The sequence below is a fragment of the Homalodisca vitripennis genome, unplaced genomic scaffold (assembly GCF_021130785.1).
Source record: "Homalodisca vitripennis isolate AUS2020 unplaced genomic scaffold, UT_GWSS_2.1 ScUCBcl_3719;HRSCAF=9429, whole genome shotgun sequence".
Taxonomy (NCBI): domain Eukaryota; kingdom Metazoa; phylum Arthropoda; class Insecta; order Hemiptera; family Cicadellidae; genus Homalodisca; species Homalodisca vitripennis.
Genome location: NW_025779919.1, coordinates 50325 through 194503, shown reverse-complemented (window position 1 = coordinate 194503; position 144179 = coordinate 50325). Strand labels below are relative to the sequence as shown.

Below are 144179 nucleotides of genomic sequence, written 5' to 3'. Positions count from 1 at the left end.
TTTTATTTAAAAAAATGTATTAGTTTTAAAACTAAAATTCCAAGTTTAGCTCTTTTAAAATATAAGAAATATTTGGTATGAAAAATTTATTATATACAAATAATAGAAAAAAAACATCTTTTTCTTATTCTGTTCAAATGTGTAAATTTTTGGACTTGTCAAAACCTTGGTATGTTTATTTCATAATGAATGGAATGAGAAATCTAAACTGTTTCACCAATTACTAATCTAATTGTTACTATCCACCAAATTTCTTTCCATTATAATAACTTAAAAATTAGGAGCATGTTACCCTCAAACTATTACCTTTGCATATTATTTGTGAATATTTGTTGATCACTTAAATATTGTTTATTGTACAAAATGTAGTAGTTAGATCGAAGCTCAAAACTGAACTAGTATTGGACAAACCTCTAATATGGATAGTTTTTACATAACGAAACATAGTACAAATCAGACAAATTAAACATTTTCTAATGTCTTAAAAACACGATTTTGGAACTCGCAGCAAAAAGATGGTCCATAATTGACAGGTTACTTTAGCAATTATTATTAATAATTACTTAAGAATGATTTTGCAATGGAATATTTCGCCAAAAGTTTTTTATTCAAACAATTGTTCAGATCCCCTGAGCTTAGTTAAATAATTATTCAACAAACACAAATAGTCCAAGAAGTTCACAAACACCAATATTTAATATACATACCCATATTAACTTCTATATTCTGATTATAGAGCCGAACTGGACAACAAAAGTCAGTGTTCAAGGTTGTGAATGTTTCTCAAGGTAAGAAAATGTACAAGTATTTCACTAAAATCTTGAAATCACAAGGGTAAATTACTTGTGTTTTTAGTTTTTTTTATCATTACTTATAACATTGTACAATCTAAGTATCATTAATCCTTGACAATAACATATGGCTTGGTGGGAAGAAATTTTCATTGAATGAGGAAGTTTCCACCGCTATGACAGACTATTTTGCAGAGTTTGACAAAGCCTACTTTTGCTGATGGGTTGAAAAACTTGGAAACTCACTGGCAGACTTGGTAAAGTTGTTGATATCATGGTAGTATCATATAGTAGTACACCGTTTGATGATTCACTTGTTATCAAGTCACAAACTAAGTTTGCCAGTAATATTCAAGTACAACTTGAGACAAAGATATTACATTTTCCTTTCTCCTCACTTGTAAAAAGCTTATATAGCTTGTTCAAAATATTTTGTGTTGTTTTAACAATATTGAATCACTTTATTTATATGACCTATAAAAATAACTCAGATCAGATGATTGATGAAAGAGAAGGGAAGTTTTACTAATTAACAAACATGGGTATTATGTCATTTTTATGCTATTTTGTATGTGCTTTTCTTTTTATGTAAATTTTCATGAAGTTGGTTTCAATCTTAAATGTCATATTGTTTCTATTTTTCCACTTAATTAGCCACTAATAAGACAAATATGAAAGTACAATACTATAATATACCATTTATAAAGTAAGAAGTTTTTAGCCGATAAATACATAACATATAGGCAGGAAAGTAAGCAACAAATGGCCAGGTATGAGCTGATGATTAATTCACCAACTGTTGTCATGATGCATACAAATGGGTGAATAAGAGATCCATAAGATTGCAAAATAAGTATGTAATTTAATTGTGGGCACTACACAAGTTCTTAGAGATTTGGTTAGGAGAAAAGAAATAACAATTAATAGAGACTTGTAAGATTGATTTTTATAACTTTTCTTGTTAGCAATAATTCTTTGTAAGACTATTGTTTTTTTTTTTACAGTTACATTTTTACAATTTAAAAGTGGACTTAGTGTGTACTTTTGTACCATCAAAGTTTGCTAAGGTCGATGTTAGCTGTACTATTACATTCTCTATATAATTTACTTCATTTACTACAAGATTGGATGATTCGTTTTGAAATAAAGTTTTTAATTGTCTACAACACCTTGTATATGATGACCTAACATTTTGCCAATTACTTTATCATTACTGTTTATTTTCAATTTAAGGGGAAGAATGCACACAATGAGAACAAAGCCAAATTAGTGGCCTTCCTTTAGGTTAAGTTTTTATTACACATCAAGTGGCCCAAGCCATCAAAAATTAGTTTCAATACATTGTACATTCCTTCTGAGGTCTCATCCTATTTAACATTCTCAACAGAATCAAGCAATCTTTCGACATTGGTTGACAAGTCCTTGTAAACTTACTTTAGCAAAGTTTATGTTATGTTAATAGATGTTTCTTCAAATTAACAATCTTTTTTGAAGTGAAAACTTCTTTAGGCGCGTTGAGCGTTTTGGTAGAGGGTAAAATCCTCGGTTCGCGTCACCGACATGCTAATGATACTAACCTGCATGAAAAAGTCAGTCTCGCTGTGTTTTTTAACCGTAGACTTGGCCGCGGACTACTAACCTGCATGAAAAAGTCAGTCTCGCTGTGTTAAAACTGTCCCGGCGGAGTATGAAAACAGACTGCGAAAATCAGTGACCTTTACGGCTTCCTCTCGCGATTTAAAAGTGAAGCCAATGTCATACAATTCTGTAAGATGCGTCAAATTAAAGCTCTTAATATTGGCAATCTATTGGTTACATTTTTAAATATTAAAAAAATTTCGAAATAATTTTGATTATTGTTTACATTTTACATAGCGTTTACAATGACAGGAAAAAAGTAGTAAGCGAGGATTTTTGACGTGACAACGTCTTAAATTAGGTTGCGGCTCGGAGTCACTCATGAAAAAGTGTAATGCCCGGTAACGTTACGATGCCCGTCCAGTGGGTCCGCCGCACGGGATCCGCACGGGATAAAGCAGATAACTATGTTTATTCGTGAAAATGTGGAGTGCTTAGATTCGTCATTTACAACAACTACAACAATAAAGGTAAATAATTGTACACTGATATTTCATTATCATAAACTATGATTGATTGATTAATTGTTAGATTGACACAAAAGTTGAGAAACTGAGTTTATAGGTTATGTCATACTATTGACAAATGTTGATAGTGTTAAGTAAATTATTAGTTTAAATCACTCTGCAATCAATCGTAATTCAGTCGATTGAGAAGAAACAGCGCGTATTGCTAGTCAAACATTTAAAATAACAAATTATAACCTCTAACCTGTCATAACAGTGCGACCAAACAAACGAACTAAACCGACCAATCACCACGCGCGGAGATAGAATTTAACTGTGTTTAGCAAGAATTTCAAATTCCAATTTTAGTAAATGTTTTATTCAACTTTACCATTTACAATAACAAATTTTAATTAATTTCAAATTATGTACAATGTTTTAGTAAACAAAATATATTTCTATAGTTAAAATTTGTGCAATTCTTATTTTCATTCAATTCCTTGTTCCTATTGTGCAATTTAATAATATTCATATCAATAAATATTCTACCGAGAAAAAGACGTTGTCACGTAAAATCTTCGCCCGTAAAACCGACTTTACAGGCAACCATAATTTTTTTTTTATTTTTTGGTCAGACAAAATTTGTCAGCGAGAAAGTTGTGTGAAAATAGATGAATATTTTTTTTGTAATTTATCATTTTTTTATTGGAAGTTTAGTTTAGCCTGTAGTAGCGTATGAAGTGATGAGTGAACGTTTCTGCCGGAACTGTAGTTGGCGCATTGGCTCACTGATACCGTATTAACTCAATAAATTAGTTTATTGTGCAATAAAAATACCTTTACGAAAGAACCAAGTTAATTTAACTAATTTATTAGTTTTTAAAAATATTGTGGGTTTAATTGTTATTGCAATTATATACTTTATCCGTAGCAATAACTGTATTATTTATAACGGTGTTCAACTCACTGTTGTTCACTCGGTGTTTACTCACTTGTATTCTATGTTTAACTAACTATTAATATTGAGCAATTACAACATATTTTTATACAGATAAATGAATAATGAAAACAACAAATATATTTTTAAACATTTTTAATATTTGTACGAATATTTTTATACCTCATTATGGTTTTATGGTTGTATAGATATTAGCATTATACACTTTAACTCATATCTGCATTAAAGTATATGAATTCTAAAGAAACAACCATCAACATAAAGAGCTTCTTCAGAAGTATTGTTTTGGGTGATACAGGTGTCATTTATCTTTTGAGATTAGCAGCCTTCTTGGTTTCTGCAATTTTCACAATCTTAACCGCATCTTAATTACACTGACATACTGTTACTAAAAATTCACAAATTTATGGTTCTTAGCAGTGTGTAGAGCTAAAACATTAGATGATTCTTTGCATTTAATAGGAAACAAATCAATTATGGAATAAAAACAAGGTTCGTATTCTTGCTTTGACTTGAGAAATCTAATCCATTTGTTGTAAAGTAATATATCTCTATTGTCAAGGGCGATTTAGACCATATATTTTAAAAATTAATTGTAATTAGATCTAAAGACCATTATTATAATTTCAGCTCCAGGACCAGTTTTAAATTTAGCCGGAAGATCTACTGTTGTGCTTACTAAACCAACAACCAACATAGGTGAGTTTCTGAAATATTTTAAAGTAATTAATATCCATAATGTAAGTTGCAGTAAACTTTTAGCCAATCATAACTTTCCAAACTGATTCCCCATTGCAAACAACTGTTCCTTTCATTTCCTAGCACAAATCTTCCATATTTTAAGTGTTGTATATAAACATTTTTAATTTCTTTTTATAGGGACTACTATACGTCCTGGAAGCAGAGTGATAACCATCAAGCGCCCAGTCACTATCAAAATGCCTCCACATTTTATCAGAGCACAGCCCAAGACAGCAAACACAGTCGATCTCAGGCCAGACACAGGCAACCTCACGCTCTCTAATGGTTTCTCAGATATTGGCTCAAATTCACAACTAGTAAAACAGGTAATTCACTTATTTTAATAAAATTGTTACAACAATGTAAATTAAGTGTTATTTTCCTTACTTATGGCACAACACATTCACTGTAACAGGACTGGGTGAATCTCATTTTCTATATAATATAACACAAACATCACGTCAAACATACTGTATTACTAAAAACAAAACTAAAAATAAATAAATGCATATTAAAATAGAGATAAGACAAACCCTCCAAAACACTCATGCGATCTATTCTAGGGAATGAACATCCCTAACATCCATTCTCATCGTCTGTATATACCCCACTTGGAGTAAATCGTCGCTACACAATCGGTCAATGACCTTGGAGGGAGAATAGTCATGACATCAGAAGCTTAAACCTAAGAAGTAAGAAAGAGAGAGTGACAAACAACATCTACATCCAAATTTTCATTGAATTTAGTTTTTTATTTGATCCATCAAAACTTTAGGGTTGAATTTTGAATTGATTCTTCACTACATTATGAATTTATATTCATTGTTGAAATAAAAATTTAATAATTTTCTAAAAGACTTTTACTGTTGAAATATAAAAGTAAAAAAGATATTTTTTAATCCCTTAACACACTTAATAAAACACTTAGCATTTTTTTGTATCATGGTAAAATTACCTGGAAAACACAATTCAATTACTTATTCAAATGTTTTCATCTGGATTTGCTCTTATAGAATCTTTTTCTTTATCCTCTATTGGCAGGATCACCCAAGGTGCAAACAGTTTAGATCCCACCCCTTTTTCCTTTCTGTAGTTCTCTTTCCTAATTACAGTTAGTATTAATGTATTGTAATTATTTCATATTCCAAGAAAAAGAAAATGTCATGCCATATTCTTATTAATATTAAAACATATTTCTGTGGGAAAAACCTTTGACTAGGTTAATTCTGTTATTTTATTTAAATACAAAATGTTTAGTACACTCTACATGTTATTTGTTCCTTTTTAATATACGAGGTGTGTGTGTTTTTTTAAGTATGTATCGTTTTGATAGGTAAAAAAGTGTCTTTTATGTATAAATTTGTATTTACATAAAAGCCCATACTATTATCTACTTTTCTTTTCTTTTTTTGTACTACCAATATTACCACTTTAACCACCACACATGATATTGTTTAACACTAGTTTTTAGAACAATCACCACACCCGAGTTACTTTGTTTTCCATACCAGTGTTTCTTTCATAATGTTGTTATATTTTGTTACTTGGGGTGCTATAGGTTGGAAATGTGTAGGAAGTTGCTGTCTAATTGGTGCTGCAATCTATTTGATTTGATCAAACATTAAGGCAATTTATTTCATTGTATTGAATATCAATTTGAATTTACTCAAGCATACTGTTTATTATGGTGGCAATATATTTTAATAATAAACAAAAAGGATTTACTACAAATTTTGAACTTCCTAGTTTAAAATTGGGTTTTTTGAATGAAGAACAAAGAGTTGTTATATTTCAATTCCACCCATTGCCTCCCCCTCATTGGAAGATAAAAACTTTATTCGTCAAACATAATTGATCCTGATTAATAAGATTTTTGTTCTAATAAGTAATTTTTAAATAACATCTTCAATAAATATTTCAGAAACTACTAAAAAAAAATAATACTGGTTGTCTCATGTACACAATTATGTGCTAGAACCACCATTTTTATGGTTAAAAGCACTTATTATATCGAACAACAAGCTTTTGTATACTCATCGTTTCAAAGTTTTCTGCCTGATTCAACATCCAAAACAGAATTAAATTTCAAAGAAAATCAATAACAGTGTGCTTTACACGATCAGTAGTATTATCGACTGGCGAAGGTGTTTAGAATATGCAAAAAAATGTAAACCCAATCAATTGTTCCCATAGTGGTGTCTGTGGCTTGACAGCAAGTGTAAATAAGCAGTTCTCACAGGACCACATTGCTGTAATGGTAGAATTTCAAATCGGTACTTATGTTTTAAAAACACGCTCACTATATAAACACACAACACAGTGCAATATAAAAAAATAGATTTATAAATTATTGAATTATAAAGTCATATATTTATTTACAGTTTACTGTTGGTTCTTATAGGGAAATAATGAAGAGGTTTTATCTGTAACACCCACAACCAAAGAGATGTCAGACGTCGGTCAGAAAAGACCTCATGATGATGAGTCTGATGAAACAAACCAAGGTAAGTGTCATGAAAGTTATTAAATGTTATATCAAGGATTGAATATGTTTCATGTTTGATTTGATAAATAGTGATTTCTTAGTTTATCCTAATACTCTTGTACCAGCCTCTTATGTTAGCACTCAAAAGGTTTATACTATGGCTTGAATGTTGGCCAATCCTGACTAAACCTGTGCTTTCTGTACCTCTCAGAAGGTGAGGCCTAGTAGCTACACTGAGTATTTTAGCTTAATGATCAGATGTATTATAGGTTCATGTAAAAGGCTAAGCCAGGACACTGACTAAAATACAGGTCTTCAAGCAAAACGCCTTAGATGATGGGAAGGCTTTATTTTGTCAGCCACCCCTATTATAGATAAGCATGGAGCTGCACTTACAGAAAATCAACCACTTTTCTACCATATTCTTCCTTACCTGGTAACTTAATGTTATGTGTCCAAACTATCAACAAGCCATTATGAAAATGTTCATTAACAACATTTTTAATTGACATTTTATCTAATGACGTTATTAATTTTAAAATAATAAAATCTTGTAATAAAAGAAATTTTTTTATAAAGTAAGGTAAACAACAGTTTTTGCAACTGGAAATTATATAATTAACTATGTACAAATGTAAAGTATGGTACAACTTTTCATTTTTTACATTTTTTAGGTACGTATAAATTTACTTTAGATAAATGTTTCATGGCCATTTTCATTTTCAGACAAAATATTATTTTAATATTTACTATTAAATTTAGCATTCTTTGGATAATTTTAAATCACTATGTTTTTGTATAGCTCAATCATTAATTTATAATCAATAAAAAAATTACATGTTATTAAACTGTATCTCGCCTTTCAGAAATACAGTGGAGTCCCGCTAATCCGAACACGTGTAATCCGAACGTCGGTTAATCCGAACAGGTCCAGGAGGAATTATTTATAACGATAATGAACAGTTATAGGAACTAATTACTTAAAAAATGAAAATGGGTGCACCATTTCGTACATAAACAAAGAAAACTTTAATTAAATAGACATTACTGTACAGTATTTTATTAAGACAAATTGTGTACGGTACAGTACATAAATAATGAAGTTAAATACAGTATCAAATTGAAACTTATAGGTTTAGTATGAGTTAAATTACTGTATTAAGAAGTGAAATCAAACGAAAATTGGACGTACAGTACTGATATTATTATTGAGTAAAATATTAATTGTTAAAAGACATAAATTCAGTTATTGTCTTCTGTCGCATTGAAGAGAGTCTATTGGATGACGCGTAGTTTCGTACAACTATTGAACGCGTGGACCCGTACAATATCCAGTACGCTCACATTGCTTAACAATAGAACTCTCAAACTAAATACGGTAAATGTGCTTAGTATTCGCAAACACTTTTATTTGTCAAGAAATACAATGCAACAGTCAGAAAACATGTTTTAATAAACAATGTTGATAATTCTATAACAAAATAGACCCATCTCAAGTTTTAAAAACCGTATTTTTCTGTAATTCTGGCTAATCCGAACAATCACATAATCCGAATAGGGCTCGGTTCCAATTAGGTCGGATTAACGGGACTCTACTGTACACTAATTTCAGCCGGAAAAAGAATAAATCAGCTAATAAAATACATTAAAGGCAAAATGTGTTTGTGCCTACACACAGCTGACAAACATTGGTTTCCAAACAATAGCAACACTGGACAGCAGACCAAAAACAAAATAAAATAAAACTGCATATGTTTTTGTATAGCTCAATCATTAATTTATAATCAATAAACAAATTACATGTTATTAAACTGTATCTCGCCTTTCAGAAATTCACTAATTTCAGCCGGAAAAAGAATAAATCAGCTAATAAAATACATTAAAGGCAAAATGTGTTTTGTGCCTACACACAGCTGACAAAATACATTTGTTTCCAAACAATAGCAGCACTGGACAGCAGACCAAAAACAAAATAAAATAAAACTGCATATGTTTTTGTATAGCTCAATCATTAATTTATAATCAATAAACAAATTACATGTTATTAAACTGTATCTCGCCTTTCAGAAATACACTAATTTCAGCTGGAAAAAGAATAAATCAGCTAATAAAATACATTAAAGACAAAATGTGTTTGTGCCTACACACAGCTGACAAACATTGGTTTCCAAACAATAGCAGCACTGGACAGCAGACCAAAAACAAAATAAAATAAAACTGCATATGTTTTTGTATAACTCAATCATTAATTTATAATCAATAAACAAATTACATGTTATTAAACTGTATCTCGCCTTTCAGAAATACACTAATTTCAGCCGGAAAAAGAATAATCAGCTAATAAAATACGTTAAAGACAAAATGTGTTTGTGCCTACACACAGCTGACAAAATACATTGGTTTCCAAACAATAGCAGCACTGGACAGCAGACCAAAAACAAAATAAAATAAAACTGCATAAATAATAATAAATATCTTTATTGTAAACATTACAACATGATCATTGTATCACAATCATCAACTTAATTGAATACAACTAAACATTTTTCATTTATACCCTAATTTCTCACCTCTTGTCTTGGGATCAATCAGCCAATCATGTGGTCTCCCAGTTGTGTGCCTTAACCCTTTGTACTCTCCTGTCTAGTACCACTGTACATGGCGGATTCATCTGTCAGCTCGGTATTGTTTACACCTGTTTGTTGTTATAGCTCTCCAGTCAGTACTACTGGACATGTCAGTATCCCTCTCCACTCATGATAATAATCACTCATGATTTCTCTACAGCTCGGATTTAAATTTTTTAAACTATGAAGATTTTGTATTTCTCATTTCATTCACTAATAACTTTTATGAATTAAAAAAGTTGTAATCCTATTTAAAAAATTTCGTCTTGTGTTTGTAAAATTCCAAAATAATTGTAATATATTTGACTAATCTTAATTGTTTTAAGAGCATATTTAAATAGGTTTAGTTTACAAATAAACACATTTCTCACTTTTTATAGTTACTATTATAACCACGATAGCATATATAGTATAACTTTACCTGTTTCTACCTTTATATAAACAGCATAGGATATATGAATAAATAATACTAATGTTATAACTAAATAAATAAATTGTAAAAGATAAAATCTGTATACAATATTTTATCATATAAAAAATTTTTAACAGTAAATGTTATATTTTATGACATTAATCAATAAGTAAATGTGTTAAGGAAGAGGTAACAATAAAAAATAGAGACTACTCAAAGTTGTTATCATACGCCTTACGAATTTTTATATTCTGAAATTTCTCCTTCCAAGTCATTTGTTATGCCTTTAGATTGAAGTTCCTGATCAATCATAATGAATACGTCAATCATTTATTTGAAAAATAACGAAAACAGAATGATACTCTATAGAGATAGCTTGCATGCTCATCGGAACTGTTATCACATTGCCAGAAAGTCTTGAAATTCAGCAACAAAGCTTGTTTATAGCAGTTTCATATGTCATCACACATTCCAGCACTATTCAAAGGATAAATATCAATAGAGAATTTACAATAATAAAAGTCTATAACTCCGCAGTTGTCCAGTTCTACTGGAAAGGAGAGGGAATCGAGCATTTCAGTTGTACTGAGCTGGAGAGATGACCGGTCGACTTGTATGCAGTTAACTATGAGTAGAAAGAGGAAATGGTAAGAGAGTCGTTTGCACTGTTTTCGTATTAAAAAAAAAAAAAACAGAGGTAAGGGTTAAACTCGTCTACACCATAACACATGTATACCAAAATGGCTTTTAAACGCCTTCAGCGTTGTGTCACTTTTGATAATTTCCAGCAAACCATTGATAAATTGAACCCCTGCTTGAGCAGGCATACATTCATACGCTAACATTCTCCAAGACAGCTTGTCCTACCTGCCTCTATTTTCATATGAGTGTATGTAATCCCACTTTATCCTGAAAAAAATTGATATTTCCAAAATATAGAGGCAGGAATGAATCAACAGATGAAGATTTGAATGTTTGCTCTCACGACTCTCTCCAGCGAAGTTTGGAAATTATTCTGATCACTTATTTCGTAGTTAGAAAATTCTGGAAAAGTGTGTATTTGCACATCCTCCCGATAAGATAACAACAACATAAGCAAGATGTGGATATATGATTCCATAATGACATGAACAGCACCTGAATTGGGAAATATATTGAAAGTAGTCTCAAAACAAACTTTAAACACACTTTGTCGACGAGACAACCCCTAAACGGGAAACACGTGATGGACAGACATATGGTCCATTTGAGCTGTGGGGCTGACTTGGTGTACAATAGGTTAGGTTAGGTTAGGTTAGGTTAGGTTATGTGTACCAAGGGTTCGTTTTTATTCTCTAGTTGGATTTAATTGTTCCTTATACCTTATATGTCTAATGTGTGTCAAACTTTTCAAAATTTTTTAAATTAAGAATATACTTAACAAGATAACTAATTGTTAAAACTAATACTGTTTGTTTTTAAAATAATGTTTATCACTGTAGTTTTGGGCAGTTACGTTTAATTATTCGGGTCATGGAGTAAATGTATTGATTCACTATATTAAGGATTAGTTTAGTTACATCATAATAAATAATCTTGTATGTTTTCAGAAAAATTCATGAAGTTGGGCTGAATCCTTGGACATAACATGATCTCATGAAAATACCAAAGCAGCAATAGCTGATATGCTAAGTTAGCTTATCTTGTTTACTCTTTACTTTTTACCTTCAAACTTCAAAATGAGATATCAGATGTATATTGTACATTTATTATTTCTTTTTGAAGTTTATTTCTCAAAAGTATTTGTGTTTAGATTTTAATGTTCATGTTTTAATACTTTGTTTATTTATGATGTTATCACTAGTTGTTTTTAAGTTTATGTAGCTTGTTACCATTTTATAAACACTGTATTTATATGGAGGTCTACCAAAGAGTACTTAAAGTGCCTTTTAAGAATTGCTTTTCTTGATTTGTTAAGTAGTTTGTAACTGTGTAAAGGTTACAGTGTATTCCAATAGCTTTATAATTAGTTAAAGTACTAAGCCGCCTACCTGTGCTTAATATATTTTCTTTTTGGCTGTCTTATTTAAAACTAAACATCATGCTATGAAACACGTTTTAACTTTATTTGAAAACGTAAACTTAACTGCAACAAAATAATTTTAAAAACCCAATTCTTGTCTCTGTATTGCAATTCTTTCAATTTATTACATATTTTACTCTAGATCTGTGCAGTTATTTAATTTTAATTACAGCATGAATTTTTTATTGTCACCACTAAATAAAATGGGGATAGTTCATTTCCTTAAATGAACTACGAAAACCATAAACATTTTTTTTTAAATTCCAAATGCAATGATAACTTAGTGATAATACAGACAAAAATAAAATATAATAGAAGTGATAAACATGTGATAAAGATATCTTTCTCTCATATAATGTAGTTTATGGTGTTTAAGTATTCACTTTAGACTTCAAAATCCAGAATAAATAGTTCTGGATTGTTGTGTTTTCCTCTTCCTTTAAAATCTCTTTCCTCCAACGTAGTTAAGTTGTTTTATATTTTGTTAACTGGAATAGTACAAAAAAAGTATAAATATTTTAATTTTTGTTCAACATGTATATTACACATATAAAAGATATAGTCACAATGTTGTTTGGATTTACTTACATCTTACACACGGTGTTTTCTTTTGGATAGCTGAGTCATGAATTTAACTAAACTTTTATACTTAGTTAGAGTCTTGGTGCCAAAAGCAAATTTTCTTTGTATAATCACTCTACGCAGTTTTTTGTGTACTCAATAAAAACCAATCTCCTCAAGAAAGAAATTGGTCGTCAGCAGTTAGAATTTTGTTGAAGTTAAAAAGTGGAGGTTATCAAAATAGTTGAAAGTATGAAGCAATTTGTTCAGCCTGACACCCTTAAAAGTCATATTTCACACATGTAAACAAAAGTTGTAGTCAGTAAATCAACATCAGCTAAGTACAAAAAAGATTAACTAATTTGTTTAAAAAGTTGAATTTAAGTTTTGTTGGCTGATGCTAATATATTTATTATTTAAGTTACTGACGGTTGGTTAAAAGTGTGTAGTACTAAAAAAATTTACATATGGAGTGCTTATACATTGCAAATTGGGCATTGGACTATTAAACCTATTTGTAATAATCTAAATAGAGTAGACAATGAAGACAGACATTTCAGTAATTAAAACCTTACACTATTATAATTAAATCACATTTTTTTATTTTAGAAAAAATAAGAGTACAAATCTTTATTATCTACATATTTCATTGTATTTAATTTAGGAGAATTTGAAGGCTGATGTAATTTTTAATTAATAAAATATAATGTAAAAAATTATTTCCAATGTATTTAAGGAAACTATATATGTCCTTACTCAGGAAGAATATAAATATTCATATTTTTATTCTATAAGGTCAAACTAACTGTGTTGGTGTATAATTGAACAAACATTTTATTTGACAGTTTATATCTACATATATACTCTATGTATTGTACCCTTTTACGCTCTTACAAAAACTGACATATTCTTTTACCACGAAAGTGTAACAGTATTAAATAGCAGTGAGTTTTTATGTCAATGATATTTTAAATTGAATTATTTAAGTGTTTTTTTAAGTTGTGCTTGATGCATTGTTTTCTTCATGTGATGATTTGAGTATGTCTGTTACATGAAGATTAATTGATATTAAAATAATAATCTTAATTTGTTCCTTTATAATCGTGTACTATTTTGACACTTTCAAAACTTACTTTCTGGTGTTAAATTTTTTTTTTCGGTAAATAATCCAAACAATTAATGATACATACTTGGGCTAGATGTTACCAATGTTTAAATTTTGTAACTTTTATGGAGTAAATGTAATTAAGTACTTATCCTTTAGTTCAAATGTTAAAATATCAAAACACTACACAAATATTGTTGTACTGAAGTTGTCCTTACATTTATAAGTTTATATAAAATAAATTTTAAATTGTGTTTCTAAGTTTTTAATTCTTTGCTCCTTTAAAATTAAGGGATTTATTACTAGATCAGACAATGTTCAGAAACAACTCTGACCACTTTTTCTCGCAATAATATGGGCAACACTGAATAATATGCACTGAAGTTTACAGGCCAAAGACCTCTCCGACTTGTAACCTTAATGATATGCACATTTAACAAAAATAAGAATCAGCAGGATACTGCTGTCTAGACCGTCAAATATTTTTATATTTGTGTGTTGGTGAACGATAAATGCAACCAAGTAAATATTTTCTTCAAATTTTAATTCAATAAAACAGCCTTCCAATGCTTTATCCATTAAACATGTTTCCAATGAGGGTGTATTATATTGTGCTGATATTTAGAGAGGATCACAACACCTCCACCTACTGTGCTAGAGCGTCAATTAAAGTAATTTACAATATAATTTTCAATATTTATTCTTGAAATTTCAGAGCTTTTCATTTTGTGGTCACACATGGCAACTACATGTGATGGAAATTCATCCAGTGTGATCTGTAAGCTATGTATTTGTGATGGTAGGTTTTGTTTATTAATATGAAACATAAATACGGTTTTCTAAATAATTTTGGTGTGAGGTAGTCTTGAGTATTTGATCATTGTGTTTAACTCACAAACAGCTGAAACACTATCCATAGAGCTCTCAATCTTATTTACACAGAGTGACCCCACACTCTCACCACTCGTAGCTCAATACACAGTCGAGGTTGACTGATAAGGGTACAGCACAATATCCTTTGAAGTTAGTGAAAATACAGCGATCTCTAATTCTGTTGTGGGCTCCGAGAATGTCAGTGCTCTAGAAGAAAACTCTGAGGAGATCTAAAAGAGGAGATTAAAGAGCGCTCCAAGGAGGTCAGTATCATCAAAGATGGTACCAATGACTTTCACTTCTCAAGGGGCTTCAAGGAAGTCTGTCTTAATGCACGGTCAAGATAATTGTAATTTACAGACTGACAAATTTGTATACTTATTTAATCCATCAAATCTTGTAGTCTTTGAATAAGACCTTTGTGTATTAACCCATTTCTAAATTGCTTGAAGGGATTTTGAAAATGTGAGATGATTGTGACGTTGACTTCAGTATTTAGTTAGAACATTATTAAGTTGGTGATGAAAATATCCATATCTGACCCACCCTATTGGTAAGCACATTGTGTTCAATCCTCTCTATTTGAAGTGCTCGGTTAAATGCAGAAAAGCAATGTTATAATTATCAGAGGTTGGGTTTTTTAAATATATTTTTTTAGTTATCGAACTGAATGCATTGATGAATCAAATCCATTTTTCTGCAGACCCAAATGACTTGTCAGGCAATAGAAAATGGTTCGCTTGCCAAAGGTTCTCCTGAAAAACCATGGTCTCACCAGTAGTCATGTGGTGAAAATCATCAAGATCTGAGGATATGCTATACGCAAATCCCACCGATTTATCATACCAGTACTCTTCTACAGCTGTGGACATATGTTTAGCACATACATTCAGTTTATTAGAGTTCTCTTCTTTCTTTAAATCATTGCTACAAATACTTCGTATAATTTTAGTAATTAAAGTGGGCAAGTTAAACTTTTTCTCTGTAATTTAAATTGGACATGTTAACCACCTTTCAGTTAATTTCAGGATTGTTTTTCCTGTATTTCTCAACAGCTCCCCTGTTAACCTCTAAATATTTTTGACAGTATTTTGCAAACTGAATCTTGAACCGTTTCCTACATTTTGTACTTTTAGATTTATGAGTTGAATAGACTCATCTGATTTGAGAACAAAGGTAGATTCTAGGTTCAAGAGATTAAATTCAGCAAGGCTAGGTTTAACTTGTTCAGGAAAAACAACTGGGATGGGCATAGTTGAGAAAAGCCAATCTAAGAAGGGCCAAGTTCAGAACAACTATCTTTTGACCAGAAAACTGAAGGAGTTGGGAACGAAGCTACTGGTGAAGCAAAGTTGGTGGGTCGCTCGCAAAGAATAAGTATATCGAAATGGCCATCCATGTCATCACCAGAAATCTTGTCTTTTAACCCCCATAACAGGCTAATAGATTCCCATCACAAAACAGCTCAACTATGAGTTCACTGAGAGCAGGTTTCAACGTCTCAGTAACATATTTTTGTTTACTACTATAAGTAATATTATTGGTGGACAATGTGTGTGAAGCTAAAAATCATATGCATAATGTAAAATATCACACTTTTATTTGAGCTTAATTGATGCTCGATACTCATTTATTACTGGTAAATACAGAAAGTTGAATCATGAGGTTCATAAAAGGTATCATACAAGATAATTAAGATTACAATAAAGATTTCAAAATTGTGAAGCTAATTGCTGTAAAACTATTTTAAGTGCAATTTCAATGTCTATATCATCCAAGCTTTCTAAAAGAACCAATAAGTTAAATATGTAAAATCAAAATTGTTTATAAAAGAGTTTCTTAAGATACACTATCTTTACATGAATACCAAAACCATAAACAGTTATAACATTGACTACTTTTTCTATTCTATATTCCCGTTATTTCATTTAGTGATCAAGAAATGTTGGTAAAATTTTTTAAGTGACAAAGTTAAATCTTTTTATAAAGCTAAAAAGGATTTTAAGTAGAAAAAATTGGTTAATTTCGGGCAAAACTAAAGCAGTTTTCGTTTTTTGCCATGTAAACTTTTCTGACCACCAGGTGTTGCCAAGATTTCAAGTCTTGCGTCAGATGAGGGATGATCTGCGTCTAGAAATTTACATAAAACTATATGCTAGAGTAGAGTTCCTGAACATGAAAATGTTAACTTCACGTCATGTTATGTGCAATGGAAAACTGAACAAGTAAAGCACCTAAAAGGTAAATCCTTGAGTGACCTCTTCGATCAAAATATAAAACACGAACAAAAAGTGTGGCGAGACCTACTTCAGCACCTTCTTGACATGACATTATTTCTTGCTGAGGAGAGGGTTATCTTTCCGAGATGAATGTTGAATCTGATGCTGTTGCAGACTTGACTCCTGAAATCTGGAGTCATGTTCGTCTGAAGGGATCCAAAAGTAGTCGGTGTCGAAGAACAAAGACACTCAAAACAAACCTTCCGTATCACTTTGACATCAGACACCCAGACTGCAAAAAGTAATGCAATCTAGGTGAAGATATTCTCATTGTCTCATCAGGTGTATATTTGAGCGTACTACAATGTTGACCGACACGATACCAAAGCCAGGTGGAGCAACCGTGTCTTCTACACATAAAGCAGCTATGGTGGGAAGGGCTGATTCGATGCGAATGTTGAATTTAGCTCCAGTTCCTCTTACATGCAGCATCTGAAATCTGATGCTGTTACAGATTTGACTTCTGAAATCTGGTGTCATGTTCGTCTGAAGGTTTTCATGTTTTCCGAAGTGACAGCAAAAAAATTGGCGACTGCACAAATGGGAACTTTCTAGGCATTCTTTAATTACGAGAAATTAGGGAAATTAATTCTCGTATTAGGGAAATATGATCCTCTTCTTAATGAACATCTGAAGAAAGTGTGGCATTATCACGATACTGGGAAAAAAGCTCAAAGTTTCATACTTATATAATTATATACTTAAATGGGCTCATACTAAACCCCCTAAAGAGACAAAAAATTCTATTTAGTTAAAACTTATGTTAGCTTTGTTAAATTACTACGGATTTAATGATTAAATAAACTATCACGGAACGCACATATTGCTTTTTATCTAAAAGTCATGAGTTACAAGGTGAGGCTGAAAACTAATTTTACATAAAGACATTTAAATTTGATGTTATCCCTTTCAATTTACTCCCCTCCTCAATCTCTACACTGGTCCTTGGAAATTGCCCACTGTGCGTTACATTACAACGCTGTAGATCATTTTCCGTAACCCTGTTCATGACTTCTGTCCATTTTTCTTGTACTGCTTCAGTCTCAAATCTTGTTCCTTTCAAAGCTGACTTCGACGTTAGGGGACAAAAACAATTCACAGGGGGCCAGGTCATGTGAGTAGGATGATCTACGACGGGGATGTTGGGTTTGTCTTCATTGACAAAGCTTTATGAGCTGGAGTATTGTCCTGGTGGTTATCCATGACTTGTTCTCTGTATCCTGTTTTTTCCTTACACGCTCATGTACAGTAATCAGGACGATGATTTAGTAATTCTGATTCATTTTAGAACAAAGCTAATGAACTTCTCATTGTTAGCATCAGTTTTTGATGACAATGGTCTGCCAATGCGTGTGTTGTCACTCGTGTCTTTGGGGCCATCTTTAAATCGAAACACTAAAAAAAAATGTCAAAAATGTAAACTTTACAAAAAAATGTAATCGAGTACGGTGACACTAACTGATCTTTGCACCACAGAAAACCCTTTGGCTGTTAGTTTTACTTGTTTTGATATCAACATGTATGATACGAGGGGGTACCCAAAAAAAACTGGAATTATTTTATAAAAATTATATATTATCAAATTTTTTACAATACAACCTTATCTCCTTCAAAATAATCTCCATTACAACTAATACACTTGTCCCAACGGTATTTCCATTGATCAAAACATTTTTTGTAGTCATCTTTAGAAATGGCTGCAAGCTCGAGCTTCGTTTTTTTCTTAACCTCTTCAACGCTGTCAAATCGTTGACCTTTCAAGCCTCTTTTCATGTGTGGAAATAAAAAAAAGTCGTATGGAGCGAGGTCAGGCGAGTAAGGTGCGTGGGGCAGCGGAACCATGCCGTTTTTGGCTAAAAACTGCCTAACTGAGATGGCTGTGTGTGCCGGTGCGTTGTCGTGGTGGAAGAACCAGTCTCCAGTCTGCCACAAATCGGGTCTTTTCTGGCGAACACTGTTGCGCAATCTTCTTAAAATCTCCAAATAAAATGTTTGGTTGACAGTCTGACCTGGAGGAACAAACTCAGAATGAACAATGCCTTTAGCATCAAAAAAGCAAATCAACACGGTTTTGAAGTTTGATTTGACTTACCGACATTTTTTTGGACGAGGTGAAGATGGCGACTTCCATTTGCTTGAGTGTTGCTTCGTTTCTGGGTCATAACCATAGCACCATGACTCATCACCAGTAATTACCTTTTCCAGAAAATCGGGATCATTTTCGAGATGTTCTTTTAGAAGGCGGCAAGTTTCAACTCGATGTGCCTTTTGATGGTCAGTCAGAAGTCGAGGAACAAATTTGGCAGCAACCCTTTTCAGTCCTAAATCTCCTGTTAAAATTCGCTGAACCGAGCTCCAAGTTAACCCACTACTCTCTGATAGTTCCTCAATTGTCTGTCGACGGTCGGTGAGCACAAGTTCACGAATTTTCTCAACATTTTCGTCCGTTCGAGAGGTTGATGGACGTCAAGAACGAGGTTTGTCTTCAATCGACATATCGCCATTTTTAAATCGAGCGAACCACTCGTAGACCTGAGTTTTCCCCATAGCATCATCTTTGTAAGCTGTATTCAACATTAAAATAGTTTCTGCAGCATTTTTACCAAGTAAAAAACAAAATTTCACAGCTGCACGTTGTTCACTTAAACTTGCCATGACAAAAAAAGAAACAAGAACAAAACAGGGTTAGCGAAAATAGTCACTACGAACGAACAGAATGCACTAGGACAACGGAACTGGGGTCACTGAGCTCGCAATGGGTTGCGCGACACACGCCTAGTGGCAGGAATGTGTACTACACGCTGCCGGCTGCCAGCAATACAATACAATTTGGGTACCCCTTCGAATATCTGCATTGCAGCTTGCGTACTATGAAAGTAAAAACATATACATTTTCTCAGTTTTAGCCCTTTGGCTAACATAGACCAAATACCTGAGGAATAGATATAACTGACCAGAAAGCAAAGGTTGTTCACTGCAACGGTCTTGAAATAAATAGTACAACTATAAAAGATGCAACAAATATGTACTGAATTTAAAAATTTTTCTTAAGGTTTTTAATGAATTGAATATAAATCAAACTAAACTACAAAATTTGTCTATAAAAGATACTGAGGGAGGTTGTTCTCTTACCCATATACAAGAGTGACCTAAGGACCCAATGCAGTGATTTCCAACCAATTTCATTACTCTCAACTTTCTTTAAAATAACCTTGCTACACTTTGACCCCAAAATTAATAGAGTTCTTCCTTGGATGAAGAGGGACCTATGTACTGATGGAGAGATTCCATACGAGCCCTGGCCTGGCGATGCGCAGTGATCTACTTGTCATTTGGAGGAGTGGGGGTAACGCTTCCTCAGTCTGTATCGCGGAGCTGTGTAGTGCGGACCTCGCGCTTGCTTGTTCAACACTCTTCTTGCCTCTGTGATACTTGCACTGTTTTGCCGCCGTTACTGCTTATAGGATTTCCGTGTGATATTTCTGAAATGGCGGGTGTAAACTTCATGAAAAAAGTTGGAAGTGGTAAATTATATCATAGCCAAGCTCGAGAAATCCTAGCAAACGTTTATGAATACATGAAAAATGAGAAAGAAAGTGGCGCCGCAATAAACATAAACAATGTTCTCGTCCATGTAAAAGCTGCAACTGGCGTGCCATTGACAACTATACAAAAATAGTTTCTGAAAGGAAAAAAAGTAATTCAAGACAATGCAGAATTCAGCACTCCGAAAAAGAATCGAAATCGTACAAAACCTAAAACCGATCTAGACAATTTCAATGTAGGTGTTATTAGGAGGACTATAAATGAATTTCACCGAATTCATGGCGAAAGACCAACAATAAAATCTCTGCTATCTGTTCTGAAGAGTTCAATTAATTTTAGAGGTAGTTCTTTCTCTCTTCGATGCATTTTAAAGAAAATGAATTTTAGATGGAAGAAGACTACTAATGACAGAAAAGTATTGGTAGAAAAAATTAACATCCCAGAGAAAAGAGTAATTTTTTTGAAAAAAATTACTCAGTACAGATCTGAGAACAGACCCATTATTTATATGGATGAAACTTATATCCATACGACTCATGCAACCCCTAAAGCCTGGACTGACGACAGCAATGAGGGATGTAAAGTACCAGTTAGCAAAGGAAAAAGATTAATTATAGTACACACTGGAAACGAGAAAGAGTTTATAAAAAAAACGCGTTGCTAACTTTTGAATCAGGCAAAAAAACCAGATTACCATAATGATATGAACTTTGCAAATTACGAGAAATGGTTGAAAATTAAATTAATTCCCAATCTCCCTAAACATTCTGTTATTGTGATTGACAATGCCCCATACCACAATGTCGAAATTAACCGAGCGCCAACATCTAATTCCAGAAAAGGTGACATGATTAAATGGCAATCAGACAGAAATAAACCTAAATTTAAAATGTTCAAAATTGATGCAATTTTGGCTGAACACGGTCATTCAACTCTGCGTTTACCTCCCTACCATCCCGAACTTAATCCCATATAAATGATATGGAGTGTCATGAAACAGAGGGTTGCTAAACGTAATATGTCTTTTTCAATGGAAATAATAAAGCAGCTTGTGGAAACAAAATTTGAGGAAATAACTACTGAAGAATGGTTATCTTGTGTAAACCACGTCAAAAAAGTAGAGGAAGACTACATTAGGTTAGAGCCTCAAATTGACGAAATGACAGAACATATCGTCATTAATTTGCAAGATGATAGTGACAGTGACAGCAGCATGAGTGAGAGTGGCAGTGATGATGATAATGGTGACTTTAATCTAAGTGGGATCGAAGCTCTACCACAGTAACCAGTTTACAGCATTCAGTAAGTAAACAAAATTATTGTTCTTAAATATTTTAATTGTTACTATTGGAAGTATGTTAACTATACTGCCAATGTTAAATTTGTCTAACATGTGTTTAAATAATCGTACGCAGCACGCAGATCCAGCTCACTGACAATAGTGACAGTGGTAAGCTTTGTGGCGCGGCGGCAGTCAGCCCCTCTCAGAAGTCAGAATATTCTTTATTACAATTTCTTTAAGAAATGCAATGGTGTCAAAACAATACTGTATACAATATATGAGTAAATACATAAAATTGTAATACAATACATAACATCAAGTCCAGGTCGTTTGATAAAATTCATCCATGGAATAGATTGGATTGTTCAACAAGAGGTTCTTCAGTCTGTTTTTTAGTGTTGCACCAGTTTCCTGTCTGAAGTCTTGTGGTAGGTGGTTGAGGATTTTCATACCGGCATATATTGGTTTTCTTGCATATAGAGAAGTTCGATGAGCTGGGAGGTTGAAACGGGTTGCATGTCTTGTATTATAGTTGTGAAGGGCTGATCCTTGAGCTGGTTGTTTGATTGATGCATAGTGTACCACCTCACAAATGTACATTGCATACACAGTCAAGATTTTAAGACTTTTAAAATGTTCTCGGCAGCTCTCCATAGGATGTAGGCTTAGTATAGTTCTTAATGCTCTCTTTTGTAATATTAGTATCCTGTTCATATTGGTCTTGGTAGTACCACCCCATGCGGCTATGCCATACATTATGCGAGTTTCACAGAAAGCATGGTAAATGATTTTTGCTATTTCTGGAGTGCCAATTTGCGTCATTCTTCGAATTAAAAATATGCCAGTGTTCAACTTCCTGCATACACTGTCAATGTGGGCTGTCCAGGTAAAGGAACTGTCGATGGTAATGCCCAGGAAGCATGCGGTCTCTTCCACTTCCACCTCAGGTAATGCTGGTTCCTCCCTTCCTCTTCTACCAAACATGATTTGCTTTGTTTTTTGTGTGTTTATAACTACTAGGTCATTTTCGTGGCAGTATTGAGTGGCTAGGTTTGTAGCAATAAATGCGCTTATCTGAAGTGATTCAATACTTTCTTTGCCCAGCACAAGGGTGGTATCATCAGCGTACATTATTGGGGTACAGCTGTCTCTTAGATATGCTGGTAGGTCATTTGTGGTAAGGATGAAGAGAGCAGGGCCCAGAACAGAACCTTGGGGTAACAGGTTCCCCTCTTTTGACGGCTTCTCCCACTCCGTACCACACCACTCCCCTGTCGCGCTTCTCAGGGCCCGTATGGAATCTCTCGATGTATACTCTAGGACCTTTCTGTCACGAGTCATGGCACAAACAGACAGCATGATTTTAAGAAGGAATTGTTAGGTCTTTATTATTAATAATTATTAAACATAAAGTGGAATATGGGTTAGTTAAGCAACTTTGAATAAATAATGATACTATTAGTACTTGAACTTGTCCGTTTGTATATTATTTTAACAGCCAATTTTTACAATTCAGTACAATATTTTTACAATAAACTACACAAATTCTCCATCATACAATTCAATTAATAACATTAACACGTCTTAGGTAAAAATTTCAGTCATGACAATACTATGATTGTTTCTGTTCTCCTCACTGCTTCTGTATCCTGCAAGAATAAGTCAATATACATTTCATGGTCATATTTGTCAATAATTTCATATTTTATCTTGAGAGTACATTGATTTGAGTTTGCATTATTATAAATGTCCAAACTTAGTCTAACATCACTAGTCTTCAAAAATAATGTTTATTAAACAGTAGTTGAAAGTCTTAAATCGTTAATAAAAATAAGTATTTAGTTTCTAATGTATACTATCTTATACGTCCTTCTTAATTTAACAATCTAAAAAGGTTAAAATTTTGTGTCGTAGTAATGCAAAATATTGTTAATAAATTTTATACAAGGGCTCTACAGAAAGTAACGGACATTTGGGCACGGCTTTGGGCATAACTAGAGCACCATCTTGAAGTAAAACAGTTCCTACACTGAGTACACATTCAGCTGTGGCAACATGTGGACTGTTTGGAAAGATGTGTAAAAATGTGTGCTGTAATAGAAAAGGCCACTCACCATTTGTGAGATACATTATATGATTAGGTTTTTGTTTGCGAAAGACCACAAACCATTTTAAATCTGTTACTAATTTTATTATGAGTATAACAAAATAATAATAGGTGAAAGACGAATGAGGCAATAGTGCACTGCTTGAAAACATGGACATTACAATTGTTCATGATAAGGATCAAAGTGGTAGGCCTAATGTTGTGACAATCTGGTAATGAAAAGCAACAAAAAATTCATGAAAATCATTTCATCATTACAGAGCATGAAACTGTAGTAATAAAGCTTGGTTACAGGAAAATATGTGCTAGATGAGTTTAGAAAATCCTTATAGATCACAAAAACAAGACTGTTGCAGCATTGATTTTCTTCGAAAAATTACAACAAAGTTAAAGATTTGCAAGAGCTGATTCCGTACAATGGGAAGCAAGAACATCCTCACAACAAATTCTGGTACTTACATATTAAAGCCACCACAGCAAAGATCTTGTAACCTCTTTGTTTTCACACAGCCACCTTGTTTATATGGTGTCAGCATCAGTTAAAAGAAATTAAGACAGTTTTGAATCAATCTTGAATTCTTTATTGGTTCATTTTCATTTAAATCCTAATGAATACTTCGCTTGTAAATAGTTTTTTGAACTTCTATATTGTTTTGATATTAAATAGTGTTTTATTTTATATTTTCTCACCAAAAATGTAGGTTTAGATTGTCTGCACTTAATAATTATAATTGTTTTTGCAGTGGTGGTGTTAATACTTAATTACCTAAATTCCACAACAGTCATACATTCTGTTTTGTACTTCCTTACACCGGCTTGCTTTGTATGAAAAATAACCAAGCTACATTGGCTACAGACGATAGCCTTTTGATGAACTTCTTAAAACATCACTGTAACTCCTCATTTGTTTATTACAAATCTGTTTGATACGTTAGGTTTTATTGTTAGTTCATTTTTCTGTTTTTGAACGCCATTTACTATTGGCCTCTGGTCAGTTCTTTTTGGTTGGCTGGTGATTCAGTTTTAATAATTATTCTTTATTTTTTAGTAAAGTGTACGTTTCAGAGTTAGTGTACATGGAATAGACACAGAACACAGCACTGTTGTGGTTCCTGATTATGCGTGTCACAATGCTTTGATATGTATAGTTTACTTTAACCTAGAATGTAGATCTCAAAATGTTGTGTTACTGATTGTATTTAACAATGGCAGATGTCTGGAAAATCCTGTTTCCTTCACTGCCCTTTAAATCTGAGTCGAAGTGATGTAAATGGTAACACAACCACCGAGCGGTGACACAGAACCCAGCATGCCATGAGTGGCCAGGAAAGCTGAGAGTACAACCACCTAAGACTTCACTTGAGCTGAGCGAGAAATAAGTTTGGGCCTACCGATAATAACACTTAAGAGGCCTAACGATGGTAAAGGATTAAGGAGCAAAACTTGAGGGGGGAGTTGCTAATTAATAAACTTCTCTAAACACTTGCTGAATTTTGACTATCTTAGCTTTCATTATCGCACCTTAATTTCTTTGTAATAATCGTATTAGTTTAAGAAAATACTTTACGTCATTGTATTTCTCTTTAAAATTACAAATAAAAAATGAAAAAAAGATTGTATTGCAAATGAGGGTGAGACTTGGATGAAGCATATCTGTTATAAGACAAAAAGGAAGACAATGGAAAGGTGTCAGATGCCGAACTACATTTGAATGGAAACCAGTGATTGAAATCGCAAGCATCAGATATAAAACAGATTTTTTTTTAAGATTTTACCATGGCATGATAAGTGCCTTATAAGGATGAATTACAATTATGTCAAATAGCTTAAAAATGTAATATGAAATGTACAAAATATAATTTGGTGTTGCTTAATTTTTCAATAAAATGTTTTATTTCAATTCATATGTTACTTCTGATCAGCCCTTGTAAATAAACTTTTACATTACATTTAGGAACTACATTACTTAGTACATTTAATAATAATAGATAATATGTCATAAATTCAAAACTGAAAGCTGTCATTTTTTTGTTTGGGTTAATAACATTTAAGGTACAATCAATGTGAATGAAAATTAAACAATCGTCAAGCTTGCTATGGCCAGTGCTAACTACCAGAAATAGCAGTAACCCCAAATGAGACAGCCTCACCATGAAATTCTGATTACATAATTGTACGATGTCTGCTAGATAAAGCACTAAACAGAGGCTTTGAACTCTTCCTTACCCAAATATGTAATGTTTCTGGTTGGCATAATTATGTAAAATGTTACTTTTTCTTTTGTTGCAGCCAGCTGATGTTTACTGTTGTTTTGATAGTCACAAGGACAACACTCTCATACGTTGTGTAAAATGGTATGTTTCCATAAAAATGCAAGCTAAATATTGTTCATCTACATCACTGTGAACAATGGAAATAATACTGCTCTCAAAAACATTTTTATTAATGACATCCTATTTTATATACTTTACATGGGCTTTCATAGTGTATATATATATATATATATATATATATATATATATATATATATGTATTTAAGAGTATGGTTTTAGAATTTTTTTTTCGTATAATGAATTTAAACACCCAAAGTGTGATTTTGTGAAGTTTCCTAACTTTCCAAAATACCTCAAGCTATTGCATTTTTTTTTAACCAGCCAAACCATGAAAAGATAAAATGTCTAGGTGCTAAGATGCTAATAAAATTTAATAGGTTAGTTGGTTTGTCAAATGTCAGACTGCCAGAGATACCTCATACAATAGGTACACAATATGTCTGTTTATTTTTAAAATGTATTTGACACTATACAATTTTGTATTTAGTTTTGTCTTCATTGTTATTTTCTGCTCTACACTTATAGAAGCCAATGCCCGTTGTCTGGCCAGAGTTTGATATTTACCAAAGTTAATTTCTGTTTAAATAACATTTAACCCTGGAAGCGTCTATCAGAAATTTCAGTGTGCCCTGGTTTTTTAGGTTTTACAGGGTCTTGTTGTAAATTTTGAATAAAATCTTATATGTAATAAAGTATTATATATAGTTTTTCTTGGTAAAAATTAATAGAATAAAGCTATGTAGTTTTGAAGTAAAAATAAAAATAAATTTATTTTTACAGTATATATTGTATTTAGTATTTTACATGCAAAAAATATATTACAAAACATTATCCGCATTATAATAGAATATAAGATGATTCAACAATCCAAAATAGCCACATTGTAGGAAATTTAGTTGTGAACACAAGAATATATAGTGTTATAGGGTGGAAAAAATGGAATTAATGTTTATGCTTACAGAGAAAAGATCAAAGTGGTAAACTTTTACCAATTTTCAGTTGCTAAGCGACACAATGAATAACCATAATAAAATTTACTTTCATCCAAATTAATGTTTTTTCTACCTTTTTATGAAGCAAGCTGATGTATAACTCAGTTTTTTATTTGAAAAATTAACAAAAACAAAACAAGTTAAAACACTTCAACTTCTGACTTAACAAAGCCAGTCAAGTCAGATTCCATTTTAATGTTATGAATATCACTTTATATACAAGGATCACCTATTCTGAAGTATTATGTAATCAACAGTATGAGAAAGCTTTGCTCAATTTGAACGAAAAAATTCTGAACAAAGAACAAACATCAATCTCCTCTGCACAGAGGTTAACAACAAAATCACATCTGGAAAAACCACACAGATTTTCAACTACAAACAGGATAAAAGAAATAAAAAAACCATTAAACATAGAAGTCAACTTATAGGTTTTTACTGATGTATAATTAAAAGTCCTTGACAGGTAATAATGCATTTAGCAGTAAAATACAAATAGACCCTTTCGGGGACCATTACAATTTGAAAGTTACATGATCGACACCAAATGGATTGGTTGCGCTTCCAGGGTTAAGTAATAAATAATGTCATGTAATAAACAGAAACAAATGTATGACACATACTTCCTTACTGTGGCATGTTTTCTGTTCTTGTTCTTATAATATGAATATAACTATTTTCTAAGTTAGAGATGTAGCCTCACCATAACGTTGAAAAACATAACACAATTAATTTTTTTTATTTCAGCCTCATTGTGGAAAGCCTGCAAAAACCATCACAGAAATTGAGGAAAGATTCTTGATTGCAGTCCTTTTAAATCCTCTTCTTTTACGTCAATATCAAAATGTTCAGGACTTAGGATGTTCAGTCATTAATTCACTTAAACAGCAGATCTCAGAATGACAAGGTTCAAACAGCCAAAATAAATGTTATCAACTATAAGCATCATTATGCTAGATAACATTATAATACAGTTCCTCTAAATAATGCACTTACTTTTGATAAAATAATGCAACCAAAGTTGAAGTATTTCAATGCTTGGAGATGTTTACTTTTATCAGTGAGAACCTTAATATTCTAGCATGATGACCATCTTTCTTTTGTAATACTAACGGCCGAATAGTTTCACTCTGGATGCTATAAGTAAGCAAATTTCTTTGTAATATTCTTGCTAGTTAATTACATGTCACTGTTCAAAAAACTACAAAGAAATCACTTTTCAAGACATCAAATTATACAAACAACTATGTTATATGTGTAGGTCATATGGCTGATAACAACATACTATATTTACAATCTAATAAAAACTCTACTATGGACAAAATTAATGTATCGCACTTAATATTTTAAACATTGCAAAAGACCCTGGGTTTTCTAATAATTCTAAATCCATATTTTAAAAATGTAAGTATATATTACAACTAATTCCAAAGTTCTGGTGGATTTTTAAATTGTAATGAACACAAAATAGTATCCAATGGGATGTTTATTTAAATTTATATCACTACCAAATCATGGTGTAGCATTAATTTTGTCGATCAATAAATATAAATGTTATGTTTTAACACAATAACTGATCACTTATGCTTGGCTTTACTATCTAAATTAACAGAAAGCTTAATAGTTTTGATGTCAATTTCATATTTTTAAACCAATTTTCTTTCAAGATATACATTTTTCCTAAAAATCTGCAATCTCTGTATTGTAAAAAGGGATGATTGCTTACAACTTACAATTAAATTGAATACAACTGTCATTAGAGGCACTGACAGAGTATTTGTGAAGACTGAGAACTTTATTCATAAAAATTAATTATGTACAAATGTTGTTTGGCTGAGTATTGTAAAGAAAGTAAAATATGTTTGTCTATATCAGAAGGATATCAGCAGTTATGTCACTCTCTGAAATGAGTGATATAAAGACAAAAAATTATTTGTTTATCTAACGAGGAACAGTTTACGACAAGCATATATAAAATGATAAAACCTCCAAACATTCTATGTTCAAAGTTTTGTTATTGGCAATGGACTTCCAGTGATAACAGGATGGTTATGGACACTTCCCTTAATTACATTACAGAACAACTTAAAATACAGTGTTTTGAGATATGGTAGTCTGTTCTTTTCTTCAGGAATGAAAACACTTAAAAGTAAATCATAAATATAAAGAATACAAATCAATTATAATGTTGCTAGATGCATCAAAGTCAATAGATAAAACAGAAATACAATACACAATGCTTCCACAACACAAACTGGGCGACAACTGTAGTCAATGATAAATACTGGGTATTGTGTTAGGAGGAGGAATTATAATCTGGATATAATGGTCTTTTGTTTGTTCATCCTGAAGACCTTTAAGATATCTTGAGTTTCATTAGATTTATTTATTATGTGATTGCCAGAAAGATTGTGGAAATTAGATGAGGAATTTAATAACATTTAAATAATTTACAGCACTTATTGTATTGTTGAGTATTTTAAAAACATTCTCAAGATAAAAATTTGTAATTATTTTGAATTTTTAGCAGTTTTCCATACATATCAAAAATGTCAATATAAATACAAATATTTTGAATAAAACAAAGAAAGGATTGTGAAAATTGGTAAAGATTAAAACAAAGTTAACAGTCCCTGCACTTTTTCCAGAAGTCTTCAAAAATTGCTTAAAGATGCATCATATTTTTTGATACCACTAATAAAATCCAACTAATGGCAGCTTTAACTAGTTCAACACATTTTCTCAAATTGGCATTAAAAGGATTAGTTTTCCTGTTTTACATTGTTTTGGACTCTGCTGTAACATTAAGTGGCAATTTAGTCTGCTCTTCACAACATCGTTTTGAAATGTAAAATAATTTTTGAATCCTGTGTATGACAAGCCTAAAATGGAGATTTGAGGCTTATTTGTACATAAGACTTCATCTAAGAGTATTTAGAATTCTGAACACGATTTTAATATTCTAAATACTTATACATAAAAAAATCTTATTTTGTGTGGTATCACACCTGAAGAAAAGAGATCAAAGATCTAAATTCGAAATTTTTCAGTTTTTTGAACGACATAACAATGACAAAGGTCATAACAATCCTTTAATTATCCTTGGATTCCCAAACGTATTTCCAGATTATCAACCATCTTTAACAACCTTTAACTTCTTTCTCCTCCATGATTATACAGGGTCTGTATAATAAGTAACCGGCCTGACTTCAGGAAATTTTTTATTGGCAAAATATGTACAATTTTTCTTTAGAAATCTTCAAAGTAGTACCCATTGGAGTCGATAACACGCTGATACCGTATTTTCCAATCCCTGAACGCTCCCTGAAGTCGGCAACCTCGATGTTGTCTAGAGCCCTCGTCGTAGCACGTTGAACGTTTTCCAGAGTCCCGAACCGCGTCCCCTTAAGGTGTCTCTTGATCTTGGGGAACAGAAAGAAGTTCGGTGGTGCCATATCCGGGCTGTAAGGAGGCTGTGGCAACGGTGCCCTCGACTGTTCTGCCAACTGTTCGGTGACGAGCAGGCAGGTGTGCGACGGTGCATTGTCGTGATAGAGAATCCACGAATCGGTAATCTCCAGACGGACTCGGTGAACCCGGGCGGTTAGTCGACGGAGCACCTCTCTGTAGTACTGGCCGTTTACAGTTTGACCGGGTAGCACAAACTTTTTGTGAACAATGCCTTTCACGTCAAAGAAAGCAATGAGCATCGACTTCACCTTCGATTTGCTCATGCGCGCTTTTTTTGGTCGTGGTGACGCCGGTGTGTGCCACTCCGAACTCTGCCGCTTCGTCTCAGGATCGTATTCAAAAACCCACGTCTCGTCTCCTGTAATAACGTGGTTGAAAAACTCTGGTTCGGTTTGCAGTCGATCAAGGATTTCCGAAGCGACAGCAACACGACGCTTCTTTTGCTCATCAGTCAGGTGTTTGGGTACCAGCTTCGCGCAGATCTTCCTCATGCCCAGATCGTTCTTAATAATGTTTTGAACGGTCATCTTATCAATTCCGACCTCATCTGCGATAGTCCGAATGCTCAGACGACGATCACTGTTCAACACATCACGCACTTTTTGCACATTTGTGTCCGTGTGATTTGTTGATGGAGGACCGACGCGCTGTTTGTCATGGACGTCATCACGGCCCTCCCGGAAATGTTTGTGCCACTGAAACACCTGAGTTCTGGACAGAGCATCCTCACCGTAAGCCTCTTGAATCATTTGAAGAGTTTCCGTGGCCGTTTTCTTGAGTTTGGCACAAAATTTAATGCTAAAACGTTGCTCGATCGTACTCTCCATTTTCACTCCGACGGGGTAACTGAACATGCACTCCGCTCTCGCTCGATACTAACTCTCCAAGCGCTTGGAGGCAACTGCTGCAGCCCGGTTCCCTTTCACTAGACCCCCCACCACCACTACAGCACCAAATACCGGTTAGCAGACGCTTTGACGGAGCGGGGCAGGCTCAGTCCGGTTACTTATTATACAGACCCTGTATAATAAAACAAGGTGGTATTAGATAACAGTTGGCAAAAATATTATTGAAAATACTATAGAAGTGTTTGTACAATTTAGTGATATTGTCACATTAGATTTCTTCTAGAACCCACATTATAAGAATAAAAAGAATATTATGTACATATTAGCGAGTGTTTAAACTCCCTAATTTATTTCACTACAAACTTGTTACATTTACTTGCAGCAGCAATCAGTGACGTTGATATAGATACAATGAGGTTATATTCTACAAAATCTAAAATCAGGGTGTCAAATAAAACTTTATATTCTCTGAAATTATAATTTAAACACTATAATTTTATATTTTTGTACACAATGTTAAACACAGTTTGATTAGAACTATCTTTCAGTGTTTACTTTTACAGTAATGAGTATTTACAATATACTTCAGATATTATACCATGGCCTGGTAAAAATGTATTTTTTATTTATTAACCCTTTGACTAGGGAGTTTTTGTAGTATAATAATGCCAAAGTATGGTTTAAAAAATATATTTGGATTTGGATTACTAGATCAGACCAATAGAGACACACTAACATATCCAGATTGTATTAAATTTATAAAAAAATTTAAATATTTAATAATATATTTATACATGATGAACCCAATATTCTGTCAGTCTATTTACATAAACAAATTGAGGAAAAGTAAAAGATTATTCAGTTTAATGAAGTAACACAAGCTCTTATGGAAATTGAAATAGTGCGTGAAACAGTTAGGACTCTCATTATGACTTGCGGCACACTCTGAAAATACAATCAACCATAGTTTATTGTAAAAAATGGAAACTGCAAAAAGTGTTTCTAAATATTGTTGCTAAACAGATAGCACATATAAACCACAAAACAATGTAGAGAATGGAATACTGTTTAGTGCTATAGCTGTTATTAAGGAATACTGCTCATGGCTCTCCAATAATCTAACAATTACTAGTCAAAGGGTTAAAAACGTTGTTTTTATTAAACATTTTCAAAGCTTGTGACCCGAATTACTATGGTAAAACCCACATAAAATCATCCCCTTAAGTGTTTTAATATTACCAAGTTCACCGATCTTTGAAATCATAGAGTAATTTGATTACATAACATATGTTTCAATTTTTATGGCCTACAATAAAAGCACAAAACTGCATGTTAAAATATTGCTTTATGCACAATTCATCAAACTAAAAATTGCAAAAATATACAGCAGTAAAACAAGAAAAATAACATATATTAATACGATCTCCACAATAGTTATGTAATTCAACCATATTATACTATAATTGTAGCCATAAGAAATAAAATAGAACATCAAAACACATATACCTATAAACATTACTGATTAATAACTAGCTACTTTTAGAAGAAATGAATAACAAAACAATAATTCATATTATTTACAACAGAAAATAATCCACAATAACTTCAATCACAGTTACCATCTAAAATAATCATACAATTTATAAGTCCACTGTTGATTGCACCCTTGTTATTCACTGTACATAATAATGTTGTTTATGTAACAACTGGTTGTGCTGCCATATTGTCACACTTGAACTTGTGCCGTAGTATTGGTCAATACGCAAGCGAGTCCCTTACTGTACTGCTCACATTTACAATTCTTCTGTCAGTCCTAAAATGCACACAAATTTTATGTTATTACCGTTAATATAGAAATGAATTTACTTATAGTGCTAAATTCATATATTGATTTTGATCAGTATGACATTATACTTATCTTGATGATAACGTATTAAAGATATTTTTGATTTGATTTTGATTTGATTTAACTTTTTAATAATGTGGGGTGTATACAAATATGTTACTGGCTATAATATTATAGTTTATTGCTATTAACATTTTTCCGTTATAAAAAAAGACCCAGATTGACTATTCTTAAATTAGTTATATTTTTATATTATTAATGAGTGTTTAACCCATTAACCACTGAACATTCCTGCACCTAACCTCATTGTACAAATCCAATTAAATATGCAAAAAATGCAAGGGTTTAACAAAAGCTCTAACCAAAAATTCAATTTTATTGCTATTTGACTGAGCTATTGTTTTTATCTAATAAAACCATCTATAACATAATGTAATTTACAAGCATGTGAAGTATATAAAATATTTCCAGAATAATTTTTAAAATTTGAATTATTTTGTAAATTCTGAAAGCAAGAATGTTTTAAAGTACAAAACATAATCCATGATATTTGGTGTATTTTTATAGAAAATTAAAATGTTTATGTGGAAATTTTTATTTCATTCATTTATCATTTTTTTCAATTTTATGTACAGTTTTTGTAAAACATGACATTTGTGTTCTTCTTACACAAATCCAAGCAAACACGCAAAAATCACAAGGGTTTGGTAAAACTCACAAAATATTCTATTTTATTGTGATTTGGTTGATTGAGATTATAATCTAATTTTTGAGAAAACACAATCAAACTCATTAGAAGGCTCTGCCATGTTCACTAAACTCAAACTATATCACCGTAATAAAAACAAAAACAGTAACCAGTACACTATTTGTTTACTCAAAGCATAGATTATACTACAGAAAAAACATGTATCAAAGACTAAAAATTAACTGCAGTTTTACAAAATAAGACACTGATTGTCGGTTTACCGGAATATAACATTACGTAACTGTTCAATTACACTTAACTGGTCAGAAAAAGTCACAAAATATAGTGTATACCTTGATTCACGTTGTTTTTCTGGGGTAATACATATCTATATGTATATTACATGATCTTTTGTTTCATTTTAATACATAAAATTGATTATTTGAACCCATAATAATGTTTTAAAAATATATTTAATAACGTGAATCATCATCATGATGACCGTACTATTCTCACGTGTTTTGATACTGCATCGGCCATCACGAGATGGTACCGTGATAAGTGGTTAATGGGTTAAGTAAGGAATAATCAGTATTCTTAATATTTATTTTATAACTCCCCATTATTACTGGGTAAAAATATCCATATCACGAAACAAAGATACTGTGATTTTTTTATGTCAAGTCCAGTCAGCAAAGAAAGAGATATGTAAAAAATAAACTCTAATTATATCTTGATTAGGTTACAGAAAATGAATGTGTTCCTTTAAAAATTTAGATAAATTACTTTAGGCTAATTTCCTCAACTTTGGTTTTAATTATTGTTTCCACCTCAACCAACAAGGAAAAAGTAAAGTTGGCACATCTCATCATTCGTAAAATTTGTATCTGGCATGGTAAACTTAAAGTATACCAGGACTCTAGCCCAAAACGAACAGTTAAGAGCCCTTCAATCGAAGTTGTGGAAACAAATATGGAGTGTCTAATTGAAGAACACTACAAGGACCAGAGAGTTGGATTTGCGCACAGCATTTCGTCAGATTTTGAAGACCCTAGACAGATGAGTGCTGGCGTAGCAGTGGTTTTCAGAAGACACTTTGGGAGACCTGCAACGGTTCATTGTGTGGAAGACCATCTCGCTCAGCAGAAAGCAACCGATGGAGCTACAATCTTCAGTTTGATTACAAAGGACCACTTCTTCGATAAACCTACGGTCACCAACTATAACAAGGCTTTTCAACTTATGACAAAATACTTTTTGGCCAACAATTTGAAAAAACTCATTTGCTCCCCAATAGGATGTGTGAGGGACAGGATTCAGCTAGAACACTTTGCAAAGAACCTTCTTGAGTTCCAAAAGCAAACTGGAGCTCAAATAATCATTTCATCCTACCTTCAAAAATCTTACAGGGTACTAAGGAACGGTTTAAGTCATGATGAGTTCAACATCAAGCTAAAAGAGTTAATATCTAGTAAAAAAGGACCAATCTCTGGAATCAGAGGAACATAGAAAATCGGCTAGTGATCTTTGCGGCCAAACACAAGGCAAAACAATGCCAGGGGAGGACATATATGCTGAAGCCACAAAAAATCAGAAAAGTCCAGCTGTGGATGCAAACAAACGGACTCAAGCACATCCTTCACCCTCCAGCCAAAATCTTTTTTTAGAGGAACACCATTAAGCCATGTAAACAATGAAGTTAACTTTCAAGACCATGTCAAAACTGTTAGCTTAGAAATTAGTTCTAGTAATGGTGGACCCATATGTATGGAGGATCCATATGTAGAAATCTGTGAAAGCATTGTGCACAATGCTTCATTTAATGATAATTTCAATAGTAGGGATGTTACTAGGGTAATGAATAATGTTGAGAACACTCCTATTGGTATAACAATATTTTACCAAAACATAAACTCTTTAATTCCCAAAATTGATTCATTAGAAATTACAATTGACGAAATAAAACCAGACATATTAGTTATTACAGAACACAAAATGAAAATAGATGAAATTAACAGACTTAATGTCCTTAACTATAACATTTATGCTCACTATTCTAGAGATAGTATGACGGGAGGAGGTGTAATTATTTTAGCAAAAAACATTATGAAGGTAAAAAAAATTATGTTTCTGGCTATTAAATCCCTTTTAAATGATCAAATCTTTGAATTATGTCTGGTTGAAATTCAGTTTGGAAAAATAAAAATATTGTTGGGGGGAATTTATAGGTCTCCAATCAGTGCAAACATAGATATATTTATGGGAAAGTTGAACTACCTCTTAAGCATCTTAATTAATAAATATGAATACAAAATAATATCTGGAGACATTAATATCAATACCTTAGAAAAAATTAATTCTCAGAAAAAATTGGAGCAAATTCTAAAAACAGTATGATATGAAATACTTGGTTGACTTTCCCACCAGGATCACCAGAAATACACAATCAGCTATTGACAATGTATTAACAAATTTTAAACAATCACAGATACAAGTCGAGTGCTTGAATACGTTGTTGTCGGATCACGATGGTCAGCTCATTAGGGTATACATACGATCATACCTTTAGTATAAAAAAGCCACCAAACTATGAATTCAAATACTCCAGGATTTTCTCTGATGAAAATATGAAAAATTTTAAACATGCATTAAGCTTAGAGAAATGGTTACAACTATATACAGCTAATGATAATTTGAAATATGACATATTTATTTGTATATTTTTACAATATTTTAATACTTTTTTTCCAATAGTAAAAGTTCGTAAACACTTAGATAAAAAACCCTGGTTTACTGAAGATTTAAAAATAGAAAAAAGGAATTTAATCCATGAAAGTTATCTGGCCAGAACAAATAAATCACAAAGAAATATTGAGCTCATCAAACATAAATACAACCTTTTTAAAAAGAAAATTATACAAGAAAAACAAAGTTACTATGATACAAGAATTAAAGAATCCAAAAATTGTCAAAGGGATACCTGGAAAATTATTAATTCCGAAATTGGTCAGCCTAAATTAAACATAAAAAAACATACAACTAAGGCACAACAATATTACAATAACACATCCTAAAAAAGTTTGTGAAGTTTTTAATGAGTATTATATTAACATAATTAGGGACAAAGTAAATTTAAACATTAATTTAACCACTTCAAGCTTTAATATACAAGAATATACAAATCAGTTCAAATGTAGATTACTTGATAGAAAAGATATGGTAAAAATTATTAGCAGTTTAAATAACAGTTATAGCACTGGATATGATGACATACCATGATCCCTTACTTCATATAGTTCATTCTTCCTTATTATCTGGAATTTTTCCAGAAAAACTTAAAATAACAAAAATTAAACCTCTTTTCAAAAAAGGCGATCAGATGGATGCTGCAAATTATCGGCCACTTGCTTTGCTACCAGTTATATCAAAAATATTTGAGCGGGCAATGGCTGATCAGTTGATCAGTTATCTAGAAGAAAATGATTTAATTGATAACATACAACTTGCTTCAGAAAAAGGAAATCTGTTGTCACAGCTGCCACTGAGTTTCTATAAGGCGTGATTGATTCTATTGATAGAGGAGATAAAGTGATAGGAGTGTTCATGGACTTACATAAGGCTTTTGATAGTGTTTGTCACACCACATTACTGTCTAAATTAGCATTACTAGGTATTAAAGAAAATGAATACAATTGGTTTAAATCATACTTACAAAATAGGCAACAATTTGTGGAAATAGCTCACCAAAACACTAAAAATAATTTTAGTATCAACTACAATTCAAATTTAAAACAAACCATTTTTGGGGTTCCTCAAGGTTCCATATTGGGACCTCTGCTATTTCTCTGCTACCTAAAAGGTCTTCCTGAATTGGAAAAATTGTGTTTGTATGCTGATGATGCCACTCTGCGAATAAGCGCACCATCTAAGTATGACATTGAAATGGATGCGTTTCTTAGTCTATCCAATTTAAATCAATTTTTCCAAAAAAATAATTTAATTCTAAATCCAACCAAAACAAACTATATTGAATTTAATGCTAACTGGTGTAGAAACAAAATTAATCCTAGTATACGAATGGATCAAATTTCTATAGCAAAAGTCGAGGAGGTAAAATTTCTGGGATTAACATTGGATAGCTCATTGTCATGGAATAAACACATAGACAATGTACTTTCAAAAATGGGTTCTGGTCTTTATGCTCTTCGAAGAATATCAAAATTATGTACAAACAATACTCTGAAGTCAGTATATTCTTCTCATATTCATTCACATATTGTTTTTGGTATTGCCCTATATGGATCAACTTCAATTAGAAATTTAAATTCAATCCTAACTGTACAAAAAAAGGCAATTCGTATTATGCTCGGCTAACAATGGAATGAATCCGTAAAAAACCACTTTCCACAATTAGAAATCATGACTGTCTATAGTGCATACATATATGACACTATACTGTCAGTGAAAAATCGAATAAATGATATTGAAATATGTGGTAAAAACCACTCATATAATACAAGAAATAGAAATAATATGGCAGTCATCCGATATAATTTGGAAATTTTTTGTAAAAACCAAAATACATGGGAGCTAAATTCTTCAACTTGTTGCCACACTACATGAAATTACTGGAAAATAATAATTTATTCAATGTTAAACTAAAAAAATATTTAACTAACCTTCCCCTGTATTCGTTTTCTGAATTTTTTGAAATCCATGGTGGAAAACATGGATAAAAACAGTTTTATTACATTTTTTTTTCTTTAACTTTAATTTTTTAATTTACATTTGTAATTTTAATAATTTTAGTATGAAACTATTGTATTATATAATGAATTGTGACCTGTTACTATTTGTTAACAATGATGTTAATGTTAATAATGTTATTATTATAGTATTATATTGGATTGACACCATTCTTATGTACACCATGTGTATTAATATGAATAAAGATGTTTCTGATTCTGATTCTCAAGTCAGTTTCCTTTTGTGTTGTGAAATGGATCCAGAACGTAACTTACGTAGTGACGACATAAGAGGGCTGTACGAGTGGAGTGAAGGATTGTAATCAAACAAAACAAGAAAAGTGGGTTTTGTGACTTTAGACTAAACCTCATCCGACAAATATTGGAAACACATCACACTCCAAGAGAAGGAAGGCTGATAGCCGCGGCGCCGAGGGTCGTGCCGCCGCCAGCCGCTACCAGACACCAACATCCGCTCCGCCTGCCCGACAGACACTTCCCCCGCCCACTGCCGACGCCAGAAGGTCAGACACGGAAGACACAAAAGAGATGCTACGTCTGTTCTCATTCCTCACGCAGAGAAAAAAAGAGGAAGGATACGACGTTTTGAATGTAAAGAGTGTGGTTTGCCACTGTGTATACATCCATGTTTCGAGCACTTTCACACAAAAAACAAATTTTAGCCTTTGTGTTTTCTCAACAAAAGTAAATGTTAGCTTTTTATAGTAATAATATCTGATTTTCATTAAAAATAAAACAAAATTTTTCTTACTATTTTGGGAGTGTATTATGTTTCACATCCTTACTCCTATGAAACAAATGATGTAGTGACGTTCCAGAACGTCATTACTCCTTAAAGGGTTAAAATGTATAACTTTTTTATTTATTGAAGGAAATTATCCATTGAGGTGTTGTTTTTTATGTAATAATGTGGAGTGTTTAAAAAAAATAAGTATTAAAATGTTTACAAATTTATATAATTTATATTTGTAAAAAACAAAAATAAAAAAACAAAAATAAAAAAACAAAAATTTTAAAAAAATGAGTTTGAACATATAAAAGTACCTTTATTATTAGCCTTAACTAAAAAGTAGTTAGTGGCAATTGTACTATATTTAATTGTTAACACACACACCAAATTTGAAGAACTTCCCTTGATAAATAGAGAAGTTACAGCATTTTATCGATAACCTTGTAGAGTCCACATTTTACAGTAAAATTCAATAAGACATATTTTGGTCAGTTTTATTCAAAATCACTTTATTTACACGTGTTGTTTAGCCCAATGTATAAAATTGTTTGTTAAAATAATAAAGAAAGTAGGTTACATAAAATTAAAATTAATTATTTACAATATAGGGTACATAATTAAAAAATGTTTAACACTTGTGTTTGCCGAAGCACAAAGTATGTATCCCCCTCTTTTACTCATGGTCAAATCTATTTGCAATAATTACAAAACTAATAATAATATACGCAAACTGAAATAAACAAAAGAAAAGCACGAATAATTCCCATTAAAACATAACCTAGCAACAACGTATTACCACAGCAACAAAAGACGCTCACTGAATGATTAGACGTAATTAATGAGGTTGAAAACAGCTGATATACATCATCACATGTTGAACATAGAGTAAAAACGATTTTATTGTATCAATAGTAGTAGTGTCTAGATACAGTATGCAAAGTTTAGTGGCATTTGGTCAATAATTAAAACTACAATATAACAAAAACCGGACGAGCGCCCCCAGCGCACGTTGGCATTTTTCGTAACACCTAGTGACGTGCGCTCGCGGCGCACGTCGGCATTAAAAGGGTTAAGACATAACTTCCACCAGTCGAATTTTCTACTCATAAATACCAAATCATTTTATATAGTTTATATTCGTTGTCAGCTAATATCAATCCTAATTCCACATGGCATACAGCTGACAGACTATGCAGCTGGTGATGTGCTGCATTGCCTAGATGTTCTTTGTTGCTAGGTTATTACGAAGGCTAGTTATTTATAATTAATTGTTATGTTGTAAAATGGGCGATCCTCGTTGTTAAAACAATATACTTGACCTTTTGGGAGATGAAAATATTAGTTCTGACGATGAAAATGACATATTGGCAAATATAGTACATGAAGATATTTCTTTGTCAGATTTGTTGTCAGGTGGTCTAGATGATTATAAACCAGTGGAATGTGAATTGGGTTGTGAAATTGATAGTGGCAGTGTAAACAATTCATCATTATCTGATATTCCTCTTGCCCAAAGAATTCATCAAACGCCAATATGGGTAAGCAGTAAGCACACTACAAAAAAAAGAGGGTACATACTTTAAATTTTGATTAAAAAATTTTTGTGTTAAGAATGAGTGTATATATGTTATAATCTTTCTGTTCAATACAAAACTGTGTATATTTTGTACACTTACAGTATCTTACTATCTCAAGCCTTGTAAAAGATACATGGAGCGAAACTTAGAAATAAAAAAATTTACAATACACATTTTTCAATTTTTGTATAAATAAAATTAGCACTCTAGTAATTGCATATTTTATTATTTTACATTTTTCTCTGCTTAACCCTTTGCGTGCCACGGCGACGATACATCGTCGCCAAAAACCCTTGCGAAAAGTGCCACGGCGACGATCTATCGTCGCCGACTTACTGTGCGAAAAGTGCCAGGCGACGATCCGTCGTCGCCGTCTGTTATCGTAATTTTTAACGCTTTATTTTTCAACGCTTTATTTTTCATGAATTCTTTTCACAACCAATATTGTTTTATTTGTTAACTATCCTGCAATAGATATATAATAGTTCACATAGTACTTTATATTAGTGAAGATAAAAAAAACACAGAATAATAGAAGCAACAACAGCTGGCGGTGATCAACCGGGCGCGTAACATCGTTGGCGCGTAAACAACTCGCTACGTATAGTATGCGTAATATCTAAAAATAATACGTTCGGTCACATGGTTGTGTTTACATCGTTTTGAGGTTAGGATCTCTAAAATGATTTTGTTAACCCTTTGGATGCCAAGCAAATTTCAAGATTCGTTTTGAGTAATGCCATGCATGTGAGCTGTGGGTGTTTCCTGAGTGCCAGTGGTAAATGGCCTATAAACAGCCAAGTGTGCCAAGCACAAAACAGCTATTTTGTTATGTTAGACTAAAAATTGTATAACTCCTATCCTAATACTGATAAATGGACAATTTTTGTTTTGTTTTGTAGGTTATGAAATATACTGTTATGTAATAACAAAGTTTTATGATAATATCCAAAAATATAAATAAGTAAACTAAAAAAAAAAAAATAATAATAAAATTTCTTTAAATTTTTTATTTTTTTAATTAGAAAACTTATATTATTTTACTATTTATGTAAACATATGTTACATTTTACATTAGTATGTATAATTATGAACCAATATAGAAAATTTCAGAAAGAAATATTGAGAAATAAAAGTTTTATAAAATTTTTAATAAAACTTTAATTTGGACTATAATGTTAAAATATTGACAATGTAATGTAAGGGCATGTTATTGTAAGGACTTTTCTAAACAAAAACTATATTTATTAAACTAGCATTGAGATGGTTGAAAAACATTGGTTAGGACCCTAACGCATGTTCACAAAAAATAAAATCATGACAAATAGCCAATTTTTTTCTATTATTTGCTTTTACTCACCCTCAGTTATTGAAAGGCAGAAAAAGTCCAATCTTCAATTACTCACTATTTTTTAGTGCCTATAGTCTATAGCATAGGCCTATTGAAAAATGTTACTAAGTCTATAAAAAACTATGCAAAGAAATGTCTATATATAAAATATATACATTATTACATAAACGTTCAGTCTATTTACACTCGTGGCGGGGGAGACAGTCAAGGTGGCAACCCCGGGTGCACTTGACACATACTGTCCTGGACCTTATACTATAACAAATTATATATCAATTTGTTAAGTAACTCTTCCCCTTTCGTTTGATGTATCTGTTATGAAGATTCGCTTACTATATGATTTAAAAAAATAATATAATCGCAAAAGCCGAAAATATCGGCCCGCGGCACACTTCGGTTAAACGTAATGGGCCGAAAATATCGGCTCTCGGCACACTTCGGTTAAACGTAAAGGGCCGAAAATATCGGCTCTCGGCACGCTTTGGTTAAATATAGTGAGCCGATAATATCGGCCCTTGGCACCCAAAGGGTTAAATTGATATCTCCCGTGCGTGCGTGCGTGCGTGTGCGCGCGCTCGCACCTGTGTGTGTGTATATTTTTTGGGAAAATATGAAGACCATATATTAGATATACTTTAGAACCAAAGGATAAATGTAAGTAATGCATTAATTATTTTTGTTTTAGTGTTGTGTTACCGGTACTGAAAAATGATTTTTTCATTATGTACATAATTTCAAGCATTGTTATGTAACTATAGTAATTATATAAAAAAGTTAACCATTATTTTTTTTCACATTAACAATGTTATAAAGAATATTTAAAAAATTCTTCCCATAGTAAAAATTGTTTCTTATTAATTTGTCAAAAAAAATAAAAACTAAAAAATAAAAATTGCTTTATACATTTTTTGGTTTTGACATGCCAAAACTAATATTATTTTATGTTGTTTCATTTGTTTTGTAACATTTTATTGTAATACAGTTTTTTACAAACATTTTGATACCTGTTTCATAAAAATAGTATGAAAAATAAAAAAAATATATTCTTTTTCCGGAAGCCCGGTAATACTTCTTATTATTCCCTGGCATTTTTCGCATATGACTTGCAATATAGTTGCTAGTGCATTTCTTTTGTACTAAATTTTTTGCCTTGTGGCATTCAAAGGGTTAAAATTGATATATAACACTTATTACTTGGCATTTAGCACATCTTCTTAAAAAAATCTTAAAATATGCTGCACAAAGACAAAACCCAGTGTATTATTCTGAGAGTTTTCTTATTATCAGTCGAAGGGTTAAAAAATAAAGTTAATTAATGTTAATTTGTATATGGACTTAAACTAGGCTTAAAGTTAGTGTGGGAGGCTTTGCTTTCATCCCACAGAAGACAAGATGGTTTGGAAGAGAGTGACTTCAATGGACCGATGTTTTACATTTTAAATTTTGATATAGAAGTAGTAAGGGTGGAGTTTCACACCATATTTATATATGTTATACATTAACTAGAAAGTCCTTTTGCATACAAATGAACACATACAATGACAAAAAATCTCCTTTTGCCACCAAATGGTGGGAAAGGATGCTAAAACGCTTACTAATTGAGTTTGTAGGGCTAATTTGAAAACATTGTATGAGAACAACCCTAGATTTTACTGTCAGTAAACAGTTTAGCTAGCTATAAAAATAGTATTGCAGATGAAGCAAAAAATGTTCAAACTTTGAATGAAACCACCCAATCCAACAAAATAACTTTCATCACATGTATTGATAAGTTACTGGAAAAAGTCATATGATTAACAAATTTGTTTATTCCATTTGTATTGTTACCAACTTGGTTACACATAAAATCAACGCAACCAGAGTTACTTTTTGACAGAGAGAAATTAAGACATATTGGAAAAATGTATACTATTTTCAACACTGATATAGAGGTACTCCGAATTTCAATTCTCTAGGTCAACTTATTTGACAGTTATCATTTGCACAATCAGATTTTGTTATCAGTAAATGGTGAAAGACTGTAAAATGCCCAGCCAAGAAGGTAAGTTCTTTTATTATGAATTTCAACAATAGCTAAAATTGTAGCGTGTAACTTTTAAGATTTATGAGTGTAAGTGGGTGTTAAGAGTTAATGTTTAGATGTATGGTCAATAATTGACTCTTCTTAACTACATTCCCTATTCTATATCCTCCAGGTTTTCTAGTGGTCTCACCAAAAATATACAAAAAGTGATTCTGATAAAAGTGTTGCATAGATTAGCAGGATAAGAGGTTGTAGAAACAAACATTTTTTTAATACACTTCTTGTCAATGTAGTTATAGAAACAATTGAGAGCTAAGTAAAGGCAATACACTTAACAGGAAGGTAATTCATCTCCACGCATCATGGTTAACGTGATATTTACACATTTTCACCATGTCCACCACTGCCCTCAGCACATTAAATTCCCATAATTTACTCTTAAGTACTGTTTCTTTTCTGTTTTTGTGGGCTTCTGGTTACTCCTTTTCCAATTCTCTTTGTCATCTTTAAAGATTGATGTTTCAATGAATAAGAATGAGTTACAAGATATTCTTGACCAACAGACCAAGACGATGGATTGGGAGAAATGACCCTGTCCACTGGCCTCCACTGATCTTATCTAGCTTGTCTTTTTCCTTTGGAGCTATATAAAGATGCAAACAAAAACACCAATAAATGATGTACAAATAGTCATAGTGCATATTGAACCTCTATAAATCCCTCTAAAATATTGGTAGTCTATGATTACTTTTTATATTATCAGACAATCTCAAAGGTTTAAGAATGACAGAAATTGGTTTGGTGGGGATTTTGTGTAGATTTGATTTAGTAATTTATTAAAAAAAAAAACCAATTAAGAATCGAAATTTGAGAATCGGGAATGGATTTTTTAACATTTGCAATCTGAATGAAGATTAGAAGATTGACGGGAGTTGACAATCAAATCTGCGGTGATCGCTGCAACATTAATGTCAGCAGTACACAAATTGCCATTCTCTAAAATGTGTTTTTCCTTACTTTTTGTTTTAAAAACTGTAAATAGATAATCTAATTTACAAATAATCATATTTTGTAAATAATATTGTGCTTGCAGTTAAGTACTTTTTATATTTACGTTCAAGCAGTGCTAAGAGTTTGTTGAAAAATATTAGTGGACAACGGCTGATCTCAGCATTATAAAAATTACTGATTACAAAACCGAGTTTTTGTTGTACTTTATTCATGAAACATCTAAAATTATAATCCAATATACAAATTATCGTACTTTTGTTAATAGTATTTTGCTTGCATTAATATTCTCTGTATTTCAAGTGCATACATTACCGCGAGTCTGCTGAGTCTATTCGTGGATGACCTCTGATATTGTTGTACACTGTTTAAAAACTGTAGATAGATAGATAACCTAATTAACAAGTTATCGTGCTTCTGTCATTTATAATTTACTTGCATATTGCATGTTTATGTTTGCAATACCATGTGTCTGTTGCATATATACATATTTGAGGTGTGATCAAAAAGTTCCAGGACTTTTTATATACTATGGGAATGCAATGTCTCACAGCGATGCGGTTGGCAGCATTGTATTCCCTGACTAGACAGTAACACAGCTGTGTTTGCAGATCAATCATTACATCACTGAAAGTAACATTAGCACAGTTTGTTTGAGATTAGTTTTATAGAGTTTGGCTATTTTTTTGTTTAATGAAAATGAATGTGAAAGAAGAGCAACGTGTTTGTGTGAAGTTTTGTGTGCAACTAAACAAAACGTTTTCTGAAACGTTTTTGATGTTACAAGAGGCTTTTGGTTAAGAATGTCTAAGCCGATCATGCTGCCATCAGTAGTTCAAGAGGTTTAAAGATGGCCGAACATCCACAGACGACGATGCTCGTATCCTCCGGACGCCCTTCAACGTCAATCAATGATTACAATGTTGCTAAAGTGAACGCTCTCGTACGATCAGACCGTCGACTAACAATCCGTGAAATGGCAGAAGAGTGTAACATTTCATTTGGTTCATGTCAGGAAATTTTAACTGAAAAACTTCAAATGGGTCATGTTGCAGCAAAGTTTGTGCCAAAACTGTTGACTGAAGACCAAAAACAACACCGAATTCATGTTTCTGAGGAACTTCTTCAAAAGGCAAATGACGACGAAAGCTTCTTGGATCATGTCATTACGGGGGGGTTTTTGGTTACGATGTGGAAACAAAAGCCCAATCATCACAATAGACATCAAAAGGCTCTCCAAGACCCAAGAAAGCACATTAAGTCAAATTCAAATGTGAAGGTCATGCTTACGGTTTTCTTTGACTGTAAAGGTGTCGTCTACTATGAATTCCTTCCACAAGGTCAAACAATTAATCGTTTTGTTTATCTTGAAACTCTCAGAAAATTGTGTAATGCTGTGAGAAGAAAGAGACCTGAGCTGTAGTAAAGTGGTGATTGGGTCCTTCACCATGACAATGCTCCTGTTCACTCTGCATTAGTTATCCGTGACTTTTGTGTAAAAAACGCAATGACTGTCATTCCTCAGCCCCCCTACTCACCTGACCTGGCTCCAGCAGACTTTTTTCTCTTCCCGAAGCTCAAGAGACCCCTGAAAGGACGAAGATTTCAAACAGTTGATGAAATTAAAGAAAAAACGACGGAGCAGCTAAACACCTTTACAAAAGAAGAGTTCTCTGGGGCCTTTGATCAGTGGAAACACCAGTGGGAAAAGTGTGTAGCTTCCCAAGAGGAGTACTTTGAAGGAGGCCAATTCGAATAACCTGTATGTTGTATGAATAAATGTATAAAAATTCAGTCCTGGAACTTTTTGACCACACCTCGTATATACACACACACAATATATATTTAACAAGTGAAAATCACTTTCAGCAAGATCAAGGCTGTAGGGGAGATAAGGAAAATCTTCCCAGTTGAACGAGTTCAAGAGTTCTTGCATACAGTTTGCCGTGTGAGGTAGGAGATTGTCATGGCACAATTTTGGATGACAATTTTCCTTGGCAGTGTGGAGATGTTCCCGTTTTAACGGCTGGACGCTGACTGAGGTACACAGCATGAGCACACCAACCAATATATACACGATTGGCATGCGCCTTGTGGCTTCAGGTGGGAAAGTTCTTTACTTTCTGAACAGCCCACATAGTTTAAGACACAACGATAATCTTTGTAAAAATGTCAACCTCCTAGGTCCTAGGTCATATTGATAACAAGCTAACCTGGGACTCATGTCAACCAAATTTCCACAAAGCTTTCCAGAATAGTCTCTTTTAATAAAACGTACATTCTGTATACATCTGAATTATCAAAGAAATGCTTACTTTGCCTATTTCTAGTCAACACTCAGATATGGTCTCGTACTTTTATAGCAAACCATAAACTCAAAACTTATACTATTATTTTTTTTTAAATATACTGTATGGAATAACTCTGAGTTAATATAAATATGTGCATGACTAGAACATCTTTTTCTTTTAGAAAATATTTACCGAGGGGATGTTGGCGTGTTATCACAAGCTTAGTTCCTGCAACTCCTTTATCAACTGATCTTCCTTTTTCATCTTCTCAATTTGGTTAATTTCTAATACTTTTCCATTTGCTTTCTGTTCTTTCAGTCTTGATATCTCCAACAATTTCTAGAAAAGGAAACAAAAATTCTAAATATTTAGAAATAACACAAAATAAATATAGAAAAACTGTATCAAATGCAAGCTAAATGACAGATCATTTCCAAAAATGAATAGATTAATCTAATTTCAATCCTCTATGAAATCACTTTAGTAAAAACAAACAAAAAAATCTAAAAAACACTTGTCTTTTTATCTACAATGATCCGTGGGGCAGAACAGTCTTTTAAGTATTATGTTTATTCGAATTTGCTTTAAATTAAATTATAAATTTTCTTGGACCTAATTTTTTTATCCATTGATAATACCACCAAAAATGGACCCTTAAAACAATGATTAGGTATAAGATACTGTCAAATTAAGCTACAATTTTATAACATACAATATCTTCATAGGTAACTTATGGCAGATACAGTATTATCAACTAATGTATAATGGTTTTTGTAAACTTAAACATCTGTAGTATATACCTACTGACACATTGACACTAACTTTGAACACAAAATGAAGGAAAATTTTAGAAAGTAAACATTAAAACAGGATTGTTAAAAAAAAACTTACACTTTTTTAGTTTCTTGATTTTTTTCAGTTTCTCTGGATCATCTGTAGTGATTTCCTCCGAGAGGATAGAAGGTCTAAAAGGTGCTGGTACACCGTTGGTTGTAATCTCTCCATTTTCCACTGCCTGTTGTCTGGCAGCCTTCTTAGCTTCTCGCTTCTTTTTCAGTTTCAGAGCAGCTTTTGAAGGATTTGCTAGAAAAAAGTGTTTACAGATATCAGTTTTGGGTTCACTAATATTTTATCATTATTGTCTACTATGATTCCAGTTCACTCAAAACATTGTTTACACAGTTATAATTTTGAGATATTCAGACTCATTGCATCAAGCAATCAGTTAATTGTGATGTAAGTTTTTCATTATTAACCCTTTGAGTGCCATGCAAAGTGGTGGAGGTCATGCAGCCAGTGCCAATCATTTGTGACAGGCCATTGCCCTCAGTGCCAAGCACTATTTTTATATTACTGCAGTATTTTACTAAAAAATTAACACCTTTCTTAAAAATTAACATAATGGGACACTTTTTGCTTTATTATTTAGGACAAGATACAGGACCATAAATTTAAAAAAAAATATTTATATATGTGTAAACAAAAATACAAAAAACAAAAAAAAACATTTTTTTGTTTAAGATACAAAAAGTATTTATTTATTTTTGTTTTATTAGTGTTATGTGCCAATTTTATGTTTCTCATGTTAGTTGGAATAAATGTACCAAGTTTCACAAAAATACATTTATATATAACTGAGTTTTGAATTTGTTTATATATTGCTGCAAAATGCTGAAAACCTGCACCAACATGCACGCTTACTCTTGTTCATGTAAAATATATTTTACTAGTTTTAAGAAATAAAACCAAGGTAGATTATACAACTGTTATTTATTTACTATGAACAGACTTAAATTAATTACTTTGGGCTTATTTCATTAGGCCTATTATACTAAATCCTTCAGATGAAATAACTGAGTGTGTTTTAATCATATAGGCTAAGAATTAATTAATGTATTTTCACGGTCAGATTCCGTTATATGCGCCCAACGCTTAAACTTTTTTCAATGAACTTAGAACATAATAAAACGATGTAGTTGAGTAACAGAACTAACATTCCATCAATCAACAAGCATTTCCAGGTATTGCAATCGGTATTGTTGTCGCTGTTATCTTATCTTTCTCGAGAATCCCGATTACGGTAGGCCGCACGGCATCACATGATTATTTAAGTTTTTTTGCACGGTACATAATTGCCTTTCCATTACAATTCAAATTATATTTCTGATCAGCCCCTCTAGAATTTGATATTTTACTGATAGGTACTATCTCGAGGGATTTCTTTCTTTCGTTGACATCAGCGCGGGGCAGCACTGTGCTGCCGAAGCCCGCGCTGATGGCCGGAGGCACTCGCATTTTGGGTGGCAGAGTGTGATCAAGAATAAAAACAAGTTTTGTGTGTTTTTTTTCAATAAAGAGTTTAGTTTTTGTTTGGTAATGTTTGCTTTTGTTGAATTTTTGTGTTTGGAGAAATGTAGGGGTGTGGTCGATATAATACGTAAGTACCCTTTTTTCTTAGCTAGTAACCAATTGTAATTCATTAGAATCATTAGTAAATGAAAAATTAGCGTTGGTGGCATAATGTTAGTTCTGTTACTCAACTACATCGTTTTATAACATTCTAAGTTCATTGAAAAAAGTTTAAGCGTTGGGGCATATAACGGAATCTGACCTATTTTCGCTTAAGGGCGATCTGTTCCTTTTACTCATTTCGGCAAACTATACCTTATTCAATAATGAAATTGAACTGAAGTAATAAAAGTAGGAAACTTTTAAAATACTAACCAAAATGTCAAAACAGCCACACTAGCCAGCTAGCAGAAACAACTGAACGTAAACAAAACGACTGCAGCATGACAACAGGTGGTTCGCGCCACAGCCTTCTAGATATCAGCTACATAAAAATATTGTATACTATATAAAAAAAACTATCACTATGTGAATTATGTCGTACATTTCTTGGGCTTTAATTTGATACGTTTTACAATATCATACGTCAATATTTAGCAACAGGATGACCAATATTGGAAAGGCCAATCTAGTCGGCCCTTGGCAATTTTCGTCAATACCATCGGGCCGATGAAATCGGACCTTGGCACTATGCGGAAACGTTGCTAGGCCGATTAAATCGGCCCTTGGCACTCAAAGGGTTAAATAAAATAGACAAAGCCAAAATAAGAACAAACATCTTTCTTTACAATCCGCACATATTACTTTTCAGTTTCCACTCACTCTACCAAAGGAATTCTGAAGATTGGATATAGTATAGAATTTCAATTTGATTTTATATTTTTGGTATATGAAAAGAATTTTCATGCAAACAGTATATGCAATTATTTAACACTTTAATTACAACAAACATAAATTTAATTGAAAAAAATCACTAAAGCTTTGAATGAAACATTATTTTGATTTCTAGGTTATTTATAATTACCTAATTTTTTAGGTAATTATAATCTCACGAGCCCTGACTTCTTTAAATTATTGGTGGGGCTGCTCACCATATAAAAGATCATGTAACTAAACAAATCTGGGCCTTTCCCTAAAAAATTATTATAAAAATAATTTTCCAAAACAGTATTATCTGTGTTTCCTAAAACTAAATACAATTAGACTAAGATTATTGTAACATAACTCTTACAAAATTTTCTAATTTCAATATATTACAAAGTTTATATTGGTATACAACTTTTAATAATACCAATATTATGAATAATTATTTACAAAACCGAAAGCCTGTAATGAAACATGTTAATTTAAAGCTCCAGCATTTGCAAATACGATATTTCCTACATCACTGCAGTTTTATTAACACAAACTAAAAATTAATTAATTTTCAAGCCAGATACTCCATGAGATTCGAACACATACTATTTAATCTGAACTTAACATTCACAGTTCACATTTCTCTTCCATATAGCACACAACTTATATGAACTGTAACATAAGCAGTTGGGAACAGAACAACAAAAGAACAAAATTAAAGTGAATTTTAAAGATTATTACTTATCTAGTTACAAGTTAATTCTGATTGGTTTAGTATTACCGAACACTTTTGATAAATTATATGTCCATAACTTACAAGCTGTTTCACTGACAGATGAAGGAACATCTTCATCATCGTGCAATTTGAAATTGATCTCTTTGCCTCTTGCAGAGGGTGGTCTATAAGCTTGTTTTGAGGCTGAAAAAATAAATCAAATTAATATTTCAACTGAGACCACTTATCTTCACCAACCTAAAGAAAAGTAATTTACTCTTGAATGGTAAATTCAGTGAAGGTAAACATTTAATGGAGTCTACACATATATTTCTACTCTTCCTCTCAATTGGATAAGTCTTTCTATCCATGTATGTATTAAAAATGTATTACAATTATGTACTAAAATCTGGATCTTTGCTCGACACATACTTAACCTGTTACAAATTCAATTCTGATTCTGATGCCAATAGCAAAATTTAGTCTTGATTCTGAATTTGATACTCATTTTTTATATAAATAATGACTAAACTGCAACTAAAGCATTTAGATAAGAGTAGGAACAGCAGACTTAACTTTACCAGACTATAAGTATACTCCTGTTCTTCATTATAAAAACGATAAAAAAAAACAAACTCAATGAAGAAGAAGAACTCATGAATACCAACCTTCAACATGTACACAACTGGTGTCAGGGAGAGGGACTGAAAGTAAATCCCTCTAAGACAGTAGTTGTACCATTCACTAGGAAAAAGAACCTAGAGTCTCTTTCTAGGCTGAAACTCGCATCCACACAGCTTGAGTGGTCAAAGACAGAAGAATATTTAGGACTGACTCTAGACCATAAGCTTACGTGGAATGATCATATTAAAAAATATCCTGCACAAAGCAAAGTGGGCGCTCATGACGTCCAGGAGACTTGCAGGAATCTCATGGGGCGTAAAACCCCATATAGCACTATGGCTTTACAAAGCAGTTGTAAGGCCTCAAATCACTTATGGTTCATTAGTCTGGTGGACAAAGGTGAATCAGGTAACTGCCAAAGCCAAGCTTGAAAGCTTACAAGGCTTGGCACAATCTTTGCAACCGGAGCATTCAGGAGCAGTCCCTCAGCGACCCTCGAGGGTGGCTTTAGGACTTCTACCTCTTGATGTCCATATAAAAGCTGAAGTGCGTAAGTCAGCTTATCGGCTGATGGTTGCTGGCTTGTGGAGGAATGGCGCGTCTAATGCGAGCCATGGCGCCATCACTGAAGCTGTAAAACCCAAGCGCTATTCTCGAAATGGTCTCCGACATAATGAGAACGGAGTTCGTATTCAATAAGCCATTCTCTGTTGACTTCTACTCCAGAGATGAGTGGAAATCGCAAGATAACATTCCAACAATAAGAAAGAGCTTTGTCTGGTACACGGATGGCTCGCTTATTAAAGGAAGAACTGGATATGGAGTGTTTAGTCAATCCCCTAGAACTGCCCTTTGCGGCAGCTTGGGTCGGAACTGCTCCATATTTCAAGCCGAAATCTATGGTATCCTAGCCTGTGCCAACCTAGGCCTCACCAGAGGGTACCAGGGAATGAACATCTGTATAATGTCAGACAGTCAGGCAGCTCTTAAAGCTCTTGACTCCAACAGCATTTCATCCAGGCTTGTGTGGGAGTGCTTTAACACTCTCTGCAAGCTTGGATCACGCAACTTTGTGCGTCTTGGTTGGGTACCGGGCCACACAGGCATAGGTGGCAACGAATGCGCCGACAGGCTTGCCAAAAGCGGAGCAAGCATGCCATACACCGGTCCAGAACCGAGTTGTGGTATAAGCAAGTCAGCCGCTTACCAAAGTATAAACAAATGGTCCAGGAAGACACACCGCTTGCGGTGGCAGAGTCACCAAGGACAAGCACTCGGCAAAAAGACTGCTTGCTGATTCTAGCTCCGGCTTCACCAGATGGCTGATGGGGCTGGGCAGGGATCGGGTTAAGCAAGTGATTGCCTTGATCACTGGACACGGCCACTTCAGGAAACACCTAAACACTCTAGGTTTACGAAATGAGGACTCGTGGAGTGTAGACTCTGCAATAAGTCTGAAGAGACTGCAAAAACACATAATACTGGACTGTGAGAGACTGGGAGCAAGGAGAAGGGCTCTTTTCGGTGATAAACAACCAGGCGACGAACCAGATGCTAGTATCGGGGAAAAGCTTCTTAGCCTAATTAAGGGCACAAAGATAGGCTTACCCCTCTAACATCAAAGGGGCATACAATAAGCTCAGGTTGACGTGTGAGGATCTGTGAATCCACCCCAATACCCTTAAAGAAAAAAAAAAAAAAAGAAGAAGAAGAATATCCTTCCGATCTTATAAAGGTAAGTCTAATCTTCCTATAATATCTCAATTCTCAAGTTTGAACCTAACTTTTTAACCTCTTTAAACATAAATAGTAACTAAGAATGTACAAAATACTAATGGTTTTGCATGTACCACTAACCCTTTGCACACCGTAGACAGATATACCCTATTAGTAAACTCTGAACTAAACACCAAATACAATTAATTATACATGAAACAATAAATAGTGTCTCATGGTGTTTTTGCAGTTCACTGAATTAACTTATTCATAGCAGGGCCAAGCTCAGTGCTTTTCACAGTAACCTGAGAAATATTTTTAAATTGACTTTTTTTCATACATTACGCAGCATGGGGTGTTGGAGGTCTTTGGTGGTCTCATGTTGCACACAAATGTGGTCTGCTTGTATTTTCTTGTGTGTTGTAGAGACCATAACCAAACATATTCCTTGTCAGCCAGTGGTGTGTGTTACTAATTGACCTATTATCACAACTGTGTCTATGACAAGTTGTTGTTGTTCGTTGTTTGATAGTGTTTTGTTCATGTTAAATATTTTATCTTGAGTCATAGTAAATTATAGTTGTGTGAATACAAAATTGTAATAAGACAAAATATTAAACAAAACAAAAAACAGAGTAATTATATGTATTTATATAATTTTTCAGTTTAAGTATATTGCAACATGCATTTGAATTCAGATCAAATGGTCAGTTTTTTTTAATAATTGTTTTTAGATATTTGTCACTAAAACAGCTAATTCTAATTAAAATGTATCATTTTATATTTTTTGGTAGAGGGAAGGGAGTTTGCCTTTTGAAGTACTGTTATATAACTTAATAAAAACATGACTACTCGACTAACACAACATGTTTTTAATGCACATTCAAAAGGTGACACAATGCACAGATATTACAGTGTTGCCAAGGTCATTGTTTCTAAACATAAAATGGTCAGATAAACATAAAGGGAACCAAAGCCTCCATCCCTCTCTAAAGGGCCCCATACACCTGCGAGTCTGGCTCGCAAGCCTAGCTCGCCGAGCCTAGCTCGCGAGCCGGACCCGCTGATTTATTCACCACACACCTACGTATCTTGTTCGCCCAGTTGCAAACATGAGTTTTTCGAAGAAGGTTGCAGCTGCGGTCATAGTGTTAGATGAGCTAGGTGTATTTAAGAAGAAACGGAAGAAAAGGGTAATGTGGTCAAAGAATTTGTTACTAAATAGAAAGAGATTTAGTCACATGAATTTATTGAATTTTATTAGGAATGATAGTCACCAAGACTATCAAACTATTTGAGGATGTCAGCTGAAAGTTTTAACATGTTATTGGACGAGGTTAAACCGCTTATAACAAAAAAGATACTATACTGCGAAACGCTATATCACCAGAGGAACGCCTCACTGCTACTCTCCGTTTTCTGGCTACCGGACGGTCTACTTCAATAAATGTTGTTAAAAAAATCAGGGCTCATAAATAACTTGGAGTCAGCCATGTTAACTCAAAACAAACAAAACACCTTACCCTTGGCGGAACGAGTGGTGCGTAACATTTGGCGTACAGTCGTGGAAAACGGAATGAACAGATTTTTCGGTGGTGGGGGCACGAGTCCGATCCGTAATGCGCCATACACTGGCGAACTGATACTCGAGCCGAGCCGCACGGCAAGCAGTGGCGGATCCGGCTCGGCTCGCCTGAATTTGACTCGGCTCGGCTCTTTATTGTCCATACACTGACGGATTTGGTCCATTTCTAGGCGAGTCGAGCCAGGCTCGCGAGCCAGACTCGCAGGTGTATGGGGCCCTTAACCCACACCAACCAATGTGTAGAATTCTATTGAGCTTTCCCACTTGGCATTGCTCTCTATGCTATACAGTTATGAAACGTTTGATTGTTTGGTACCAGGCTGGATACCGCTTGGCCAGATTGACATGTTTTATTGTATATTAATATTTATAAATTTTTTATTCATAAAGCTAGACTAGTTATATTTTTTTATTAATCGTTCTAAAATATTCAGAAAAGAAACAAAAACTCAAGATGACGTCTGCACAAAAATATTATGTGCACTGTCTTTTGGGATTGGAAAGGTGTTTTGTTGATTTTCTCCCAAGACGTCAAACCATTAATACGGCAAGGCAAGGTATTGCAAAACCTTAAGAAAACTAAGGGGGCAATTCAAAACAAACAGAGAGGAATGCTCAGTAATGGAATTGAGTTGTTCTATGACAATGCTCGGCCCCATACCGCTGGTGACACTCAAACAATGTTTCGACAATTTCGTTGGGAGCAGTTCGAACATCCACCCTACAGCCCGGACTTGGCACCGTCTGACTACCACTAGTTCCTGCACATGAAGCGAGAGCTAGGCGGCCAACGTTTTGAAACCGACGATGAAGTGAAAACTGCAATTAAGTCGTGGCTACATTCGTTGGCGGTAAACCTTCTATGAAGAGAGTATAGACAAATTGATCACCCACTACGACAAGTGTTTGAACATCGGTGGAAAATATGTTGAAAAAATAGTTTAAGGTTTGGGTTTTCATGTAGAAATAAAACTGTGTTGAAAATTGTTTACTTGTTTTTTTTTTTAAACAGTACTTATTTTCTAAATACGCCTCAAGTGCAATGAAAGCCCACCTAATGCACGTTATGCTAAGATTCTTTTACCTTGAGGTTGGCTAGGCTGGATACCCTCCACACTCTTGGTAGTGATGGCAGGCGTACGGAAAACCCCAGAGGGAAAGTTCTGCCACAACACTTCCCACAGCTCCTCCTGCTTGTTCCAAGGGCGTTCATACAGAAGGGCTCCCGTGTAGTGCCAAATCTTGAATCTGATAAAGCACCAATTCATTAACAGTGTTTCTCGCCGCAAGTTCACCAACAAACATTTATAAAAATCGTAACACTGATAAAAGTCAAATAAAGTACATAAGTATTTAATAAAGGATGAGTTATTTTACCTGAAGTTAGGGCTCAGAAGCCCTCTCTAACACTTAACACATAAGAGCTGTATGTGAGTTTTATATACTGTAAATAATTATTGAAGAATAGAATTATCAGAAGGAGAATTTTCAAAGAAAAAGTTGACATTTTAGGTTATCCTTTCCCTTGCTTACATCGACTAGTCATCAATCCCTTTATTTTTTGTGGGGCTCCGACTCCTGTTTTTATTGTAAATAATTTTACAGTCATAAATAACTGGGAGTTCGTAATTGCATTAATACAAATGTTTTATTAAAATTGTTACTAATAACTTGGCTCCTTCACCTCAGTGCTGCCAACCTAAGGACTGGGACTCCACCTTCACAAATCACTGCTTGAATAAAGTACAATGGTAATAAGTCTAAATTTTCTCAATGTAGGTACTTTTTTATTCTCAAATACAGTTAGTGATTGTAATAGAACTGTATATTATAGAGTTGTTACATATACATATAGCAACTAACCCATTTCCCATCCTGAGTCTGGGTGCAGTCGTCGCTGTCATGAAGTGTTCCCCATCTGGTGACCTAGAACAAGACAATGCTGGAGAGTGAGTTTTAATGTTTACACATTATCAGCGTCCTACTTAGTATAATTCTCTACAATTAATATAATATACATTTTTTTATTTCCATATTATTCATTTCACAAATCTATGAAAATTTGATGGAAATGTATAGAACTTAATGAATGAAATTTTCTAATAGTAAATTAAGTACTTGAAGCCAACATACCAGTGTAATAATGTTGTGTCCGGAGGAAGACTCCAATTTGCTGATCAGTTTCCGACTAGTGACATCCCACACTTCGACTTGTCCACTAAGGTTGCCAAAACCTCCCAGCAACAAAATTACAACCAACGTCAAGGAATAAAAACTTCCTTTTTGGTCAAATATGTCATAAGTATTTGAGATCAGCCTAAATATTTCAATCATATGCCATTGTCACTTCTAATCTACAACTATGAGGAAGTATGTTTAAGTTTACAGTTAGAGAATGTTCTAGATGGTATAAAATCATAACTAGATGGAGGAACACTCCTAACTATTAGTGCTAAAGATATCCATGCTTGTTTATAATCATTTCAAGGATAAAGTATAAATATTAAATCGGTTTTAATAGTATGGCAGGCAGTATGGATGAAGTGGGTTTAGATGTGTGTGTGCGCGCGCGCGTGCGTGTGTGTGCGTGTGTGTGTGTGTGTGTGTGTGTGTGTGTGTGTGCGCACGTGTGCGTGTGTGTGTGTTATATAAAAGATGTGTTTTGGTGTTTTGAAAGATAGATAGACATGAAATTTGGTAAAGGACTTTTATCTTGTACCTTAGAGGCACACTAAGGAAGGATTTTTCTCTCCAGGCTCAAAATAAATCAAAAGAAACTATAAATAATATAAATCTTGCACTGTGAAAATTCCCGATAAAAACAAACAGAAAGTTAAAATGAAAGCAACAAAACACAAACATCATAGAACTAATGTAAACTGCTGCTGTTTGTAAGTGAGCATAATAAAATTAAATACAACATACTCAAAAACAGATTTTATCAATGTGTTATTAATTTTTTAATAACCTGCCACTGCATTAACCGTCATGTAGTGGCATGTGTCATTAAAAATATTAATGTTTCTCAGAGTAAAATAATGTTGAGTTTAGTCTCAAAAGAAAAATGTTATGCTACTTTACTCCCTCAATTCATAGAGTAATGTCTTATTAACCCTACAGTTGGCTTGAAACGAATTTTCATCGCCAAAATATTCAAGTCTGTCATATTTTTAAAGTAGAGAATCTATATTAAATACAAAAGAGAATGTGAAAGGATATTGTTGCCATGAGGATTGTAGTAGATGCTGTTCCTGGAGCCAGATCCAAGATTGAAGACAGGTTCACACTTAAGGTTATACAGAGTGGCCTTGGCTGGCATGAAACCATAGACCACACAGAACTCTGTACCCAGAGGACTCCATGACACTGCATAGATAGGCCCTTCCTTACCTGAAACCGATCTTAGCAATAATATTGTGTGACTTGTCTATTTTAACCTGAGGATCTATTTAGTCTGCTGATAACCATTTCAAAGTTTAAAAATAAAATTAAAATAGCCTGCCTTTATCTTCACTAAAAGTAACAACAATCTGTTGAAAATGTATACATGTGACTAATGTTAAAAATAATAATTTTAGGATTTGTTGTGATTTGCTGTACATTAAGAATGATGTTTGCATATTTTAATGGTTTTATGACTGTCCTTTATTGCAAATAGTGAGGTTTTAATATCCCAGATTTTAAATGTTCCCAGCTCATGCGATAAAACTCAATACTGTTTATTCTGGCTGAGTTTTTTGCATTTGTTTTTTTTTTATTAAGGCCGTTGTGACATTTAAATATTACAGATAACTGAATACAGAACTGAAAAAATTGGGTTCCTACATTATATTTTCGTTTCAAAGACCACAAACGTTATGGCAATAAAAGTGTAGAGTTATGAAAAAATTTAGACAAAAATGGTCACATGGTAATAATTTGTATTTTGTTTCATGTTCACTTCTATTCAGCCAAAGTGTCAACCTCAAAACAATTAGAATTTTTTTTAAAATTTGTAATTTCTTTAACTGAATAGTGATTTTAGTGATTTTATCCGCAAGTGTGAGAAAGCTGAAATTGCAACACCCTTTTTTTTTTTAATCAAGATTAATATCAGGTAATGCTCACTTACTATTGTGTCTGACATCCGATAATCACAAATACAAGAATAAATTAATTTTCTTTCTCACATAAGTGTGGGTACAACTTCTCTTCAAAGTGTTGACACACGGATGAATTGGAGTCAATTTAGTGTTTGCTAAACTGTAGTCAAAATGCAATACAGCTTACAACTGTAACAGCTAGTTTCTTTATTAAATATACATTTAGAAATGTATTGTAAGATACAAATAAAACCTGTAAATGTGATGAGGTTGTACTGACCAAGAACGACCATGGCTGTGTCTCCTTTGACGGAGACAAAAAGTAGAGACTGCTTGCCATAATAGGATGATCCGGTTTTGTCAACCTCCATACTTGCCATCACCAAAGCGCCAGTGCCCTTGCGATTCCACCACATCTCCACTTTGTCAGACTGTCAACACAATACCATAAACATATAGGCTTTTCTCTATTAACCAACGTTTTCATAACTAATTATAAATTTACTTAGTTACGTCACATTTCATAATAACAAATAAATATTCTAAAAACAACCTGAACATTAAATAATAAATAACTTTTTTTATAAATATATGAAAATATATATTACATTATAATTTTCAACATTGAAAATATCATTCCTCTAATATTTGGTATTATACAATAATATCCAATAACATTACCTTGAAGATGGAACTTATATTGGTTACATAACTTGTAAACATCACTTTAAAATAACAAACAAACCGATAATTATACTTTTAATTATGTGAAGTGTTTTCTATAGCATGAGCATGAGGAGTTGTTTGTTATTTTACATAAAAGTGATGTAAGTGATATTTACAATAACATTATGTTTTGTTTTGTCACATTTTACTTAATGCAAAAAGATAACATATATTAGTTGCATAAAAAACTATAAAGCTAGAAAATGAACTTTTGTCCCACTTGAATTGTGACAATTTTTATTTTAATAGTTCTAATTTTATAAGATCACTTGAATCTTTTTTGGATTTAACTTCAGTCTGAACTTTAAATTAATCAGGGTGACCACTCAAAACCTCTTTTTAGATTCCCCGGTTTTTCTCTCCTGGTTTTCCCCGATCGAAAATGTCCCAATTATCTAGTCTATTTTTAAAACCAAATAGACAACTATAGTATTATATTTAACCCTTACCGCCAAGTGCAACAATGACATTTATTTTCACAACTATTGTAGCATAATGTGAACAATAAAGTAATTTTACTTATGAGAAACTGTCGCAAGTACTTGCTACAGTTTGTATCGCTGGTTGTTCCGGGAGTCAATACGAAGTCTGTTTACACACAATAGTGATGTCTCGGCAATGTTTATAATTAATACATATGGGGAACACTCGACACTAGCAATGGCAGACGTGAACAGCAGGGCAGTACCACACGATGGTGCTTATCCTGCCGCCAATTCTAATTAAATGTTTCTCCTGCCATTTCATTCCTCAGCTCAGACTGTCATTGCTGTGGCAACAGGACGCAAACGCCCTTTTCCTCCCGACGCTACTTGTTGTAACTAACCCACTACTTTTTTTTCTCCAAAAGGTATCTTATTAAGCTTTGTATACATCCAACTGACATTCTGGTGTACTCAAAACCCGGGCTGCACCCTCTTATAAAAAGTCAAGTTATTCAACCAACCGAACTCAGAAGCCTGTTTATAAACACTGCACATTTTAGGCCTGTGCTATCTATCTAATACACGTCTTTCCAAAACACTATTTTTCTCTAAAGAATAAGAGTTGTACAACTTTGTCCAGAGACCCCACTTCGGTGACTGAATAATACCTAAGTACAAAAAACCCGTTTGTATCGCGGTTGTTACCGCTCTGCCATGTTACCGCTTAAAGCGTACCACTCGTTTAGTGACGAAGTCAGAAACAATCAGTAGGCAGATTTTAATTGTCCAATGCATTGTTACGTTTTGGGGTGGGGGCAGAGGCTTGCCACGGCACAGGAATAGAAGTAATGAAGATAAACTTAATTTTATAAGTTCTTGGAGACGAAAAAACTATTTTTGAAATTTTCCCGGTTCTCAGAAAAAATTCCTGGCTTATTCCTGGTTTTCCCGGTCGTATGGCCACTCTGTTAATTACTTAAACATAATATGAAGATTATTTTCAATGTGGAAAAATTTTATTTTAATCCCAGATAAATTCATTACTTCTTTTGAGACCAAAATCCTAACTCCTGTAATACAAAATATATGTTCGAAAACTTAAATAAATATAAAAGATAACTTCCCAAACTGTTTCAATGTATTTTATTTACAAAGGCTGCACTGATAATACTATTATTCCTAAAACAGAGAAAATTAAAATCATTTGAAGCTGGATAAAAAATATCTACATTTCTCCCTAGCATGCAATTATCTTTAAAAATATTTATGTTAAATCTTGTTCAGTTATATTTAAAAATAGATTTTTGTAGTTATTATAGGAAGTAAAATCATGAAAAACGGGTTTTTAAGACAATATTTTCTACAAATAAATATGCATAACAAAGCAAAACGTGGCATTAGCCAATTCATTAAAAACTACCATAATTTAAAAAACATTTAATCCTTATTAGTCATCCTACAGTATTTGTAAACTATGTTCACATTTAATATATTATAACATACAATTTGACAACTCAAACAAGAAATTACACTGCCATTGTCCCCCCCCCCCCCCCCCACAAGTAAAAAGCCTCTTAAAAAACACCAACGTTCAGCTCAAATGGCATTCAATTTCAATGAAAACTAGTTTTTGAATCGATAGGTGGCTGAGAAAAACAAATGGAATGCACCAGTTGTATGGCTTTCAGTTAACATTCTAATGCTTTTCACCACCAGTTTAACAAACTACAGTTCCCTATCGAGGGCAAAAACTTTAAGTGAGATTTGTCATGTATGGAATCTATACCCCATGAATTTACCCTAATACAGGTGACAAGAGTTAATTTAGTCACATTGCAATTAAAGAAATCCGATACACAGTTCTCTGTTTCGACAAATGTTAGCTGGAACCATTGCTTGACATCGCATATTCATAGCAACAGTTCCACATCTGGAACAGATTGGCATTTCTCCATACTACATTAATAGAGTCAACTTTGAATCACACCACACATTGTAGCAGTCAGGGCACTTTCAATGCTTTTAAACTATCTAATAATGAGATTCCTAAATTACATGTGGTTTCCCGGTCAGCAGGGAACCACCATAATTTAAAATGGTCAGATGGCCACTGCGATACATAATTTTTGTAAATTTAAACAATCTTTTTACAAGGTATCATTAATAGTAAAAACTTCATGTATTTTCCTAATAATGTAAAAAATTCATGTATTTTCCTAATAAACCCATTAGTGAGAAAAAAAAAACTCTTAAGTTATTTACCTGAAAAAATGTTTTACTGGCAACAGGTGTATCAAAACTTAGGGTACTGGAACAGCTTGATGAAAGAGGGCTGACCTGGCTTGCCTGGAAACAAAGTATGCAATGATAAACATAGTAATTTGTTTACAATACATTAATACCTATTGAACTGATTAGAATGTATTTTACATTATTATTAAATGTATAGATACACAGTTTTTTAATAATAGCTTTGTTATACAAGATATAGTCGAAAAATTCCTCCTGAAATTGATGAATTACCAATTTATTGGAAATAAGTTGTGTGTTTTTTTTTATTTTCCTTCAAAATATACTTTTTTTGTAGCATTCATACACTTTTTCCATCTTTCATACAACTAAAAACTTTTTTTAATCCATTTTTTGAAAGCTACTTCAGATAGATATAACATTTTCCATCACTTCATCTGATTCGGCATGTTTTCTTTCAGTTTTCTTTTTTTACAATGCTGATACAACAAAGAACTCGTACGCATAGCTTATTTAGGCAAAGAATATAGTCATTTGATTCTTGAACTTATATTAATAAATATTATGATACGAGGGGGTATTAGAAAAATAAGGTTCCCTATGTCGCCGAGACAGAATGCGATATGTTGGGAGAAATCTGGCAACACTGTCTTACACATCAGCTGTCCCTCTCTCTATCCATACCACTCCGCGGCTCGCTACGTCCAACAGTGCCGGCCTAGCTGCCTTCGAAGATGGAGCTCACTGTCGTTGTTACCGCCAGATTGCGAAATTCGTGCTGTGATACGTTTTTTTAAATGCAAAACAGATTTCAGCTATTGAAATTCATCGTCAGTTAATCAAAGTTTATGGGGAAAACTGCATATCTGTTCAACACGTTCGGAAATGGTATAGAGAATTCAGTTGAAGGCCGCATGGAAATTCACGATGAAAACCGAAGTGTAAGTGTTTTCAGATGGAGTTGTTGAAAAAGTTGAGACAATATTGCTTGAATGATCGGAGAAATCACCATTCACAGGAACAACAGTAAACTCTGACAGATATTGTGACACATTAAGAAAACCTGAGCCGCGCGATCCAGAACCGCCGGAGAGGAAGATTGTCCAGTGGTGTGAGGCTTCTCCATGACAACGCTCGACCTCATGTCTCATGTCAAACTCAAGAACTGCTCACAAAATTTTGGCTGGACTATTATGCCCCATCCCCCCTACAGCCCAGACCTAGTCCCAAGTGATTATCACTTATTCCCAAAATTAAAGGAACACTTGGGTGGCCAACGCTTCAGTACCGATGATGAAGTCAAGGAAGGGTTACTCAAAGGATTGGCGGCAGAATTCTACACAAGGGGATAGAAAAAGTTGGAGCATCGTCCCACAAAAGTGTTTTGGACAGAAACGGTGATTATGTGGAAAAATAGCTTAACTTTTAAGTTTTAAATTTGATGTATAACACTTAGTAGAAATATAGAGCTGTCTATTTTAAAAAATCATGGGAACCTTATTTTTCTAATACCCCTCGTACTACAAATGGAACTAAGACTGAAAACTACAACCTCAAAAACTGGTAATATGGTAATTGATTGGAGTACAGACTTTTTATGTTCTTTCAATATGGTATTTTGGTATTGTAAATAAATTTATTACAGAATGAATAAAAAATAAATAAAAATGAATCAATTATTTCCCCAAACATATTGTACGCACTTCTGTCGATTTTTCTTTATTATTTTACAATAAAATACTTTTGTTTTTGAAACATTTTGTGTAATTATGTATCCCTGTCGATATTAACATTATTATGTCAAGTTTTTGAGATTGTATATAAGTATAAATTTAAATACTTTGGTAAAGATAGCTAAAAATGTAATAAATATATACCAGTATGAGTTACTACAACACAATAAAATAAGGTGTATAAAAAAAATGAATGCGACAAAGTAACATTGAAAAATGTACATTTTCAGGTACAGCAAACATGATTTCTTAATTTTAATTTAATTTCCCCCAAAAATTAATAGTCTGTAAGAATACTAAAATTAAGTGTCACAATACACGCTGTATTTTCAGAATTTTTGAATAAGGGCTAGGAAAGGAAATAAGAATTTCAATTTAAGTAATTTGTTTTTAATTTCCAACTGAAACTTAATTTATTTTGAATTGAACAAACAAAATAACTCCATTTTTAAAATCTTTTATGGATGTCAGATATGGACAGAGTTTTATGAGACACAATGGGTGAACTTACCTGGAACATAACAGAGTAAATGAAAGGGAGCAATTGCCTTGCGAGAGACTGACGCTCACCACCTTCTGACCCTGTAACTTGTGGGCTGGCTTTTCGAATTGTGCTCCTGCATAAACAGGCTACTTCGTTGTTCACGTTGTGTATACACACCGACTCGTCGAAGCTCCACTGTGGTTCCCTGGACAGTTTCAACATTATTTTATAACCCTTTGTTGGGTCACAAGGGTTGATTAGATCAGCATTGATATCTGATGTATAAAACCCAACATGGTGGGATCTAATTAATTCTTACACAGTGCATTTATTTTTCTAGCAAAAATATACAAAAAACTAGCATGTTCAATGACATTTTAAAAATGTTAGGCAAGGATTCTGTTTAATATTGAATTAATGAAGAATGTTATACAATGCAGCTGAGCATAATCGTGTTAAAAATTGCAATTTATAGCTACAATAATGGAGACAATTATTATTAAATAGTTTGTTAACAATCATTAGCAGATTATTATCTGATGTAGATTTCTGGTAGTAATTTAATTCGACTATTTTAGTGCCAGATTACCAACGTTGTAGAATTAACAACTCGGTAAATATCTGCAATTTTTAAACATTTTAGAAAAACTAAATTCCAACATTGTTATTTATAAATATTTAAAATACAATGTGTTTTTTTGCACTGATTGTAAAAATATGAAAAGTACTATTTGTTTTTAGCCCTGTTTGTAAAAAATATTCCTTAAGTTGTAATCACATAACATACACTTGTTACATTCATAACATACTTTGTTACACTGTTAGATGCAAACACACCAATAACTGTAGTAAAAATATTTAACTATGTAGTAATTTACAGAAGTTTTTGGAGTTTGCTACAAAATACAAAAGTTTCACTAGGCAGAAATAATTAGTTTGTCAGTAAATATTTGTTTAACCGTTCGCTATTGTCATGTTAAATATGAATTTGCACAATTGACAAGCCAAGATCATTTATAACATTTTATATTTACGTCATTTAATCGTTTTGTACAAATACTGATGCATATTTGTAAAATGCTTACCCCCTAAGAAGTAAAACAACTCTCAGAAGGAAGGTTAATTAAACAAAATTTTAAGTAGTTTAACATAAACATACAGGCAACAACTATGTTTAGTTATACTTTGTGTAACAAAAAGTGTAAATAAATGAAAGTGTAAATTAATGAACTTTAACCCTTTGAGTGCTGCAGCGTTTTTGCTATATGGTATGCATAAAATGCCGAGCGAAAAATGCCTGATTCTGCAAGGATCTGGATAAAAATTCAAATTTATTTATTGGTATAATTCTTGGGTTTTTGTTTTTTTTTAGATAAATATATTTTCTTTATACATATAATACATTTATCACTTATTTAACGTTTTAATACAAATAAAAAAAATCATTATCAAAAACTTTATGAGCAAAAACATTTAGTTTTTTATTTTGACACAACTTAGTGTTATTGAAAATATTTTATTTTTTCACTTTTAGTTATTCTATCTTATACTCAATTTAAATCTTTACTAAAAAGATATATAAATTTTTTTTATACTAATAAATAAAGTTTGGAAAATAAATATAAAAACACAAAACTAGGACATTTTCTAACCTAAACTAACAGTCTGTGTATTGTCTACACTGATAATGCTTAATTCTAATGCCTGCAATACTAGGTCTTCATTGTCAGCAATGATTTTACGACTCATTGTTTATAAATATCACTGAACAAACACAAAACTATACAAACGTATTTAGTTAAAGTATAGTAGAGAATTTATTAGCATGACCGGTGACTTCGAGATGCGCCGTAGGCAAAGACGGAACTAAAGTGGTGGGGGGTGGAGCGGCTCAGTCTCTTGCCCTATTTAGCCTTGTGAACTTCGGTCTCCAGTCCTTCTATACATGCCGCCTAAAAAACATTCGCTTGTGCCAATTCACGAGTTGTTAATACAATTTGTGAATTAATTGCGTTGTGCTCATAACGTTTTAAGTAAAGAGTTTGAGATGGATCATAATGTAAAAAGTAAAATTGGAGGTAGAAAGGTTATACACGGCCAAGCAATAGAAGTGCTTCCCATTTTATGAAACGAGAAGCAGAAACCAACACACTTCAAAATTTGAAGAAAGTTCAACAGCGTGTCGTAGAGGCAACTGGAATTTCTAAAAGTACGCTGAGACGAATTTTGAAGGAGGAAAAAAATAAGTCCCATTGGCAATTCTTTTAGTACGCCAACAAAGTAAGAAAACGCAAACATAATAAACTTAATCTGGACAATCTTGATTTGGGTGTAGTTCGAAGAACAATAAATAATTTTCATCGACAACGGGGTTTTGTTATGTTAACTATTGCGTGTGGATCGTTGGCGTTATTGTTTATTTTAACCATTAACATTTAAAATTTAATTTTTATTTAAAATCTTTAACATATTTACTATCCTAAATAAATTTATTATACTCATATCCTACTTTTCTCCCAGACACAATAAAAGTAAAAATTACCTACATTATGTTTATTTTAGAAAAGGTTATGGAATTATTTTTATGAAACTATACAAAAATACAAAAAAATCAAAAAACCCAGTTATAAAGATACACTTTTTTGAAATTTGGTATGTTTTGTTGTGGTAATGTGTATACAATGACACCAATAAAAAATATAACATACAAAAGACCGTTACATTAAGATCATACTGTTACAAATTGTTGTACTCCAATATTTAAATTGGTGTCATGTATTGTTCATAAATATTATTACAAGTTATAGTCTACATTCTCCTACACAAATAAAAATAAAAATCATTCCGATTATGTTTTTCCCATATTAAGTTATGAATTATTTTGGCTGAATATACTTCATAAAACACCAAAAGAGTGTTTGGCACTGAGAGAGGTGGTCTGTCATAAATTGCCTTGGCACTGACAGTGGCAAACCACTCAAATATGCTGGGCTCTCAAAGGGTGTTAGACTTGCCTAACATACTAAATTAGTACTTAAGTAATCAGGAAGTTTAATCAACTCAACTTTGGTGCCTATTTAAAGATTTTGTTGATACTGCTGATTCAGACATGTTACGTACATTTACAAAAAATGTAGGTTATAATATAATTAAAAAAAACACCTTTCCATCCAGTGTGTTTCCACACAAAATAAAAACTATAAAACTGCATCGGAGTCTTAAAAAAAACAGTACCCAGGAATTTATTCAGTGGTTGATCCACCTGAAGTAAAAAGTCTATAACGACAAATTAACAAAACAATATTTACAAATCATGAACAAATGTTTCTTAATATAGGATTGTATAATTTAGGCAATGTATTAATACTACAAGGTCTATAGTCCGGTATAAAAAAAATCCTGAAATGACATGAAACTAGTTTATTTTTCTGATAATAGCGCTGACAAATATATTTACCACTGCACCCCCAATGATGATGGATCTTTATTTCATTTCTATCAATTTTATTTTACAAAAGAGAACTAGTAACAATAACATATGCAATAATTTTAAAATGTTATTAAGTAATATAATCTGCTCACCCCAATCAAAAACAAAATCACAGACCAAATTTACAATAAACCACATCTTCTTTCCCGCATATTTGAATCAATCGTTGATGTAATTTATCAAGCTCAACAACAATTATGAAAATGTGTTTTTATACAAGTCTCCAAAAAGCCGAACAATGTATTTTGCTTAAACAATCACTTAGACAAATGGCACATACAATGTTGGTTGTTCTCATTGCCCTGAACTGCACAAAATCTGGAAAAAAAAACTTGAAGAACTAAGTATTTTGGCAAAAGGGTTTTTAACCCATTCATCAGGCAAGGTGAAGTGCACTATTCAATTAACTGGATCTCAAAGTGGGAGTAATCTAAGTGATCAATGCTAGTATTTTATTTACATCGAATATGTACGTCATTAATTTTAAGTTAATTTAGTCTTAGTTTATATAAAAAAGTGCCTGAAAACATCACACTTTTCAAAACAGAAGTTATAAATACAAAACGGCTTCAAGAATGTAAGAAGGTCAATATGGTAATAATAATAAACAAAATGTTCTAGATTTGCCACTTGGTGGTTATTTATAAGCTTCTACAGGGGAAGAAATTCAAATACATTTGACTTACAGTAAGTAACACCTTTTTATCAACTTTAAAAAATATATCATTATTATATATTTTATTCATTCATACTTACTTAGTGCCATTAGCCCTAGGCGAAAATATTTTCCTTGCGGAATGAAGCGCATAGCACGACCTTACCTTGCTTGTCATCTCGGCTTGAACCCTGACATAAGTTCAGAGGCTTGGAGGTCCCTGGTTCACGCTGATACCAGTGGAACCTCGTACTGCAAATCACAAAGAAATAATAGTAACTCTCATTAAACTATTAACTACTATCCTCCCGGACTATGCTTTAACTTATATTAGTTCAGCAATACTAAAATCGAAAACTTATACTTACATCAGCAATCTAGTAAAAGTGGGTCATAAACTACAGTAACATCTTATCAATGTTCCTGTCTAGTGGGCACTATATTTCACAAGTATGCTTCTGAGCCTTTTGTCTAGTTCAGATTGTACCTAAGAATCTACAATATAATGTTCACTACAGTAGTATAAACATAGTCATGAAAGACAATTTTTTGATAATTTCCAACACATAAGTTAAATGTGGAAAGTAAAAATAGTAACTCAAATGATAAGAGTGCTGGTATCTTTAAGAAAAGTTATTTTTTAACTAATTCTGTGTCAAACTGAAGCACATAGCCTAATACCAAAGGATTAATGAACTTTGTATATACATATTTCTGTAAATCTCTACCTTTCTTGTACATGTCTGGAACATAAATGATCTGTGATACACGACATCCGATAGTTGCCACTGAGACACCAAAATTGCTGATTGACAATCCACAATGTAACACTTTGCTAATCACAAACCTTAGTTTCTCACTTAATATTCTTGTAATATGGAACTTTAGAGTCCACATTAAACTGGTGATAAACTTTGCTTCCTATGTAAAATATTGCCATTTACAAGTAACCAAGAATTATCTAAAAAAGATTTATTTAACCATTTTTGGTTGCAAAATAAATATTTAACATGGTGTCTTTTTTGAGAGTGCTAGCTGGATTTAATGGAGCCAGAGGACAATAGTTACAAAATAAACATTCTATGAAACTTTATGTTTTCCTCCATATAATAACCTACAACAAAACAAATAAGTGTATTCTGGCCATATACGATATCTCAAATAAATAGGAACCAGTCACCCATAAAGCTTGCCTAACCTGAAAAGATTAATACTTTCTTTCAAAAAGTGAAGTTGGATTGGGTGGATAATGCTCAGGAAGCTGTTAAGACTTTCTTCATGTTACTTATAGCATAAACTTCCTTTGAAACGAAGCATGAGAGATCCTCTTCAAAGGGAGTTATGACAAATTAATATCGCAAATTATAATTTGGCAATTACAATTTTGCTATATAAAATAAACCTCCTTTCTTTTTATAGAATATCACAGGCTATCCATCATATGCTGGAATGAAACCCTACCAACAAACTACCAGATTTCATCTGAAATGAACAACCCAGGATCTATAAAGAGAAACCATATGGTGTTGGCTGCAAGATCACGCATACTACACCACTCGATGAGTTCTTCTCAATGGAATAGCTGAATCTTAATAAGACCCTCTCATTTAAATAATAGAATTCACTTGTAAAAACTGTTTGACTCTGTAACATATGTCTTAATGATATTGTTAATCAAAGCATATCTGTCTATTGTATAAGATAAAAAAGAAAACCTATCTCGTACTGTTTTACATTGCTCCATAGAATGTTGGAAGTTAAGATTTTGTATAGCATTCTAAATATCAACTTAGCATATGTACAGTAGAAAAAGTAACATGTTACCCAAACCAAAGTGTTTTACATTGTGGGATTTTTGTGGTTTAACCTTACAGCATGGTTTATACAATAAAAGTAGGTTTTATACATGGTACTAAACATTGCTTACTGGATATTATCCGTATGGTCTCTTATTTTACTTTTGTTTGTGAAACATTATAAATCACAAAAAATGCTGTAAATGTGTAGGAACTAAATTTATTTATAACGACTGTAAGGAAGCAAATTAGATTGCATGTCACTTTGAAAAATCAATAAACATGCATGCTAATTGAACGGAGGCCAAATTTTCTTCTCAGTGCTTTAAGGGTTAATAGTTCTTGGTTAGGTCAAATTACTAAATAATTACATTATATAAGGTATAACACAAGGGATACGTTTAAATTCAACCATTTAGATCTTTCCATCTTTTACACATCCATTTAATAATAAAATGTTGATTGCGTAAAAATGTAAACTGTAGCTAGGACTGCTTTATGATCACAGTATATGGGGGGGAAATCAAACTGGGTAACAATAATTCGCTCAAACCTTGGTTTTTTTTAGTTCAGATATGAATACCAGTCCCAAACTTCAATGGAAATAACATTGCAGAATACTATTGTTAGATACTATATATATTGATATCTGATGAGAATATATATGTAACCACGTCCTAATACTACTTAGTAATGAATTATATCTTAAAAGAACCAGAAAACACTCCAAAATGACTTTGAATTTTCACCCTGTTCGTCTCAAAGCAACATAATTCCCCAGACAGTGCGTCCTGAAAACTTAATGAATAAACAATGTAAATAGTGCTGCATGGCACAGTGGCTGTGACATGTTTTCTTTCACACAAGAATAAAAAGCCACAGAATCACAATTTATTCAAATATTATTTGAAAATTGCTAAAATAACATATTATTTAATATATTTAACCCATACACCTACTTCGACGGAGCCATTCCAGCCGGCTTCCGCCGCGGGCCCCGCCATACTTCGACGGAGCGCTCCGCGGCAGTTATAGTTCACTTTAAACTGGACAGATAGCTGCACTAATCAAAACATATGTTTCGTTTCTATGGTTACTTGTTTGTTAGAACAATATTTTTTTCATTAGTGGCTAAACTGACGTAAGCAAAGAATAACAGATGGTTTACTCCATATGATACCTGTTGTTGTTAGTGTCCGTATACATGGCTGGTAATAGGTTATGTGACAGTGAGAATAAAATCGTTTTATGAAACTAATTCTAATAATTGTAGTGGAAGAATTCAGTACCGGAAGTGATCAATCAGATGTGAATATGGGATCGTGTGACACGGGGAACAGTTGAAAAACTCCGATATTTGCGATTCAGAAGAGGAATTTACACTCCCTGTCATCGGACGGGCAACGGACTTGTAGGCCTTGTCAATGCAGATCAATTCTATGATTATTAAATATAAATATGGTAGGGTATATAATATAAAAAACGATCTCTAAGTGTGTGTAAATATACTATGAATATACAAATCTTTGGTGTGTGACTTCTAAGGACAAATAAGGTAGGCTACACAATAATTATTCCATTTCAGGCTTTTCATTTTGGGAACAAAAATATTGGTGGTGGCAAATAAAATTGTATTTAAAAAATATATTTATGTTATTACCGGTATGCTATAGGTTATATATATAATAGGTACCTTAATTCTGTTTTTTTTTTTTGTTTTTTTTTTTTTTTTTTTTTTTGTAGCAGGGAGTTTTAAATGGTAGGAAGCTCAAGAAATAATAACACTGTACAAAATTTATTTTGAAATACATTGATTTACTAGGATTTACTAGAAAGTTACAGCTCCTAAATATCTGCACACCTAAATAATAGGCAAAAAAAAATGGAATTACTTGGCCCCAAAACTGTGTGCTAAATATAATATTAGTAGGTGAATGGGTAAAATAATACATTCATTTTACAAGCATATTGTGAGGGAGTTGTATGTATGTGTCCTCCATGGACACTGTCCAGGAGAGGGCCCGATTCCCAGACAATTTTTTTTTTTGACAATATTTACTATAGGCCTCAACACATGTCTATTTTGAAGAGTCCATGGTGATGGTGGATGGTGCCCAGCCGAATATTCTTTTGCCGGCACCCGCCAAAGGTCAATACGGACCTGTGTCGGGACCAATAGTCCACACATTGCAGGTAGAACTGAGTCCCAAGAATGGTAAATTTTTTTTTTTTATTTCATATATAGAATAAGTTTTGGAAGTTTTATGAGATCTGTGGCCAAAGTTTTCATCACAATGACAGACAAAATAAGGCTAATTGTCCAAAAACATTGTGAAAAGTTGGGTTTGGCTTTACTGTAATGTGTTTGCTAATGCGGAAAATGTGGATTAAAAATTAGCTAAATGAATACTTAATGCGATCTCCAGAAATTTCAGGATATGGAAGAAGCTTCATGGGATATTTTTGTGTAAAGTATGGTCATGTAGGTACTATTTTGCTAAATAAGTTAAATTTTAAAAAGGTTATCTCAGTTATAAAACACAGAAGTAGAAATCAATTAAAGGCAGGAGATAGAGAAAGCTTTCTGATAACTTGTATGAAGATAGTGTCATCCGTGATAATTATTAATAAGTTTTTGTTATTCGTACCATTATTTTCATTTTATACTGGGCTTAATAAGAGGAAGTTCTTAATGTGACGTGTTTTACAAAAAATTATATGAGTTCTTGAAATTATCATTGGTGTCCAGTTGGAATTCTGGTAAAAAACACATCACACTTTAACTTGTAAAGTTCACAATATTTGAACCTGGTTACTATATGGGGTCCACCGAAGATAGATGTTAGGTGAGCATTAGTCAACGTAGGTTTGCAATTAAATTGAATGGATAGGGACCTCCTGTGTCGACAAAGCTGCAAGAGGGAAATGACGAGAATGACATGGACTACGAATCTGTTGCACAGGTCCTGTTGGAACTACCCCCAAGACACATTAGTGTGCTCAAGAATTCACTTAGTGCGCATCCGTCCTTTTACCAGTAAGGCCACTTTACAACACTCGAAAACAATTTTCCCAACATTCACATTTGAATTTTAGATTAAAAATCAACATCTTTAACAAATATGTCATAAGCTCTAGACTCTTCTCGTAGATACATACTTAATAAACATTCAATCATATGTTCAAACTTTATTGTAGTAATTAATCTTCTGTAATCCAAAATGGTAATTGAGGAAAGGACAGAGCTTGTAATTTTATAACTTGTTAGGAAAATACATATTTAGACTTGGAACCTACATTTAACTTAACCTCTATAGACTGACAAACATCCTCAATAAATCAAACCTTTGTATTTTCTAATTTACTCATTATTATTGGATTTTTTATCATTCCCATTTTAGTTTTTGATATATAAAAGGCACAAGTGTACTAAAACAGGTTAGTATAACCTTAATATTCAGTCTCCAGTTTTTTTGGCCGCAGTATAATAAAGCAAACCACCAAATCAATATTCATCCTTTTGTTACATTTTTTAAATGTTACAATATAGTTGCTTTTGTATGATATAAAGTCCCAATTTTAACTATGAATTTTAAAAAAAGTAAGATGTTCGCATTTGGTTGTATCAAACGCAAGTGTACTGATCTCAGTTTTATAAAGGTAAAACAAGGGCCGACCATCTCACTACAGCTTAAACAAAAATATCAAGAAGTTCTAGCACAAATTTATCACCGAGCGGGGGACGGGAGGGGGGGGGTTCGAGCGCAAAGGATAATAAACGCATTTCCATTGCTACTTTTTACTAAGGCCTTTTCTAATATGCTTGAAAATATATTATATTTTAAACTTTGTTTTAATTCAACTCATTACAAAAGTATATGCAAGTTCTTTATTTTTCTTGTTCCTAGTTCTTTATTTATCACGTTATTAACGTTTTATTAAACATAAAAATAATGAAACAACATACTATATGGTAGCGATCAGTGGGAATATACTGTTCGGTACACAACATTTGGTCTCGGTTGTTATTTAGATAATTGATTACTCTGATATATTAATGATTCTATTAGCCCTATGGTGATGGCTGCCTTACTATACTGCAAGCCCAAATATCATTTTTGTAAATGGTAATTATTTTTAATAAAAGTCAGTAACAATCAATAACTTCAGTAGGTTCTAAACAACAAAAAATATATTTCATTTGATAATATGTTTGGTGGGTCACTTCCATATGCATGCCTGAAAACTTCGACTTTTTAACTTTTATCCTTTTCATTCAACAAGCATATTGCTAATGGGATTCATTAATTCAATTTATTTTTTTTTCTGCTCTTGGGTAATAGTTTAGAATACTTTTCTTAGTACTGAAGGACAAGTTTGAAGATTAGCACATTTTTCTCACAAAAAGTAAGGTTATGTACAAAAATATTTAACCTATTATGTTAAATAATTATTTTTTTTGTTACATAAACCTTACTTTTTTTTGTTGAGAAAATGTGACTAAAACTTCAAAATTGTGTCTCAAGTATCTAAGAATAAGTTATTCTAAACTATTACCCAATATGAGCAGAAAATAAAAATTAATTGAGATTAATGAATCCAGTAGCAATATTGCTTTGATTGAATGAAAGATAAAAGTTACAATGAAATTCGTAAGTTTTCAGGCATCATGCAGTATGAGTGTACCGGACCAAAAAAACATATTATCAAATGAAATATATGTTGTTGTTTAGAAACTACTGAAGTTATTGATTGTAATGACTTTTTAAATAATAATATTACACATTTAAATAAATAGATATTTGGCGGTGCAAGTATTAGTAATGCACGCCATCACCCATAGGGACTAATAGAATCACTGTAAATATAATCAGAGTAATCAGGATTTATCTAAAAACTACCGACGACCAAAAATGGTTCTGTAACCCACCGAAACAAGTTATTATTCCAGATTATCATCCTATAGTATTATGTTTCAGTTTTTATGTTTATAAAAAGTAATAACGTGATAAATAAAGAACTAGGAACAATGAAAAAATAAAGAACTTGCATATCTTTTGTAATGAGTTTAAAACAAGTTTAAAATATAATATATTTTCAAGCATTATTAGAAAAGGGCCTTAGTTAAAATAGCAATGGAAATGCGTTATTAATTTTGGAAGTGGTGATAAATTGTGCTGATCTCTTGAGAATTTTTGTTAAGCTGTTAGGAGATGTTTGTTTACCTTTAAACTGAGATCAGTACACTTGCGTTTGATACACCAAATGCACATCAGTTACTTTTTTTAAAATTCATAGTAAAATGATATTTTACATACCAAAACAATATTATTGTAACATTTAATAATGTAACAAATGGATGATATTGATTTGGTGGTTGCTTATTATACTGCGGCCTAAAAAACTGGACTGAATTAGGTTTTACTAACCTGTTTAGTACACTTGTGCCTTGATATATCAAACTAAAATGGGAATGATAAAAATTCATTATTATTGTGTAATTAGAAATACAAAGGTTTGATTTATTGAGGGTGTTTGTCAGTATATAGAGGTTAAGTTTAAATGTAGGTTCCAAGTCTAAATATGTATTTCCTAACAGTTATAATTACAGCTCTGTCTTTTCCTCAATTTAACCATTTGGATTCAAAGATTAATACTACAATAAAGTTTGACAATTATGATGAATGTTTTTAAGTAAGTTATCTACCAGAAGAGTCTAGAGCTTATGAACATATTTGTAAAGATGTTGGATTTTTAATTTAAAATTCAATGTGAATGTGGAAGTTGTTTCGAGTGTTGTAAGGCCTTACTGTAAAAAGGAGATGCGCAATAAGTGAATTCTGAGCACACTATGTGTCATGGTGTTGTCCCAACAGGACCTGTGCAACAGATTCGTTGTCCATGTCATTCTCGTCTTCCTCTTTGCAGCTTTGTCGACACAGGAGCCTATCCATTCAATTTAATTGCAAAACTACTTGGACTATGTCACACATCTTTTTCGACCCCATAGTAACAGGTTCAATATTGTGAACTTTACAAGTTAAGTGTGATTGTGTTTTACCATATTCCAACTGGACACCAATGATAATTTCAAGAACTCAATTTTGTTAAAACACATTAAGAACTTCCTCTTATTAAGCCCTGTATTAAATGAAATAATGTACGAATAACAAAACTTATTAATAATTATATGGATTACACTATTCTTCATACAAGTATCAGAAAGCTTTTCTATCTCTGCTTAATTGATTTCTACTTCTGGTTTTATAACTGAGATACCTTAAATTTAACTTAATTTAGCAAATAGTACCCTACATGACCATATCTTTCACAAAAATATCCCAGAAGTTTTCCATAGTCTGAAATTTATGGAGATCGCATTAAGTATTCTTTAGCTAATTTTTAATCCACATTTTCCATTAGCAAACACATTACAGTAAGCCATACCCAACTTTTCACAATGTTTTTGGACAATTAGCCTTATTTGGTGTCATGTGATGAAAACTTGCCACAGATCTCTAAAACTTCCAAACTTATTCTTATTTATGAAATATATTTACATTCTTTTGACTCAGTTCTACCTGCAATGTGGGGACTTATGGTCCGACACGGGCCGTATTGAGCTTTTGGCAGGGTGCCGCAAAAGATATTTCGGCTGGGCACCACCACCATCACCATGGTCTCTTCAAATTAGACATGTGTTGAGGCCCTTAGGTAAAATTGTCAAAAAAAAAAATTTGTTGGGAACGGGCCTGTCTGGACAGTGTCATGGAAACAATACATAACAACCCTCACAATATGCTTGTAAATGAATGTATTATTTTAACCCATTCACCTACTAATATTTTAGCACACAGTTGGGCCAAGGAATTCCATTTATTTTTGCCTATTATTTAGGTGTGCAGATATTTAGCTGTAACTTTCTAGTAAATCCTAGTAAATCATTGTTTTCAAAATAAAATTTTGTAGCAGTGTGTTTTTCTTGAGCTTACCTACCATTTAAAAAACTCCCTGCATACAAAAAAAAAAAAAAAAAAAAAAAAACAAAAAAAAAAAACAGAATTAAGGTACCTAATTATGAGATATAAAACCTATAGCATACCGGTAATAACAATTAAAATTATATTTTTTAAATACAATTTTATTTTGCCCACCACCAATATTTTGTTCCAAAATGAAAACCTGAAATGGAATAATTATTGTGTAGCCTACCTTATTTGTCCTTAGAAGTTCACACACCAAAAGAGGTTTTGTTATATTTCATAGTATATTTACACACAATTAGATCGGTTTTTTATATCATATACCCTACCCTATTTATATTTATATTCATAGGAATTGATCTGCATTGACAAGGCCTACGAAGTCAGTTGCCGGTCGATGTCAGGAGGTTGGTAATTTCCTCTTCTGAATCGAAAATATCGGAGTTTTCAAACTGTTCCGTGTCACACGTATCCCATTTCACATCTGATTGATCACTTCCGGTACTGAAATTCTTCACTACAATTATTAGAAATCGTTCATTTAAAACGATTTAATTTCACTGTCACATAACCTATTACCAGCCATGTTTACGGACAACTAACAACAACAGGTATCATATGGAGTAAATCCATCTGTTATTCTTTGCTTACGTCAGTTTAAGCCAAATAATGAAAAAAAATATTGTTCTAAACAAACAAGTAACCATAGAAACGAAACATAGTTTGATTAGTGCAGCTATCTGTCCAGTTTTAAAGTGGACTATTACTGCCGCGGAAGCGCTCCGTCGAAGTATGGCGGGGCCCGCGGCGAAGCGGCGGGGAATGGCTCCCGTTCGAAGTAGGTGAATGGGTTAAATATATTAAATAATATGTTATTTTACATTTTTCAAATAATATTTGAATTAATTGTGTCTGTGCTTTTTTGTAGTGAATGAACATGTCACAGCTCTGTGCCATGCAGCACTATTACATTGTTATTCAGTATGTTCAGGACCAAACTGTCTGGGGAATTATGTTGCTTTGAGACAGAAACTGGGTGAAAAATCAAAGTCATTTGGAGTGGTTTTGGTCCTTTAGATATAATTCATTACAAGTAGTTAGGGACGTGTTACATTATATTCTCATCAGATTCAATATAAATAGTATTCTACAATAGTAGTTCTGCAATGTTATTTCCTTGAAAGTTGGGACTGGTATTAATATCTGACTAAAAAAAAACCAAGGTTGAGCGAAATTATTGTTACCCAGTTTGTTTCCATATACTGTATCATAAAGCAGTCTAGCTACAGTTTACATTTTACGCACAAAACATTTTTAAATGGTTGTAAAAGATGGAAAGATCTAATTGGATGTTTAACGTATCCTTGTGTTAATACCTTATAAGTGTATTATTTTAGTTAATTTACCTAACCAAGTAACTATTAACCCTTAAAAGCACTGAAGAAAATTTGGGCCTCCGTTCAATTAGCATGCATTGTTTATTGATTTTTCAAGTGACATGCAATCTAATTTGCTTCCTTACAGTCGTAAATAAATAAATTTAGTTCCTACACATTTACACAGATTTTTTGTGATTTATAATGTTCACAACAAAGTAAAATAAGGACAATACGGATATTCCTGTAAGCAATGTTTAGTACCATGAGATAAAACCTTTTTTTATTGTTTAAACTGCGAAGGTTAAACCACAAAAATCCCACAATGTAAAACACTTTGGGTAATGTTACTTTTTCTACTGTACATATTGTTGATATTAGAATGCTATAACTAAATCTTAAACTTCCAACATTCTAGAGCAATGTAAAAACAGTACGAGATAGGTTTTCTTTTTTATCTTATACAAATAGACATATGCTTTATTAAAACAATATCATTAAGACATATGTTACAGAGTCAAACAGTTTTTTACAAGTGGAATTCTATTATTAAATGAGAGGTCTTATTAAGATTCATCATTCCATGAGAAGAACTCATCGAGTGTGTAGTATGCGTGATCTTGCAGCCAACACCATAGGTTTCTCTTTATAGATCCTGGGGTTGTCATTTCAGAATGATCTGGTAGTTTGTTGTAGGGTTTCATTCCAGTATATGATGGATAGCCTGTGATATTCTATAAAAAGAAAGGAGGTTTATTTATATAGCAAAATTGTAATTGCCAAAAATATTTGAGATATTAATTGTCATAAACTCCCTTTGAAAGAGGATCTCTCATGCTCTTTTCAAAGAAGTTTGCTATAAGTAACATGAAGAAAGTCTTAACAGCTTCCTGAGCATTATCCACCCAACCAACTTCACTTTTTTGAAAGAAGTATTAATCTTTTCAGGTTAGCAACTTTATGGTGAATGGTTCCTAATTTATTTGAGATATCGTATTGGCAGAATACACTTATTTGTTTGTTGTAGGTTATTATATGGAGGAAAAACATAAAGTTTTCATAGAATGTTTATTTTGTAACTATTGTCCTCTGGCTCCATTAAATCCAGCAGCACTTCAAAAAAGACCATGTAAATATTTATTTTGCACCATGTAAATAAACTTTTTAGATAATTCTTGGTTACTGTAATGGAATATTACATAGGAAGCAAGTTTTATATCACCAGTTAATGTGGACTTCTAAAGTTCCATTTTTAACAAGAATATTAAGTGAGAAACTAAGGCTGATGCAAAGTGTTACATTGTGGGATTGTCAATCAGCATTTTTGTGTCTCAGTGGCACACAATGTCATGTATCACAGATATTTAGATTTCAGACATGTACAAGAAAGGTAGAATTTCAGGAAATATTATATACAAAGGTTCATTGAATCCTTTGGATTAGGCTATGTGCTTCAGTTTGACACAGATTAGTTAAAAATAACTTTAATACCAGCACTCTTATCATTGAGTTTACTATTTTTACTTTTCCTCATTTAACTTATGTTGTTGGAAATTTCAAAAAATTGTCTTTCTTGACTTGTTTATACTACTGTAGTGAACATTATATTGTAGATTCTTAGTACAATCTGACTAGCAAAAGGCTCAGAAGCATACTTGTGAAATATTTGCCCACTAGACAGGAACATTGATAAGATGTATTCTGTAGTTTATGAGCCATTTACTAGATTGCTGAGTAGTAATAGTTTCGATTTTAGTATTGCTGAACTAATATAAGTGTTAAGCATTAGTCTGGAGGATAGTAGTAATAGTTAATGAGAGTTATATTATTCTTTGTGATTGCAGTACGAGGTTCCACTGGTATCAGCGTGAACCAGGGACCTCCAAGCTATGAACTTATGTCAGGGTTCAAGCGAGATGACAGCAAGGTATGTCGTGCTATGCTCTTCAGTCCGCAAGGAGAATATTTCGCCTGGGCTAATGGCACTAAGTAAGTATGAATGAATAAATAATAATAATGTAATTTTTTTAAAGTTGATAAAAAAGTTGTTACTTACTGTAAGTCAAATGTATTTGATTTTCCCCCTGTAAAGCTATATTAACCACCAAAGTGGCAAATCTAGAACATTTGTTTATTATTATTACCAATATGACCTCTTAATTCTTGAAGCAGTTTTGTATTTATAACTTTCTGTTGAAAAGTGTGATGTTTTCATGGCCTTTTTTATATTAAACTAAGACTAAAGATTAACTTAAAATTATAAGTACATATTATGATAATAAATACTAGAAATGATCACTTAGTTACTCCACTTTGAGATCAGTTTAATTGAAGCACTCACCTTGCCCTGATGAATGATTAAAAACCATTTTGCAAATACTTTGTTTCTTCAAGTTTTTTTTTTTTCAGTTTTTGTGCAGTCAGGGCTATGAGAACAACAACATTGTATGTGCCATTTGTCTAGTGATTGTATAAGTTCGCTTTTGGAGACTTGTATAAAACACATTTTCAATAAATTGTTGTTGAGCTTGATAAATACATCAACGATTGATTCAAATATGCGGGAAAGAAGATTGTGGTTTATTGTTAAAATTTGGTCTGTGTTTTGTTTTTGATTGGGTGAGCATTTATATTACTTAATAACATTTTAAATTATGCATATGTTATTGTTACAGTTCTCTTTTGTAAAATAAAAATGATAGAAATGAATAAAGATCATCAGCATTGGGGTGCAGTGGTAAAATATTTTTGTCAGCGCTATTATCAGAAAAATAACTAGTTTCATGTCATTCAGGATTTTTTTATACCGGGACTATAGGACCTTTTAGTATTAATACATTCTAAATTTTACAATCCTATATTAAAAACATTTGTTCATGATTTTAAAATTGTTTTGTTAATTTGTCGTTATAGTTTTTACTTCAGGTGACAACACTGAATAAATTCCTGGGTACTGTTTTGTTTTAAGACTCCATGCAGTTTTATAGTTTTTATTTTGTGTGGAAACCACTGGATGGTAAGGTGTTTTATTATATTATAACCTACATTTTTGTAAATGTACGTAACATGTCTGAATCAGCATGTTTCAACAAAATCTTTAAATAGGCACCAAAGTTGATTGATAAACTTCTGATTACTTAAGTACTAATTTAGTATGTTAGGCAAGTCTAACCCTTTGAGTGCCAAGCATTTTTGAGTGATTGGCACTGTCAGTGCCAAGCATTTATGACAGACCACCTCTCTCAGTGCCAAACACTCTTTTGGTGTTTTATAAAGTATTCAGCCAAATAATTCATAACTTAATGGGAAAAACATAATCGGATGATTTTTATTTTATTTTGTAGGAGAATGTAGACTATAACTTGTAATAATATTTTGAAACAATACAGACACAATTTAAATATTGGAGTACAACAATTGTAACTGTATGATCTTAATGTACGGTATTTATATGTATGTATATTTTTATTGGTCATTGTATACATACCACAACAAACATACCAAATTTCAAAAAAAGTATCTTTATAACTGGGTTTTGATTTTTTTTGTATTTTTGTATTGTTTCATAAAATAATTCATAACCTTTTCTAAAATAAACATAATGGGGTAATTTTACTTTTATTGTGCTGGGAGAAAAGTAGGATATGAGTATAATATTTATTTAGATAGTAAATATGTTAAAGTTTTAAAATTAAAAATTATACAACAAAATTTAATTTTTTTAGGTGTTAATAGAGAAAATTTTCTAATTTTTTAATCTTAATACATTGGTATGCAAATTTGTATTGTTCCCATTTAAGTATCCTTATGTTGAGGCTAGCAACAACCTTTGACACTAAGGGAACAAACCCCAACAACTCCAACAGTCAACTCCCGCATTTTTTGTTTGTTCTCTTAGGACAAGAAGCTTATAAATTGCACTTAGTTTTGTAAGAACCTTCGCGATGCTTCTGGAGTGACAGGATATTCAGGATGGGTTAGGTTAGGGAGTAGGGGCCACCTCCTATCGACATCCATAAGGAAAAATTAGGGCACTACATCTCAAAGTCATGTCTCTCCAGAAGAAGGTGAGGCCAGGTTTGAACCAGCCTCTCCAGTCAAAGTAGGCAGGGGGTGGCACACCTTTGTTGATGCTAGCAAGAACCTCTGAGGTTAGGGAACAAACCCCACCAACCCCAATAGTCATCTCCCACAGAAGACTAGACTTATCGAGTTTGCCCATGAACCCCAGAATCTCAACATTTGCGGTTAGTGATGCGCCGCTCCTGGACATCCATAAGGTTGCCCAGATTTAAGTGACACATCCGTTTTTGCTGTGCCCAGTGTAGGTTCAACTGGAAGGCATAAACCAGCCAGAAATGATCACTGCTAGGTATAAAAAAATGAGGACCTAGTTCAATGCCATATGTCAATATTCAGTACAATGCCATATTTCAACATTCAGTACAATGCCATATGTCAACATTCAGTACAATGCCATATGTCAACATTTAGTATGAGAATAATAAATCTTCGAAAAGTCGATCTAGTCATCGGCTCTCAACACTTTTCGGAAATATCCGTGGACTGATCTAATCGGTGCTTGGCACTCAAAGGGTTAAAATGATTACAAATTAAAATTTTCAAATAAAATAAAAAAATTAATTTTTCAGACATTAAGTCCAATGATGTGGATCAACATTTGTACAATCAAAAAATGTAAAACTCTTTTTTTTAGCTTTGATTTTACTTGTTCATTATATAAAATTAATTTTAAATTTTTGGGTTTCAAACCTTTAGAAAAAATAGAATATCCTTAATTTTTCTAACACATTCTAATAAGAAATAATAAAAAATGGTGATCTTTCTTTTAAACGTCACTTGCACTTGTCCATGGTTTTGATTTACTTTTGATGTTTCAGCATTAATGTGGTTTCTACAAAAACTTGGACTGTGCTGACTACCATTCCCTCACCCAAGACCTACTGCATACATTTCTCTCCTAAAGGGACATACCTTATGTCGTGGCAGCCGTTTACAGGTGAGATTGGGTAAATTGAATTCTAATTTTGTGGTTATAACTTTCATATCCTCGAGACACAGCGACTAAAAGAGCTATTTAAGCACTTAAAAAAGATCTAATCTCAAATTAAAGTAAAACTGTTCTATACAGTATGTTTATTTTTAATCAGTTTAAAACTATACAAGTTTTTTTCAAATATTCTGTCTAGTTTTTGGTAATAATTTGTTTCTACAATAAATTTATAATTTTACAAACTGTTAATTAAATTGTTTATATTTTAATGTGTCAAGTCTGTTGTATATTAGGTACATTTATTTTAATTTCAAACCATTTTTCAGTGTCAAATGCCAATCCTAATGGTGGGCCAAACATGTTTATCCACAAGTCTGACAGTGGAGAATTGATTGCATCCTTTATACATAAGAAACAAACTGACTGGTAAGTTCCGCAAGTATCACATATTTTATTATGTCATAGGAAATAAGTAAGAAAAGTAAAATCAAGCAAAACTTTAACTAATTCTGTGTAATACATAATATTAAGGGTGAGAATGTTAACAATCAGAGGGTTGCATATGTTATATTCTTGTGCTGTTTAGTTGTGTCTGCTAATTTTCATCCTGAAATGCACAAGATAAGAAATACTAAAAGTTAAGTTTTAAAAGTTGAATTTTGAGTTTGTTTTGATCTGAAAATGTTAAGTAATAAAGTACTAATATTTCTTTAATTTTGTGTTACTAAATTCAAATGATTCACCACTTAATTACATAATACATTAGAGGATTTCTACCTTGACTAAAAAGTTCCTCTGTAATAATTATTAATCAGCTGTTAACATTTTTCAAGTAAAACGTTTAATTTCTGAATTTTTATAGAAAACATCTCTCTTTAATTTTTTTGTTTTAAACCGTAATAGTAAATTATACCTCTCAAATAGTATTGAATATCTGAAAAGAAACGTTTATTTTGAACTAGTAATGGGAAAATCCAGAAATTTTTAATCCGATTCTGAATATAAAAAAGTTGATTTCCTATTCTTGAATTTTGAATCTTAATAGGATTTTTTTCTACTTGAGTATATGATTCAAAACAAAATAATCACCAATAGAATTACTCAAACCGCCCAGTAACACGTACCAAGAACTGTGACATAGTTTGGTATATCATGTCAATGTTGAGTTAAGCTCCAATTTACGTTACTCAATTGTGTACCTGATGAAACAATGAGAATACACTCTTCATTTATATTACACTATATCTTGTGGTCTAGGTATCTCTGATGTCAAAATAATGTAACAAGTTAATTATGAGCTTCTTCGATACCAACATTTTTATATCTTCAGACGAACAAGACTTCAGATTTCAGGAGTCAAGTCTGTAACACCCAACGAACTAAACTACTGGAACGCGCAACTGCCCATAAGCCACATGTTGTGTTTTCCGGTCGCACACAGCTGTGCGTTACTGGTGTATCCATGGACTTGCAGGCGCTTAAAGTGGGCAAGAACTCGCCGAATTGAGCGGCGATCAACGGGACCGATACGGCATCACGCCTTTTCATGGCGAAACACAAATCACTGTTGTTTATTTGCATTGTTGGCAACTCTTCCTGTTTATTCTGTCAAGACGTCTGATCTGAGCAACTCAACTAGTTTGTTTTTTCCTTTTATTTGGCAATGTTAGTAACGTTTGTTATTTCGTGACATGGTGAAGAGTTGCTCCTGCGTACAACTGCACGTCCAGATGGACTAAAGGCAGCCGCATTTCTTGTCACAAGTAAGTTCTTACTATATTAACCATGTCAATATTTATTTGCAACTTCTTAAATAGTAATTTTCACCAATATTGTTCTGTAATGCCAAATTATTAACTGGGTTATTCAAATAATTAAAAGTGCGGTACGACTGTTAATGAGTACTTTAATAAGCTGTCGTTTTTAATCATGAACAATAATTATATATCAATAAAACATACTTATCACTCAATTATTGTATCCGCATTGATTCCAAGATATCAATGTTGGTCGTTATAGCACTTATAAATGCATAAACTTATAAATCACGTGCTAAAAACAGTATCTACTGACCTACTCTACTCTATAATTATGGAATCTTTGTAATTTTCAGCTACCTGTATTTTATTATTTGTTAATTTGTTTGTTTGTGGCTTTCCATGATGACAATTTACTAAAAAAAAGTGGATTACTGCGACAAATAGAAAAAATGTTAAGCCAATAAAACATATTATTTTTTGGCAGTAAACATTTTACAGAACATGATTACCATTTAATTTAGCCTAACACACTAAGAAAATGTCTCAAAAATGAAGCAGTTCCAACAATTTTTTATTTTCCATCTCAAATACAACAGCCACTGGAGAAACGAAGGAGGTTTATTGTCAGAAAGAAGGCATCCATTGAGCCTACCTAATGCTGATAAGTGTGATTTGGATTTGTCTTTGGATGATGAAAGTGAGAGTGCCATGTATATCATGGAAAATTATGATAGTTTTCTAGTTTTAAGGATGAAATTTTATACTATATTTGTGGCGTCATTGTAAGACGTAATGAAGAATTTATTAAATATAACGATTGTAGTTCTGTACTCCATGCCAATGAATTCTGATCTTAGAACACATTAACTTTTTATGATTTCAAATCTAAGGGTAAATTAATTACATCAAGTAATGATGTAATTTGAAAATTGTAAAAGATTGTTATTTGTTCAAGTTATCTCTAAACAAATGCAACCACTTCTGAATTGACATTGAGAGTTTATAACCAGTTTACTGGTAGTGTTTTCAAGGGGCACTTAACTTATGAAGAATTCACTGGAAGCCACTGGTTATTTTTAATTAAAACTGTGATTAAACTAATGTTTTTAAATAATATTTCATCACATGGCAAAACAAAAAACTTTTGACATTACAAAAACATCCAACTTAGGAATAAGGCAAAATTTGTAAACAAATAATTTTATTTTTTCTAACACGTAGATTAAGTATGTCATGTTTGTAAATTTTATGTAGTTTACTTTGAAATAAAATACTGTCAATAAAAATGTTGTTTTTTTTTCACCTGGGAAATATTTTAATCTTACAGACATCTTTCGTTTCCAACTTTATAAGTAAAATAACCAAGTCAAAATCTCAGTTATTTTGATATTGTACAAAAATCTGTTTTTTTTTTAATAAAAATTTACAAATCCACGGTAAAAAGCAGGGCGGAGTGAGTTCTTGCCCATTTCCAGCGCCTGCAGACTCGGAACGCAGCCCCAGGATTTCGCTCGTTTCTCCGGCCCAGAGCGCGTTCCATTAGTATAGTTCGTTGGTAACACCATCAGATTCCATATGCTGCACTAAGAGGAAGATGAATTAGAGCTAAACTCAACATTCACATGGAATTAACCCTTCCGACCATAGCTACTTTATGTGCAGTTTAGTATAGTAATAGCATAGTAGTATAATAATATACATAACACAATCCAACAATATAAAAGTACATATAATTCATAGGTATAGGAAGTATTTATGCAACTACACAAGTTGTGAAGAATTTAAAAATTAGCAAACATTTATTTGATTGCTTATCAGCTCCTGCCGCAAATAGACACAGAACATTCGCTTTATAAATAAATACAGAACTATAAAAAAATATTATTTATGAGTAATATTAACCCTTTGAGTGCCGGAGCATCGCTGTCAGCGATCCCGCATTATATGCAAGAAAATGCCAGAATCGCTGTTAGCGACTCCTGCAGTAACGCTTATATTTTATATAGTATCTATTTAAATTGGCTCATTGACTATACATACGCATTCCAAAGGCTTCAACGTAACTTTTGATGTACGTTTTGTTGCATTTTTGGTTAGATTTTTACGGCGGTTCTAAAGTGCACGTCAGTCGCGTTTAGAAGAATCGGCCACTACGAGGACGAGCCGGCACATGTTTTGTTTGCGCTGCTGTTTATTTCACAAATGATATTGAAAGTTTTTAAGTGTAAATGGGTTTGTAGTATTAGTATCTTCAAATTATTTTGTTTGTGTATGTTGTTCTAGTCTGTGTGTAAGTAGAACAATGACGGCCGCGAGTTACGGCGATCGTAAGCATCTAGTACTTTACTAAATACGTTTGTATAGTTTTTGTGTTTGTTCAGTGATATTTATAAACAATGAGTCGTAAAATCATTGCTGACAATGAAGACCTAGTATTGCAGGCATTAGATTTAAGCATTATCAGTGTAGACAATACACAGACTGTTAGTTTAGGTTAGAAAATGTCTAGTTTTGTGTTTTCATATTTATTTTCCAAACTTTATTTATTAGTATAAAAAAAATTTATATTAAATTTAGTAAAGATTTAAATTGAGTATAAGATAGAATAACTAAAAGTGAAAAAATAAAATATTTCAATAACACTAAGTTGTGTCAAAATAAAAAACTAAATGTTTTTGCTCATAAAGTTTTTGATAATGATTTTTTTTTATTTGTATTAAAACGTTAAATAAGTGATAAATGTATTATATGTATAAAGAAAATATATTTATCTAAAAAAAAAACAAAAACCCAAGAATTATACCAATAAATAAATTTGAATTTTTAACCAGATCCTTGCAGAATCAGGCATTTTCGCTCAGCATTTTATGCATACCATATAGCAAAACGCTGCAGCACTCAAAGGGTTAAAGTTCATTGATTGATTAGTATTTACACTTTTTGTACACAAAGTATAACTAAACATAGTTGTTGCCTGTATGTTTATGTTAAACTACTTAAAATTTTGTTTAATTAACCTTCCTTCTGAGAGTTGTTTTACTTCTTAGGGGGTAAGCATTTTACAAATATGCATCAGTATTTGTACAAAACGATTAAATGACGTAAATGTAAAATGTTATAAATGATCTTGGCTTGTCAATTGTGCAAATTCATATTTAACATGACAATAGCGAACGGTTAAACACATATATTTACTGACAAACTAATTATTTCTGCCTAGTGAAACTTTTGTATTTTGTAGCAAACACCAAAAACTTCTGTAAATACTACATAGTTAAATATTTTTACTACAGTATTGTGTGTTTTGCATCTAACAGTGTAACAAAGTATGTTATGAATGTAACAAGTGTATGTTATGTGTTACAACTTAAGGAATATTTTTACAAACAGGGCTAAAAACAAATAGTACTTTTCATATTTTTACAATCAGTGCAAAAAAACACATTGTATTTTAAATATTTATAAATAACAATGTTGGAATTTAGTTTTTCTAAAATGTTTAAAAATTGCAGATATTTACCGAGTTGTTAATTCTACAACGTTGGTATCTGGCACTAAAATAGTCGATTAAATTACTACCAGAAATCTACATCAGATAATAATCTGCTAATGATTGTTAACAAAACTATTTAATAATAATTGTCTCCATACTGTAGCTATAAATTGCAATTGTTAACACGATTATGCTCAGCTGCATTGTATAACATTCTTCATTAATTCAATATTAAACAGAATCCTTGCCTAACATTTTTAAAATGTCATTGAACATGCTAGTTTTTGTATATTTTGCATAGAAAAATAAATGCACTGTGTAAGAATTAATTAGATCCCACCATGTTGGGTTTTATACATCAGATATCAATGCTGATCTAATCAACCCTTGTGACCCAACAAAGGGTATAAAATAATGTTGAACTGTCCAGGGAACCACAGTGGAGCTTCGACGAGTCGGTGTGTATACACAACGTGAACAACGAAGTAGCCTGTTATGCAGGAGCACAATTCGAAAAGCCAGCCCACAAGTTACAGGGTCAGAAGGTGGTGAGCGTCAGTCTCTCGCAAGGCAATGCTCCCTTTCATTTACTCTGTTATGTTCCAGGTAAGTTCACCCATTGTGTCTCATAAAACTCTGTCCATATCTGACATCTATAAAAGATTTAAAATGGACTTATTTTGTTTGTTCAATTCAAAATAAATTAAGTTCAGTTGGAAATTAAAAACAAATTACTTAAATTGAAATTCTTATTTCTTTCCTAGCCCTTATTCAAAAATTCTGAAAATACAGCGTGTATTGTGACACTTAATTTTAGTATTCTTACAGACTATTAATTTTGGGGGAAATTAAATTAAAATTAGAAATCATGTTTGCTGTACCTGAAAATGTACATTTTTCAATGTTACTTTGTCGCATTCATTTTTTTTATACACCTTATTTTATTGTGTTGTAGTAACTCATACTGGTGTATTATATTTATTACATTTTTAGCTATCTTTACCAAAGTATTTAAATTTATACTTATATACAATCTCAAAAACTTGACATAATATGTTAATATCGACAGGGATACATAATTACACAAAATGTTTCAAAAACAAAAGTATTTTATTGTAAAATAATAAAGAAAATCGACAGAAGTGCGTACAATATGTTTGGGAAATAATTTATTCATTTTATTTATTTTTTATTCATTCTGTAATAAATTTATTTACAATACCAAATACCATGTTGAAAGAACATAAAAAGTCTGTACTCCAATCAATTACCATATTACCAGTTTTTGAGGTTGTAGTTTTCAGTCTTAGTTCCATTTGTAGTACGAGGGGGTATTAGAAAAATAAGGTTCCCATGATTTTTAAAAATAGACAGCTCTATATTTCTACTTAGTGTTATACATCAATTTAAAACTTAAAAGTTAAGCTATTTTTCCACATAATCACCGTTTCTGTCCAAACACTTTTGTGGACGATGCTCCAACTTTTCTATCCCCTTGTGTAAAATTCTGCCGCCAATCCTTTGAGTAATCCTTCCTTGACTTCATCATCAGTACTGAAGCGTTGGCCACCCAAGTATTCCTTTAATTTTGGGAATAAGTGATAATCACTTGGGACTAGGTCTGGGCTGTAGGGGGGATGGGGCATAATAGTCCAGCCAAAATTTGTGAGCAGTTCTTGAGTTTGACATGAGACATGAGGTCGAGCGTTGTCATGGAGAAGCCTCACACCACTGGACAATCTTCCTCTCCGGCGGTTCTGGATCGCGCGGCTCAGTTTTCTTAATGTGTCACAATATCTGTCAGAGTTTACTGTTGTTCCTGTGAATGGTGATTCTCCGATCTTCAAGCAATATTGTCTCAACTTTTTCAACAACTCCATCTGAAACTGAAGGCCGTACACTTTGGTTTTCATCGTGAATTTCCATGCGGCCTTCACTGAATTCTCTATACCATTTCCGAACGTGTTGAACAGATATGCAGTTTTCCCCATAAACTTTGATTAACTGACGATGAATTTCAATAGCTGAAATCTGTTTTGCATTTAAAAAACGTATTACAGCACGAATTTCGCATCTGGCGCGGTAACAACGACAGTGAGCTCCATCTTCGAAGGCAGCTAGGCCGGCACTGTTGGACGTAGCGAGGCGCGAGTGGTATGGATAGAGAGAGGGACAGCTGATGTGTAAGACAGTGTTGCCAGATTTCTCCCAACATATCGCATTCTGTCTCGGCGACATAGGGAACCTTATTTTTCTAATACCCCTCGTATCATAATATTTATTATATAAGTTCAAGAATCAAATGACTATATTCTTTGCCTAAATAAGCTATGCGTACGAGTTCTTTGTTGTATCAGCATTGTAAAAAAGAAACTGAAAGAAAACATGCCGAATCAGATGAAGTGATGGAAAATGTTATATCTATCTGAAGTAGCTTTCAAAAAATGGATTAAAAAAGTTTTTAGTTGTATGAAAGATGAAAAAAGTGTATGAATGCTACAAAAAAAGTATTTTGAAGGAAAATAAAAAAAAAACACACAACTTATTTCCAGTAAATTGTAATTCATCAATTTCAGGAATTTTTCGACTATATCTTGTATAACAAAGCTATTATTAAAAAACTGTGTATCTATACATTTAATAATAATGTAAAATACGTTCTAATCAGTTCAATAGGTATTAATGTATTGTAAACAAATTACTATGTTTATTATTGCATACTTTGTTTCCAGGCAAGCCAGGTCAGCCCTCTTTCATCAAGCTGTTCCAGTACCCTAAGTTTGATACACCTGTTGCCAGTAAAACATTTTTTTCAGGTAAATAACTTAAGAGTTTTTTTTCTCACTAATGGGTTATTAGGAAAATACATGAATTTTTTACATTATTAGGAAAATACATGAAGTTTTTACTATTAATGATACCTTGTAAAAAGATTGTTTAATTTACAAAAATTATGTATATTAGTGGCCATCTGACCATTTTAAATTATGGTGGTTCCCTGCTGACCGGGAAAACCACATGTAAGCTAGGAATCTCATTATTAGATAGTTTAAAAGCATTGAAAGTGCCTGACTGCTACAATGTGTGGTGTGATTCAAAGTTGACTCTATTAATGTAGTATGGAGAAATGCCAATCTGTTCCAGATGTGGAACTGTTGCTATGAATATGCTATGTCAAGCAATGGTTCCAGCTAACATTTGTCGAAACAGAGAACTGTGTATCGGATTTCTTTAATTGCAATGTGACTAAATTAACTCTTGTCACCTGTATTAGGGTAAATTCATGGGGTATAGATTCCATACATGACAAATCTCACTTAAAGTTTTTGCCCTCGATAGGGAACTGTAGTTTGTTAAACTGGTGGTGAAATGCATTAGAATGTTAACTGAAAGCCATACAACTGGTGCATTCCATTTGTTTTTCTCAGCCACCTATCGATTCAAAAACTAGTTTTCATTGAAATTGAATGCCATTTGAGCTGTATGTTGGTGTTTTTTAAGAGGCTTTTTACTTGTGGGGGGGGGGGGAGGACAATGGCAATGTAATTTCTTGTTTGAGTTGTCAAATTGTATGTTATATATTAAATGTGAACATAGTTTACAAATACTGTAGGATGACTAATAAGGATTAAATGTTTTTTAAATTATGGTAGTTTTTAATGAATTGGCTAATGCCACGTTTTGCTTTGTTATGCATATTTATTTGTAGAAAATATTGTCTTAAAAACCCGTTTTCATGATTTTACTTCCTATAATAACTACAAAAACCTATTTTAAATATAACTGAACAAATGAACATAAATATTTTTAAAGATAATTGCATGCTAGGGAGAAATGTAGATATTTTTTATCCAGCTTCAAATGATTTTAATTTTCTCTGTTTTAGGAATAATAGTATTATCAGTGCAGCCTTTGTAAATAAAATACATTAAACAGTTTGGGAAGTTATCTTTTATATTTATTTAAGTTTCGAACATATATTTTGTACTACAGGAGTTAGGATTTTGGTCAAAAGAAGTAATGAATTTATCTGGGATTAAAATAAAATTTTTTCCACATTGAAAATAATCTTCATATTATGTTTAAGTAATTAACAGAGTGGCCATACGACCGGGAAAACCAGGAATAAGCCAGGAATTTTTCTGAGAACCGGGAAAATTTCAAAAATAGTTTTTTTTCTCCAAGAACTTATAAAATTAAGTTTATCTTGATTACTTCTATTCCTGTGCCGTGGCAAGCCTCTGCCCCCACCCCAAACGTAACAATGCATTGGACAATTAAAATCTGCCTACTGATTGTTTCTGACTTCGTTACTAAACGAGTGGTACGCTTTAAGCGGTAACATGGCAGAGCGGCAACAACCGCGATACAAACGGGTTTTTTGTACTTAAGTATTATTCAGTCACCGAAGTGGGGTCTCTGGACAAAGTTGTACAACTCTTATTCTTTAGAGAAAATAGTGTTTTGGAAAGACGTGTATTAGATAGATAGCACAGGCCTAAAATGTGCAGTGTTATAAACAGGCTTCTGAGTTCGGTTGGTTGAATAACTTGACTTTTATAAGAGGTGCAGCCCGGGTTTTGAGTACACCAGAATGTCAGTTGGATGTATACAAAGCTTAATAAGATACCTTTAGGAGAAAAAAAAGTAGTGGGTTAGTTACAACAAGTAGCGTCGGGAAAAGGGCGTTTGCGTCTTGTTGCACAGCAATGACAGACTGAGCTGAGGAATGAATGGCAGGAGAAACATTTAATAATTAAAATTGGCGGCGGATAAGCACCATCGTGTGGTACTGCCCTGCTGTTCACGTCTGCCATTGCTAGTGTCGAGTGTTCCCCATATGTATTAATTATAAACATTGCCGAGACATCACTATTGTGTGTAAACAGACTTCGTATTGACTCCCGGAACAACCAGCGATACAACTGTAGCAAGTACTTGCGACAGTTCTCATAAGTAAAATTACTTTATTGTTCACATTATGCTACAATAGTTGTGAAAATAAATGTCATTGTTGCACTTGGCGTAAGGGTTAAATATAATACTATAGTTGTCTATTTGGTTTAAAAATAGACTAGATAATTGGACATTTTCGATCGGGAAAACCAGGAGAAAACCGGGAATCTAAAAAGAGGTTTTGAGTGGTCACCCTTATTAATTTAAAGTTCAGACTGAAGTAAATCCAAAAAAGATTCAAGTGATCTTATAAATTAGAACTATTAAAATAAAAATTGTCACAATTCAAGTGGACAAAAGTTCATTTTCTAGCTTTATAGTTTTTATGCAACTAATATATGTTATCTTTTTGCATTAAGTAAAATGTGACAAAACAAAACATAATGTTATTGTAAATATCACTTACATCACTTTTATGTAAAATAACAAACAACTCCTCATGCTCATGCTATAGAAACACTTCACAAAATTAAAAGTATAATTATCGGTTTGTTTGTTATTTTAAAGTGATGTTTACAAGTTATGTAACCAATATAAGTTCCATCTTCAAGGTAATGTTATTGGATATTATTGTATAATACCAAATATTAGAGGAATGATATTTTCAATGTTGAAAATTATAATGTAATATATATTTTCATATATTTATAAAAAAAGTTATTTATTATTTAATGTTCAGGTTGTTTTTAGAATATTTATTTGTTATTATGAAATGTGACGTAACTAAGTAAATTTATAATTAGTTATGAAAACGTTGGTTAATAGAGAACAGCCTATATGTTTATGATATTGTGTTGACAGTCTGACAAAGTGGAGATGTGGTGGAATCGCAAGGGCACTGGCGCTTTGGTGATGGCAAGTATGGAGGTTGACAAAACCGGATCATCCTATTATGGCAAGCAGTCTCTACTTTTTGTCTCCGTCAAAGGAGACACAGCCATGGTCGTTCTTGGTCAGTACACCTCATCACATTTACAGGTTTTATTTGTATCTTACAATACATTTCTAAATGTATATTTAATAAAGAAACTAGCTGTTACAGTTGTAAGCTGTATTGCATTTTGACTACTGTTTAGCAAACACTAAATTGACTCCAATTCATCCATGTGTCAACACTTTGAAGAGAAGTTGTACCCACACTTATGTGAGAAAGAAAATTATTTATTCTTGTATTTGTGATTATCGGATGTCGGACACAATAGTAAGTGAGCATTACCTGGTATTAATCTTGAAAAAAAGTTGTGCAATTTCAGCTTTCTCACACTTGCGGATAAAATCATTATTCAGTTAAAGAAATTACAAATTAAAAAAATTCTAATTGTTTTGAGGTTGACACTTTGGCTGAATAGAAGTGAACATGAAACAAAATACAAATTATTACCATGTGACCAGTTTTTTGTCTAAATTTTTTCATAACTCTACACTTTTATTGCCATAACGTTTGTGGTCTTTGAAACAAAAATATAATATAGGAACCCAATTTTTTCAGTTCTGTATTCAGTTATCTGTAATATTTAAATGTCGCACGGCCTTAATAAAAAAAAAAAACAAATGCAAAAAACTCAGCCAGAATAAACAGTATTGAGTTTTATCGCATGAGCTGGGAACATTTAAAATCTGGGATATTAAAACCTCACTATTTGCAATAAAGGACAGTCATAAAACCATTAAAATATGCAAACATCATTCTTAATGTACAGCAAATCACAACAAATCCTAAAATTATTATTTTTAACATTAGTCACATGTATACATTTTCAACAGATTATTGTTACTTTTAGTGAAGATAAAGGCAGGCTATTTTAATTTTATTTTTAAACTTTGGAATGGTTATCAGCAGACTAAATAGATCCTCAGGTTAAAATAGACAAGTCACACAATATTATTGCTAAGATCGGTTTCAGGTAAGGAAGGGCCTATCTATGCAGTGTCATGGAGTCCTCTGGGTACAGAGTTCTGTGTGGTCTATGGTTTCATGCCAGCCAAGGCCACTCTGTATAACCTTAAGTGTGAACCTGTCTTCAATCTTGGATCTGGCTCCAGGAACAGCATCTACTACAATCCTCATGGCAACAATATCCTTTCACATTCTCTTTTGTGTTTAATATAGATTCTCTACTTTAAAATACAAGGGCTGTTTTTTAAGTAAGGGCTGTTATTTTTTAAAAAATTAGCAACAATTATTTTTTTCAAAATACATTTATTTTCAGAATCTACATACTTTCTTTTATTTTTCTACATAGTTGCCTTGTTTGTTAAGGCACTTATCATATCTTAAAACTAAGTTTTGAAATCCCTCTTCAAAGAAATTTGCCGCCTGCTCTGACAACCAGGAGTTCACGGCCGTCTTGACTTCTTCGTCGTCATTGTAGCGCTTCCCACCAAGATGATTTTTCAAGTACCGAAAAAGGTGGAAATCGCTCGGAGCAAGGTCGGGGCTGTACGGCGGATGATTCAAAACTTCCCAGCCAAAAGAGTCGATCATTTCCTGTGTCCGAGCAGCGGTGTGAGGCCTTGCATTGTCGTGGAGGAGCAGAATTCCCTTTGTCAGCATGCCGCGTCTTTTGTTCTGAATGGCGCGTCGGAGACTGGCCAGGGTTGCGCAGTAGGCTTCTGAGTTAATCGTCATTCCTCGCGGCATAAAGTCCACTAGCAAAACACCGCGCCTGTCCCAGAACACAGTTGCCATAACTTTGCGCCGCGACAGCGTTTGCTTGGCTTTGACTTTGACTGGAGATGTTGTGTGCCGCCATTCCAAGGACTGTTGCTTTGATTCAGGAGTGATATGGGATACCCATGTTTCATCTCCTGTGACAATTCGACTCAACATGTCGTCTCCTTCCTCGTCGTAGCGGGTCAAGAAAGTCAAAGAACTGCTTAATCTCTTTTTTTTGTGATCCTCAGTGAGGAGTTTGGGTACCCATCTTGAGCACAATTTTTTAAAGTTTAGGTTTTCTGACACAATTTTGTACAGTACTGACCTAGACACTTGAGGAAATTCCATAGAGAGACTGGTTATTGTGAACCGTCGGTCCTCATGAATTTTTGCGTCAACTGCAGTAACCAAATCTCCCGTGATCACAGATGGCCGGCCTGAACGATCTTCATCGTGGACATTTTCGCGGACATCTTTAAATTCTCGGACCCATTTCCGCACTTTACCTTCACTCATTGCCTTGGCACCATACACCTCACAAAGCTGACGGTGAATGTCAGCAGCCGACATGTTTCTTGCAGTCAAAAATCGTATCACTGACCGAATCTCACACGCGGCGGGTGATTCGATAATCTTAAACATTTTAAAGATCCACAGTAATGCATACAGGTTAGCTACAGAGCTGCAACTGACATGAAGTTGTTTGCTAGGAATGCCGGATGGCGGGGCGCGCACGCTCGTTACGGCAGGAACGCGAACTACTACCGTGTACGGGAGAACGGCCCTTACTTAAAAAACAGCCCTCGTATGACAGACTTGAATATAAAAGTTTTGGCGATGAAAAATTCGTTTCAAGCCAACTGTAGGGTTAATAAGACATTACTCTATGAATTGAGGGAGTAAAGTAGCATAACATTTTTCTTTTGAGACTAAACTCAACATTATTTTACTCTGAGAAACATTAATATTTTAATGACACATGCCACTACATGACGGTTAATGCAGTGGCAGTTATTAAAAAATTAATAACACATTGATAAGATCTGTTTTTGAGTATGTTGTATTTAATTTTATTATGCTCACTTACAAACAGCAGCAGTTTACATTAGTTCTATGATGTTTGTGTTTTGTTGCTTTCATTTTAACTTTCTGTTTGTTTTTTTTTTCGGGAATTTTCACAGTGCAAGATTTATATTATTTATAGTTTCTTTTGATTTATTTTCAGACTGGAGAGAAAAATCCTTCCTTAGTGTGCCTCTAGGGTACAAGATAAAAGTCTTTACCAAATTTCATGTCTATCTATCTTTTGTGGTTTTTAGTAGGTCAGTAAAAACAAATCTTTTATATAACACACACACACACGCACACACACGCACACACGCACACACGCACACACACACACGCACACACACACACGCACACACACACACGCACACACACACACACATCTAAACCCACTTCATCCATACTGCCTGCCATACTATTAAACCGATTTAATATTTATACTTTATCCTTGAAATGATTATAAACAAGCATGGATATCTTTAGCACTAATAGTTAGGAGTGTTCCTCCATCTAGTTATGATTTTATACCATCTAGAACATTCTCTAACTGTAAACTTAAACATACTTCCTCATAACTACTTGTAGATTAGAAGTGACAATGGCATATGATTGAAATATTTAGGCTGATCTCAAATACTTATGACATATTTGACCAAAAAGGAAGTTTCAATTCCTTGACGTTGGTTGTAATTTTGTTGCTGGGAGGTTTTGGCAACCTTAGTGGACAAGTCGAAGTGTGGGATGTCACTAGTCGGAAACTGATCAGCAAATTGGAGTCTCCGGACACAACATTATTACACTGGTATGTTGGCTTCAAGTACTTAATTTACTATTAGAAAATTTCATTCATTTAGTAAATGTAAAGTTCAATACATTTCCATCAAATTTTCATAGATTTGTGAAATGAATAATATGGAAATAAAAAAATGTATATTATATTAATTGTAGAGAATTATACTAAGTAGGACGCTGATAATGTGTAAACATTAAAACTCACTCTCCAGCATTGTCTTGTTCTAGGTCACCAGATGGGGAACACTTCATGACAGCGACGACTGCACCCAGACTCAGGATGGGAAATGGGTTAGTTGCTATATGTATATGTAACAACTCTATAATATACACTTCTATTACAATCACTAACTGTATTTGAGAATAAAAAAGTACCTACAATGAGAAAATTTAGACTTATTACCATTGTACTTTATTCAAGCAGTGATTTGTGAAGGTGGAGTCCCAGTCCTTAGGTTGGCAGCACTGAGGTGAAGGAGCCAAGTTATTAGTAACAATTTTAATAAAACATTTGTATTAATGCAATTACGAACTCCCAGTTATTTATGACTGTAAAATTATTTACAATAAAAACAGGAGTCGGAGCCCCACAAAAAAAAAAAAAAAGGGATTGATGACTAGTCGATGTAGCAAGGGAAGGATAACCTAAAATGTCAACTTTTCTTTGAAAATTCTCCTTCTGATAATTCTATTCTTCAATAATTATTTACAGTATATAAAACTCACTTACAGCTCTTATGTGTTAATTGTTAGAGAGGGCTTCTGAGCCCTAACTTCAGGTAAAATAACTCATCCTTTATTAAATACTTATGTACTTTATTGGACTTTTATCAGTGTTACGATTTTTATAAATGTTTGTTGGTGAACTTGCGGCGAGAAACACTGTTAATGAATTGGTGCTTTATCAGATTCAAGATTTGGCACTACACGGGAGCCCTTCTGTATGAACGCCCTTGGAACAAGCAGGAGGAGCTGTGGGAAGTGTTGTGGCAGAACTTTCCCTCTGGGGTTTTCCGTACGCCTGCCATCACTACCAAGAGTGTGGAGGGTATCCAGCCTAGCCAACCTCAAGGTAAAAGAATCTTAGCATAACGTGCATTAGGTGGGCTTTCATTGCACTTGAGGCGTGTTTAGAAAATAAGTACTGTTTAAAAAAAAACAAGTAAACAATTTTCAACACAGTTTTATTTCTACATGAAAACCCAAACCTTAAACTATTTTTCCAACATAGTTTCCACCGATGTTCAAACACTTGTCGTAGTGGGTGATCAATTTGTCTATACTCTCTTCATAGAAGGTTACTGCCAACGAATGTAGCCACGACTTAATTGCAGTTTTCACTTCATCGTCGGTTTCAAAACGTTGGCCGCCTAGCTCTCGCTTCATGTGCAGGAACTAGTGGTAGTCAGACGGTGCCAAGTCCGGGCTGTAGGGTGGATGTTCGAACTGCTCCCAACGAAATTGTCGAAACATTGTTTGAGTGTCACCAGCGGTATGGGGCCGAGCATTGTCATAGAGCAACTCAATTCCATTACTGAGCATTCCTCTCTGTTTGTTTTGAATTGCCCCCTTAGTTTTCTTAAGGTTTTGCAATACCTTGCCTTGCCGTATTAATGGTTTGACGTCTTGGGAGAAAATCAGCAAAACACCTTTCCAATCCCAAAAGACAGTGCACATAATATTTTTGTGCAGACGTCATCTTGAATTTTTGTTTCTTTTCTGAATATTTTAGAACGATTAATAAAAAATATAACTAGTCTAGCTTTATGAATAAAAAATTTATAAAAGTTAATATACAATAAAACATGTCAATCTGGCCAAGCGGTATCCAGCCTGGTACCAAACAATCAAACGTTTCATAACTGTATAGCTTAGAGAGCAATGCCAAGTGGGAAAGCTCAATAGAATTCTACACATCGGTTTGGTGTGGGTTAGAGAGGGATGGAGGCTTTGGTTCCCTTTATGTTTATCTGACCATTTTATGTTTAGAAACAATGACCTTGGCAAAACTGTAATATCGTGCATTGTGTCAACCTTTTGAATGTACATTAAAACATGTTGTGTTAGTCGAGTAATCATTTTTTTATTAAGTTATATAATAGTACTTCAAAAGGCAAACTCCCTTCCCTCTACCAAAAAATATAAAATGATACATTTTAATTAGAATTAGTTGTTTTAGTGACAAATATCTAAAAACAATTATTAAAAAAAACTGACCATTTGATCTGAATTCAAATGCATGTTGCAATATACTTAAACTGAAAAATTATATAAATACATATAATTACTCTGTTTTTTGTTTTGTTTAATATTTTGTCTTATTACAATTTTGTATTCACACAACTATAATTTACTATGACTCAAGATAAAATATTTAACATGAACAAAACACTATCAAACAACGAACAACAACAACTTGTCATAGACACAGTTGTGATAATAGGTCAATTAGTAACACACACCACTGGCTGACAAGGAATATGTTTGGTTATGGCTCTCTACAACACACAAGAAAGACAAGCAGACCTCATTTGTGTGCAACATGAGACCACCAAGGACCTCCAACACCCCATGCTGCGTAATGTATGAAAAAAAGTCATCTAAAAAATACTTCTCAGGTTACTGTGAAAAGCACAGAGCTTGGCCCTGCTATGAATAAGTTAATTCAGTGAACTGCAAAAACACCATGAGACACTATTTATTGTTTCATGTATAATTAATTGTATTTGGTGTTTAGTTCAGAGTTTACTAATAGGCTATATCTGTCTATGGTGTGCAAAGGGTTAGTGGTACATACAAAACCATTAGTATTTTGTACATTCTTAGTTACTATTTATGTTTTAAAGAGGTTAAAAAGCTAGGTTCAAACATGAGAATTGAGATATTATAGGAAGATTAGACTTACCTTTATAAGATCGGAAGGATATTCTTCTTCTTCTTCATTGAGTTCGTTCTTTTTATCGTTTTTATAATGAAGAACAGGAGTATACTTATAGTCTGGTAAAGTTAAGCCTGCTGTTCCTACTCTATCTAAATGCTTTAGTTGCAGTTTAGTCATTATTTATATAAAAAATGAGTATCAAATTCAGAATCAAGACTAAATTTTGCTATTGGCATCAGAATCAGAATTGAATTTGTAACAGGTTAAGTATGTGTCGAGCAAAGATCCAGATTTTAGTACATAAATGTAATACATTTTTAATACATACATGGATAGAAAGACTTATCCAATTGAGAGGAAGAGTAGAAATATATGTGTAGACTTCATTAAATGTTTACCTTCACTGAATTTACCATTCAAGAATAAATTACTTTTCTTTAGGTTGGTGAAGATAAGTGGTCTCAGTTGAAATATTAATTTGATTTATTTTTTCAGCCTCAAAACAAGCTTATAGACCACCCTCTGCAAGAGGCAAAGAGATCAATTTCAAATTGCACGATGATGAAGATGTTCCTTCATCTGTCAGTGAAACAGCTTGTAAGTTATGTACATATAATTTATCAAAAGTGTTCGGTAATACTAAACCAATCAGAATTAACTTTGTAACTAGATAAGTAATAATCTTTAAAATTCACTTTAATTTTGTTCTTTTGTTGTTCCGTTCCCAACTGCTTGTGTTACAGTTCATATAAGTTGTGTGCTATATGGAAGAGAAATGTGAACTGTGAATGTTAAGTTCAGATTAAATAGTATGTGTTCGAATCTCATGGGGTATCTGGCTTGAAAATTAATTAATTTCTAGTTTTTGTTAATAAAACTGCAGTGATAGAGGGAAATATCGTATTTGCAAATGCTGGAGCTTTAAATTAACATGTTTCATACAGGCTTTCGGTTTTGTAAATAATTATTCATAATATTGGTATTATTAAAAGTTGTATACCAATATAAACTTTGTAATATATTGAAATTAGAAAATTTTGTAAGAGTTATGTTACAATAATCTTAGTCTAATTGTATTTAGTTTTAGGAAACACAGATAATACTGTTTTGGAAAATCTATTTTTAGAATAATTTTTTAGGGAAAGGCCCAGATTTGTTTAGTTACATGATCTTTTATATGGTGAGCAGCCCCACCAATAATTTAAAGAAGTCAGGGCTCGTGAGATTATAATTACCTAAAAAATTAGGTAATTATAAATAACCTAGAAATCGAAATAATGTTTCATTCAATGCTTTAGTGATTTTTTTCAATTAAATGTATGTTTGTTGTAATTAAAGTGTTAAATAATTGCATATACTGTTTGCATGAAAATTCTTTTCAAATACCAAAAATATAAAATCAAATTGAAATTCTATACTATATCCTATCTTCAGAATTCCTTTGGTAGAGTGAGTGGAAACTGAAAAGTAATATGTGTGGATTGTAAAGAAAGATGTTTGTTCTTATTTTGGCTTTGTCTATTTTATTTAACCCTTTGAGTGCCAAGGGCCGATTTAATCGGCCTAGCAACGTTTCCGCATAGTGCCAAGGGCCGATTTAATCGGCCCGATGGTATTGACGAAAATTGCAAAGGGCCGACTAGATCGGCCTTTCCAATATTGGTCATCCTGTTGCTAAATATTGACGTATGATATTGTAAAACGTATCAAATTAAAGCCCAAGAAATGTACGACATAATTCACATAGTGATAGTTTTTTTTATATAGTATACAATATTTTTATGTAGCTGATATCTAGAAGGCTGTGGCGCGAACCACCTGTTGTCATGCTGCAGTCGTTTTGTTTACGTTCAGTTGTTTCTGCTAGCTGTCTAGTGTGGCTGTTTTGACATTTTGGTGTTTTAAAAGTTTCCTACTTTTAAAACACCTTCAGTTCAATTTCATTATTGAATAAGGTATAGTTTGCCGAAATGAGTAAAAGGAACAGATCGCCCTTAAGCGAAAATAGGTCAGATTCCGTTATATGCCCCAACGCTTAAACTTTTTTCAATGAACTTAGAACGTTATAAAACGATGTAGTTGAGTAACAGATTTATATTGGATTTAGAGAAAGGAAGACATTCTTTCAAGTTTAAATGAAACCAAGAAAAATTGGCAGCAAAAAAGATGAAAAAATTTGGGAAATTACAGGAAGAAGTTGACATATTAAGGCTGGACTCTAAAGAGAAAAATTTGGAAGAACGAAATAGAACGGATATCTAAACAAAGAGCAAATGCAGAAGAACAACTTATACAAGAAAAGAAGAAACTTGAAAATATATTAGAAGAAAATAAATTAAAAGAAATGAAATGCCAAAATCTTGAACACCTTTATTCAGAATTAATGCTAGACCATAGGAACCTAATTGAAGTAACCAAACTACTTGAAGAGGACTTAAAATCCCTCTCTAACACCCATAAAGAAAATCATCTGGACGAATCAGGGAAAACATTCTGTGAAGTAATCAGAAAAGGTAAACATATTAATACAAAGTCTTTGAATGAGTGGCCAAACCCTCCCAAATACTTCTATCACACTTTCAAACAAATATGACATTTTTATCAGGGCTGATAACAGAATGAACCTTTGCAAAACCAGACTGAAAATCAACACACTAAACAGTGACTACAAGAATGAAAGTAAATTAAAGCAGAAAAGGCCTATTATTAAATCTAAAACATACACAAAACAAGAAACAATTAAAAAACAGTTTTATACCCAAAAAAATCCAAATTTTTGCTGACAGTCATGGTAAAAAATCTGTATGACGCAGTGCAAAACCACTAGTACCAGATTCTGAGGTTTTTGTCAATGCCTGCCTGGAGCCCCAATAAACCCACATACTGCAGAACACTAACGCAATGTGTACAGACCTCACAGACCAGGACGTGGTTGTAATAATCGGAGGGGCTAATGATATGAGCCGTGTTACCTACAGAAACCGTCGAGCTGCACAAGTAATTCCAGGTCAAATACATCGGTTTTTGTCAGCAAAATAACCATACCAACTTTATTTTTGTGTACCATTGTTTCAAAGACACGACCTGGAGAAAAAAACATTTCATTAACAAAGAAATTGCAATTTTAAACGGTAAACTGGAGGAAATGGAGAGCTTCAATGTTATTGATGGGACTGAACTGAGAGGACAGCATTTTACTCGCCATGGAATGCATCTGAACAAGATGGGAAAAAAATTGCTTGGCAGGAAGATAGTTCAGGCTATTGGTAGAACTTCAGCGACATCAAAGTCTGATCCTGACCTCTGCGGAGAAATACCTACTCAAGAGCAAACCACCAGCCCATCTGTGATAGAGGTCAGCCCAAGGATAAGCTTGGAGTCAACTCTGGAGGAGCAGTTCCATCTCAGCAGTATTTCAACAGACATCACCAGTGAAGCTGACTACTGACCCTACCGTGACTGAGGTCCCCTACAGACACCACCACCTGGACACTCCACCAGCCCTCACCTGTCGGGAGACAATGGGACTTGTCTACAGTCTCCAACTCAAGTGAAGCATAGCTCTTTTTTCTATTTCTTCACCTTTTCAGGGTTTTGAAACGCCCAAAAAACAGACAAAAGAGTGGTGTCTCAACAATTAGTGGATGAATGTAAAAGAAATATTACAGTAGAACCCCAAGGTAGAAAACAGTTATTTTCTAAGAAAAAAAGTACAAAATTGTAAAAAAACCTTAGTTGAAAATAATGGAAAAACCCCTTGTCTGTTTCAAAATTTAACAACCTTTAACAATGAATCTAGTTCACTCATTGAATCAAACTTGCACATCGGTCTTAACATTTTACAAATTAATATCCAATGTCTCCGTAATAAATTATTAGAATTAGAAACACTTGTCTAAACTTAAGCATATAGATATTATAAAGCATTTGTGAGCACTGGTTACTAGAAGAGCAGATATCTTTTATTTACACCTCAGGGCTACAAAGCTGCAAGTATGGTGTGTCGCAAAGCCTCAAAAAATGGGGTGCTGGTATTTTTTATAAGAGATTCGCTTGAATATAGTGAACTAGACCTAAGCAAATTTAATCTAGAGCAAAATTTAGAAATTTCAGGAATAAAAATTGGCCAATTTAGAAGTAGCAATAGTTTCTCTGTATAGATCACCTTGTGGTAATATGGACTTATTTTTTGATAACTTTGAACAAGCTATTAAAAAGGTTTTTTGCAGCATACCTCTAAGTTAGTCATTGGAGGTGACTTCAATATACCATTCCATAAAACCACTGACACAGTGACAACCACCTTTGTAAACATCTTACGCTCTCTTAACTTGGTAGCTATAAATAAGGCTCCTACAAGAAATGATTCCGTGTCTCGATAACATCCTCGTAAATTTTTCAAGGGATTGTTATGAATTAAAAGTTTTGAATTGACTGCATTTTCCGATCATAATCCTCTTCTATTAAATCTAAAACTTTGATAGATCATGTAGACCAAATGAGACAGTCACATCCTCAAAAAATGTATGCGTAAGCAAAATGAGACACAAATTAAATTGTTTGCAGAAAGTTTGGAGAGTGAAAGGGTGGGAAATAATTGATACCTATAAAAGAAAAGAGATTGACATTGAAACTTTATTTAACAGTTTTTCTAAAAACATATAACAATATTTGGTATTTATCATCTCCATTAGTTAAAATTGGTGTTAAAAGCAAGCAGACAAAGAAACTTTTGTGGTAAGTACAATGAAGATTTAAAAAGAGGTAGAGAAATAATGCTAGGTTATTTTGATGTTTTTAAGATTCTTAGAAAAACTGGGTCTCAAGCATATGGAAAGCCGCATATAACCTTTATAAAATTCTTCAAAAAAGAGTATAGAAAAAAGCTCAACCTAGCAAAAAGGGGCTTGTTTTGAAAATCATATAGAGGGAGCTAGTAATAAATGTAAGGCTGCCTGGGAGGTAATTTCCTCAGAAACACAAAACAACACAGGTGTGACACCAACAACACTTGATCCACACCTAACTAACCAGTATTTCATACAGTCGGTGGCAGACATTCAAACTAACATTGATAACACTGACATATTGGCAACCAACCTACTGGCTAACACTTTAACTAACTGTGTACCTCAATTTACTTGGTCATTAATCACCCCAACTGATGTAACTGGGGTAGCTGCTAAATTGTCAAACTCTAAAACTTCCGACTTTTATGGTAATATCTAATTATATTGTCAAGAACACAATAAAACACATCAGTTCACCATTAGCTTTCATCTTCAATCAATGCTTATTACATGGATATTTTCCTGATCTTCTTCTAAAAATTTCCAAGGTATTTGCCAGTCTACAAAAAAGGGGGACAGATCTCTGCCCCAAAGCTATCGCCCCATTTCTATAGTCCCCATCTTATCAAAAGTTTTTGAATCTATAATGTATCATCAACTTAATCAACATTTTTGAGTCCAATAATATAATCAGTAATAACCAACATGGCTTTTCGTACCAATAAATCTACAACTTCTGCCGTTACAGAAATAGTCGTTGAAGCACTTCATGCTTTTGAACAAAAGGAGTCAGTTGCTTTAACACTCATTGATTTGAGTAAGGCGTTCGATTGCGTGAATCATGGCATCCTCCTCGACAAACTTAAGATCTATGGTATATCAGAAAATTCCATTAATATATTGCAGTCATATCTATCGAATAGAGTACAATATGTTTCTGTTCAAGCTCCAGCAGTCTACCACTCTTTCTGTGGCCACAGGTGTACCACAGGGTTCAGTTTTAGGACCATTCTTATTCATCATTTTTATAAATGATCTGCCCTCTAATGTGTTGTCTAACATTGTTATTTATGCTGATGACACCACTCTTTTTTCATCTAATAAGCAGTTGAATACTCTGAAAGAAAACATGGATGCATCTCACAGCTTGGCTTTAAATTGGTTCACTTTCTAATAGACTGATATGTAATCAGGAGGAAAACGCAAAATCTGCTTCTCAGCTTATCTGAAAATTATGAAGATCAATCTGTAAAATTGTTGGGGTTTCATCTTGACAGCAAGCTTAATTGGAAATCACACATTGACCATGTATGTAGAAAAAATATCTAGAGTCTTGTATCTAATGTGGAAACTGAGGATTTTGTTAGCTGTGAATATTGGAGAGTGGCATATTTTGCCTTTTTTCAATCACACATTTCCTATGGCATTGTTTTGTGGGGTCACTCCAATGCTGTGAATGATATTCTTCTCATTCAAAACAAAGTAGTTAGAACCATCAGTAGAAGCAAGCTCTCTAGAAACATTGCAAAACCACTTTTTATCAATCTCAAATTCATGACAGTTATTAACCTTTACATTTTTCACTATACTCAGTCTATACAAAAATTACATATTACAGATTTCAATACCAGACAAGATTTTCATCAACACAATACCAGGGGTAAAAACAAATTAGATCTCCCTCAGCACAGGCTAGTAAAAACCGGCAACTCTTTTAAATTCAATTGCATAACTTTTTATAATAAGCTGCCTGCATCTGCTACAATGACTCCTTTCAATATTTTTAAAACTAAAGATAAGTAACTGGCTCATATGCAATCCATTCTACTCTTTAAAAGAATTTTTTAGATTGTGACATAAATATCATTTTTTGATTAGTTTGATTTGTAGATTTCTGATTTTTCTATACTGTATTAGCTATAACGTAATTAACAAACCATGTTGCACACTCTTCATAGATTATATTAAAACCTGTTACTTGGTCATAAAATTAGTATAATTATAGTACAATATTGTAATAACTAATTTTGTTGTTGTAAATATCAGTGCTGTATATTTTGACGATGCCTATTTCATATTTGTTGTGACCAATGGCTAATAAACTTCTTGATTCTTGATTCTTGATTCTTGAACAGAACTAACATTATGCCCCCAACGCTAATTTTTCATTTACTAATGATTCTAATGAATTACAATTGGTTACTAGCTAAGAAAAAAGGGTACTTACGTATTATATCGACCACACCCCTACATTTCTCCAAACACAAAAATTCAACAAAAGTAAACATTACCAAACAAAAACTAAACTCTTTATTGAAAAAAACACACAAAACTTGTTTTTATTCTTGATCACACTCTGCCACCCAAAATGCGAGTGCCTCCGGCCATCAGCGCGGGCTTCGGCAGCACGGTGCTGCCCCGCGCTGATGTCAACGAAAGAAAAAAATCCTTCGAGATAGTACCTATCAGTAAAATATCAAATTCTAGAGGGGCTGATCAGAAATATAAATTGAATTGTAATGGAAAGTCAATTATGTACCGTGCAAAAAAACTTAAATAATTATGTGATGCCGTGCGGCCTACCGTAATCGGGATTCTCGAGAAAGATAAGATAACAGCGACAACAATACCGATTGCAATACCTGGAAATGCTTGTTGATTGATGGAATGTTAGTTCTGTTACTCAACTACATCGTTTTATTATGTTCTAAGTTCATTGAAAAAAGTTTAAGCGTTGAGCGCATATAACGGAATCTGACCGTGAAAATACATTAAAATACATTAATTAATTCTTAGCCTATATGATTAAAACACTCACTCAGTTATTTCATCTGAAGGATTTAGTATAATAGGCCTAATGAAATAAGCCCAAAGTAATTAATTTAAGTCTGTTCATAGTAAATAAATAACAGTTGTATAATCTACCTTGATTTTATTTCTTAAAACTAGTAAAATATATTTTACATGAACAAGAGTAAGCGTGCATGTTGGTGCAGGTTTTCAGCATTTTGCGGCAATATATAACAAAATTCAAAACTCAGTTATATATAAATGTATTTTTGTGAAACTTGGTACATTTATTCCAACTAACATGGGAAACATAAAATTGGCACATAACACTAATAAAACAAAAATAAATAAATACTTTTTGTATCTTAAACAAAAAAATGTGTTTTTTTGTTTTTGTATTTTTGTTTACACATATATAAATATTTTTTTTAAATTTATGGTCCTGTATCTTGTCCTAAATAATAAAGCAAAAAGTGTCCCATTATGTTAATTTTTAAGAAAGGTGTTAATTTTTTAGTAAAATACTGCAGTAATATAAAAATAGTGCTTGGCACTGAGGGGAATGGCCTGTAACAAATGATTGGCACTGGCTGCATGACCTCCACCACTTTGCATGGCACTCAAAGGGTTAATAATGAAAAACTTACATCACAATTAACTGATTGCTTGATGCAATGGGTCTGAATATCTCAAAATTATAACTGTGTAAACAATGTTTTGAGTGAACTGGAATCTTAGTAGACAATAATGATAAAATATTAGTGAACCCAAAACTGATATCTACTCGTATAAACGCTTTTTTCTAGCAAATCCTTCAAAAGCTGCTCTGAAACTGAAAAAGAAGCGAGAAGCTAAGAAGGCTGCCAGACAACAGGCAGTGGAAAATGGAGAGATTACAACCAACGGTGTACCAGCACCTTTTAGACCTTCTATCCTCTCGGAGGAAATCACTACGGATGATCCAGAGAAACTGAAAAAAATCAAGAAACTAAAAAGTGTAAGTTTTTTTTAATAATCCTGTTTTAATGTTTACTTTCTAAAATTTTCCTTCATTTTGTGTTCAAAGTTAGTGTCAATGTGTCAATAGGTATATACTACAGATGTTTAAGTTTACAAAAACCATTATACATTAGTTGATAATACTATATCTGCCATAAGTTACCTATGAAGATATTGTATGTTATAAAATTGTAGCTTAATTTTGACAGTATCTTATACCTAATCATTGTTTTAAGGGTCCATTTTTGGTGGTATTATCAATGGATAAAAAAATTAGGTCCAAGAAAATTTATAATTTAATTTAAAGCAAATTCGAATAAACATAATACTTTAAAGACTGTTCTGCCCCACGGATCATTGTAGATAAAAAGACAAGTGTTTTTTAGATTTTTTTGTTTGTTTTTACTAAAGTGATTTCATAGAGCATTGAAATTAGATTAATCTATTCATTTTTGGAAATGATCTGTCATTTAGCTTGCATTTGATACAGTTTTTCTATATTTATTTTGTGTTATTTCTAAATATTTAGAATTTTTGTTTCCTTTTTCTAGAAATTGTTGGAGATATCAAGACTGAAAGAACAGAAAGCAAATGGAAAAGTATTAGAAATTAACCAAATTGAGAAGATGAAAAAGGAAGATCAGTTGATAAAGGAGTTGCAGGAACTAAGCTTGTGATAACACGCCAACATCCCCTCGGTAAATATTTTCTAAAAGAAAAAGATGTTCTAGTCATGCACATATTTATATTAACTCAGAGTTATTCCATACAGTATATTTTTTAGAAAATAATAGTAGAAGTTTTGAGTTTATGGTTTGCTATAAAAGTACGAGACCATATCTGAGTGTTGACTAGAAATAGGCAAAGTAAGCATTTCTTTGATAATTCAGATGTATACAGAATGTACGTTTTATTAAAAGAGACTATTCTGGAAAGCTTTGTGGAAATTTGGTTGACATGAGTCCCAGGTTAGCTTGTTATCAATATGACCTAGGACCTAGGAGGTTGACATTTTTACAAAGATTATCGTTGTGTCTTAAACTATGTGGGCTGTTCAGAAAGTAAAGAACTTTCCCACCTGAAGCCACAAGGCGCACGCCAATCGTGTATATATTGGTTGGTGTGCTCATGCTGTGTACCTCAGTCAGCGTCCAGCCGTTAAAACGGGAACATCTCCACACTGCCAAGGAAAATTGTCATCCAAAATTGTGCCATGACAATGTCCTACCTCACACGTCAAACTGTACGCAAGAACTCTTGAACTCGTTCAACTGGGAAGATTTTCCTTATCTCCCCTACAGCCTTGATCTTGCTGAAAGTGATTTTCACTTGTTAAATATATATATATATATATATATATATATATATATATATATATATATATATATATATATATGTGTGTGTGTGTGTATATATGAGGTGTGGTCAAAAAGTTCCAGGACTGAATTTTTATACATTTATTCATACAACATACAGGTTATTCAAATTGGCCTCCTTCAAAGTATTCCCCTTGGGAAGCTACACACTTTTCCCACTGGTGTTTCCACTGATCAAAGGCCCCAGAGAACTCTTCTTTTGTAAAGGTGTTTAGCAGCTCCGTCGTTTTTTCTTTAATTTCGTCAACTGTTTGAAATCTTCGTCCTTTCAGGGGTCTCTTGAGCTTCGGGAAGAGAAAAAAGTCTGCTGGAGCCAGGTCAGGTGAGTAGGGGGGCTGAGGAATGACAGTCATTGCGTTTTTTACACAAAAGTCACGGATAACTAATGCAGAGTGAACAGGAGCATTGTCATGGTGAAGGACCCAATCACCACTTTACCACAGCTCAGGTCTCTTTCTTCTCACAGCATTATACAATTTTCTGAGGGTTTCGAGATAAACAAAACGATTAATTGTTTGACCTTGTGGAAGGAATTCATAGTAGACGACATCTTTACAGTCAAAGAAAACCGTAAGCATGACCTTCACATTTGATTTGACTTGATGTGCTTTCTTGGGTCTTGGAGAGCCTTTTGATGTCCATTGTGATGATTGGGCTTTTGTTTCCACATCGTAACCAAAACCCATGTCTTGTCTCCCGTAATGACATGATCCAAGAAGCTTTCGTCGTCATTTGCCTTTTGAAGAAGTTCCTCAGAAACATGAATTCGTTGTTGTTTTTGGTCTTCAGTCAACAGTTTTGGCACAAACTTTGCTGCAACATGACCCATTTGAAGTTTTTCAGTTAAAATTTCCTGACATGAACCAAATGAAATGTTACACTCTTCTGCCATTTCACGGATTGTTAGTCGACGGTCTGATCGTACGAGAGCGTTCACTTTAGCAACATTGTAATCATTGATTGACGTTGAAGGGCGTCCGGAACGAGCATCGTCGTCTGTGGATGTTCGGCCATCTTTAAACCTCTTGAACTACTGATGGCAGCATGATCGGCTTAGACATTCTTAACCAAAAGCCTCTTGTAACATCAAAAACGTTTCAGAAAACGTTTTGTTTAGTTGCACACAAAACTTCACACAAACAGGTTGCTCTTCTTTCACATTCATTTTCATTAAACAAAAAAATAGCCAAACTCTATAAAGCTAATCTCAAACAAACTGTGCTAATGTTACTTTCAGTGATGTTATGATTGATCTGCAAACACAGCTGTGTTACTGTTGAGTCAGGGAATACAATGCTGCCAACCGCATCGCTGTGAGACATTGCATTCCCATAGTATATAAAAAGTCCTGGAACTTTTTGATCACACCTCAAATATGTATATATGCAACAGACACATGGTATTGCAAACATAAACATGCAATATGCAAGTAAATTATAAATGACAGAAGCACGATAACTTGTTAGACAAATAGACAAATAGACAAACTTCTTTATTACATATTCATTAAGAACAGTTATAGAGTCACATAATATTATTACATAAATATGGATGATGAATGTTTATACATTTGTGTTTCAGTTAAAAAAACAAAAAAAAAGTCAAGGTACATTTTGAAATCTCCATGTTTCATTGCAGGCGTTGAGGAACTCGTCCAGTGAATAAAATGGTTGATTTACTAGGATGTCATGCAGTTTTTCCTTGTATGGCACTCCTCTTCAATTCTTCTCATTGTTTCTGGGAGAGCGTTCCACAACTTCCGGCCGATATAAGATGGTTTTTCTCCATAAATTGCTGTGCGATGTGGAGGCAGAACGTAGTTGGCTGCATGGCGAGTGTTGTATGAATGGATATCTTTCCCTGTTTGAAGACCCAGGCTGTGCACATGTAGAATTACTTCTTGGATGTATAGAGCAGTAACGGTCATTATGCCGAGGGTTTGGAAGGCTTGTCTGCAGCTTTGTTGATGTTCAAGGTCAGCGAGGATTCTAATGGCTTTTTTTTTCTGCAGGGACAAGCACCTTGTTGAGGTTTCCGACAGAGGATCCGCCCCATACAGCAATCCCATACCTCATATGGGTTTCTACTAATGAATAGTAGGCTGTTTTGGCCATTTTCTAGGTTTCCCAATCCATTTTATGCGCCGAAACAGCATAAATACCTATGCTGATTTTTTTTGCAAAGGCCATCCACATGCTCTGTCCAGCCAAGATTTCCATCCAGAATGATTCCAAGGAATTTAACATGGTTTTCAATTTCTACGTCAGGTATTTTTGGAATGTAGTCTTTTCTTTTACTAAAGTTAATCTGTATGGTTTTTGATGGATTTTACAGCCAGGTCATTTTTCCTGCAGTATGTCAGTGCTTTGCAGAGGGAGTTGCAGGCGGTTGTATGTACTCCTTCTGCAGTGTCATCCTTTATTAAGAGTGTTGTGTCATCAGCATACATTACACAGTTGGTATTGTGATCTTGGATGTATGGCTGGGAAGTCATTGACAAATAAGACAAAGATGACTGGGCCCAGGACTGGATCCTTGTGGCACTCCACGTGTGACCTGGTTGTGGGTTTGACTGGTAGGTGTTTTTATGGCCAAGTGTAATGTTCTGTATTTCAACTACCTGTGTTCGCCCTGACAGATAGCTCATTAAACCAGTTGTTTTGCTATGCCAGTAATGCCAAGAGATTTAAGTTTTTCTGATATGAGGTCATGTCATAAACAGTCAAAAGCTTTGCTATAGTCAAGGAGGAGGAGCAGAGATATATTTTCCTTTGTCTATTTGGTCAATTATGTATTCTACTAAAGCTGATGATAGCTGATGTTGTTGATTTACCTTTAAGAAATCCATGTTGGCAGTTAGTAACTATGTTATGCTGCTCTAGGTAGGTCATAAGTCCTATTGAGTACTACTTTTTCTATTATTTTGAAAATGTTGAAAAGAAGTGAAATAGGACGGTAATTTTGAACTTCAGTGGTTGATCCTTTTTTATGTTTTGGATACACTTTAGATTGTTTTTAATGCAGTAGGAAATTGGCCAAGTCTAAAAGATTTGTTTATTATGCTGACTAGAGGTGGTTATAAGCTCATCAGCACAATACTTTACAATTTTAGCTGAATATTCATCCATTCCACTGGATGGTTTTGATTTAAGGGAATAGATGGCAGCTCTTACTTCTCTGAAATTTGTGGGGCCTAAGTTAAAAACAGTTTGGCAGTTGTCTACTATAGACTGGTCATTTTCATTTTTATTCTGATTTACAACTGTTTTCTGGTTGCTAAGTTTCAGTGTCGTTTCAGCAACTTGAGAGAAGAAAATGTTAAAATGTTTCTGCAACTTCAGATGGGTTATTCACGACCTTGTCATTTATTATAATACTGGATTGAGATAGGATTTTGTGTTGTCCTTTTCTTTCATGGTTAATGACTGTCCATATGGCCTTGGTTTTGTTTGCAGCTGACTCAATGAAGTGTGAGTTTGCATTTTGTCGTAGGGTTCTAAGTTTGTTGTCATAATTTTTTTTTCCTTTCCACCATAACTGCTTTATCTTGAATATTTCCTGTCATTTCATATTTGTAAAGTGCCTTTAAGAAAATATCCTTGAGGTATTTTGTCTCATTGTCATAGCACAAAAGGTTTTTGGTTTGTTTTCCTGTTGCTTTTCTTCTTGGGGCAAGCAATGTCAAGGGATAATTTCAAGGACTTCCAGAAAAATATCGTAAGCTGAGTCAGCATCAGGGGCAAGATTTGATAGTATCCCATTTTTTTGTTCATCAGAAGAGATTTTCAAGTTTATCTAGGTTGGTTGGACTGAATTGTCTTTTGAAGGAAGTTTGCGGCAGAGTGTTTATTTCATAGCCGTTTATCTGACATATCTGAGCAGTATGATCAGAAAGTCCTGTTTTGTAGAATGACTGTGTCAATGTTATACTCAGGTATGTTGGTGCATATACAGTCAATTGAGGGTGGCTGTGTCATGAGTAATGCGGGTGGCAAGTAAGGGCAATCTTTTGATGTTGTGTGTGTGCAGTTCAGTTTCTAAGATTGTGTTGTCTATGGTTTTTTTTCATCCTGTCTATGTTAATATCTCCGATCAGCACTAGGTGTTTATTGTGTGCTTGTGTGTAGTCTAGGATGTTTGACAGAACATTTATACTAGCCCTTGTATTTTCTCTGGGTGACCGGTATACTCCCAGGATGTGTATGTTTTCTGTCAATTGATTCTACCGACACCATAGCCGCTTCACAGCAGAACTCTTGACATAGGTGGGAATATAGCGGTTTCTTTGGTGCTGTCTGCTAAAGTGTCCTCTGCATAAATAGCTACACCTCCCAGCTTATGGTCTTCTCTGCTAAAGTTTGCTATTAAAGAGTATCCTTCGAGTTTAGTACTCTCTAATTCTTTGCTTTTGAGGCCATGTTCGGTAAGCACCAAGATATTGGGATTTTTATTGCTTAGAAGGTGGTTTAGCCTATCAATCTTTTTATCAAGTCCACGAATGTTTTGATGCATTATAATTAGATTTTTTTCTGGGGCTTTTTTGAGGTTTGAGTTTATGAAGTATCTGGTTTTGAATTTGGTCTGCTTCTGGTAGGTGTGGACTAAAAAATGTTCATGTGGTTCTGGCTGAGATTCCGGTACAATTATGGGAGTTGAAGTTTGAGTGGCTTCACTTTGTGAAATTCTATTAGTGTTTGTAGGTAGTTGGGATTGCTGTATGTTGGATTTTTTCAGCAGCTTTTGCCATTTGAAGGGAGACACTAAAACTGATTAGTCTTTATAGTCCGTTTTTTGCTCATTCCTGTTGTCACTGAAATGTTTTGTTTTGTCCGTGGTGAAGTCAATGTATGCTTCAGTTTTTTTCTACAGGTTTGACTGACTCCTGGCGTTGTAGTTAGGCTTGGCATGTGTCATGGGTAAGGCAATAGTGGGCTCTGCCTTTGTTGTCCTTGCAGGTATAAACAGTTTTTGGTTGCAGGTTTGACTGACTCCTGAGGTTGGGAATGGATTTTTTTCTGTTGGTGATGTAGTCAGGGTATTGTTCAGTTTTTTTCTGCAGGTTTGGCTGACTCCTGGCGTTGTAGTTGGGCTGACATGTGTTATAGGTAAGTCAATAGAGGAAGCTGCATTTGTTGTCTTTGTAGATAAAGTAAGTAATTTGCTACAGGTTTGACTGACTCCTGCGAGAGTATCATTTATTTTTTTGGCAAAATGCACTTGAAGCCATGGTCTTAATAGATAGCTCCATTTGGTCAAGCTTTGAGTTCATTTTTGATATTTCCAATAGTACAGCGGTTTGATTAGTCTCATATATTTGGACATCCCCCATAGGAGAAGTCTGTGAATATGAGCTCTTGCATACTACAGCTGTTATTTCTGTGTTTTGAATTTTTTTCTTGCAGTATGGAGTTGCTTTTTTCTAGTTCTACTATTTGTTTTGCATAGTTATCAATCATTTGACCAGTTTAAGGTCGTTTATCCTCAGATGAATTCTGGATTTCTAAGCGCAGTTTCTTCTCGTTTTCAAGTTGGGCTTGAATATCTGAATTTAACTGTAGAAGATTTTCAATTTTTGTCAATATATTTGCTTTCAATGTTTTCCATCTCTTCCAATTTTCCCCTCCATACTGATAAGTTTGTTTTGGAGTGCTAGTTTCTCTGATTTTAGCAATTCGTTCTCAGCTACTAATGCTGATCCTATTTTGGCAGCCATTTGGAGGTCGTCCTCTCGACTGTTAGAGCCTTCTATTAGGTTGTTTTCAATAAGACTCATTTCTAGTTCCAGTAGGGTGTCTGAGGTATTTAGTGATTCTGAGTCAACAATTCGGTTTGGTAATGGTGGTGTTTTAGATTTCCTGCATGCCATGCAGTGCCATTTTTCAATTTCATGAGTGGCCCTTTTTTTTAAATCTTTTTCTAAAATATTTTGGCATCCTGCATGGTACCATTTTGCACATAGGCCTGTGCATTTAATACCAAGAATATTTTACTCCAATATTGCCATATACCACATGGATATTTAGTGGGCATTTCAGAGTCAGTTTAGTAGAGGTATTAATAGAAAATTCTTAGTAAAAATAGTCTGTATTAAGTAAAAGTAGAAAATGATAAATAAAAATGTCAGATATTTAAAACATAGATAATACTCTGTAAGTAGTGATTTGCTACAAGCTAAGTATTTGCTGATGACAGCCAGTAAGTAGAGGCCGTGTTGTCTGAGGTCAGCGTCACAGACGCATTGTCAGCAGGTGTCGAGCAAATATTCCCATCTGCTTGACCTAATAGCTGGCTCTATCTGTTTTCTAGCAGCTGGTGCTCTAGATAGTGTCTTGTTGGGCTATGACGTCACTGTTTTGTTTAGGTTTTATTCAGCCTGTTATCTTATTTATTTACTTGTTTGTCAGTGGAAAAAATAAATATCAGTAGTGAAGTAGTGCTATAAAATAATAAAATTAGTTAGAGAATTGCTTGAGTTTGTTATATTATGTGATATATCTTGAAAAAAATTGTTGCAGTTTTTGATCTAGTTCGTGATGTTACTTAAAGTTTTCTTGGATTTTTATTGTCTTCAAGGTATTTAAATGTTCCTTAAATAGATGATACTAAACTTACTTACAGTTTAGAAGTATTGATTGGTGTGCAGTTAAGTTGGTACTTTGTTGATTTTCCCACTCAAACTTCACTAAAATGTAGGATCACTTTCACACTAGATGATGGGTGTCCGCCATGTTGGATGATTCATGGCGTTGTTAATTAGGTTATCTATCTATCTACAGTTTTTAACCCTTTCAGGGCCAGGACCAAATATGAGATGTTGCAAAATTTTTTCATATATCATATCCCCTTGTGACTAGTCAAAAGTGCCAGGCTAAAATTGGCGATTTTGCAGTCTCTTAGATTAAAATTTATAACTTTTCATAAACATTAGAGAATGACCTAAAAGTTGCACCAAATTACTCGTATAGATATATACTATCAACAAAAAAGTATATAGATGTAGTTTTAAGTAATTTAAAATTTAAAAAAAATAATGTTTTAATGGATTACATAAAATGTTTTTTTTTTTAATTTTTTTTGTAACTAACTAAAAAAGGAAAAATAATTTTACTGTGGGAAGCTATGTTATTATATTGTACATTTATAAAGAAACAACCATACAAAATGTTGAGTTATTTCTCTCATAAATAAATTTTTTATGACACATTTTGTAAAAATACGCATAATTGTAATTCGCAACAAGTGATAACGCAACTGACACTTACACTGCAAGAAACTTAAAATAAATATTCACATTATGGATGTACCGGTAAACAGATGATTGTAGGATCCATAAACAGTTTCAATACAGTTAAAAACACTATTTACCAAGAAATATTTACACAATTTCATTTGAAATTTATTTACACTTTTTCTATTTACAAATATGCTACTTACAATTTCACTCCCGTGAGATCGCAAATTGTCAGTCATTGTAACTACTACACACAATAGCTAAGCAGGTAACACTACTAATATTTACAACCACAAAATAAAATAATGAAGAAGAATCCAGCATACAATAGTACGATTACACATAAAGCATAAGCATAAAGAATTAACAACAATAGATCGAGTCACCTGATAATGTCACGTGACAATTACGAAATAAAAATGCATAGACCTCCAAAATAAAAATTATATTCATATTAACTATCTACAAATATACCAGGGAATAAAAAAAACATAAAACTTTAATCATTTGACGTCGTATTTATTTAAGAAAACGACGAATATCAAGGCGGCAATATATTGCCGCCTGGCGCTTTTCAGACACGATCTATGGCGGCAATATATTGCCGCCTGGCCCAGAAAGGGTTAAACAGTGTACAACAATATCAGAGGTCATCCACGAATAGACTCAGCAGACTCGCGGTAATGTATGCACTTGAAATATAGAGAATATTAATGCAAGCAAAATACTATTAACAAAAGTACGATAATTTGTATATTGGATTATAATTTTAGATGTTTCATGAATAAAGTACAACAAAAACTCGGTTTAGTAATCAGTAATTTTTATAATGCTGAGATCAGCCGTTGTCCACTAATATTTTCAACAAACTCTTAGCACTGCTTGAACGTAAATATAAAAAGTACTTAACTGCAAGCACAATATTATTTACAAAATATGATTATTTGTAAATTAGATTATCTATTTACAGTCTTTAAAACAAAAAGTAAGGAAAAACACATTTTAGAGAATGGCAATTTGTGTACTGCTGACATTAATGTTGCAGTGATCACCGCAGATTTGATTATCAACTCCTGTCAATCTTCTAATCTTCATTCAGATTGCAAATGTTAAAAAATCCATTCCCGATTCTCAAATTTCGATTCTTAATTGGTTTTTTTTTTAATAAATTACTAAATAAAATCTACACAAAATCCCCACCAAACCAATTTCTGTCATTCTTAAACCTTTGAGATTGTCTGATAATATAAAAAATAATCATAGACTACCAATATTTTAGAGGGATTTATAGAGGTTCAATATGCACTATGACTATTTGTACATCATTTATTGGTGTTTTGTTTGCATCTTTATATAGCTCCAAAGGAAAAAGACAAGCTAGATAAGATCAGTGGAGGCCAGTGGACAGGGTCATTTCTCCCAATTCATCGTTTTGGTCTGTTGGTCAAGAATATCTTGTAACTCACTCTTATTCATTGAAACATCAATCTTTAAAGATGACAAAGAGAATTGGAAAAGGAGTAACCAGAAGCCCACAAAAACAGAAAAGAAACAGTACTTAAGAGTAAATTATGGGAATTTAATGTGCTGAGGGCAGTGTGGACATGGTGAAAATTTTTAAATATCACGTTAACCATGATGCGTGGAGATGAATTACCTTCCTGTTAAGTGTAGTGCCTTTACTTAGCTCTCAATTGTTTATATAACTACATTGACAAGAAGTGTATTAAAAAATGTTTATTTCTACAACCTCTTATCCTACTAATCTATGCAACACTTTTATCAAAATCACTTTTTGTACATTTTTCGTGAGACCACTAGAAAACCTGGAGGATATAGAATAGGGAATGTAGTTAAGAAGAGTCAATTATTGACCATACATCTAAACATTAACTCTTAACCCCTTGACTGCTGTAAACGTACATATACGTTTTCGTCCGCGCGGAGCCCTCACTGCTACGCCCGTAAATGTACGGAACACGATGTATCTCTTTGTTGTAGTCCACTACTACTGAACAAAGGGGCCCACACCATCTAGCGGCCTCAATATGAACTATCTGGACACTATTCTCTTGTTGATTGGTGCTGCTACCTGATATATTATATTTCAACTACCACAAAACCACGTGCATTTCTGTTCTGAATAAGTTTTGTCAAATGTCAGTCACAGAAGTGGTCTTGTCTTGTGCTTTTATGTGTTTTCGGACTTATTGAGGTGTTTTATTTATATAGTGTTTATTTATATAAATATAATTACTAGTATAGTATTACTACTGGACATAATTTTGTTGTTGTTGGATAATTAGACTACCATTATGTCTATGGATAACGAAGGCGAGTATGAGATTAGAAGATTTTTAGAAATGCCGAGTTCTGAAATAGGATTGGATTTGAGTGATTTATCAGAGGATGATGACGTTGTTGATACTGACCCTTTATACCAGCCAACATTATCGGTAAGTGAATCTGAATCCGACTTGGATCTTGATTGTAATACACTATTATTAGAGGAGGTTAGTGATCTTGACATCGTTGAGGAACAGAATTTACCTGGACCGAGTAGGGTAATTTCTAAACGAAAAAAAACTACCTCTAATGTAAATAGAAAAAAGAATAAGATAGAGAGAAAAAAACTGTTCAAAACCTAAAGTAAAATCAAAAAACCAAAGTAATAAAAACGAAGGGGTTAATATAAATAAAACTAAATACACTCATTCATGGACATCAACTGATTTTATTCCACAAGTTTTTGAATTTGATAATTCGGAAAGTGGGGTAGTGGATTCAGACACATTTTCAGAGAATTGTTCTGAACTGTATTGCTTTGAAAAAATTATTACTGACGAATTGTTAGATTTAATTGTTTTGGAAACAAACAAACAGTTTGAGTACATTGTTTCCACATCCCCCCCTTCAGAACACTCTCGATTGAAAAAGTGGGTCCCAATTACGAAGAAAGAAATGAAGTTATTTTTGGCTACTACAATGTTGATGGTACATAACAAAAAAATAGCCATTGAAGATTATTGGTCGAGTGACCCTCTTCATAAGAATAGTGTCTCTAAATGCATGTCTAGAGACAGGTATTTTATTATTTTGCGTTTATTGCACTTTTCTGATAATACACTTCCTCCCGCTCATGGCAAACTTAGTAAAATAAAGGAAGTGGTTGATATTTTCAGGGCAGCATTTTCCCGCAACTTCAAACCATTTAGAAATCTATGCATTGACGAAAGTTTGTTGCTTTTCAAAGGACAGCTTGGCTTCAAAATGTTCATCCCCTCAAAGAGAAGTAGGTTTGGAATTAAATTATTCCTGTTATGTGATTGTGAGACGGGTTACATACTTGATAGCATTGTTTATACTGGGAAAGACACTGACTACTCCAATTCCGAAAATCTTGGTATTTCCGGAGCAATTGTGACAACTCTTCTCCAAAATTATCTCAACAAAGGCCACTGCTTATTTATTGACAACTGGTATTCCAGTCCCGACTTATTTACATTTTTGCACAAAAACAAAACTAATGCTTGTGGGACAGTAAAATCTATAAGATTGGGAATGCCACAGTTTCAGAAAGAGCTAGAAGTAGGTGAGCGGGAAGCCCTAAATAATGGCACAAGTATAGCAGTCAGGTGGATTGATAAACGAGAAGTTGTCATGCTGACATCGGAGCACAAAGATGAGATGGTATCTACTGGTAAACTAGACAGAAAAACAAAAGCGGCCATTGTGAAACCCATATCTGTTCATGACTACAACCAAAACATGGGAGCAGTTGACAGGTCGGACATGATGATCGTCAATGTAGAATGTGTACGCCGAACTACTCGATGGTATAAGAAGCTTTTTTTCCATTTTTTGGATATGTCTATATTAAATGCACATGCCATATACCTTTGTCAAACAGGCAGAAAACCAACGTTGCAGCAGTTCCACCTAGAGCTTGTTCGCCAAATAATGGCTGATAATTTGGAACCACGGACAAAACAGAAAGGTGGCCGACCCTCTGTGGGTGATAATCCAATGCGTCTAACACAGCGTCATTTTCCATCTCTTGTACCATCCACGGAAAAAAAGAAAAATGCACAACGTATTTGTCACGTTTGTAAAAACACAAAACAAGGAGAACAGAAACGCCGCGAATCGCGCTACCAGTGCGCTGAATGCGATGTTGGGCTGTGTGTGGTGCCGTGTTTTGCACTATTCCACGAACTCAAAAATTATTGAATAATAACTCAAAGAGCTTTACAAAGTGTAAATACAAACAAATGTTCTAAATAAATACGTTTCTTTTCATTGTGAGTATTATTTTTCACTTGCTAAAGAATTATAAACAGATAATTTCCTACCCATCTTTAGTTCCTTCAACCCCCCTCCCCCCCACCATCCCATTATATAAAAAATACGGGTTTTCCCCCTAATTACTCCTTATTGTATTCTGGAACTGGCCCTCTAAATAAATAGTACTCAGAGTGCTGTATAATATTGTTTTTGCCAATAAAATGATTAACATTAATTTTGGTTGCAAGTGGCAAAAAAACCCCGCAGTGAGGTGTCAGTACTGCAAGAGTATCACAGCATTCAAGGGGTTAACACCCACTTACACTCATAAATCTTAAAAGTTACATGCTACAATTTTAGCTATTGTTGAAATTCATAATAAAAGAACTTACCTTCTTGGCTGGGCATTTTACAGTCTTTCACCATTTACTGATAACAAAATCTGATTGTGCAAATGATAACTGTCAAATAAGTTGACCTAGAGAATTGAAATTCGGAGTACCTCTATATCAGTGTTGAAAATAGTATACATTTTTCCAATATGTCTTAATTTCTCTCTGTCAAAAAGTAACTCTGGTTGCGTTGATTTTATGTGTAACCAAGTTGGTAACAATACAAATGGAGTAAACAAATTTTGTTAATCATATGACTTTGTCCAATAACTTATTAATACATGTGATGGAAGTTATTTTGTTGGATTGGGTGGTTTCATTCAAAGTTTGAACATTTTTGCTTAATCTACAATACTATTTTTATAGCTAGCTAAACTGTTTACTGACAGTAAAATCTAGGGTTGTTCTCATACAATGTTTTCAAATTAGCCCTACAAACTTCAATTAGTAAGCGTTTAGCATCCTTTCCCACCATTTGGTGGCAAAAGGAGATTTTTGTCATTGTATGTGTTCATTTGTATGCAAAAGGACTTTCTAGTTAATGTATAACATATATAAATATGGTGTGAAACTCCACCCTTACTACTTCTATATCGAAATTTAAAATGTAAAACATCGGTCCATTGAAGTCACTCTCTTCCAAACCATCTTGTCTTCTGTGGGATGAAAGCAAAGCCTCCCACACTAACTTTAAGCCTAGTTTAAGTCCATATACAAATTAACATTAATTAACTTTATTTTTTAACCCTTCGACTGATAATAAGAAACTCTCAGAATAATACACTGGGTTTTGTCTTTGCGCAGCATATTTTAAGATTTTTTTAAGAAGATGTGCTAAATGCCAAGTAATAAGTGTTATATATCAATTTTAAGCAGAGAAAAATTTAAAATAATAAAATATGCAATTACTAGAGTGCTAATTTTATTTATACAAAAATTGAAAAATGTGTATTGTAAATTTTTTTATTTCTAAGTTTCGCTCCATGTATCTTTTACAAGGCTTGAGATAGTAAGATACTGTAAGTGTACAAAATGTACACAGTTTTGTATTGAACAGAAAGATTATAACATATATACACTCATTCTTAACACAAAAATTTTTTAATCAAAATTTAAAGTATGTACCCTCTTTTTTTGTAGTGCGCTTACTGCTTACCCATATTGGCGTTTGATGAATTCTTTGGGCAAGAGGAATATCAGATAATGATGAATTGTTTACACTGCCACTATCAATTTCACAACCCAATTCACATTCCACTGGTTTATAATCATCCAGACCACCTGACAACAAATCTGACAAAGAAATATCTTAATGTACTTTATTTTCCAATATGTCACTTTCATCGTCAGAACTAATACTTTCATCTCCCAAAAGGTCAAGTATATTGTTTTAACAACGAGGATCGCCCATTTTACAACATAACAATTAATTATAAATAACTAGCCTTCGTAATAACCTAGCAACAAAGAACATCTAGGCCATGCAGCACATCACCAGCTGCATAGTCTGTTAGCTGTATGCCATGTGGAATTAGGATTGATATTAGCTGACAACGAATATAAACTATATAAAATGATTTGGTATTTATGAGTAGAAAATTCGACTGGTGGAAGTTATGTCTTAACCCTTTTAATGCCGACGTGCGCCGCGAGCGCTCGTCACTGTTTATTCGAGAAATGCCGACGTGTGCCACAAGCGCACGTCACTAGGTGTTATGAAAAATGCCGACGTGCGCTGGGGGCGCTCGTCCGGTTTTTGTTATATTGTAGTTTTAATTATTGACCAAATGCCACTAAACTTTGCATACTGTATCTAGACACTACTACTATTGATACAATAAAATCTTTTTTACTCTATGCTCAACATGTGATGACGTATATCAGCTGTTTTCAACCTCATTAATTACGTCTAATCATTCAGTGAGCGTCTTTGGTTGCTGTGGTAATACGTTGTTGCTAGGTTATGTTTTAATGGGAATTATTCGTGCTTTTCTTTTGTTTATTTCAGTTTGCTTATATTATTATTAGTTTTGTAATTATTGCAAATAGATTTGACCATGAGTAAAAGAGGGGGATACATACTTTGTGCTTCGGCAAACACAAGTGTTAAACATTTTTTAATTATGTACCCTATATTGTAAATAATTAATTTTAATTTTATGTAACCTACTTTCTTTATTATTTTAACAAACAATTTTATACATTGGGCTAAACAACATGTGTAAATAAAGTGATTTTGAATGAAACTGACCAAAATATGTCTTATTGAATTTTACTGTAAAATGTGGACTCTACAAGGTTATCAATAAAATGCTGTAACTTCTCTATTTATCAAGGGAAGTTCTTCAAATTTGGTGTGTGTGTTAACAATTAAATATAGTACAATTGCCAGTAACTACTTTTTAGTTAAGGCTAATAATAAAGGTACTTTTATATGTTCAAACTCATTTTTTTAAATTTTTGTTTTTTTATTTTTTGTTTTTTACAAATATAAATTATATAAATTTGTAAACATTTTAATACTTATTTTTTTTAAACACTCCACATTATTACATAAAAAACAACACCTCAATGGATAATTTCCTTCAATAAATAAAAAAGTTATACATTTTAACCCTTTAAGGAGTAATGACGTTCTGGAACGTCACTACATAATTTGTTCATAGAAGTAAGGATGTGAAACATAATACACTCCCAAAATAGTAAGAAAAATTTTGTTTTATTTTTAATGAAAATCAGATATTATTACTATAAAAAGCTAACATTTACTTTTGTTGAGAAAACACAAAGGCTAAAATTTAATTTTTGTGTGAAAGTGCTCGAAACATGGATGTATACACAGTGGCAAACCACACTCTTTACATTCAAACGTCGTATCCTTCCTCTTTTTTTCTCTGCTTGAGGAATGAGAACAGACGTAGCATCTCTTTTGTGTCTTCCGTGTCTGACCTTCTGGCGTCGGCAGTGGGCGGGGGAAGTGTCTGCCGGGCAGGCGGAGCGGATGTTGGTGTCTGGTAGCGGCTGGCGGCAGCACGACCCTCGGCGCCGCGGCTATCAGCCTTCCTTCTCTTGGAGTGTGATGTGTTTCCAATATTTGTCGGATGAGGTTTAGTCTAAAGTCACAAAACCCACTTTTCTTGTTTTGTTTGATTACAATCCTTCACTCCACTCGTACAGCCCTCTTCTTATGTCGTCACTACGTAAGTTACGTTCTGGATCCATTTCACAACACAAAAGGAAACTGACTTGAGAACAATAAACTACACTATTTCATCATTGTAGAAGAAACTGCACAAAGTGAATGTTTACAACGTAGCAACAGAATGCGACTTTAGAAGTTGTTAGCGCCAATTGCTGTTGACAGTAGAAATCGCGGGAATCTGTGTGCGGAAAAAAACTTTACAGCCGCTCTGTAGTTGAAAGCAGCTGACAGTATTTACGCGGGAAACTGCGCTCAGTTTTTTAAGGTTAGGAACAGTGGGCGGATTTCTTCCATAGAGGAAAAACATAAGAGCTAGTACTTGTAATATAAGTCATAATTCATTGACGTTCTAGAACGTCCTTACTATTTTCACATGATTTTTAATATGACGTTCTGGAACGTCAATACTACTTTGTAACAAACACCTATACTCGTTAAAGGGTTAAAAAAATTGTTGTCAAATTATGGAAAAAGGGCCTGGCATTCTTCGCATGTACTTTTTGAAAATAGGCTGGCATTTTTCGCATGGTCACTGAAAAAAATGACTGGATTAAAAGGGTTAATAACTTCAATGGTTTCCATGTAATAATAGCGGAAAGTTGACCGACAGCTGTGCCGTCTTTATCAAACCACAAGCGGTATTGATGCTGTCGGTCATCAGTAGGAGGGTTAAATCAATTTCATTTTTTAAACCAAAGTTGAGGAAATTAGCCAAAAGTAATTTATCTAAATTTTTAAAGGAACACATTCATTTTCTGTAACCTAATCAAGATATAATTAGAGTTATTTTTTTACATATCTCTTTCTTTGCTGACTGGACTTGACATAAAAAAATCACAGTATCTTTGTTTTGTGATATGGATATTTTTACCCAGTATTAATGGGGAGTTATAAAATAAATATTAAGAATACTGATTATTCCTTACTTAACCCATTAACCACTTATCACGGTACCATCTCGTGATGGCCGATGCGGTATCAAAACACGTGAGAAGAGTACGGTCATCATGATGATGATTCACGTTATTAAATATATTTTTAAACATTATTATGGGTTCAAATAATCAATTTTATGTATTAAAAGGAAACAAAAGATCATGTAATATACATATAAATATGTATTACCCCAGAAAAACAACGTGAATCAAGGTATACACTATATTTTGTGACTTTTCTGACCAGTTAAGTGTAATTGAACAGTTACGTAATGTTATATTCCGGTAAAACGACAATCAGTGTCTTATTTTGTAAAACTGCAGTTAATTTTTAGTCTCTGATACATGTTTTTTCTGTAGTATAATCTATGCTTTGAGTAAACAAATAGTGTACTGGTTACTGTTTTGTTTTTATTACGGTGATGTAGTTTGAGTTTAGCGAACATGGCAGAGCCTTCTAATGAGTTTGATTGTGTTTTCTCAAAAATTAGATTATAATCTCAATCAACCAAATCACAATAAAATAGAATATTTTGTGAGTTTTACCAAACCCTTGTGATTTTTGCGTGTTTGCTTGGATTTGTGTAAGAAGAACACAAATGTCATGTTTTACAAAAACTCTACATAAAATTGAAAAAAATGATAAATGAATGAAATAAAAATTTCCACATAAACATTTTAATTTTCTATAAAAATACACCAAATATCATGGATTATGTTTTGTACTTTAAAACATTCTTGCTTTCAGAATTTACAAAATAATTGAAATTTTAAAAATTATTCTGGAAATATTTTATATACTTCACATGCTTGTAAATTACATTATGTTATATATGGTTTTATTAGATAAAAACAATAGCTCAGTCAAATAGCAATAAAATTGAATTTTTGGTTAGAGCTTTTGTTAAACCCTTGCATTTTTTGCATATTTAATTGGATTTGTACAATGAGGTTAGGTGCAGGAATGTTCAGTGATTAATGGGTTAAACACTCATTAATAATATAAAAATATAACTAATTTAAGAATAGTCAATCTGGGTCTTTTTTTATAACGGAAAAATGTTAATAGCAATAAACTATAATATTATAGCCAGTAACATATTTGTATACACCCCACATTATTAAAAAGTTAAATCAAATCAAATCAAAAATATCTTTAATACGTTATCATCAAGATAAGTATAATGTCATACTGATCAAAATCAGTATATGAATTTAGCACTATAAGTAAATTCATTTCTATATTAACGGTAATAACATAAAATTTGTGTGCATTTTAGGACTGACAGAAGAATTGTAAATGTGAGCAGTACAGTAAGGGACTCGCTTGCGTATCGACCAATACTACGGCACAAGTTCAAGTGTGACAATATGGCAGCACAACCAGTTGTTACATAAACAACATTATTATGTACAGTGAATAACAAGGGTGCAATCAACAGTGGACTTATAAATTGTATGATTATTTTAGATGGTAACTGTGATTGAAGTTATTGTGGATTATTTTCTTTTGTAAATAATATGAATTATTGTTTTGTTATTCATTTCTTCTAAAAGTAGCTAGTTATTAATCAGTAATGTTTATAGGTATATGTGTTTTGATGTTCTATTTTATTTCTTATGGCTACAATTATAGTATAATATGGTTGAATTACATAACTATTGTGGAGATCGTATTAATATATGTTATTTTTCTTGTTTTACTGCTGTATATTTTGCAATTTTTAGTTTGATGAATTGTGCATAAAGCAATATTTTAACATGCAGTTTTGTGCTTTTATTGTAGGCCATCAAAATTGAAACATATGTTATGTAATCAAATTACTCTATATGATTTCAAAGATCGGTGAACTTGGTAATATTAAAACACTTAAGGGGATGATTTTATGTGGGTTTACCATAGTAATTCGGGTCACAAGCTTTGAAAATTTTTAATAAAAACAACGTTTTTAACCCTTTGACTAGTAATTGTTAGATTATTGGAGAGCCATGAGCAGTATTCCTTAATAACAGCTATAGCACTAAACAGTATTCCATTCTCTACATTGTTTTGTGGTTTATATGTGCTATCTGTTTAGCAACAATATTTAGAAACACTTTTTGCAGTTTCCATTTTTTACAATAAACTATGGTTGATTGTATTTTCAGAGTGTGCCGCATAATGAGAGTCCTAACTGTTTCACACACTATTTCAATTTCCATAAGAGCTTGTGTTACTTCATTAAACTGAATAATCTTTTACTTTTCCTCAATTTGTTTATGTAAATAGACTGACAGAATATTGGGTTCATCATGTTGTATAAATATATTATTAAATATTTAAATTTTTTAATAAATTTAATACAATCTGGATATGTTAGTGTGTCTCTATTGGTCTGATCTAGTAATCCAAATCCAAATATATTTTTTAAACCATACTTTGGCATTATTATACTACAAAAACTCCCTAGTCAAAGGGTTAATAAATAAAAATACATTTTTACCAGGCCATGGTATAATATCTGAAGTATATTGTAAATACTCATTACTGTAAAAGTAAATACTGAAAGATAGTTCTAATCAAACTGTGTTTAACATTGTGTACAAAAATATAAAATTATAGTGTTTAAATTATAATTTCAGAGAATATAAAGTTTTATTTGACACCCTGATTTTAGATTTTGTAGAATATAACCTCATTGTATCTATATCAACGTCACTGATTGCTGCTGCAAGTAAATGTAACAAGTTTGTAGTGAAATAAATTAGGGAGTTTAAACACTCGCTAATATGTACATAATATTCTTTTTATTCTTATAATGTGGGTTCTAGAAGAAATCTAATGTGACAATATCACTAAATTGTACAAACACTTCTATAGTATTTTCAATAATATTTTTGCCAACTGTTATCTAATACCACCTTGTTTTATTATACAGGGTCTGTATAATAAGTAACCGGACTGAGCCTGCCCCGCTCCGTCAAAGCGTCTGCTAACCGGTATTTGGTACTGTAGTGGTGGTGGGGGGTCTAGTGAAAGGGAACCGGGCTACAGCAGTTGCCTCCAAGCGCTTGGAGAGTTAGTATCGAGCGAGAGCAGAGTGCATGTTCAGTTACCCCGTCGGAGTGAAAATGGAGAGTACGATTGAGCAACGTTTTAGCATTAAATTTTGTGCCAAACTCAAGAAAACTGCCACGGAAACTCTTCAAATGATTCAAGAGGCTTACGGTGAGGATGCTCTGACCAGAACTCAGGTGTTTCAGTGGCACAAAAATTTCCGGGAGGGCCGCGATGACGTCCATGACAAACAGCGCGTCGGTCCTCCATCAACGAGTCACACGGACACAAATGTGCAAAAAGTGCGTGATGTGTTGAACAGTGATCGTCGTCTGAGCATTCGAGCTATCGCAGATGAGGTCGGAATTGATAAGATGACCGTTCAAAACATTATTAAGAACGATCTGGGCATGAGAAGATCTGCGCGAAGCTGGTACCCAAACACCTGACTGATGAGCAAAAGAAGCGTCGTGTTGCTGTCGCTTCAGAAATCCTTGATCGACAGCAAACCGAACCAGAGTTTTTCAACCACGTTATTACAGGAGACGAGACATGGGTTTTTGAATACGATCCTGAGATGAAGCGGCAGAGTTCGGAGTGGCACACACCAGCGTCACCACGACCGAAAAAAGCGCGCATGAGCAAATCGAAGGTGAAGTCGATGTTCATTGCTTTCTTTGACATGAAAGGCATTGTTCACAAAAAGTTTGTGCCACCTGGTCAAACTGTAAACGGCCAGTACTACAGAGAAGTGCTCCGTCGACTAACCGCCCGGGTTCACCGAGTCCGTCCGGAGATTACCGATTCGTGGATTCTCCATCACGACAATGCACCGTCGCACACCTGCCTGCTCGTCACCAAACGTCTGGCCAAGTCTGCCAAGTTGGCAGAACAGTCAAGGGCAACGTTGCCACAGCCTCCTTACAGCCCGGATATGGCACCACCGGACTTCTTTCTGTTCCCCAAGATCAAGAGACACCTTAAGGGGACGTGGTTCGGGACTCTGGAAAACGTTCAACGTGCTACGACGAGGGCTCTAGACAACATCGAGGTTGCCGACTTCCAGGGAGCGTTCAGGGATTGGAAAATACGGTATCAGCATGTTATCGACTCCAATGGGGACTACTTTGAAGATTTCTAAAGAAAAATTGTACATATTTTGCCAATAAAAAATTTCCTGAAGTCAGGCCGGTTACTTATTATACAGACCCTGTATAATCATGGAGGAGAAAGAAGTTAAAGGTTGTTAAAGATGGTTGATAATCTGGAAATATGTTTGGGAATCCAAGGATAATTAAAGGATTGTTATGACCTTTGTCATTGTTATGTCGTTCAAAAAACTGAAACATTTCGAGTTTAGATCTTTGATCTCTTTTCTTCAGGTGTGATACCACACAAAATAAGATTTTTTTATGCATAAGTATTTAGAATATTAAAATCGTATTCAGAATTCTAAATACTCTTAGATGAAGTCTTATGTACAAATCAGCCTCAAATCTCCATTTTAGACTTGTCATACACAGGATTCAAAAATTATTTTACATTTTTAAAAACGATGTTGTGAAGAACAGACTAAATTGCCACTTAATGTTACAGCAGAGTCCAAAACAATGTAAAACAGGGAAAACTAATCCTTTTAATGCCAATTTGAGAAAATGTGTTGAACTAGTTAAAGCTGCCATTAGTTGGATTTTATTAGTGGTATCAAAAAATATGATGCATTCTTTAAGCAATTTTTGAAGACTTCTGGAAAAAGTGCAGGAACTGTTAATTTTGTTTTAATCTTTACCAATTTTCACAATTCTTTCTTTGTTTTGTTCAAAATATTTGTATTTATATTGACATTTTTGATATGTATGGAAAACTGCTAAAAATTCAAAATAATTACAAATTTTTATCTTGAGAATGTTTTAAAAATACTTAACAATACAATAAGTGCTGTAAATTATTTAAATGTTATTAAATTCCTCATCTAATTTCCACAATCTTTCTGGCAATCACATAATAAATAAATTATATGAAACTCAAGATATCTTAAAGGTCTTCAGGATGAACAAACAAAAGACCATTACATCCAGATTATAATTCCTCCTCCTAACACAATACCCAGTATTTATCATTGGCTGCAGTTGTCGCCCAGTTTGTGTTGTGGAAGCATTGTGTATTGTATTTCTGTTTTATCTATTGACTTTGATGCGTCTAGCAACATTATAATTGATTTGTATTCTTTATATTCATGATTTACTTTTAAGTGTTTTCATTCCTGAAGAAAAGAACAGACTACCATATCTCAAAACACTGTATTTTAAGTTGTTCTGTAATGTAATTAAGGGAGATGTCCATAACCATCCTGTTATCATGGAAGTCCATTGCCAATAACAAAACTTTAAACATAGAATGTTTGGAGGTTTTATCATTTTATATATGCTTGTCGTAAACTGTTCCTCGTTAGATAAACAAATAATTTTTTGTCTTTATATCACTCATTTCAGAGAGTGACATAACTGCTGATATCCTTCTGATATAGACAAACATATTTTACTTTCTTTACAATATTCAGCCAAACAACATTTGTACATAATTAATTTTTATCAATAAAGTCCTCAGTCTTCACAAATACTCTGTCAGTGCCTCTAATGGCAGTTGTATTCAATTTAATTGTAAGTTGTAAGCAATCATCCCTTTTTACAATACAGAGATTGCAGATTTTTAGGAAAAATGTATATCTTGAAAGAAAATTGGTTTAAATATATGAAATTGACGTCAAAACTATTAAGCTTTCTGTTAATTTAGATAGTAAAGCCAAGCATAAGTGATCAGTTATTGTGTTAAAACATAACATTTATATTTATTGATCGACAAAATTAATGCTACACCATGATTTGGTAGTGATATAAATTTAAATAAACATCCCATTGGATACTATTTGTGTTCATTACAATTTAAAAATCCACCAGAACTTTGGAATTAGTTGTAATATATACCTACATTTTGAAAATATGGATTTAGAATTATTAGAAAACCCAGGGTCTTTTGCAATGTTTAAAATATTAAGTGCGATACATTAATTTTGTGCATAGTAGAGTTTTTATTAGATTGTAAATATAGTATGTTGTTATCAGCCATATGACCTACACGTATAACATAGTTGTTTGTATAATTTGATGTCTTGAAAAGTGATTTCTTTGTAGTTTTTTGAACAGTGACATGTAATTAACTAACAAGAATATTACGAAGAAATTTGCTTACTTATAGCATCCAGAGTGAAATTATTCGACCGTTAGTATTACAAAAGAAAGATGGTCATCATGCTAGAATATTAAGGTTCTCACTGATAAAAGTAAACATCTCCAAGCATTGAAATACTTCAACTTTGGTTGCATTATTTTATCAAAAGTAAGTGCATTATTTAGAGGAACTGTATTATAATGTTATCTAGCATAATGATGCTTATAGTTAATAACAATTATTTTGGCTGTTTGAACCTTGTCATTCTGAGATCTGCTGTTAAAGTGAATTAATGACTGAACATCCTAAGCCCTGAACATTTTGATATTGACATAAAAGAAGAGGATTGAAAAGGACTGCAATCAAGAATCTTTCCTCAATTTCTGTGATGGTTTTGCAGACTTTCCACAGTGAGGCTGAAATAAAAAAAATTAATTGTGTTATGTTTTCAACGTTGTGGTGAGGCTACATCTCTAACTTAGAAAATAGTTATATTCATATTATAAGAACAAGAACAGAAAACATGCCACAGTAAGGAAGTATGTGTCATACATTTGTTTCTGTTTATTACATCACATTATTTATTACTTAACCCTGGAAGCGCAACCAATCCATTTGGTGTCGATCATGTAACTTTCAAATTGTAATGGTCCCCGAAAGGGTCTATTTGTATTTTACTGCTAAATGCATTATTACCTGTCAAAGACTTTTAATTATACATAAGTAAAAACCTATAAGTTGACTTTTATGTTTAGTGGTTTTTTATTTCTTTTATCCTGTTTGTAGTTGAAAATCTGTGTGGTTTTTCCAGATGTGATTTTGTTGTTAACCTCTGTGCAGAGGAGATTGATGTTTGTTCTTTGTTCAGAATTTTTTCGTTCAAATTGAGCAAAGCTTTCTCATACTGTTGATTACATAATACTTCAGAATAGGTGATCCTTGTATATAAAGTGATATTCATAACATTAAAATGGAATCTGACTTGACTGACTTTGTTAAGTCAGAAGTTGAAGTGTTTTAACTTGTTTTGTTTTTGTTAATTTTTCAAATAAAAAACTGAGTTATACATCAGCTTGCTTCATAAAAAGGTAGAAAAAACATTAATTTGGATGAAAGTAAATTTTATTATGGTTATTCATTGTGTCGCTTAGCAACTGAAAATTGGTAAAAGTTTACCACTTTGATCTTTTCTCTGTAAGCATAAACATTAATTCCATTTTTTTTTCCACCCTATAACACTATATATTCTTGTGTTCACAACTAAATTTCCTACAATGTGGCTATTTTGGATTGTTGAATCATCTTATATTCTATTATAATGCGGATAATGTTATGTAATATATTTTTTGCATGTAAAACACTAAATACAATATATACTGTAAAAATAAATTTATTTTTATTTTTACTTCAAAACTACATAGCTTTATTCTATTAATTTTTACCAAGAAAAACTATATATAACACTTTATTACATATAAGATTTTATTCAAAATTTACGAGACCCTGTAAAACCTAAAAAACCAGGGCACACTGAAATTTCTGATAGACGCTTCCAGGGTTAAATGTTATTTAAACAGAAATTAACTTTGTTAAGTATCAAACTCTGGCCAGACAACGGGCATTGGCTTCTGCAAGTGTAGAGCAGAAAATAACAATGAAGACAAAAACTAAATACAAAATTGTATAGTGTCAAATACATTTTAAAAATAAACAGACATATTGTGTACCTATTGTATGAGGTATCTCTGGCAGTCAGACATTTGACAAACCAACTAACCTATTAAATTTTATTAGCATCTTAGCACCTAGGCATTTTATCTTTTCATGGTTTGGCTGGTTAAAAAAAATGCAATAGCTTGAGGTATTTTGGAGAGTTAGGAAACTTCACAAAATCACACTTTGGGTGTTTAAATTCATTATACGAAAAAAAAAAAAAATTCTAAAACCATACTCTTAAATACATATATGTATATATATATATATATACACTATGAAAGCCCATGTAAAGTATATAAAATAGGATGTCATTAATAAAAATGTTTTTGAGAGCAGTATTATTTCCATTGTTCACAGTGATGTAGATGAACAATATTTAGCTTGCATTTTTATGGAAACATACCATTTTACACAACGTATGAGAGTGTTGTCCTTGTGACTATCAAAATAACAGTAAACATCAGCTGGCTGCAACAAAAGAAAAAGTAACATTTTACATAATTATGCCAACCAGAAACATTACATATTTGGGTAAGGAAGAGTTCAGAGCCTCTGTTTAGTGCTTTATCTAGCAGACATCGTACAATTATGTAATCAGATTTTCATGGTGAGGCTGTCTCATTTGGGGTTACTGCTATTTCTGGTAGTTAGCACTGGCCATAGCAAGCTTGACGATTGTTTAATTTTCATTCACATTGATTGTACCTTAAATGTTATTAACCCAAACAAAAAAAATGACAGCTTTCAGTTTTGAATTTATGACATATTATCTATTATTATTAAATGTACTAAGTAATGTAGTTCCTAAATGTAATGTAAAAGTTTATTTACAAGGGCTGATCAGAAGTAACATATGAATTGAAATAAAACATTTTATTGAAAAATTAAGCAACACCAAATTATATTTTGTACATTTCATATTACATTTTTAAGCTATTTGACATAATTGTAATTCATCCTTATAAGGCACTTATCATGCCATGGTAAAATCTTAAAAAAAATCTTGTTTTATTTCTGATGCTTGCGATTTCAATCACTGGTTTCCATTCAAATGTAGTTCGGCATCTGACACCTTTCCATTGTCTTCCTTTTTGTCTTATAACAGGTATGCTTCATCCAAGTCTCATCCTCATTTGCAATACAATCTTTTTTTCATTTTTTATTTGTAATTTTAAAGAGAAATACAATGACGTAAAGTATTTTCTTAAACTAATACGATTATTACAAAGAAATTAAGGTGCGATAATGAAAGCTAAGATAGTCAAAATTCAGAAAGTGTTTAGAGAAGTTTATTAATTAGCAACTCCCCCCTCAAGTTTTGCTCCTTAATCCTTTACCATCGTTAGGCCTCTTAAGTGTTATTATCGGTAGGCCCAAACTTATTTCTCGCTCAGCTCAAATGAAGTCTTAGGTGGTTGTACTCTCAGCTTTCCGGGCCACTCATGGCATGCTGGGTTCTGTGTCACCGTTCAGTGGTTGTGTTACCATTTACATCACTTCGACTCAGATTTAAAGGGCAGTGAAGGAAACAGGATTTTCCAGACATCTGCCATTGTTAAATACAATCAGTAACACAACATTTTGAGATCTACATTCTAGGTTAAAGTAAACTATACATATCAAAGCATTGTGACACGCATAATCAGGAACCACAACAGTGCTGTGTTTTTTGTCTATTCCATGTACACTAACTCTGAAACGTACACTTTACTAAAAAATAAAGAATAATTATTAAAACTGAATCACCAGCCAACCAAAAAGAACTGACCAGAGGCCAATAGTAAATGGCGTTCAAAAACAGAAAAATGAACTAACATTAAAACCTAACGTATCAAACAGATTTGTAATAAACAAATGAGGAGTTACAGTGATGTTTTAAGAAGTTCATCAACAGGCTATCGTCTGTAGCCAATGTAGCTTGGTTATTTTTCATACAAAGCAAGCCGGTGTAAGGAAGTACAAAACAGAATGTATGACTGTTGTGGAATTTAGGTAATTAAGTATTAACCCCACCGCTGCAAAAACAATTATAATCATTAAGTGCAGACAATCTAAACCTACATTTTTGGTGAGAAAATATAAAATAAAAACACTATTTAATATCAAAACAATATAGAAATTCAAAAAACTATTTACAAGCGAAGTATTCATTAGGATTTAAATGAAAATGGACCAATAAAGAATTCAAGATTGATTCAAAACTGTCTTAATTTCTTTTAACTGATGCTGACACCATATAAACAAGGTGGCTGTGTGAAAACAAAGAGGTTACAAGATCTTTGCTGTGGTGGCTTTAATATGTAAGTACCAGAATTTGTTGTGAGGATGTTCTTGCTTCCCATTGTATGGAATCAGCTCTTGCAAATCTTTAACTTTGTTGTAATTTTTCGAAGAAAATCAATGCTGCAACAGTCTTGTTTTTGTGATCTATAAGGATTTTCTAAACTCATCTAGCACATATTTTCCTGTAACCAGGCTTTATTACTACAGTTTCATGCTGTGTAATGATGAAACGATTTTCATGAATTTTTTGTTGCTTTTCATTACCAGATTGTCACAACATTAGGCCTACCACTTTGATCCTTATCATGAACAATTGTAATGTCCATGTTTTCAAGCAGTGCACTATTGCCTCATTCGTCTTTCACCTATTATTATTTTGTTATACTCATAATAAAATTAGTAACAGATTTAAAATGGTTTGTGGTCTTTCGCAAACAAAAACCTAATCATATAATGTATCTCACAAATGGTGAGTGGCCTTTTCTATTACAGCACACATTTTTACACATCTTTCCAAACAGTCCACATGTTGCCACAGCTGAATGTGTACTCAGTGTAGGAACTTTTTTACTTCAAGATGGTGCTCTAGTTATGCCCAAAGCCGTGCCCAAATGTCCGTTACTTTCTGTAGAGCCCTTGTATAAAATTTATTAACAACATTTTGCATTACTACGACACAAAATTTTAACCTTTTTAGATTGTTAAATTAAGAAGGACGTATAAGATAGTATACATTAGAAACTAAATACTTATTTTTATTAACGATTTAAGACTTTCAACTACTGTTTAATAAACATTATTTTTGAAGACTAGTGATGTTAGACTAAGTTTGGACATTTATAATAATGCAAACTCAAATCAACGTACTCTCAAGATAAAATATGAAATTATTGACAAATATGACCATGAAATGTATATTGACTTATTCTTGCAGGATACAGAAGCAATGAGGAGAACAGAAACAATCATAGTATTGTCATGACTGAAATTTTTACCTAAGACGTGTTAATGTTATTAATTGAATTGTATGATGGAGAATTTGTGTAGTTTATTGTAAAAATATTGTACTGAATTGTAAAAATTGGCTGTTAAAATAATATACAAACGGACAAGTTCAAGTACTAATAGTATCATTATTTATTCAAAGTTGCTTAGCTAACCCATATTCCACTTTATGTTTAATAATTATTAATAATAAAGACCTAACAATTCCTTCTTAAAATCATGCTGTCGGTTTGTGCCATGACTCGTGACAGAAAGGTCCTAGAGTATACATCGAGAGATTCCATACGGGCCCTGAGAAGCGCGACAGGGGAGTGGTGTGGTACGGAGTGGGAGAAGCCGTCAAAAGAGGGGAACCTGTTACCCCAAGGTTCTGTTCTGGGCCCTGCTCTCTTCATCCTTACCACAAATGACCTACCAGCATATCTAAGAGACAGCTGTACCCCAATAATGTACGCTGATGATACCACCCTTGTGCTGGGCAAAGAAAGTATTGAATCACTTCAGATAAGCGCATTTATTGCTACAAACCTAGCCACTCAATACTGCCACGAAAATTACCTAGTTATAAACACACAAAAAACAAAGCAAATCATGTTTGGTAGAAGAGGAAGGGAGGAACCAGCATTACCTGAGGTGGAAGTGGAAGAGACCGCATGCTTCCTGGGCATTACCATCGACAGTTCCTTTACCTGGACAGCCCACATTGACAGTGTATGCAGGAAGTTGAACACTGGCATATTTTTAATTCGAAGAATGACGCAAATTGGCACTCCAGAAATAGCAAAAATCATTTACCATGCTTTCTGTGAAACTCGCATAATGTATGGCATAGCCGCATGGGGTGGTACTACCAAGACCAATATGAACAGGATACTAATATTACAAAAGAGAGCATTAAGAACTATACTTGGCCTACATCCTATGGAGAGCTGCCGAGAACATTTTAAAAGTCTTAAAATATTGACTGTGTATGCAATGTACATTTGTGAGGTGGCACACTATGCATCAATCAAACAACCAGCTCAAGAATCAGCCCTTCACAACTATAATACAAGACATGCAACCCGTTTCAACCTCCCAGCTCATCGAACTTCTCTATATGCAAGAAAACCAATATATGCCGGTACGAAAATCCTCAACCACCTACCACAAGACTTCAGACAAGAAACTGGGGCAACACTAAAGAACAGACTGAAGAACCTCTTGTTGAACAATCCAATCTATTCCATGGATGAATTTTATCAAACGACCTGGACTTGATGTTATGTATTGTATTACAATTTTATGTATTTACTCATATATTGTATACAGTATTGTTTTGACACCATTGCATTTCTTAAAGAAATTGTAATAAAGAATATTCTGACTTTTGGGAGGGGCTGACTGCCGCCGCGCCACAAAGCTTACCACTGTCACATTTTAGTGATTAAAGTGGGCAAGTTAAACTTTTTCTCTGTAATTTAAATTGGACATGTTAACCACCTTTCAGTTAATTTCAGGATTGTTTTTCCTGCATTTCTCAACAGCTCCCCTGTTAACCTCTAAATATTTTTGACAGTATTTTGCAAACTGAATCTTGAACCGTTTCCTACATCTTGTACTTTTAGATTTATGAGTTGAATAGACTCATCTGATTTGAGAACAAAGGTAGATTCTAGGTTCAAGAGATTAAATTCAGCAAGGCTAGGTTTAACTTGTTCAGGAAAAACAACTGGGATGGGCGTAGTTGAAAAAAGCCAATCTAAGAAGGGCCAAGTTCAGAACAACTATCTTTTGACCAGAAAACTGAAGGAGTTGGGAACGAAGCTACTGGTGAAGCAAAGTTGGTGGGTCGCTCGCAAAGAATAAGTATATCGAAATGGCCATCCATGTCATCACCAGAAATCTTGTCTTTTAACCCCCATAAAAGTTTTCAGCCTCACCTTGTAACTCATGACTTTTAGATAAAAAGCAATATGTGCGTTCCGTGATAGTTTATTTAATCATTAAATCCGTAGTAATTTAACAAAGCTAACATAAGTTTTAACTAAATAGAATTTTTTGTCTCTTTAGGGGGTTTAGTATGAGCCCATTTAAGTATATAATTATATAAGTATGAAACTTTGAGCTTTTTTCCCAGTATCGTGATAATGCCACACTTTCTTCAGATGTTCATTAAGAAGAGGATCATATTTCCCTAATAATTAAAGAATGCCTAGAAAGTTCCCATTTGTGCAGTCGCCAATTTTTTTACTGTCACTTCGGAAAACATGAAAACCTTCAGACGAACATGACACCAGATTTCAGAAGTTAAATCTGTAACAGCATCAGATTTCAGATGCTGCATGTAAGAGGAACTAGAGCTAAATTCAACATTCGCATCGAATCAGCCCTTCCCACCATAGCTGCTTTATGTGTAGAAGACACGGTTGCTCCACCTGGCTTTGGTATCGTGTCGGTCAACATTGTAGTACGCTCAAATATACACCTGATGAGACAATGAGAATATCTTCACCTAGGAATATAGAATAGAAAAAGTAGTCAATGTTATAACTGTTTATGGTATTGGTATTCATGTAAAGATAGTGTATCTTAAGAAACTCTTTTATAAACAATTTTGATTTTACATATTTAACTTATTGGTTCTTTTAGAAAGCTTGGATGATATAGACATTGAAATTGCACTTAAAATAGTTTTACAGCAATTAGTTTCACAATTTTGAAATCTTTATTGTAATCTTAATTATCTTGTATGATAGACAATAGACAATAGACAATATACTTTAATGACATATTCTTTGAGAACAGTACATCGAGTCAGTGGTCATTAGATTCATAAAAATAAACATGTTTAATTGTCACAAAATTCCTTTTCTGTATAGTAGGGGTTGTCTTGTAGCCATAGATTTAGCTTTCTCTTGAGTGTCTTGATTGGTTCTTGTTTGAGATGGTCTGGTAGGCGGTTGAAATATGCTGCTCCCTTGTATGAGGGTTTCCTTCCAAACAGGCTGAGATGGTGAGTTGGTAGTGCGAAGTCTGCAGCATGACGAGTATTGTGCTGGTGCATGTCTCTATGCCTGAGTTGTGCTGTATTAACAGCATGTAGAATCACTTCTTGAATGTGAAGTGATACTACTGTGAGGATCTTTAGCTCTTTAAAAGCGTCTCGACAGCTTTCTCGTGGGGCGATATTTGCAAGGCATCTGATTGCTCTTTTTTGTTGTACCAGAATCCTCTCTAGATTGGTATTACTTGTACCTCCCCAGGTTGCAATACCATACCTCATATGTGATTCAAGTAAGGCAAAGTATGCTGTTTTTGCTGCTTCCAAGCCACTTATTTGTTTTAGTCTCCTAATGACATAAGTGCATGATGAGAGCTTTTTGCAGAGGCCGTCTATGTGCGCTGTCCAGGACAGGGAAGAATCTATTGTTATTCCAAGGTACTTTGTGCTGTTTTTTGACTCTATATCTGGTAGTGTTATGTTAGTGTTGTTTTTGTTTCTGGTAGTAAAGGTTAGCTGGACTGTTTTCTTTTCATTAAGAACCAGTTCGTTTGTTGTGCAGTACTGTTTGGTAATGTTGAGGGCGGTGTTGGTGTTTCTGGTGAGTGTTTCAAGTGATCTATGTGCCAGTGTGATGGCTGTATCATCGGCGTACATTACTGTATGGCAGGAGTCTTGTAGCCAGCTTGGGAGGTCATTTGTCAATAGAAGGTACAGTATGGGGCCCAGGACAGAGCCTTGCGGAACTCCTCTATGTACACTGATGAGTTCTGATTTCATCTTCTGTTTGATGTTGTTATTTGTGTACTGTATCTCGACAAGCTGCCTCCTGTCATGTAAGTAGCTGTGAAACAATTTTTCCGTTGTCCCTGTCACACCTAGAGCTCTTAATTTGGAAAGTAGTCTGTTATGATTGAGACAGTCAAAGGCCTTGCTAAAGTCTAGACCTCATACCTTTTATGAACCTCATGATTCAACTTTCTGTATTTACCAGTAATAAATGAGTATCGAGCATCAATTAAGCTCAAATAAAAGTGTGATATTTTACATTATGCATATGACTTTTAGCTTCACACACATTGTCCACCAATAATATTACTTATAATAGTAAACAAAAATATGTTACCGAGACGTCGAAACCTGCTCTCAGTGAACTCATGGTTGAGCTGTTTTGTGATGGGAATGTATTAGCCTGTTATGGGGGTTAAAAGACAAGATTTCTGGTGATGACATGGATGGCCATTTCGATATACTTATTCTTTGCGAGCGACCCACCAACTTTGCTTCACCAGTAGCTTCGTTCCCAACTCCTTCAGTTTTCTGGTCAAAAGATAGTTGTTCTGAACTTGGCCCTTCTTAGATTGGCTTTTTTCAACTACGCCCATCCCAGTTGTTTTTCCTGAACAAGTTAAACCTAGCCTTGCTGAATTTAATCTCTTGAACCTAGAATCTACCTTTGTTCTCAAATCAGATGAGTCTATTCAACTCATAAATCTAAAAGTACAAGATGTAGGAAACGGTTCAAGATTCAGTTTGCAAAATACTGTCAAAAATATTTAGAGGTTAACAGGGGAGCTGTTGAGAAATGCAGGAAAAACAATCCTGAAATTAACTGAAAGGTGGTTAACAT

The 144179-nt window shown here is 33.2% G+C and overlaps 2 protein-coding genes and 1 pseudogene across 2 annotated transcripts in view; 2 read left to right on the top strand and 1 right to left on the bottom strand.

The window, feature by feature from the left end:
* Window positions 1–12776, top strand: part of LOC124372672 — a 19455-nt gene extending 6679 nt beyond the window's left edge. Inside the window, exons 4-8 of the mRNA XM_046831082.1 lie at window positions 737–788; window positions 4464–4532; window positions 4713–4900; window positions 6976–7078; window positions 11688–12776. Of these exons, the coding sequence (XP_046687038.1) occupies window positions 737–788; window positions 4464–4532; window positions 4713–4900; window positions 6976–7078; window positions 11688–11710 (435 nt within the window). The 3' untranslated portion in view covers window positions 11711–12776. The remainder of the gene's footprint in view (window positions 1–736; window positions 789–4463; window positions 4533–4712; window positions 4901–6975; window positions 7079–11687) is intronic.
* A 19016-nt stretch (window positions 12777–31792) lies between these two features.
* On the bottom strand, window positions 31793–72528 carry LOC124372673 (annotated as a pseudogene).
* Window positions 72529–81479: 8951 nt separating this feature from the next.
* On the top strand, window positions 81480–131152 carry LOC124372676 (eukaryotic translation initiation factor 2A-like). Its single transcript, XM_046831085.1, has 14 exons — window positions 81480–81670; window positions 84583–84701; window positions 85022–85121; window positions 90379–90554; window positions 92681–92760; window positions 95703–95856; window positions 96809–96979; window positions 99316–99427; window positions 99646–99708; window positions 100326–100489; window positions 102794–102895; window positions 110685–110875; window positions 111429–111575; window positions 129578–131152. The coding sequence occupies exons 1-13, from the start codon at window positions 81495–81497 to the stop codon at window positions 111552–111554; spliced, it is 1734 nt and encodes a 577-aa protein (XP_046687041.1). The 5' UTR covers window positions 81480–81494; the 3' UTR covers window positions 111555–111575; window positions 129578–131152.
* Window positions 131153–144179: the final 13027 nt, after the last annotated feature.

Coding starts and splice junctions, on each gene's coding strand:
- LOC124372676 (XM_046831085.1), top strand. CDS start 81,495: ATGAGAGTTATATTATTCTTTGTGATTGCAGTACGAGGTTCCACTGGT. Junction 81,671..84,582: donor GCCTGGGCTAATGGCACTAA/GTAAGTATGAAT, acceptor TTGATGTTTCAG/CATTAATGTGGTTTCTACAA. Junction 99,428..99,645: donor GACACAACATTATTACACTG/GTATGTTGGCTT, acceptor GTCTTGTTCTAG/GTCACCAGATGGGGAACACT.